We start from the raw sequence: 144,179 nt of genomic DNA on the forward strand, positions 1-144,179 counted from the left end.
GGCTATTTTTTTAAAATCTAGTACTTTTAAATACTTTTTCATGACAGTTACATTTGAAATAATATCAATTTATATTCTTTTTTCGATTTTCACTTTCCGGAAGCTGCCAGAACAAACTAAAAGAACAACAAATCTAACTAAATTGGCGACCCGTCTCTAAAATGATCTCCAGCTTTAATAAATATCCGTATATATTGCTGAGAATTTTTGATGGGGTCGCAATTCACGAACATAATAGATGATAAAATATTGCCTTTTCATTGAGTGGAAAAGTTAAGGGCAGGGAAATGGAAAATCGTAAATGTCCGTTAGAAATGCCTCATACTGTCACGACCATTGAAATGAGAATAGACACTTAAGAGGCAAACTACTACCCCAAGTCCTGCTGAAGCGATGGAATTTATATACTGTCGATAGTTTCGCCACTGAATATAAAATGGTTCTTTTGGGAAGAAAGATTTCAGTGACAAGAATTGTGCACTGAATTTTATTCCTATTTATCCTCACGCAGATGTCTATCGGTTTAATAGAAATTTTATTCTTCTTTTATTGTAGGTTTAGTTCTCATGAGGGAATAGCGGTTGACAGCAAGTAAATATGCACTTTTAAGTAAAGATGTTTTTGAAAGCCCTTAGGGATGAGTTGTAAAGACTATACATATTCAGATTTTATATAAAGAAAAATTTTTTTTATGAAATATTGACTAAAGATCAGTTGCACAGCACTTTGTTATATTTCAAGTTATTAATGAATTTTAAAGCTTCAAATAACTGTCTAAAGACTTCAAAGCTATGCATACATCAGCATGAATTATACTGTATATCAGGATATGGTAAATAACGGTATCGATTTTTTTACCTACATCCATAAAACTTTAGGATAAGAACAAGATAAATTTTCTTCTATAATGAAAAAAATATATTTTAACTATAATATTGCATTTTTTCATATTTATGTGAAAGTGATGTGCATAATATTTTCAGGATTCGAAAACAAACTTTTAAAAGTAAAACAAAGCGTATACAGGTGCAATAATTGTCTGCTTTTTGCTTCGACTTACACACGAATTTCGACTTACATTGTTTGCTTCGACTTACACACGAAGTTGAGCATCTTATGATAGAAGAGTTTAACGAAGATCGATACCGAACATCCTCGGTCCATTCTCTGAGTGATCAAACCGATAACCCACCCGCACACTGACCGTAGATAGTGATGCTTGACTTCGGCATGTTTCAAAGATCAGTTTACTGCGGGACTAAAACGTATTCCAAAAGGTTTACAATAAACCACATAGGACTATTTATGAATGTTAAAAAACAATTAATGATCTGCAATATTTAAAACAAATATCAAGAAAAATTGAAAGTTATTTCTCTTTCGAATCTATCTCTGCGTTACTATAAGAATAAGTAAAAAAATTTATACATGCTTCTCCCAAAACGGATTATATTTTATTTTAGATTGCCATTTTTCAATTTAGAATATTATTATAATAAAGAAATACATGAAGCTATAATCAAAAAACTAAAAACCATCTGTTTAGAAGCTAAGAAAATATACACACGAAAACTAATTGTCACTTTAGCAAGATATCTTCCAATACCTAATCGAGAGCTCCAATCAACACCTGTCTAGACATGCCGCCAATAAATAAAAAAAGGAAGAAAAAAAACTATCTCAGTCATCAGAGTGCAATTGAATCCTAGGCAGTCCCTTGGGATCATCCTGAAGTTTGAGGACAAAAAGAAAAGGGACAATAAAGAGGACTTAAGAAAGGAAAAAAACAGAGGCCTCAAGGGAGCCTTCCATCCTCCAATACTTTTCCTTCTATTGGAAATAAGAATAAAATACTTTTTTCTATACTTTTGGCGTGATTGCTCTTTGGTTAATTTATAAATGATTGAAAATAACATTTTTAAATTAGTTAGAACAACTTTGCTTTCATTACTTAGTTTTTAATTTTATTGTTAAGTAAATGTGAGAAGGATTTGCTTTTTAAGTCTTAAATTCTTTTTAATTCTTTATTTTTTAATCCAATTTTCCAATCCATTTGATAATAGGAATTAAAGCAACGATATTTGTTCTTTGCACTCTGCTGTTCTTTTGGGACATCAAGAACTTTTCAGATTCGAATATTTATTAACCAAACTATTTTATAATTGTTAATTACTATATAAAAAATACTATGCCATGCATTTTCGTACTCTGACTAGTTTATATAACTTTAAAGTATGTGGGTAAAGTAGATTTAGACTATGTCAACATTCATCTATCAAAAGGTACCCCAACATAGACTCGAGTTAACATAGTGAATTGGAATTATATTTTTGTGTTGGTAGATATACTACGGTACTCCTCCCCCAGAATTTTATCTGTGAGAAAGTTTTATGAACGGGATGCCACTAGTTGATTCATTGCTGCTTTGTGAGAAGCGGGAAGAGCTGTATTAAGACCACCGTACTTTTGAGTGCTGATCGTGAGAGCTGTATTAAGTTCACGGTCGTGGTCGCTCCTGTGTTGCTATTAGCATTCGAATGCATACAGACCGACGTTGTGCATGATAGAGACTGAGTAGCAACACCGCGAGGTGGTGGATAATATCGCAGTTACAAGTATCAAGTCAAACTGTTCAATATGGACCATTCATCTTAATAGGCGTCTTCAAATCGAGTTTTGCTAAGGTAGGCGAGTCCGCATCACGGGGCGTGTCCGCAATGTGGGGAGAGACAGATCCGGCAATGTCAACATTCATCCATCTAAAGGTACCCCAAGATTGAAATGCATACCTGTCAACTTTTAATCCTTTCAAGGCTGATTTTCGCCAGTGGAATTTAAATTACTTGGATGGAATGGAATTTAAATTACAATTTTAGACAGAAACATTCGCTGTATTTCGAACAAGCTTATGCGGACTCCCACAATAATATTACATATTAATATATATGCTTAATTTTTTTAAAAATAGTGGTGGATTATAAATTAAAGAGATTATAACAAAGAGATTATAAATTAAGTTTATAAATGCAAGGAATATATAGAAAGCATGCATTTTACTACCACTTTAAATATAGAAATAAAATTTTACGCCAAATGCGTAAAAGTTGGCAGGTATGGAAATGATTTTACTTACTTTATTTACAAAAATTGAGCACCTGGGCAACTTAGCGGCCCCTCTCCCATACATCTGGAAATTTACAGAAAATTTATAGTAATAACATTTTGAATTTAGCAGTCGATGTGGTAGCTAATAGAAAAACAAGCACTTTGCTTGAGTAAATATAACATTTGAATATCTGATTCATCGAATCCAAGTTGACATATATAAATATAAGCATAATTTGATATATGTATACATAAGTTGACATAAGTAAATATTAACATAAATTGATACATATTTCACTAATTAAATTTCTATATTTTAACTAGCACATATTTAATTATGACAATACATTGAAGTTCATTCGAAAACATTGTGGTAGCCATAAAAAAATAAAGCCGTTTGCTTGTGAAATAATAAAACAATGAAAAAATTTAATATGACAAATTGACGTTTTTACTTAACACTAGAAATATTGATTGTAGACTTAAATTAAAAATAAAGATAAAACATGATTTGATATCTACAGTAATTGATTTTTGAAAAATGAAAGGCATAATTGATGAATATAGATAAATCATACCTTGATACATGATAAAATAACATATTTGGAGAAAATGCAGTAAATGGTATGGAAATGATTAGCATGAGTTACATATTATAGAATTGGAATATTTTTGTAGTGGTAAATACACTACAGGAACAAGGAATGCAATTGTTCGTTCCTCATCTGAATTGTGTAAAATAGTGTTGCGTTTCAAGTGGTATTGCTCAATTGGATTTAATGTAGAATTTATTTACACTATGCTCCGTTGCAAGTTAGGAAAAGACCATTGCAATAGAAGATTTATGTAATCATCCGCGACTGCATATAGTTCCGTTTAATTTAGCTGTCAAATTATATAATTATGCTTTTAAAACAATATAAAAGCTTTCAGAAGTTAAACTAGTCAGACAGAAATTTAATTCGAGCTATTTCTTATAAACAAAAAGAAGGCCGTGATTCGTCATTTCAAAAATTGGAGATGTTGATATTCTTTCGCGCTTGAAGCCTGACATCCATTTAGCGTGCACTTAGATGCAAGCAGTCTCTCTCTATGGGGATCATTGTTTATTTTCTTAACTTACAACTGAGTGTAAGTCCAAAAACATGCTGCGCCAAACAATTCGTTCAAACAGAGCAAAACCCTAAGTGCAAACTACACTTTAATTGACATAATTAAAATTGATAAAATCGCATAAGTAAGGAGAAGAAAATAAAGATAAACTGTAGGAATACAATACAAAATACATAAAATTAATAAAACGGTACAAAGATAATGAGCTGGTTAAAAAGGTGAATAAATCGTAAATAAAACTTTTCTATAAAATTGAAACTACCAACAGTTCGCATAAGCACAAATATATTAGGATGGTGACTGTCTTCCAGCAAATCCTGTATTTAAATTCTGCATCCTAAGGAACTTCCAAAAAAAATAGTGCGTGGAGTCCATCCGCGCGGAAGAAGTTAAACTTCGTAACCTGCGACGTTAATTGTAGAAGAATCAGCAGTCGTAGAAGGATCACTAGTTCTATTCAACGACTCTTTTTTCTGCTCCGCTCGCTTCCGTGCACTGTAATAACGGTAATATTGTGCAATTTTTTCCCTCGTGGACTTCTTGAACCAGTGGAAGTGCTTGTGGTTGCCTCATCGTCTCGCCATGGAAAATGTATTTGTATTAATAATGTATGTGAATGCGTCATAATGTAATTTCAAAAGAGAAACTCTAACAATCAATTGATATTCACAAGAGACGCACCTTGACATAACCTTAATTCCGTCGCATTGTCCGTGGGATTGTTTTCACTCATTTTTTACAATTGTTATCCACTAAATTTGAAAATAAAAAATACTGTCCTATTAAATTGTATGTGTATTAAATCAAACTTAAAAAATATTAATAGAAAAACAATTCACGATCGCAACGAACTATAGGGGGCGTTGTTGTATGAGACGGATACCTGCGATTTCCATATGAACAGTGATTCAGTTACTCTGGAGACGTCTTTAATGTAGCACGTAGGATTGCAACGTTCCTTCTTTATTGTGGCTAATTAAATTTAAAAAAGAAAAATGTTTGGTATTCTTTCTTATGCAAACGAAAACAAAATGGTATCTCTTTTTATTAGAGAAGGAATATCCAAAACACATCGGAAAAATATTTGTACATTAACAGAAAAAAATATGTATATTCTTATAAAAGTTAAAACCTAATGCCCGAGGAATAGTCTTACTAAATTTAATGATATAACATGAAAGGCCCATTTAAACTTTACATTCTATAGTTTTAAGAATCATATTACTTCAAAAATTAAAATGAACATAAAGTATACATAATCCCATAATTTTAGGAAATTTAATTTTGTAAAAAAAGTTTTTTGACAACAATTTTTATTTAAAAATTTCAAGTTTCAATAAAAATCATTATTTAGAAACTAAGAAACGTGAAATGAAGAATGCTGACGAAACAAAAACAAAAAAACAATTCTTTTTTCTCACCATTTTTAGTGTTACGAAAATTCGTCTTTGGGATTTGCCAAAAACAAAACAAGATGCAGTTTTATTTTTTCAGGAAGGAAATATTTTACCGAAAAAACGAAAATGTACCAATTCCCACAACATGAAACTTTATCTTGGTAAACATACGTTATGGAAATGTTATTTCATTTGGAATCTTATTTATCAGAGTTCATATGGCGATATGATTGTTTTGAATCTATGCTAAACTCTATATCGGCTCATTTTCCACCGAAATCCGACTGACTACTTTGATTTTAAATAAAGTGTTTTATTTTATGATTTGTCGCAAAAGTTTTAAGTGTAGATTGGCGGCACTTAAAAATCGCCAAATCTGTAGCGGCGGTGGCGTTAATACGTAAGTACCGAATTTTTATTCCATACTTTTCTGAATCATATTACTTCAAACATTAGAATATACAAGAAGTATACATAAACACATAATGTTATACCATTTAATTTTTCAAAAAAAGTATTTTGGCAACAATTTTTATCAAAAAATTATAAACTAAAAAACAGAAAGTAAAGAATTCTTAGGATAAAAAACGATTTTAAAAATTCTTTACATTGAAATGAAATGAATTTTGAAATGAATTTTTGTTTTTTTATTATTCTTATAGTTCTTAATCAGACGTAAAAAACCCTACTCTAGAGAACTATCATCAAATAAGAAAAAAAATATTTACAAGCAAATTTTTTATTATAAAAATCATAACACTCACCTGTTTTATAAATCCGCAGAATTCCAAATGAAATGTTCTTCGTTTGAAAAGTTTATTTTCAAATAATATATGCATAGATTATCTCTTTATTACTTATAGATAACATACCACACATCAACATTTTATAAATGTAAGATCAAGATCTAGATATGAATTTGAATATGTAGCTTAAAAACAGAATAGCTGAATTCTAGTTGAAGTTATTCCTTCAAAACAAAAAAATAATTGCCAAGAAAACGATACAAATTTATTAATAATCCGCACAAATGAATCTATTTCAAGTAGTTCGGATGATTTTTTATTATTGTTCTACGAATAATATAGATACAGAAATATATACTATTCTATAAAGAAGAACAATATTCTATAACTATATATTATACAGTTCTGTGCATATTCTGAATTCTTATTTATCCTTTGGAATGACGAAAGCAATGCTGATTTCACTTTAATTTGTAATGAATTGAAGACAGAAAAAATTATTTTACCGTAATACACACAATCTGTAACAGCAAGTGATCGTGAAATTGGAAGTTATGTTGTTGGTAATAGAAAGGTAAAAATTATTGAGAAATTGTTCTTCAAATGCCTGACGTGTTCTGCTTGGCATGTTCTGGTTAGTTTTTTCAAGAAGTTCTACCTTTTCCTTTGGGAAATTTTGCTTCTTATTTGCTGCTAATGAAATGGCGTCCGTCATCGCCAATGGCTTTGTGGGAACTAATGTCCGATATTTTCACAAGCGACTAGGGGAAGGACGATTCCATAACGTTAAAAACTTAGAGTTTCGTCGGAAGAGTGAAAATAGGGAAAGAGGGAAATTACACTGAGAATATTGGGGATTTTTATGTTCGCTTCCTTGGCGTATTGGTTAAATTTCAAAGGTTTACCGTCACCGTTCGCATTTGTTTTTATGTTTATTTTTTGCAACGTTTGCTGTCATTTTCGAACTCGTATAAAATATGTTATTTGTTGAATTTTTTCGTTATGTCTTTGTTTTTATTATTGTTATCTGTTCTGCATTTTTTTTTTTTTTTTTTACCTTTAAATTAGTTAGATCTTAATATATGTATGTTGCCGGCATTGTATAGAATACTGGATGTTTTTAGGCAAAGTATGAAATGTGAGAATTATACCGGGCAATGGTACTTGACCTTAAAGAACATCAGTGTAGGGTATACCGGGCTATGGCACTTGACCTTAAAAAAACATCAGAGTAGCGTATACCGGGCAAATATATACCGGGCAATGGCACTTGACCTTAAAAAAACGTCAGTGTAGGGTATGCCGGGCAAATATATACCGGGCAATGGCACTTGACCTTAAAAAAACATTAGTGTAGCGTATACCGGGCAATGGCACTTGACCTTAAAAAAACATCAGTGTAGGGTATACCGGGCAGTGACACATATACTAGGTCTAGTTGACTAGACTTTTGGTAAATGTCTGAAATATATACAAGGTCTAGTTAAGTGCCACTGCCCGGTATACCCTACACTGATGTTTTTTTAAGGTCAAGTGCCATTGTCCGGTATATATTTGCCCGGCATACCCTACACTGATGTTTTTTTAAGGTCAAGTGCCACCGCCCGGTATATACACGGAATTCTTTTCACGATCTCCCCCCCCCTCACGCTCCTCCAACATGTACAGAATTGCTGGAACAGCGACCGATAATTGTCAACAGTACTGAGGTATGTACAGTCCGCAAAAAAAAAACGAATCACCCTGAATAACTTTCGTTCTAATGATCGGATTTTCACGAACTAAGTGTCAATCTTAATGGTTCCTGGGGGTGACCTCAAATATGTTAATTAATTAGTGCTAACTATTAATTAAGTTACGAAATCAGACACAAAAACGTACTTTCTCTGAATAAACATATAATTTTTTTTACATATTTCGAATCTAGACCCTTGAATTAGTGGGGGTAGACAAAATTTTAAAAAAATTGGGTGGTAAATTGGGCCGCAATAAAGGTTTATATATTTGGCGATAGTCCAGAAAACCGCCAAAAAAAGTCGCCTGCGCAAATAAATATTTTAAGATAACCCATTGACTAATTCAAAAGAGGAGTGCTTCATTTTACTAGGTTGCTACGCAACCAAACTCTGATAGTAAAAAAATTGAAATAATGATCAGTGATTGCTCGGAGAGGCTTAATTTATTGTTAATAGAAAATATCTCAAAGTTTCCAGGCCATAAACAATTTTTTTAGGGGATTTCTGTCCAAAAAGCAAAAAAAATATTATTTTAATCTCCTTTGAAAAGTAAATTTGAATCGATTTATAAATTATTTATGATAGTTCTTAGAATTTAAATACATGAATTTTTTTCTGATATTATTTAGATTACACTGCTTTTACTACATTTATTCGAGGATTTTATACTAAAATAAAATGAGCATAACTTATTATAGCTATATACAAAATTTTAGGGATAATCATTTTTACAGTTTTAATCGAGTCTTCTAGGCAAGAAAGTTTGAAGAAAAAAAAAGTGCTTGAAAAATAAAATGTAGATTGTATAATAATTCTAATGCACATTCACAAGGTTTTCTATAATTTACGATATTTCTTTTTTCTATAACTCAAGGAATTGCTGAATGTTTAGTGGCATTTTAAAAAGATTGAAATATGTTATGTTTAAGAATAAGATATTGAAATAATATGTTGCAAATTGTAGGATTCATTGTTTAAAAAATCGCTTCATTCTACTAGATATTTAGGTTACATCGTTTCCTTTGGATAAAGATGATTAGCAAATAGCATCCTCATGTTTCGATACATTCTGAAACTTATAAGTTCGCAAATTCACCATAAAATGTCGCACAGCATATTCTTCAATTACGATAAGCTACATTTACCACCAAATACTGCTACTATTGTTATTTTTGCTTTCTTATATCTGATGATCTCTTTTTAAACAGAGCTCGTAAGATCCTTAAGATACTGAAATGGGGGCACAAAACTTAAGAGATAAAATATTTAATTTCATTAACTCAAAATATCTGGTGTCAAAATGTTAATTTTGAAGTTAAATACAACTTTTACAATATTGCTGTTCTTACATTTTTAAAGACCATATGAATCCTGATAAAATATTAAAATGCATATGTTTACTTTAACTAGTGTAAAATCCTTATCAAAATAATGATCAAGACCCAAATGTAAAACAGTATAATTGACGATAAAAACTCAACTGGCTTCAAAACATATGAAGAGGGAAGTAAAAGTCGACATGTTTCGAGTTTTCAAATATAATCGCCCATTCTCAAGACTTGTCAGGCTTGGATAACTTGTGACTTTTATTATTGGACGCTCAAAACATGTCTATTTTTATTATCATCTATTATTTTTTTAAATCAATGAAGTTTTTATATTTTCGATTCAGTTTCTTGGGATTATCCATTTAGTTACACAACATATTAAATTATTTCACTCGATATTAAAATAAGTTTTGCATATGTTATAGGCACAGGTTCTTAGATTGAAAAAATAATAATTCACTACTTTGTAAAAAAAATAATGCAGTAAAAAAAAATTTTTTTTTTGCTGCAAGCCTTAACATTTTAGTTTAAGGTCATAAAAAAATTCCGTTTACAATTGAAATTTCAAAAGTCGAATGTGAAAATGGAATGTCCCCTAGTACCAGGAATCGAAATTAAATAGTAACAAGGACAACTTTTTTAAACAAGTTAGCGTTTCCGTCCTACTCGAAGTTGTTTGAAAAGGTATTTTTTATATATCGATTCCAAAGTTTATTCTACATATATTTCAGGGTATACTTTCGGAGTATTTCGATCGAGTTTATTTTTACACCCTTATTTGCTTAAAATTATTAAATAATTTACTTAAAATAAATTATTCAAGCTACATGATTTAATGCATTTATAGTATAATAATAAACGGAGCTTCCGACGCATATCCTTAACCTTAATACCGCCATCATTAAATAAATGGAATAAGCTTAGATAAATAATAAAAGTTAATTTTTCCCTCGTGTAATTTTCAAGGAATAATATGTTTCGATCAAACAGATTTCATTCTGGAAATAGCGAAATTATTGAGTAGGTCCCTTGGAGCAATATCATTCTTATCCTCTTTTGACGAAATATAGGAAAAATTAGTTTTCACGGTTTCTGTAAAAAGTATGTTAGCCTACTTGCCACGTTTTTTTAAAAAAAATTTTTTATTAAAATAAGGTCGGAAATTGTGTATTGTGTGCACAGATTCGGAATCCTTACAAATTTCAATTTTTAGTATTTCCTGATTAACAAAATAAGGCATTTTCCTGATAACAAATTATACTACAATAATATCTTGGAAATCATGCTAAAGAAAAAAATTAAGCTAAATAATTTAGTATATTATCAGAAAAAAAAATCTACTTGGTATCATAAAGAGTAAAAGATATAATGAAATAATCAGTGAATCACACGTGGTCAGATAATTAAAAATTTAATTTCACAACTAAGATAGTAGGACGACATTTAAGATACTGAGATATTTTAAGACACTAAAAAAATTGGCTACGTATTCCACAGCTTTTTATGTTCGGTATCTTTATCCTCTTTGTAGTGACTTATAAAACATCAACACTATTTTAGATAATCTAAGTTGAAGTCACAAGAAACAAAAAAAAAAAAGACAATCAATAATTTATATTCTTTTTTCAAAAAAAAATAGTATGCTAAGTAAATAATCAGCTGTTTTGCATTAAATAATTTTAAACAGCTGAATGTTTTTAATTTCTTAACAAGGTTTTATTCTTAGCTAGCAGACAATAATTCTTTTAAAAAAAACTTGACTATAATTTGAAAAGGAAACCTAAATTAAAGAAAATCTAAATTAAAGTTCTAAAAAAATTATTAGTATATTAATGAAGAAATAATAAACGTAAAATGGAAAAGAATAAGAATTTTAAAATGTTAAAATTTTATTAAATAGTTGGTAAAATAGTTCTGCGATACACTTCCGGAAATTTCTTTTAAGATTAGGATGATGTAGGGTAAACCAACAAATGAAGGAGCATTTCATAGATATTTCTTAGAAATAAGATTTTAAGCGTTTTAATTTAGATTGATTGGTAAGAGTAGCTTACTACCTAACAATAGGAAGTCCTCTAACAATGCATTTAGTTATCTGGTCTTTGAGTCTTCTCAGGAAAAAGTTTTGAATTTGTTAGTATCTGTTCAACGCCTTGTTTCTTTGACAAAATTATAAGGTCAGTGTTTGTTGTTATCCGTTTAAACTACAATTAATTGCATATAATAATGCTTTTCTTTTCATTGTGAAAAAAAGAATTCAAAATATGGTCATTGAAGTTACGTTTTATTTACTCATATCAATTTGAAACTGAGCAAGTTTTGTTCCTCAAAACACATTTTCTGGTTTAGTTTTCTACGTAATTCTTGGAAATCTCGTTAGATTTTGAAAACAAAAGAATTGTAAAACAATGTGTCTAGAAAATTTTACATCCATTTTTAAATAAGATTTGAGGCATCAACTGATGAAGTTAAAATGCTTTTATGAAATGCGATATTTTTTCATTCGATGTAGAAAGCGTTGACAGTAATAAATGCATGCAAAACAGACACCAAGAGTTAATGAGCAAGACAACTTATCAACAAAACACTTGCTTCGAGAGTAACGATGCGCTATTTCTTCAGAAGCTTGAGAAGGAAATCTCACAAGTTATGTTGCAAATTTTTAAAGGAACATTGACAGAAAAGTTTAATCTCCCAAATATCCAATAGCCTGTGCTTTTCTCAATATTGAAGAATTTATTTCAAAAAGAACAATTGTATAATCAAATTTTGGCTCTGAAGCTGAGACAACTAACATTAATAATGAAAGTATCTTGAAAACTGATTTTGAGATAAGTCCTCTTGAGGCATTGTTAGTTGCAAAAGCGATTGGTTTCATAAGTAACTACTAGATATAAGTCAATGAGAGATGTGTTTTACTCAAACTTCGAAACTCCTTTTTCTCATTTATTATCCAGTGAGGAATTCTGGAAATGGAACTGGAAAATCAAAAGAAATTTCGAAGATACATTTACATTGGCCAAAAATTTGGAAAAAAGAGGAAGGTTAAATCAAAAGAAAAAGAAATAAATTACTCATGACGAAGAGAAAAAAAATACTTAAAAAGATGTTAAAAAATGCTTAAAAAATATGAGGAAAAGATTAAACAAAAAAATGATCGAATTATAATAATAATAAAAACATCATCAGATTACACAATGATAAACATTCATAATTTAGAACGGACTATTAAACTGTGAGAAAAAAATGAAAAACATTTTTTTAAAATTATGTATTCAAACATATTTTACTTTCCATTCCATGACTGAAAAAAAGTAACATTTTCCACATTAACTATGGTTATATGTCGTAATTCCAAGAAAAATCTTGTTTTTAGACATTTGTGTGGCCTATGGATTCCTAACGAGCATCAAACATTATCAAAATTAAGTGTTCATTCTTTGGAAAATTTAGTGTTTATTCACTCGTAAGAACTGTTCCTTCACTTGGTCATCTTACTACTTATTATTTAAACCACCAAAAGCTTAAAACAATATTATGTAAGTTATCTAACTTTTTTTTACATAATTTGCATTTCATAACAAATATGTCGACACCATCATTTAGCTAAAATTACAAATTTTGAAATTTTTATGAATTTTTTTAAAGGCAAGCTAAGCTTAAGTGTTCCTTCATTGTTTAGTTTACCCTATAAGATGTTGAGAAATTTGCGATGTTGTGAGAGATGTTTAAAAATGTTGACTACGTATTTTTATTAATATTTATAAAATATATATTCAAGAAATTGATAAATATATTATTCCAAATCTATGCATACGTATGTATATTATTGAAATTGTATCAGTTATTGAAAAAAAAAAATAATAATCACATTAAATAAGCACTATCTGGTGTATTCTATCAGAAGCACGCTTTTTTAAAACTAGACATTTGTTGAATAAAGTGTTTTTTATTCAAAATTCTTTACTAAATTGCAAATAAATTATTAAATGACTAAAAAAGAAACATCGTATTTTATAGTGTGAAAGAAATAAAAATAAAAAGATCGGCAAACGATTATTAGCGAAAAAAATATGAATGAAATTTTACGCTACGCGCGCGAAGTCAAGTTCCTCCCAAGTTTATCACATTTTAATATTAATCGCCCCAATTAGTTATTTCTTTATTGTCGCCAAATTATTTTTTTAAAAATAATTAATTTTAATTTTTCTCAGCTTCTAATAAATAAAAACAGTTGAAACTTTAGATTTTTCAATTGAAAAATATGTAGATTAATATGGTATAAAAAAATTCATACCTTATAATTCAATATTTTTTCATCCTCACTTTAATTAAATAATAAAAAATAATAAATAATTATTAAAAATTATTTTTTGCATGAAATTATCTTTGGGTAAATGAGTTTTATGAGTGGGTGCAATTTGTTTTGAATTTTCTTCATTAGTTTTGAAAATATGACTGAAAACGCAAAAAGCGAAATTAACATTAAGGGGTACGAACTTTGAATCGCTCTCCTGGCCAAACTATGGGGACCACATTTCCCAGATTGCGGCTACCCCCTATATTTTGAAGATAAGAAATCCAAATATGTAAAAAAAATGCATGTTTATTCAGAGAAAGTACGTTTTTGTGTCTGATTTCGTAACTTAATTAATAGTTAGCACTAATTAATTAGCATATTTGAGGTCACCCCCAGGAACCATTAAGATTGACACTTAGTTCTTGAAAATCCGATCATTAGAACGAAAGTTATTCAGGGTGATTCGTTTTTTTTTTTGCGGACTGTACCTCTCTGCATCAAAAGCGTTCTTTGAAGATAAAAAAAAATTTAAATCTGACTGTCTTCTCTGTAAAGCCTAATAATCAATTCTTTCTTTTTTTATGACCCTAGTTAAGTTTTTCTTTTCTGTTTCAGAAAATCCCGCCAAAATTTGACTTCCAATGTTGGCGCTAAAATAAGGCGATATTTTACTAAGCTAAAGCTCTCACCAGTAACGTTTTCCCGATATCGAGCTCATTTTCCCCTTTCTAAATTTTCTAAGTCCATTTGTTTTATGGAATCGTCCTGTCCCTAGTCGCTTGTGATATTTTCAGTCTCCCGCTAGATGGCGTACTCGAGCGCTGCGATCGCGAATACTTTTATGAGTTTTATTATTTTTATGCTAGTGAGAGCCAAAACAATATGGAAATGAATGAGGGAAAACTGGATCCTACCACGTGATTTCCCGGCCAATAAAATTGTAGCGTTAAACGTTTAACGCAACCTTGTTGGAAGTCGCATAAGAAGTATAAGTTCAAAAAGATAATGTCGGATAAGACATAAGCAAATGATAAATAAATTGGCAGATGATTAAATTGATCCAAATCAGATTTACAATTATGCAGTTAAATATAAATTTAGAAATTCCTTTCTTGTCACAGTAATGTTGTTTACTGTTGAATATGTAGTTTCATATCTGAGAATGGTAATGTTGTGCTGTGATAATCCTTGACAAAGTATTCGAATTAAGAAGCATGATGACTTAAAATATATGTTTAAAAAAACAAACAAAACATAACAAATAACATGCTAGCATTAAGTAACAAAGATTAGCGATGAACATCTATTAGTAACGTGTTTATATATACTCTCTGGAAAGGTAAGGCAGCGCCGCTGTTCAGCAAACTACAAGCTATCGTCATTGATTCGTAGTAATGACGGAAGGCGACGTCGGCTGTCATCACAACAGGTAAGGACAATATAGAATGGATAGGCGAGTTGAGGTTGATCGTATTGCAGAATCAGTTGGGTCTTTCGCTAGTACAGTCTGTCTAAGCTAAGAACTCCTACCGCTACAAAGTAGCTGAGGCCGTCTGGTGCTATGGTAACAAGAGTGGTGCATTTTAAGAAGAGTAGCTTTTACTAACACAATAGACCGAAGAAAAAGATTCCCTTTCTCTCACCGACCCCAGCTGAAACCACTCCAAAACAGTGACCCCGCACCACTACTTGAAATCGTCTTACCTCTTTACCATAGTCACCGCCACAAGTCCAGACGGATGTCTGGAGGAGTTCTTATTTTAGTCAAACTATACGGATGGTTGACTGAAGTAAACAATTACAAGCTTCCTAAAACCGGAAGAAATTTAGAAAACTTCCGAAGTATCCCTCCGCTTATGTAATGCTTACGAGATGATGTGTAAATAGGCTTAATATTTCATTATCGTGATTTGTGTTACGCTTCATTTTTAGCATTCATAAGACTTTTCTGTAATTTATAAATTCTAGCAGGTCACGAGCCTAAAACAAATTTAACAAAATTAATGTCACAGCATAAATAAAGTGTAAGGTTCGCCTTGTTATCCCTTATTTGGCTACATTTTTGTGTAAAATAGAACAGTTTGTTATTTTTTGGGTAGCATCATAGCAAGCTTGCGGAGTCTTCCGAATTCATTAACTCTGTGTTTCGGTGAAAATTAAATTAAAAACACGTGTTATATTGAAAATACTACAAGTATAATAAAATTGGATGACGGAATTGGAATTGGATTGGTGAATTGGTTCAAACTTTGGCGTAAAAATCGGTCCAGTAACCAGGTAGTCTTACGGCGAATTTTAATGCCAGTGACACCTGCGCTTAGCTTCACACGGTCGACTATCCTTACCTACTTGACTTGGTGTCCAACAAAATAAAATGTTGAAGCAAATAATGAAACAGCAAATAAATGATAAAACAGAGATATTGAAAAAAAATGTTACCAACAGATACTGTTAGCAAACTACTTAACTTTCTTTTTAAAATGCAATTAAGACGTTAATTTTCATGTCTTTGAAGCAATGACATTAGGACCTATAGCGTGAAAACAAAGCGAGTTTTTGTAGATATTCTGTAAGGGTTTCGCCGGTCAAACTCAACGGCAGTTTAAGGGTGTCAAACTCAACGTTCAGTATTTTATACTATGCATTTTATGGATTTTTTGCTGTTTTTGGCATGTGTATTTGACTTACTTCAGAAAAATTTAAAATGTATTTATATTACAGTAGCTCGTTTCACAATAAACACTTTACGTATTTTGTTCAGGAAAAAAAATGAACATTATTTTTCAGAAAAGATTTTTCAAGAATTAAGCTTTTCAGAGCAAACAGCAAAATATTATCAAAGTAGAGGTATTGCCCATAGGCAAAATATAAAATCAAATTTCAAAAATGCTCAAATTTGAGTATAATTGAGTCCTTATAATAGCAGAAACTCTTCTCATCAATGACGTTAATAAAACAGACTTTTGGCCACTTTCTTTTTCTTTTTTCAAAATAGTTCTGACCCAAACAAAGCAGTTTTAAATCGGATTTTGTGGCGCAGGAGTCATAGAGGCGCTGCATCTCAATGCTGTGGGCTAAAATAAAAACAAATATCAAATTGACGATAATTTATACTCAAAATAAAAAATAATAATGATTAAACAGAAGATAAAAACGATGATCTATAAACAAAAAGAATAATTATACTTTAGTGATACCAAATATTATCCAAGACTTTTTTCATCTAATCATATTTTATGATGATCTTATTTGATAGTTGTTAATTGATAGTTTTAAGGGTGGAGTGGAAGCGACTGTATTATCTAGGCTAAACTCAATTAAAAGAAAAATTCGTAGCAATGCTAAGAATGATGAAATGGTGGTAAAAACTATATCTGACCCAAAAACAAAAAGATGCACCGTCTCCTGAGTGAAATGATTTTCCTTTTTTTTAAAAGATAAAATTCCAAAACGCTCCATTGTTAAAAAATAAGGGCAACACCTATCGAAGTTGCTCTTATTTTTTTAACAATGAAATTAAGATTATATGGCTACAAATTATTAGGCAACTTTTAAGCGACTCATGTGCAGGAATTCGAAAAGCTGTTCAGTGTCTAATTTCATTACTCTTATGTAATGAAATTAGTTCAGTGCATTTTTTTAAACTTTTCCATGGCATTTATTTATTTAATACCAAACTTAGTTCTCTTGTGGCCAATTAAAAAATTTCATAGAATTCTTTCAAATTTTGATAAACATTTTGTAGGTAATTAAAACCTAAGCAACTTTTCGTTTGATATTAAATAGTCTATTTTTTAAAAACTCAACAACCAACTTCATAAATAAAATTCAACTAGAAGATTTACAAGCAACTAAAATAACTAAAAACGCATTTTTTTTTCAGGCACATATAAGGCTGAAACTAAAATAAACTTAATTTTGAGTCAACAAAGCATACGATTCAAAAATATAAACTTTTTATCTCCTAATTAATTTTCTCACAGTAAATGCAAGACTAATATGATACTGCAATATTTCCTCATAAAATTTAATTTTCTAATTAACTTTTCTTATTCTTTTCTATTTAAATAATGATAATATCAGCTTACATAAATGCAAGTAAAATTGGCATGTTATTTCTTTATTTGATTATCTGCAAACAAGATCGCTCAAATAAAAACATGATTAAATTAAATGTTTTCTCAAGATTAAAAAAAATAGGAAATGAAACAAATGTAATTATGCGTATCAACTCCAACCTTTTACTCACATTTTTTGTAGTGTCAATTCTATCAATAACTATTTTTTTTAAAAAAAATTCTATTATCTCTTTCTTTTAAACCCTTATTAGCATTCATGAGATTATGATTAATTAAATACCAAATAACTTATTTACTCCTGTTAAAGAATTTTGAAAAAAATTTTCTCGACAAGAAATAATGTTTGTCAAATTATATCCTAATTAAATAGTTTTATCACAATCCAAACACATGTATTAATCAGTTTTTCCAAACTGAATTTTACAAATTAAAAATACTTATTTTCAATTTATCTTCGCATTTTTTTTTAACTTATATATTTTAAGCCTTTATTTTAATTTAAAAAAATCTCATATGACCGGATTATCAAAAAAATTTATTAATTGCATTTTAACTGCTTTAAGACTGTTTTCATAAAGCAATTAATTTTATATGAATGTTATTTTAATTTTTCACTAAAAGGTCAAGTACGATTACAATTTTAAAAATATGACTCCTTTGCTTAATGTTACAAATATTTCGAAGAATAATTATAATATGTTGTTGTCGTGAGACATTAAGGGTACGCTTCTTCTTAGTGTACAATAGCGCCATCTATAGCCAAGAATTCGACTTCTACAACACACATACCTCACAGCTCGTTTATGGGATAGACCCATTCGTTCATCCACAAATCGTAATTTAGACCTGCACCAGAGAACGATCAATCTCCTATTCAGTACCCCCAGAGGTATAATTTGTTACGGAAACATGGAGGAGTTTGCGACCCGAGAGATTTTAAGTGCACCAGTTGCCATTTACAACACGAGGAGTGTTTGCCCTGCGGGGAATCGAACTTACGACCTCTTGGACACCCTACCAACCAGACTATACCGGCCAAAGAATTATAATAGTAACTCACACAGCGGTTTACCTGTTGATACAGCTGTTGCTGTGTTGTACTGTTGCTGTGTCGTAACGAAAAATACTCGTGGTTTCAGTTAACTAAAGCTAGTTAAGAGTTTTTGGCGTAAGAGCCAGTTATGGCTATATCGCTTTTGTAATAAGCTTATAAACGTTAGTTCTGCCGTGAGCGAAAAGCTAAATTGATGAAAATAAACCAGTGCCTTTAAGCTAGAATAAAATGTAACAGCATTAAGTATATCCAACAAATATGTGGTGGAATCAACAACATATTAAGTTCAAGTACAGAAGTTTGATTGTACAGTGCGGGGGGAAAAAGAAGCCACATTGAATAATTTTTTGATCTAAAGATCAAATCTTTACGCTCTAGGACTCAATATTAATGGCTCGAAGGGGTGAGTTCAAGTATCCTAATTTATAAATGTAGACGATATTTTAAGTTACGAAATCATACATAACTTTCTCTGAATAAACATACCTTTTTTAAAACAGATTTCAGTTTCTGACCCCAAAAATATAGGGGGTAGCCGCAATCTGGGAAATATGAACCCCATGGTTTGATCAGAAAAGCGATTCAAAGTTTGGACCTCTGAATGTTAATTTTACTTTTTGCTACTTCGCCATATCTCGGGAACTTTTTAAGCGAATTGAAAAATTTTTTGCACACAATTCTAAAATTCGCTTATCCAAAGATGATTCCAAGCAAAAGAATTTTTTTTGTAAATATTAATAATCATTTCTTATTTTATTTAATAATGGGTAAAAAAATTTTTAATTGTAAGATATACAAATTTTTGTGTCGTTTTTTATAGAATATAATTTCACATGGCAAAGTATAAAATACCAAAATCTGTCGAATAGTTCCGGAGAAATTGAATTTCAAAGAAAGCAATATATTCAAAATTATTAAATAAAATAATAAATACCATTATTAAAAAATTCATTTCATATCGGGGCTCGAATCCCAGTACAACCACTGTTTTTACCTTTTAAATGATGTGAGAAAGCAGAATAGTCTGTAGTTTTATTTGCAGCCATAAATACCGCAAATCCTGTGAGAAAATTTTCTCATACGTTCCTCCCAAACAAACTAATCAAAATTATTGAATGATATGTGGGAATTGAATTGAATATAGGGTATAATCGTATAAGGTCCACAAAAGCACATGCTGCGCCAAACAAATTTTTTTTTTTGAGATTCACATATAAAATTTGTTTTACTAAAATACGTGATATTTTTTAAATGATGCATGCCGCACAAATTCGCTCAGAAATCAATAAAATCAGATAAAGGTGTAAATGGATTAAAAATACAGAAAACACGTTAAAATGGTAGATAGGTAATATAATACAAAGTGAATAAAATTAATTAAACACGGTTATATGCAATATGAAATACCCATCGCAGACAGAAATGCGAAGATGTTCGGCTTTATCCAACAAACCTTTTACACAGAAAATAGTGCTAGCAAGAAATGTAAGAGGATACTAATTCAAGCATGGTCAAACAATTAAAATATGATGAAATTGTTTGTTGAACATTGCATGTATTACATTGGGGACAGAATTCCCTAAACAGCAAATGAAGGCAAGTCAACCTGGCATGACCGATTCCAAGTAGAGTTAGCTTCACGTCAGCACTACGCAAGCGCAATACAGGCAAGGGATGCTATCCAAATAAGAGTGGTACATAGGATAAGGTTTTGAATTTCTGCTTGAATTGAATTGAATCGAATATAGGAATTAATGGCATAAGAGCCGCGATGGCTCAGGGGATAGAGCGTTCGCCTTCCAATGCGACTAACCGGTTTCGAATCCCTGTCAATACGGAATCCGCATCCAGCTTGCGCTGACCACAGTGCTGACGTGAAATATCCTCAGTAGTAGACGAATCATGGGTTAGAATCCCCTTGCCGTCAGGCTAACCGTGGGAGGTTCTCGTGGTCTTCCTCTGCATGCAACTGCGGGTTAGCTCCATTAAAAAGTTCTCCGCGAAGGCAAATTTCTCCCAATACTCGATCCAGGAACTCACTTGTCTAAGTAATGCTTGTCAGTGTAACAATGTAATAATGCTCACTTGTCAATGTAATAATGTATAATGTAATAATGTATAATGTAATAATTTATAATGTAATAATGTGTAATGTAATAATGTATGGACATAATATATAATAAAAGAAAACGGTATGGTAAAATGACATGGCAAAACGGTGTGATAAAATATTTGTTGAAGTAAATAAAATTGTGAATGAGTTAGAACGTTTAGATAGTTAAACTGTTATAGTACTGTTAAAAATACTGATAATTTAGACTGGTAAAAATACCAACGCCACGTAAAAATGTAAAATTGTTTGGATGATGAATGTCCTCCAACAAATCATGTATGCTTAAAATGGAACTCCCAAAAAAGGCAAAAGGTTGTGGGTTAAAACAAGGGCAAAGAATTAAAATGTGATGAAATTTCTCGTTGAATCAATTTTTTTTTCTTTTCAAATTTCAGGACCCTAACAGGAACGGTTATGGATATTAAGTAAAACAGACGCTCAAAACTTTTAGCAGGCACAAGCTTTTTAAATAATACAATAATAACGCAAATATTAAAAAGTATCAGTCTATTTTGTTTTGCATCCTACCGCATTCTAAATTCCAAAAAAAAATTAGTCAATGATAAATTAAATTTAAATTTTTGTTTGGATAGATTGTCGAAAATAAATTTCATCACCATAACTGAAGGACAGGTTCATTAACGACTTTAATGAGTTTCTGTTTAATGATATTCTTTTTTTTCGCATCATTTCGTATTCCAATCTTATGATCTTTATTACCTAATAAAAAGTAATAAAAAAATAAAGATAGGAGAGGAAAAAGGAATAAGAAAAATAAGGAGAAATGGGTGAATAGAATTTTTCCGATTTATCGACATTAGTGAAGAAGAACGAGGGGGGAGAAATAATTCCTCATAAATAAAAGTTTCTTGTTTAAGCCCTGATTGTCAAAATGTAAAGAATTGAAAAAGATTATTTTCTACATTCCAAAAGAAATTTCGATGAATTCCAGTTCAGAAGTTTCCACGTCAAATTATTTTAAATCTCATTAAAAAGTTTCTTTCATAAGCAAAGAGTCAAACAATTTAAATTAAAATAATTTTTACTTAAATAGATAATATCAATACAAGAAGATTCTTTTTTTAAAACTTATTTCTTCCATTAGAAGAATTTTGGTTATCAAATAATAAGGCATGCTTAATGCACATATACAAAATCAACGATTTTACTAACTACGGTTTAATTTGAATCTAAATTTAAGTCAGATGACAGTGTTTAATTTTTTAAAAAAAGTCAGTTTCTTTTTCAACTACTGTAATGTGCGAAATTATGATGCAAATGTATATATATATATATATATATATATATATATAGTACAACAAAATAAATAAATACAAGAAACACGAAGAAAATTGAGAAAAACAATAAGTATCATTGCGGATAAGTATTGCGGATATACTTATAATTGCGGATAAGTGTAGGCTAATGAAAAGATTATATCTATTATTTTCCAGATTTTCTTTAAAAAAATTATCCTTTTTTTTCAGTTGTTTGTTATTTTTTTTATTATTATTTTTCTTCCCCCCCCCTTTTTTTTCATATGTCTGTAACTTTCCTTTATTTTATCTTCAGTTTGAACTTCAGAATGAAAATGTAGAAAACCTTTTTTTATAAATTAGCATTTTACCAATATAGTGGTAGTTCATAAACAAATGGTTGAAAAATTTAAAAATTATATGAAAGCAAAATTTTTAAAATTAATCTTGGTTAATTTATGATTTTTTACTAAAAATAAAATTGTAAAGAGTGTAACTAAGTAATATATGTAAATTATGCAAAGGAAACTGAGAAATTCTTATCAGTTTCACTAAAGCATCCCTTGGAATCAGAATCAGAACTGCTATCAGTTTCGGAAATAGTAATCAGTTTTAATCACTAGCAAAACGCTTTAGATCTCTGAATAGATCTCTGATAGAGTGCTACATAACACGCTTGTTTAGTTTGCAGAGATATTCCATCTATTAATCGAGATCTTAATTTAACAGTTACAACCACAGAAAAGCCAAAATGAAAGCATGAACGGAAAAATAGCGGGTTGCACAGTAAGCAGACGGGAAAATGCAAATCCGAGGAAATGGCGGGATTCACAGCCGGTGTGGAGTGTTGGCAGTTGAACATTTTTTTCACACAGAGCAAGAAATTGAAACTGTAATTTTGACTTTGATTACCCAATTTTGTTAAACTTATTTGGTGGAAAACTGCATAAAAGTATCTTCTTATCTTCGTAACAATACATTTTATTCTAAGATTCAAGTTACTTTTCAAATGCAATTTCTTTAGCTTTTAATCAAGATCAAAAACATTTTTTAAAATATAGATTTGATTTTAACAGAGTTCAAATTTATTTTATTTTATTTTATAAGCGTCGTTGAACAGCCGACCCAGTTTAGAGTCAACGACTACTGATATTCAACTCTGTAGCTCTGTAATTTCGAACCCAAACTGGAAGACAACGGAACTCCTGGATCAAGTAGTGCGCGAAATTTTATTTTATTTTATAATTGTAATTGAAAAGCCGACCCATTTTTAGGTTTACGTCTACTAATACTCAACTCCGTAACTTTGTAATTTTGAACCCAGCCCAGAAGACTAGGAAACTCCTGGATCAAATACTGGGGAAAACTAACCATCGTGGAGGAAAGATATTTTGATGGAACTAACCCGCATTTTCGTTACATGGAGAGGAAAAAAATAGTGAGAAATTTGCCCTTAACCTAGTTATTTTATTTTTAACCGAAATTCGGTGCAGTATAGCTAAAACGTCTTGCCAAGAATTTCATCATTCGATCACTCAAACTAAAACTTGTGGGTACGAGAACTGAGAAGTTTATTAAAATATGTGAAGCAAAAGAGTGGCGACACAAAACTTAAATGCAATTAATATTTTTTAGCATTAACCCCTTCCTTCTCGCTCCAGTGAAAAAGACGCGGTGAGGTTTCGCACTCTATTTCTCACTCGAGTAATATTTTCCAGCTGAAGTGTTCAGTAGTAACGAGCCAATAAGAATAAAACTAATTAATTTCTCTTGCCCGGAAAACATTTTATTTCTCATTTTACACACCAGGTGGCAGTACAAGGATATTTGTAAGGTAATTGTAGAAAAGAGATGAAAACAATAAGAGCTGTAGGAAGGAAACTCGGTACTACTGTCCAGATTGTGACGTTGGTCTCTGTACCTCATGCTTTGAAATTTATCACACAGGAAAAAATTACTAATCTTAATTCATATTATACGTAAGTTTAATAAAATTCCCTTATAATGTTTAAAACACATATTTTTTAAAGTTGATGTTGGCTTTTCCTAAAAATTTAATTTTTTAAAATTTCAAGCGAAACACAAATCAAAATTTAAAAATGAATATATATATATATATATATATATATGTATATTGTTCATACACATATTTTTATATAATTTTCAGGGATAAAAAAAATAAGCACTTTTATGACCGTCTTCTTGAAAATTAACCGATCGTTAAGGGGTTAAAGAAACGTACAACCGAAGTACTTTATTTTTGAAAGAATTAAAAGAAAAAAACAGGTAAATATTTAAAAACATTTCATCCGAAATCTTAACGTAACTGAAACATTTTGAATAACTTGCATAAATTATTGTAATCATTCAATAATTTTTCTACAAAACTTAATTGCTAAGATTTATTTCTTTATTACTATTTAATTACCTAACATTCTTTAATTAATCATGCATTTAGTATTGTTATTTAATTGACTTTATTCTGTGAAGAGGAAAAAATCAGTCATCAGAGAGTTCAAACTAAGTTTTTAAATTAACTACTTCTATACGTAAATTCTTAACAAAATTCTATTTTCTCAGATACTTTATACGGAGTTTTTAAGTAAAAAGGTAAAACAATGAATGTTTTTTTAAATGTAATAAAAGCCAAATGAAGACATTAAGTTTAACTCTATTTATGTATCTCTACAGGGTAAAAAAAAAGCAGATTTGACTGTACTATGAGTATTAATATCGTTATCGCTACCCATTAATGCTCTCAAAGTTCATAGCATAATTGGGACTTCTTCAAAGTAATTTTGTTCGTTAAAGACATTTTAACAAGCTTTTTCTAAGCTAATTTCTTAAAAATGATTTCTAAAAAAAAATCATTTTACCGCCTACAAGAAGGTTTTTTATTTTCCTTCTACAACAGATAATTGAAAAATAAATTTACTCTGTCTAAAAAAATAATCTATGTCTTTTTATATTGTGTTTCTTCTTTACCAGAATGAAAAATGCTTTTGTAATATTATTTTTAGGATATAGTGGGCGTAACATTTTGCAGTCGTAGCTAGTTAAATATATTTTTAAAAACTATTATATTCTATATTCTTTATTATATCATTTTGTATTCCTTATTCTCGACATTAACAAAGTTGTTTTTTTTTTCTTACAGTAATTTTACACATATCGCATACACATTTTATTTTATAACCGTCGTTGAACAGCTGACCCAAGTTTTGGGTTTACGACTATTAATATTCAACCTTGTAATTTTGAACCCAGTCTAGATGACAAGGGAACTCCTGGATCAAATTTTGGGAGAAATTTGCCTTTGTGGAAGACTTTTACCTGGAACTAACCAGCATTTGCGTTACTTGGAGAGGAAAACCACGAAAACCTCCCACGGTAAGCCTCCACGGTGAACTCTAACAAATGATCCGTCTACTTCTGAGGATAGTTTACGTTAGCATTGTGGTCAGTGCAAGCTAGATGCGGAATTCGTATCGACTAGCCATCGCTGGGATTCGAACCCAGTTCACCTCATCGGAGTGCGAACGCTCTATTCCCTGAGCCATCGCTGCTCCAAGCGTAAACATTTTACAAATATCACATTATTGAAAACTTAAGTACTCAAAAGTAACTTAATGTACGTATAAGTTTTTTTCACATATTCTTTACATCGATTCATAGCCAGACCACTTTTATATCATGGGTACCGCAGCTAGGAAAAATGGTAATTTCAGTAACAGGACTACGCAAGACTCAAATTGAAACTTTAAAATTCAGATTTTGTAGCTTTCTGATGTGTCAACAAGCGGGTGCAGTTTGAAGTTTGTAATGTGGAACAAGACGTACTTTATTTAGCTAGTAAGTTTAATAAAAGACACAATATAAAGAATGACTGAAACTAAACTAAACTAAACTCAGTGGCACAACAGCCTATGGAGGGCCAAGGCCAACTGAGCCCATCTCAGTTTGCTTGACTTCGGGATTTGTGATGCAGGATCAGATGTTCCGGTTAAGTGGTCAGTCGAACGCTGAACCCCTAGTACTTAATTCCCAAGCATGTTTGGTACTCCTTTATCGACCCACTGAAGGGATGAAAGGCTGAATCAACCTTGCCCAGTCCAAAGATCGAACCTAGAACTTGTGGCACGAGAGAGCGAAGCGCTACCACTCAGCCACCGGGCGTCAATGACTAAAACTAACTACAACAAATTGATATTTTTAGCAATCAGTCAGATTGAATCTATCAATTAGATGTAATTAAAAGTTTTTAATCAATTGTATATAAAAAAAATTTTAAAAATGCTTCATCCATAATCTTGATAGATAAGTGAAAATGAAAGAACGAAGGAAAGTACCGAATTACTTAAAAAAATATTTTGATCACTCAAAGGTTTTTGGAAAGCACTTAATTGTCTAACAATTATTTAATTAGAGCAATCTAATTATTTTATTTTTGTTAATTAATCATGCATTTATTAATGGTATTTAATTGACTTTATCGTGCAAAAAAGAGCAAGTCAGACTTCGGTGAGTTCGAACTAAATTTCTAAATTAATTACTTCCTTACGTAAATTCTTACCAAAAATTCTATTTTTTTTTTCCAGCCAATTTGAATTTTCAAACAAGGAAAAGGTAAAACAATGTAGGTACTTTTTTACATTGTAAAAAACTAAAAATAAAGTGATTAAGTTTAGCCCTATTTATGCATCCCTAGAGGGGGCAAAAAAAAAGGATATTTGACTATCCTTTGCGTATTACTATCGTTATCGCTATCAATTAAGACTCTTCAAGTAGGAAGTATAATTGGGATTTAGTTCTTTTTTTGAGCAATTTTCTTCTTCATTAAAGACATTTCAGCAAGCTTTTTCTTGTATAATTTCCCGGGTGACGAAAAAAATACAATTATTTTACCTCTTACAAAATGTCTCGTTTTCCTTCTAAAACAGATTATCAAAAAATCAATTTGCTTCGTCTGGAAAAAAAAAGCATTCATTTTTTTAATTAGTATTTTCTTTTTCCTTGATTAGTGTAGAAAAACTGCTGTAATTTTATTTTTAAGATATGGTGGAGGGTGCAGTTTTTAATTTTAGCCATTTTAATCTATATTTTAATAAATGTAGACAATTGTTTCCTTCCGCAGTTTGCAACGTTGGTGCTCTTCCCTTAAAACGATTCTAAACACATCGCTTTAGCGAAACGCCTTCTCAAAACCAACTTAAGATTTATTAAATGCAAACAGTCGTTTGGGTCCGTGGTTAACAACGTTGATGCTTCATCCCTCAACCCCTTCCTTCTCGCTCCAGTGAAAATGACGGGGTGAGATTTCGCCAGCTATTTCTAGTTCCCGTGATATTGACGGGCTGGAGTGTTCAGTAGCAACACGCAAATAAAAATAAAACTAATTTATTTCTTTTGCCCGGAAAAAATTTTATTTCTCATTTTACACACCTGATGGCAGTACCAAGATATTTTTAAGGTAATTGTAGATAGATAGTTTATTTTAAACTAGTTGCAGCACTACTCAAATACGTAATACAAATACAAAAGCCAAAAAAATAGGCACTTTTATGACCGTTTTCTTGAAGGACCGTTTTCTTCATTGAGGGGTTAAAGAGATTCTACACATACTGCTTTCGCGAATCGCCTTCTCAAAGCCTTTTTAACTATGTTTGCTATTTTTTCTCCTCCATAATTGAAAATATAAATTTTTTTTACACATTTTTTTACGGTGGTTCCCCATAACACGAACATAAAAAACTTCGTATAGCTTGTACTTTTTCAAAACGAATCGACTATTTTTTACCTTATTTCTAACGTTTTTGCTATCAGTTTAGGTTGTCTAAGTACAGAAGTAATTGAGGTCACACGAAATATTATTGAAATTACACGAAAGTAATTGAAATTATTCGAAAAAGAGGTACTTTTTTGTTAAAGTAATTTCAGCAAGAATACTTTCCTTAACAGAAAAAATTCACTTATTTTTTTCCACCTGCATCTATTGTTTTTTCATCTAATACAGTTAATTATAATATCAATTTATTTAAGAGTAGAATTTTTAATAACAATTTTTAAACGTGGATTAACGTGGGGTTTAATGGCACATATACCGTTCAGGGGATGTGTTGAGTTAAATCTTCGCCTGCAACAACTAACTCCGATTTCCCGTGTTAAAGATACCGCGAAGTCCGATCGGACTTTCCCCAAACACGTATATATGGTTCTGAATCGACTCTAATCCAGAGTCCCAGTAGATTTCAGAGCAGGTGAAATTCACATACAGTTAAGTGCCTGGGCAGCGTGGTGCGGAGACTGATGACTACTAACACTATCTGCCCTCTGATCTTGCCATTGGCTCATGATCTCTAAAAGAGCATACTACGCCAAACAAATGGTTTCAAAATCAAACAATAAAAAAAACTAATTAAGGTTTTTAACTATTTATAAGTGATAAAAAATACTTTATAAAAAATTATATACAGACTCTAGTTGCTAAAAATCTGACAAATATCATTAATATGTTGAAAGTTTAGACAATTTAAAATGCTAAAAATACAAATATGTTAGGTTGATGGGTTACATGAAGCAAATATTGGATAAAGCATAGCTACCAAAAAAGTTCAGACTATATCTGCTTAAGGAAGATCATTGGGCAAACGATCGCCATGTTATAAATAGTAAGATAATTGCAATTATTACTTTGTGTGGCCATTGACATGGTTGATTTAGCTTTTCTCATAATAGTATTAATCATAAAGCTCACGCAGGACGCCTTCTGAAAAGTATATTGAGCACTCAAAACAGTTTGAATGTTTTAGCAAAATATATTTGATTTTCCCGTCCTCCTTTCCTCATATTGTTTCAAAACCAGTTTTTTTTCGTAAAGTGCTTTATTTTTAATTACAGGCTCAACATACAATCACTGAACAATTTCGAATTAACATCTCTAGGAAAGAGTTTTCTTCACAAGATAAAAAAGCTATTCAGAAATAAAAAATGCAAGAATTAGTGTTTTCACTTTGTTTATTCATTTGAAAACAACTTTCAAATTGAAACACTCTTAAAACAGAATTGAAATCTGGGTCATCTGTAATTTTGAAATGTCGATGCCTTAGGTATGTATTGTAAGGAGCCCAGAGGTTACCTTCGATGGGAGATGAATAAAACAGTCCTTAAGGATTCAAAAATCTGTTAGCAGAATCTCCCAAAAAATATAGCTATTTCTGGCACTCAAATATAGCTCAAATAATAGCTTGGTTGAACAAAACTCTTTTGAAACCTCAGATGGTTCGAAGAACTCACTAGAGACTCGCCAATCAGAACACCATTGCAATCACAAGCAGGCTAATAATTTCTCTGCGTGGCACACCTCTATTTATATAGGCTTGGCGAAGAAACCTCGAAACTTTCAACATGAGTCCAGACAATTCTCGAATGTTGTTGTTGTTATTTCTAATGTCCCTTGCGACACTGGCAAGCCTGCTTGATGAAACCGAGCAAATTTAAGGCAGAGTGTGCGTTTCTTGCTTTTCAGTGGCGCCATCTATGGCCCAGAATTCGACTTCTGCCACATCATACGTCTCACCCGATTACAGGGGGACCCTTTCATGCATCCATTCATTCATCCACAGATCGTAATTTTGACCTGAATCAGAGAACGATCGGTCTCCAATCCAGTACCACCAGAGGTATTGATTTGTTATGGGAACATGCAGGACTTTCGAGACTCGACAGATTTAACGTGCATCAATCACTTTACTACACTGGGAATCTTCGGCAAGCGGGGTTCGAAACCACTAACTCTCGGACATGAGCCTAGCTCCCTACCGAAAAGGCTATCCCGGCCCCGTATAACTCCTTAAATATTAGTTCAACCGCTTTGAAACTCGCATTTTCCAGAAGTGCCATTTTGCTACTAAAAGGATCAACAAGTATTGCCAAGTCGACAAGATTATCGCCAAGTCAGAAAAATTTGGCTAATCGAATCTTTCGCAAGAAATTCATTCGGCGTTATATTCTCCATAAATTTCGTTAGAATTACGCGGTTTCCGAGCAATTTTTCTGATTGAACTGTTTTTTTTTCTTTTTAGGCTTCATCAGAGATATTTTAGCCTTATTACGAATTATTCAGAAAATTATACGTATATTTACAAATTCGTAATAGTGTTATAACAGAAATTATCAAATGAAAAAAGAAATATCTTAATTGTTGTTTAAATTATTTCCTAACTAGTAAATATTAGTGAAATATAAGAGGAAAAATAAAACAAGACAGAAATTCCCTTGCTAATAATCTTTATTTATCAGTATATACCAACAGGATGTTACGATTTGATCCACAAAGGCATTCATTTCAGTTTTTCATTTTCAGCAGCAGACAGAATTTTTCTGTTGTGAATATTTGAATAATAATCACTGCTCATGACTCCTCACATTTACAAAAGCAAAGATATCCAATGAAAAGCAAATTGATTTGCATATTCGGAAGGATCAAAAGAATATAAGGCTTCCGAAATAACCATCTTTCCCAAGCGAGTTAAATTTCGGTAACCAAAAAGGGAATATCTAACCAACACAAGGACGAAGTAATTTATAATAAACAAAAATGATTACGCTCTACTTTACCAATTTCTTTAATTAATATCGGAAAAAAAGAATAGCAACATATTCGTTAATAAATTACGTGAATGGTAAAAATTAATCTATCGAATTTCAGCTCTGCTTCAATTATTAATGAGTTCAAACTTTGGAAAATGAGCCCGTTTTATCTTGACAACATTGGTCAGAAAGCTGTTAGACTTATGCCAGTTGAGTTCATCGATTTAAAAAAAAGAATTTTTGAGCGAATCTAAAACAAACTATTCTTTTTTTAATTATACAAATAAATAATAATTTTTCCCGGATATATCCATAAAAAATGCTGTATGGCTATAACACTGGATCTTTCAGTTATAGGATTAATTAAATGACCATTATCGAACCAATGACGGCTAGTCTGCAAAAGCATAAACCTGCTAGAATTTACTTAATTTTTCCTGCAGTTACTTTAGTTCCATCAAAGAGTCCTACACGAAGGCAAATTTCTCCAATACTCGATCCAGAAGTTCCCTCGTCTTCTGGATAGGGTTCAAAATTACCGGGCTACGGAGTTGAACATTCTAAGTCGTAAACCAAAAAAGTTGGATCGACTGTTCAACGACGGTTATAAAATAAAAGGAAGCTTCGAGAGCCGTGGAGGTTTTGGGTATAGAGCACTCGCCTCCAATGGAGTGGACCGGATTCGAATCCTTGCAATGGCTGGTCAATACGAATTTCAGCATCCGAATCGCAAAGACCGCAGTGCTGACGTAAAATATCGTCAACGGTAGGTGAATCATGGGTTAGAGTCACCTATCCGCCAGGCTAACCGTATGAGGTTTTCTTGGTTTTCCTCTCCGTCTATCGCAAATATCGGTTAGTTCCCTCAAAAAGAATCCTCAAAATTTCGAACAATGCTTGATCCAGTAGTTCCTATGTCTTCTGGATTGGGTTCAAAATTACAAAACTACGGAGTTGAACATTAGCTGTCGTAAATCCAAATGATTAGGTCGACTGTTCAACGATGGTTATGAAATAAAATAAAATTAAGCTGTATCAACTGAAATAGATACTATATGATACTTACATATGTGATACTTAATATTTTCCTAAAAACCTTGCGGTGAGCTAACAGAACAAATGCAAGAAAAAACTGATATAGCGTCAACATAGCTAAATCGAATGAAGAGGAGATTAAGTAGAAATATTAAAAGGAATAATTTTGAAGATAAGATAAACTGAAGATGAGGTGGTATTCAAACATAAAAGATCTTACTTTTGGGATTATCCTAAAGCATTTAAACAATAAAACTATGACACAAAAGGAACTTAAAGCGATAGATTAATTTCAATGCATTTAAGAAATGTATTTTTAAATGATTTTGTATAATTTTTAATGTATTAATCAAAACAAAGAACTGATATCGGTTAGCTCTTTTAAAAGAAAAACTATTTATTTACATGGCCCTAAAGAAATAAGTATGTCATTTGCTTTTATGGGGAAAAAGAGATGTAGTTCTGATTGTACGATGCAATTATTTTATTTTCCTTTCTTCGCTTATAATTATGCATTGCAACCGGAAACTCTACTTTTATGAATATTTGAATAGTAATTACTGCTCTCGTTTACTCTCTTTTCATAAAACGCCAGAGATATTCAAACAAAAGAAAATGATTTACATAAATGAAAAGATCAAACAAATTGAAAAGACTTCAAATGATTATTTTCTCCATGGAAATTTAGTTTTTTGTCGAATTTGAAAATTAATAAAAGGCAATTTTTAGGGAAAAAAATTCTTTTCCCTTTTAGTTGATGAATTTCAGTCAACTTAACAATTGAGACTACAAGGAATATAACAGTAATTAGAAAAAAAACGAAAGACAGAATACTGACTAATATTGTTTAACATATTATTGATGCAATGGATATTATCTTTAAAATGAATGATACTATGCTACTATTAAAGGGATTTAAAAGAAAAGCCTTTGGCAATGTTTAACCTGTTACAATTTTTTGAATAATATCAGTTAATTTACAGATTTTGTACGATTAAGATTACGAGAAATATAACAGTAGTTACGAGAAAACAGAGGACCAGGATGCTGAAAAATATTGTTTAGCAGATTTATGCAATGGATATTATCTATAAATGAATAATACTGTTAACAAAATGTAATAGAAATGCCCTTTGCAATGTTTAACCTGAAAGAATTTTTATCCTAAAATCAGTTAATTTCAAGAATTCATATAATTGAGAGTACAAAAAAGATAATAGTAGTTAGGAGAAAACGAAAGACATAATACTGACAAATATTGTATAGCATATTGACTTTTGATAGCACTTTTGATAGCACTTTTAAAATAAACGATTCTGTTAATGAGGCTTAATAGAAATGCCTTTGGTAATGCCTAACCTGAAGCAATTTTTATCTTAAAATCAGCTAATTTTTAGAATTCATCATTAGAGTTCATTATTCATTTTATTTTATTTTTTATAGAATCGTACAAAACTTCAATTCGAAAGCAACAAAAATAAAAACAAGAAGAATGCGGTCAAAAAATAAAAGACAAATATTTTTCGTCATCAGTAACCGGAAACAAGTTTTTTCTGAGCAAAAGCTAATTTTATTTTTGTTGATTTGATTAAAATAATTAACTTCTGCTAAAGCAAATTTCATGCAAGAGAATTAGATTTAAAAATGCGCAAAATGAAAAAAGGAAACCGCATCGTATCACATAAAACTATAAATTATAAAAAGTAAACTTACATATAAAAGTTAATTTTACATAGAAAGTTAATTTACAAATATGGATGAGAGTATGTATCTTTCTCGCTTTTATTCTATGTGTCTTATAATGGTTTATTTTAAAGGATTTAAGCAGCCAGAAATGATATGAATATGATCAAGGTTCATTGGTAAGATTAATTGAGTTAATCACAAAAACGAATTCGTAAACAATATTAACAAGTTAAAATAATTAAAGATACATTACTATTGTAACTTCAAAATCATCAAAAATGAGAAAAAACTGCATTAACTATAACCGATTATCTAATATGTAAGTACCAGGGATCTGCTGCCCCCTGGTTGCTATTGCTTGTAAACAGCATTAAACAGCATTATGTGAGTTTTGGCGTAACCCCAATATACAATTGAAATATTAAGTCACGCTACGTTGTGAGATATAATATAACCCAAATAAATTTTACCGCATCGTGAAATTTTGTGTAACAAAAATATATAGTTAGGATTTAATATTAACTTCCTATATAGATTTAGGATCTAAAACAAACACGAATACTTTGATTTTATTAAGCGTATTCCCAATACACAGTTGAGATTTAGCATAACCCCACTAATAGTCAGAATTAAACATCTTAGATATAAAGCTTTATTCATGTAATGGCATTAGAGCAAGTATAGATATAGTAATAATTCTTGAATAAATCTTAAGTCTTGCGAAAGCCTAAGAAACTTGTATGGTTTAATCCCCACTCTGTAGGGTAATAAATATGTGGATAACCTGCTAATAAGAAAAAACTTTAAAATGCCGAAAATTTTCCCATAGTTTCAATGTTAAAAGAATAAGTCGAGTAATAACTCTTGAATAAATCTTAGTTCTTGCAAAAGCCCAAAGAAATTGTATGGTTTGATCCCCGCTCTATAAGGCAATAGGCATAAGGATACCCTGCTTATAAGAAAAAAACTTTAAAATGACGAAAATTTTCCCATAGTTTCAATGTTAAAATAATAAGTCGAGTAATAACTCTTGAATAAATCTTAGTTCTTGCAAAAGCCCAAAGAAATTGTATGGTTTGATCCCCGCTCTATAAGGCAATAGGCATAAGGATACCCTGCTTATAAGAAAAAAACTTTAAAATGACGAAAATTTTCCCATAGTTTCAATGTTAAAAGAATAAGTCGAGTAATAACTCTTGAATAAATCTTAGTTCTTGCAAAAGCCCAAAGATATTGTATGGTTTGATCCCCGCTCTATAAGGCAATAGATATAAGGATACCCTGCTTATAAGAAAAAAACTTTAAAATGACGAAAATTTTCCCATAGATTCAATGTTAAAAGAGCCCGTTTAATCGAATTTTTTCCGCGAATAATGCAAAATTAAGCAATCAGGAAAATGTGCTAAAAATATGTACGAAACTGTTTGAACAAACAAACAACACTTACGGTTTTTATAATTTTATAACTCACGTAGTAAGTTCCTTTTACTTTCTTACTTTTTTTTCTTTCTTTTTCTTATAATATCTGTTTGATAATTCTTTATATGGATTTCTAACGCTAAATTTTTTCATATTTCTTTCTTTGTAAGGTTTTTTTCCTTAACTGATTAAATGATAACCCAATTTCAAACATCTCTGCTAATACGCTTAAGAACATAAATAAAAAGTGAATTGTTAAGACAAAATTTGGCAAATTCGAAATTGTTGTTTTATAGTAAAACACTGAACGGTCGGTATGGAAGTATAATGTTCTTCAGGTAACTATGCGTTTAGTATTACGAGGCATACTCAGTGTAAACTTTTCTTTTTTATAATTTGTTTTTGTGCTCCAGACTTAATTCAGAATACCAATTGAGGCACTTACATTGAATATGTAAAGTCGTTTACATTTGGCGAAGTATAACCGAAACTTACTCGTGTGGTAATAAGTTAATACTGATCCTCTTTTTATCCATTCATTTATTCAATGATTAACTCCCTCCCTAAATTTGAATATGTGAAATCCTTAATATTTAGTGCAGCATATTGATTGATTCATTCGTTTCATTTTCTTTCCGATTCACTTATTCACTGATTCGTTGATTTTCCCCATTTACTGATCCTTTTTTTTTTTGCTCTTTTGATCTATTCGTTCACTGATTAACTTCTTTCCTACATCGAATATGTAAAGTCGTTTATAATTGGCGAAGTATAACCGAATCCTACTCATGAGGCAAGAAGCTATTCGTTCAAACAATCAACATTCCATACAAACACCAAACTGCCTGTTAAATATTTCTAAAAATTATTCTAATTTAGAAAATTGTCAATTTTGACTTTAATTGAGAAATGTTTGAAAGTGGCGAACACAAATAGCATTTAATAAATCAAATATGCTTAAAATAGAATTACGAAAAGCAGTTAATTTGCTCATGAAACCTCAAAGGCTATGTTTGCTAACAGTGAGAAACAAGCTATTTGCTTAGCCTAAAGCCACATTATTTAAAGAGTAGAAGAAAAAAAAGTGCTGACTTGTTCTATAGTTGTCATCAGCTCTCAAGAGAATCTTATCTAAACCTCAGCAGAACGTTGATTAGGGCTGGAAGGAATGAAGAATAAATCCGATGATCGGAATCCAATGATCAATGAAGTAAAGTCAGCAAATTTTCACCAACAGCTCTCAGAAAATGAGGCTAAATAACAGATAGGATGGTACCGAAGACATATTTGGCCACATACCACAAATAACATTTTTTGACATCTGTTTATATTCAGATAATAGTATTTTAAAAGTTTAATAAAATTAATTTTTTGTCTCTATTGTAATGAAACCTTTTTTACTTTTGAAAATAAAAATTACAACAGTGTTATGCATATACAGTAATACTTCTAAAAAATTCTTTGATTATTTACTCAGTATCAAGTGTTAAATACATAGATTAATTGACTTATGATTTTTAAACTGATTAGAAGTCAAACATCATAAATGTATTATTTTACTTATTAACTGATTCATGATCCGCTGATTCACTATTACGCGAATTTACTTATTAGCTGGTCAGTTTTATTTTCGTTGTTCACTCCTCAACTGGATTTATCAGTTCGCCCATTCACTGCTATTCGTTGATTCGTTTTTACCGTTTTACTCATTTACTGATTCGTTGATTACTCCATAAATTGATCAGCTTTTTTCTTTTACTCTCTGTTTTCTCTTACTATCTTTCTTTCTTAATTTGTATAACTTAATCATTAAATTTGATAGTCAAATGTTAAAAAGAGCTAGGCTATTGAAAATGTAAAAGAAAACTTCAACAAGACAAAATATTCTAGTTCAAGGAACAAGAAAGAGAAGTTATAGCCAAGTTTAGAAAGTATATAATCGTTTAATAATTGGAATTAACCACGCCCCTACGTAAAAGCATTTCATAAACTACTAAAAGTTTAAATCGAGTCATAAGTATGGCTTTGAAAAGAAAAATATTTCATCCCAAAAAATATTACTCCAAGTATGCAATCGTAAAAATAATTACTTGAATAAATTACAGACCTTTGAAAAAAATCGAAAATATGAATTTGATAAAAAATCTCTTTGTATTAAAAAGAAATCGCAAGTGCCAAAGCCACTAGTGTTGCGGATTTTCAATTTTAATTAACATTTGGTTTTCCTACGTAAACACTGTGTACACACAGAACTTAAAAGTTAAAAAGGGTGTGTAGAAAAATGTGTAAAAATGTGTAGCTGAAAGTACTTAAAAAAATAACAGTCGGTAATTAATTTGAAAATTATTTATTTCTAAATTTGTTGTAAAAGAAAACACTTGCACCACTCTGCAGCTCAAGGAAATACAGCTTCAGAATTGTACTTAAAGAGTTTATAAACGCTATTTCTATATTTCATTTATTTATTTATTTATTTAATTAATTTATTTATTTTATTTTATTTATTTTATTTATTTTATTTATTTTATTTATTTTATTTATTTTATTTTATTCATTTATTTTATTTATTTCATTTTTCGAAATTTGAACTTGTTTAAAAAAAAATTGTAATTTTAAGTGCTTTTTTCTAAATAGATTATTTATCATTTGTAGTACAGAGTTTTATTTATCTCTTTCGAGCTCTTTTTTTTTCTCACTCTTGATTTGATGTATGAAGTGAGAAGAAAAGAAAAAAATTTGATGTTGTCAGATATAAATCTTAACATTTATCTTGAAACATTCAAAACTATGAAAGTATCTGTGGTAAACGGATTGTGGTTTAGAATCTCCAAGTCGTCGGGCTAACCGTGAGAAGTTTTCCTCTACAATCAAGCAAAAAAAATTCTCCTAATACTTGATACTCCCAATACTCCAAAGCCGTTGTTGCTCAGGAGATAGAGCGTTTACCTCCCAATGACTTTAAACGGGTTCAAATCCAACGAAGGCAAAATTACGAACTCCACTAAGGCGCCCAATACTTGATCCTGGAGTTCCCTTGTCTTCTGGGTTGTGTTCAAAATTACAAAGCTATGGAGTGAACAACTCTAAATTAGGTTCAACGATGGTTATAAAATAAATTAAAACTTGACATTGGTTTATAAACTGATAAAACAAAATTGAAGATAAAAGGGAAACAAGTAGTTTATTAAAAGTATTCCCCTATTTCTGTAATTATTGTGTTCCACATATTATCTTTTGTGGGTTCCAAGTCGGAGTTTTTAGATAATAAAAAAGAAACTAAGTTTCGGGGAAGAATTCAAAAACGAATGGATGAGGTCCCGTATTATTTCTAATATGTTACTCCCATAATAAAGTTATATAAATCTATTTATTAATCAGATCTAATATTCACCTTAAAAGTCATTCTATAACGTGGAGCTAGGTGTGCACTTCCCAATCTTTTTAACTTCCAAATTTTAAAAATTTGCTTTTCAACAATCCAGATGTTTTGATTAACAGAATTATAATACGCGTACAGAATCCAAAGTTGCAGAATTAAAATGCATTAACAGAATTAACGGAATCCAAATACGAAGTGTTTTCAAAAATTTGGCAAACCACTAAAAATTTAAAACTTTTTGCTGCTAAAGGTCCAATGTTTTTCAGCAAACACTATATTTTTTAACATAGTTCAAGTATATCTTTTTACTGGGAATTTATGTTCTAAGGTCACAGGGGCTCCTATGCTACGTGTCTAATATTTTTAGCCATAATTTATTTATAAGTGAGAGACTCGATTGATTTTCATTTGAAAACTGGCAACACCGTAAAGCGTTGACAACGTCTTTTAAAAGAAAATATCTGTTTCTTGTATATTTTTTTGGTTGAAAGTAACTTATATCTTTTAATTGATGACATAATCTGACGATTTTTGATTTATATCACGAATTTATTTGTTTTATTATTGTTATTAGTTATTCATTGAAAAATGAGTCTCAGTCGTGCTGTTACGCTTTTGAAGTATAATCAAAAGAAGCGTGAAAAAAGACTCATAACAACTCCCCGAATGGCAACGCTAGGAAATCGATCAATGATTGCCGCTAAAAATGTCACATGCCAAATCTAGTTGAGGTGGTGAACACATAGCGCTTTTGAAAACGGAAACTGAAATAACCAAGAGAGCATTCTCACCAAATGTGAAAAAAAGTTGTTATATGGATTTGAATAATTGTTTTGAATTCTTAGAATTTTGTGCCATAGGTTTCATGTGTGGGTTTTTGTGTTAGAAGAGCAAGTACCCAATTATCAATTGTTTTAGAGAAATTAAAGATTTTTAATTGATGCGTCTGTGACCAGAGCTAGGGACAACAAAGAGGTACGGATATTTAAAATAAAATGGTGGCTAATAGTGGAATATAGTCAATTAGTTTAATATCATAAATTGCTCAACTTTTGTCATAAAGTCACTTTTTGAATCACATCACTGTGAAAATACGGTACAGAATGGGTTAATTTAATTTTAAATACGAGTGGGCACGAATGGCGCCGTTGTGAATCCCCTAAATTCGAACCAAAGAAAATTTAGTTATCTTTCAAACGAGAATTAAGGAAGCAAGAACTCAATAACTGTGTTTCAAAGTTAATTACTAAGTCGTCATTCGAAATGTTTAACTTTCAGAAAGTCGCACAGTTTGTTGTTATTATTCATTTCAAAGAAGACAAAATGTTTTAGAATTAACTTTCTTCTAACTAACTCGAAAAAAAGACGTCATATTATAAAATGAAAAAGACATAAAGACAACATATTGTATTAATAAATAAAATGAGTTCTTGAATGAAAATACCTTGCATACGTTCAAATGAAAGTTAGGGGAAAAAATATATTATATGCATTCAACTGAACACTCGGAAGAAAGTTTCAGAATTGACGCTATCTATTAAGCAATAAAAAAAATTACTTATTATGACTTTAAATGAAAATTAAATTGAATAAAATGGATAAACTTTCCTGAGCTAAATAGAATATTTAGCCACTTAAAATATTTGATTATTAAATAAATAATCCCAGCCGTAATACATTACTTGATTAAGAAACTTCATTCGCTTCCAAAATATACAGCAAATCACTTTTGTTTCTCCTCAATTATGTCTGGCAAGTCTTGAAAATGGGCACCTGTTTTTGAGCTCTTGAAATATGGCGACTATCATATCCAATTTGTAGATTTTTGAAGTGAATGAAGTTTTTTAATCGAGTAATATTTTATTGTTTCTTCGAAAATAGTTAACCACAACTTCTCGTAACACAAACTTTTGGGCGCACTTAATTAAAATGTGTTACATAGCCTAAAGCTATCACCTTTTTCTAGTTGAGCAATTTCCTTATTCTAAACAAACGTTCTTTCTAATTTATCTTGTCCAAAATTAGACAATATAGTAAGACTTTTCAAATGATCTTCAAAATATAACTTTTAATTTTATCTAAATATACAGTATTTGTGCAATATGATTCGTCGAAAATCGGTATAACAATATAGCCACAAGATTAGGCAACGTTTTAGTCATCATTCTTTCAGTCAATCATACTAAATTCTTGTACTATCGACTCCAAAATAATTAAATAAATCTGATAGATATTCCCTAACAGTAAACTTTCATATATATTACATCCGATCAAGTATAAATATGGAAAAAAATAAGGAAAAACTGGAAAAGTTTGTTAAAGTAGTAGTTAATGATAATACAGATATAATCTAATTTGGCCATCACCTTCATTGTCATAATTTTCATTCGAAAATTACAGTAAAACAACTGTCAATCCAATTAACAGTAAAATTTACGTTTAGGAACATTTAACTACATTTAGTAGTTGTAAACCGTTTACAACTAGTATGGTTAAAAAAACGTCAATACAAAATTATACGGTTTTGTAACCATTTTTTTTTGTAACCAAACCAACTAGCATGGTTTCAAATACGCATAATTAAAACGTAACAGAGCAACGGAGTAATATTATATCAAGGTTTTTGTTGGGTAAAAGACACAGGAGTTATGTTGCGGTTTGTCAAGTGAACCATGAAATTTGGATAATTAGTTTATCTGGTGGTGCCATCTATCGTGAAAATTAGGAAATGTTAGACTAATTTTGTGTTTGGCAGCTCTTAGGTGCTGCCATCCATGCGTGAATGAGTGTTTCGCATTCTAGTAGTCCAGAAGCTCAAATTGACATTTTACTCTTCGTGTGTTGAAGGAATGGAAGAAATATCGAGGTTTCAACTTTGGGATCTGAATCCTCGTTTAGCGTTCGTCATGAAATAGATAACCCCTCTTGGCTAAAGTTTGCACCCAAATGCATTGAACTAAGTGACATTATAAGGTGTCAACCATACACTTATTAATATGCTTGATTCTCATAGGTTGTAGAGCCTAATAGGTGCAGAAAAAATTCTGGTTGTTCTACCGTATTAAGTAAAAACAGTCAATAAACAGTTTTTCTTACGTTAAATAGCTTAATTATCATCTTTTTTATGGTTATTTCACTGATTTTGATGAATGTGGTAGAATGACAATGAAATGAATTATTAATTAACAATAGTTTTCGAGAAATTTCTAACAGTGTTCTCTGAGGTGAGCATCTCGAATTTATAGAGAGAAAAAGTAGTATAAAAAATGGAATAACCAAAACATTGCAATTAAGGCGTGTGATTACTGCATTTTATTTTATTCTAACATAGCAGTCTTTGTTTAGAGAAAAGAGTTTGCCTTCTTTAGCAAAACATTGTATCATACCTTCTTGGTGCCCTAGTTACCCCTTCTCTTTTTGCCCGACATAGTTTAAAGCACTCTTTGATCAGCTTACGCACAGCGTGCAATGATGCTTAATTTTGACGCAATATTGCAGCTAGATCTTACGCAAATTAACTCTTCATTTAAATCAAGATGAATATGCCAAATAAATATTCTTTAAAAACCAAAGCCATTTGATTACTGGTGCAAAAGAATTAATAAAATTAATGCACTATCTTATAACGCTTTATTAATTAATTCTAAAACAAATTTGTTTTTAAGCAGATTTCTTGATGAAGTAAAGATCAATTCAGTTTCCTAAATGTGCAAATAAATGTTTTATAAAAATTGCAAATTCCAATTTTGTTGCATAGAAATATTTAAACTTCATTTAGTTGGAGTTTCTGTCGTTAAAAAATCGATATAATGAAAGAACTATAATGAAAGAATTTATGCTGCGTCATACAGAGTCTCAAGAAATCATTAAAAAAGTATACATTAAAGGTGGAGATAACGCATATGACTTGCAAAATAGATATTTTAATCGAAAATAAAATAAAAAATAATTAGTTTTTTAAACATCTCATAACGCAAATGAATTACAAAATAGCTATTTTTATCGCAAATAAAATAAAAAATTCATTGTTTAAACATCTGATAATGCACATGAAATACAAAATAGCTATTTTTATCGCAAATAAAATAAAAAAAATTATTGTTTAAACATCTGATAATCAAAATTTTAATCAATATTCAAGACATATGTGAGGGAATAAAAAAATGACAGACGGCGAATTATCGATTTAAATACATTTCTATACCATCAAAATATTTCCCTATTTCATTATAAATTACAAGGAGATATTACCAGTTGTTCATCAGCATGTAACAAATAAGCAATTTCATGGAAGGTGACCAACTGAAGATTACACGGAAGCAACGTTCCAATTACGAAGCTGCAAGTTAATTTTATATTCTGTCTTCAGTGGTTGCTTAAATAAGAGGTATTCATTTGCAGCAATTAGCCTAAGGTTTCCACCTAATGATTTTGAAAGTACCGCCCTAATTTTGAACAGAATTTTCATCCTCATTTGAATTGATCCTCAATCTTCTCAGTGTGCATTTTAATCTTCGATGCAAGATGCTTAAACGATTAAACCATAGTGGAGGCAATATATTGGTACATTTTTCTAACGATGTTTTGGACTAGACTAAGATTTAACCAATTATATACTGTCAAAATTTCGAGCAATATTAAGAATTGCACGATTTATGAATTAATTTATAAAAAATACTTATATATAGTAACATGCCATTAATAGGCGTTGCATATTTTTCAGCCTTTTCAATATTAATGAAATCACGCTTTATTCTCTTTTACATTAAATCTTTTCCTCAGACAAACAATACAAAAGAAATCAAATTCTATAAATGGATATATTTTTCTTTTACTGGTTATATATTTTCATAAATATTCAAAATATATATTAAAGTCTTTTTCTCCGAAGAACAATGTAGCGGAAATCAAACTCTATAAATAGATTTTTTTTTTACTGGTTATATATTTTCATAAAAATTCAAAATATCTATTAAAATCTTTTCCTCAGAAAAACAATGTAGTGAAAATCAAATTCTACAAATGCATTTTTTTTTCTTTTACTGATTATCATTGTCATAAATATTCAAAATATCTATTAAAATATTTTCCTTAAAAGAACAATTTCGCGGATATCAAATAACATAAATATATTTTTTTTCCTTTACTAATTATATATTTTCATAAATCTTCAAACTACCTAAAAAATCTTTTCCACGGAAAAACAATGTACAAACAATTCTATAAATGGAAACAATTCTATAAATAGATATTTTTTTTCTTTTATTGGTTACATATTTTCAGAAATATTCCTGAGCATTATAATGGTTATTATATTTTTTTTACTTCAGTAAAATAGTCGTTATTGTTTTTCCTTTACCAATACATTTAAATTTTCTAAATTTCTAAATTTTGAAATTGCTAGTGCGCATTATTATATTCGTAATTACGATGTAACTATGAAAACAAATAATATAATTCTCAGATTCAATTCAGATTCTAAAATATGTATATTAAGAACGGTCATAACGGAACACCTTATATAACTCTCAGATTGAAATTAGATTCCAAAAATATATATTAAGGATGGTCATAGCAGAACAACTTTGTATTGCACAGATCCCAATCTTTTTCTAAATATATATATAGAACAGCAATAACAGGACACCCTATGTAATTCTTTTATTCAAATCAGATTCTAAAAATATATATTAAGAATGGTCATAACAGAACGCCTCATATAGTTCTCAGATTCTAAAAATATGTATTAGGAACGGTTATAATAGAACACCCTATATATGAACCGACCTGAAACACTTATTAAATGCTTAGTTGTATCTTCAGCTCATTATTCAACTCTATTTACTTACGGTTAAAAAAGCGTCGATATTTATAGCTTTTCTTTTTTTATTGAAGGAAGCTAAAAGTATAACACAAAAATTACATGGTTTATTTTTCGTACAAAATATTCTAAAGGTACTGAGCTAAAGGTTCTTTTTCTTGGCATCCAAGAATAAGGAGTAAAAGTCTGTCAATGAATATTAACGCCCCCGATAAATTGTAGTGACATTTCAATTGGCTTGTTTGTGAAACTTTCCCTAGAGAAAAAAGCTTCTTAAATATTTCCTGCTTTTAAAAAAAATCGGTGCCATTCCTTATAAAGTGTTATCTAAAATAAAAATAGAACCTGGAAGTCTAAAGGAAAATTGGAATAAAGATTGATTTCCTTTCATGAATTTTTAAGACTTTTTTTACAATTCTTCAAGTTTAGGAACAGGCCTATTTGTTTAGAAACTCAGATGAAATATCACTGCTTCATTTAAATGATTTTATCGTTATCTCTTTTTATGTTTCAAGCCACATATACAATTTATAAATAATGATGCAATGAGCTATATATCGTTTTTAAAATATTTAAAATTGCTAGAGAAAAAGCAGATGAATCATAGTTTAAATTAACGGAACAAATTCTGATAATTTGAGTTAAACTGACTAAATGAAATTTCTGATCATCATACCAACTAGAGACAATTCCGTGGTCTCTGTGGACACACGATAGGGATCCAATACCAATCTCCCTATACATGATTCAAATACCAATAATTATAGAAATATTTCGAAATATTTCCCGTCTTTAAGCAAAAATAATAACTGTCCCTTCTCTAAACAAAAATATTATGACCGTAAATCTGCGTTTCTTCATTTTCAATCGTTTCTGTGTTTCTTCACCTCAATTTGATGAAATATTTAATGTCGTATGAATATCTATTAAAATCAAACTTTTCAACGTACCTGTTTGTATTTGATTAGAATATAGTAAATAAATCTTAAATAAGGGCCACGATTGTAAAGGTTAATAAATAATTTGCCAAAATTAGCAATTTTCACTGTTCATTAGAGTCGGAAATTAAAAAGGTAACGATGAAGTGACGCCTGCTGGACAGAAGTGGAGAATACAATGAAGATGAATTTTAAAAGGACAAGGAATAGGCAGACCAAATCATCCCATTTTTTGAGCAGTCGCTGCCTGATTCACTAAACATTTTACGATTATGTAATCATCCTGTTGGAATTCCAGCAGGTATTTCCAGCTGGATTATGTACAGCATCCTGCTGGAACCACTATCGCGCTTTTTTCTAAGCGACCTGAACATTGCTCTTTTGAACAAATGGGTGAGCAGTGTTAGGCCTTTCTTCTTTCCTCTCATATCTATGAATTCGGCCCCCTTATACTTTTCTCAGGGAATACCGAAAAAAATATCACGTGCAAGACACCCCTTTCTTTTACCTGACGACAATGTCACTCAAATAAGCGTAGCAGCTGCAGACAATAGTAAAATTTCAAGAATTATCTAATATCTGCGTGATTTACTCTCTTATCGATGTGAAACCAGTATTACCGCTTGCGATATATATACAAATGACCTCTTTGTTTTCCTACTCTACATAAGTGAAAATCAGTTTGGGAGATCTTATTTCCTTTTACATATATAAACATATTCTTTGTTATAGTCTGTATAACCATGATACATCATTCAAAGTACATTCCATTATCTTTATCGAAATTTTGCTTTACTATATGTAATCAACAGTCAGAATTTTTACCTTTTAATACAGCGAAACACATTTTATAATGAGAGTGGCGAAAAATTTCTGGTAAAATCACCATTCTGCATCGTAATGGTAAAAAAAACGTAATTCTGATTACTGAAACCAAATATACAGTATTGCAACCATTCGTTTGCTTATTTTTTCATTCATATGGTAACGGTTAACCTGAAATTTACAGTTCTTATTTCCACACATTAATTAAAAAATGCAAAACTGAAGCGTAAATTTTACCAAATAAATGACTTTTAAGCCATTTTCTAACGCATCATGGAAAAATTACCAAATTTTACCACATTCACCAAGTTTTCATTACCGTTCACCTTAATTTAGAAAAGAAACAAAGTCAAGAATGTAATAATAGCAGTACAGATAAATACCGTTAATTTAGGGATGCAAAATTATTTATATGAAAACAATTTGTGATCGCAACGAACTATAGAGGGCGTTGCTGTATGAGACGAATTCCTGCGATTTCCGTAACAACAGTCATTCAGTTGCTCTGGAAATGTCTTCAATGTAGCATTGTAACGTTCCTTCTTTATTGTGGCTTATTAAATTTAAAAAAGAAAAATTTTTGACATTCCTTCTCTTGCAAGCGAAAACAAAATGGTATCTCTTTTTTTTAGCGAAGGAACATCCAAAACACATCGGAAAAATATTTGTAAATAAACAGAAAAAAAGTTTATCTTCTTAACTGTATCTTCTTAGGTTTTAACTCTAATGAGTTAAAACCTAATGCCTGAGAAATAGTCTTGCTAAATTTAAAGATATAGCATGAAAGGCCTATTTAAACTTTACATTCCATAGTTTTAAGAATAATATTACTTCAAACATTAAAATATGCAAAAAGTATGCAAAAGCTCATAATTTTATAAAAATTAATTTTGCAGAAAAAGTTTTTTGACAACAATTTTTATCAAAAAAATTTAAGTTTCAATTAAAATCATTATTTATAAACTAAAAAAAGTAAAATAAAGAATGCTTACGACACATAGAAGCGATTCTAAAAATACCTCACATTAAAAAAAAACTTTCATGTTTCTTTCTGTTTGTTTTTATTCATAATCGGACGTAGAAAACTATTCTATAGAAAATTACCATCAAATAAAAAAAAATTATTTACAAGTAAAATTTTTTATTATAAAAATTGTAACACTTACCTGCTTTATAAATCCGGAGAATTCCAAAATGATTTGTTCTTCGTTTGGAAACTTTATTTTTAAACAATATATACATGCCAGCATTATCCCTTCATTACTTTAGGATGGCATACCACACAATAAAATTTCATAATTGCAAGATCTCGATATGAATTTCAATATGTAATTTAAAAACAGAATAGCTGAATTCTAGTAGAAATTTATCACTCAAAATTAAAAAATACTTACCAAGAAAACGATTAAAAAAATTTAATAATCAACATAAATGATATTATTTCAAGTAATTCCGATGATTCTTTATTGTTGTTTTCCGAATAATATAGATTCAAAAATATATACTATTCTAAAACTATTACAGTTCTGCCCGTTCTGAAATCATATTTATCAATTGGAATAAAGTAAGAAATGTTGACTTCGCTTTAATTTGTAATGAATTGAAGATTTAAAAAAAATGGATTTTACCGTAATACACACATCTGTAACAGTATGGAAGTTATCGTTTGCAAGTTTGTTGATAATAGAAAGGTAAAAACTATTGAGAAATTTCTTCAAATGTTGAGTGCGGTCTGTTTCTGAAAGATTTACCAATGTACTGTGTCGTTTTTTCAAGTTCTTCTGCCTTTTCCTTAGGGAAATTTTGCTTCTTACTTGATCCTAAGAAAATGGCGTCCGACTTTGCCAATGATTATGATAGAACTAAATGCCTGATATTTTCAGTCTCCACTAGAGGGCGTACTCAAGCGTTGCGATCGCGAATACCTTTATGATTTATACCAATTTTATGCTGATGATAACCAAACAAATCAGAAAATTTATGTGAGAAATGTAGATCATATCATGTGATTTTTCGACAAATAAGAAATGCAATGACAGTAATGGAAAACTGCGACACAATCATTAAATTTTTATATATAGTAAGATAATTCTCTATTGGTTAAGATGGTATAATCCTTTTTCAGTTTTAAAAGAGACCTTAAGTATAATTTTTACACAGAAATTAGTATTTATAAAACTTCTTTTGTTCAAAAATTGCTGTATGATTTAGATTTACTTTAAATATATAAAAGAAAACGCACGTTAAATTTGTATCTACACATATATTAAATTTGACGAATGAAATTCTAACGGTTATTTATAATTTTTATTCTTCATAATCATTGACAAATATGTAAATTGAAAGTTCGAAAACGCCTACTTTGGTTTAATTAGTTTTAGTTTGACGTCAAGAAGGTGAAAATAAAACATCGGTGCAATATTCTGACACTTCAAATGATGGTGGCTGGCTTATGGTAAATAAAGTAATTTTCAAAACATGGAAGAATATTCTGTCAAATATTGAATATGTTATTAAAAGCCAAGATAATAAAGTCGCCAAAGTTACCCTGTCCATGATTGGGTGTCTCCTTCTGGTCATGTTTAACAAAGATCTTAAATTACATGAGATGTCTCATGTAAGAAGACATATTATTGGTCAATAAATGGATGGGTTTCAGTTTCACGGTAGTGAAAACTATAATGAAACTGTCTCAAGGAAAAATATTTTCTCCAAACTTTTGTTGAGAGTTTATAAAAGACGAAAGTGTATTTTATTTAATGAAGTACTAAAAAGTAAGCTCACTAAATTTAATAAATTCCTATTTATTACTTCCTTTTTAGTATTTTATTATTATTATTCATATGTTTGAAAATATGTTTCGACATTGATCTATTTTGCACAATGATTTTATTCTAATTTAAACTTTATGTTTATCAATGGGCCATGGAAGTCTAGTAGTGGTTAGAGACTCGAACTCTGTCCCAGATCGACCGGAGTTCGACGCCGCTGAGACCTACCTCGTACATGCGAATGAAGTATAAGAAGCATAAGATGTATACCTCAAGTATATGTGCTCATAAAATCTGTGGAATCTAAAGTCCTGTGATTGGTCACTGAACAGTACCATATAACCATGTATACAGGAAATTTTGGAATGAATGAAGAATGAAGAATTAAACAAAGAAAAATAATGGACATATGGAAAAAAAAAGGGGGGGGGAATAATAAGTAAAAAAATAACAAACAACAGTTTATTTAAAAAAAAAATGAAATGTTAATTAAAAAGCCGGAAAAAAAGAGATATAATCTTTTCTTCAACCCACACGATTATATCCGCAAAACAGAGTGTTGTAAGTTGTAACTTTCTTCGTGTTTTCTTGTATTTATTTATATATATATATATATATATATATATATATATATATATATATATATATATATATATATATATTTGATACTGAAGTCAGTAATATGCGTAAAGGCATAAGAAAACAAAGTCGAGATTTTTAATTTTTGTTTTTTGTATTTTTTTGTTCAGATTGATTTTTATTTTTAATTTTTTTTATCTTTTATTCTTTACTTCATTGGCTTTTGGAATGCTTCTACACCGTTTTTTTTTTTTAATTGATTACGATGAAAATTAAATACGAAATTTCAACAATTACTGCAAAAACAAGATATATATTTTTTTTAGCAAACAAAAAAAAATTGAAACTATTGAACAACTTGCGTAACAAGCAATGAAAAAACCACGTAAACCACCCTCGGTTCGCCCGACTTCTACGGTATTCTAACCCATGATTCATCTACCTTTTACTTTACCTCAACTCACAGCCTTGTAATGTTATATCTAATCCAGAAGACAAGGAAATTGTGTATAGCAAGTCTTCGTAGAGGATTTTTTTTCAAGGAACAAAACCGCATTTGCGTCGCATGGAAAAGAAAACCACGAAAAGTTCAACGACAAGGGCACTCGAGCTCCTGATTCTCCTTCCGCTGAAGATATTTCACCACAGCACAGTGGTCGGGTTGAGCAGAATTCCTCCATCACTACTATTCAAACCTGTGTTCCCAATTAAGGTGGTAGACAAAAATTAAATCATTTCAGAAAAGGGATTCGCATAATTTCTTTGGTGACAATTCCTTTCTTGACAATACAAACTAGTTTGGATTCAAAATAATTTTTCAAACATGCATAATACAACGTAATATTTTATATTGAAATTTTCTTTATAAATAAGTATTTTTAATGTAACTTATTAGTTTTTTTATTAGTTAATGTTCTCTTTTTCTAATGATAGTTAATGATAGATAGTTAACAGTGTATAGAAAGTGTGTTATTAGTGGCATAGTTATTATTAGTAAATCGCCTTTTGTCGTTAATGATAATCAGATTAATCGAAAAAAAATAAAGTAGGGATATGTGTCACATTGCTGTTTTTTTACTCTTGCCCCGTATTCACAACACTAATGTTTCTTTCAATATACTCTAATCGAATATTTTTGCAATAATAACCACAGATTATTCATTATGAAGAAATAAAATTTGTACTTCATTAAAAAATTTACTATTCTGAAAAATGAAGAATTATTTTCCTTAGATTAACGAACTAATAAAGAATTAAAGGAACTGCGCTAAAATTACAGTAATTACAGAGCATGAGTTACAGTAATCTCAAAACTCAACGCATATCATTTTTATCCTTATTAATTTAAATTGGACAGCTTTCTATTGCCACCTTAAACGGCTCTAAAAATTTTAATAGAGAGATTTTGCATAAAATTTTCTTTAAGTTTAGCATAACTGCCAAACTTGAATTTTACCCCTTAGCAACATTGCGATTAGTAATAAAATTTTCGCGAATCTGAAGTGATGCTCAAATAGCACCAATATAGCTGAAATAACATCAATATAGCTAAAATAACATCAATATAGCTCCAAATGGTGACAAATGAGTTGTGTATCTCAAACAGTACCAATATAGCTCAAAAAGCATCAATGTAGCACAAATTTTTGCGAATGCGTAGGGAAACTCAATAGCACCAATATAGATCAAATAGCATTAATAAAGCCCGAAGTTTTCATGAATGCGTTATGAAGCTCAAATATAATCAATATAACTTAAAAAGCGTAACACTTAGCGAAATTTCTTTCAATGTTAATAATGTTAATAATCAATGTTAATAACTTCAACCCAACAAAGATCAGAATCCTAACATGTTTTGTATATGTTACACTGTTACAAATTTCTCGGAAAAATGGCTACAAATTATTCAATCGTTATTTTACCATATTCGACTATAACAGTCAAGCTTGCATAAAAGAAAATTGGTACTTAAACTATCAATTGTGAGAAAAATCCTTTATTGACCGCTTTCACCAAATTCTGTAAAAAATCAGATTTGTATCAGGACCAATTAAGCCCACAGCCAATGAAAATCGAGTGAAAGCTGTTATCTAAACCATGTAATAGGAATTCATATATTTAGTTTCCATCATAGTATGCCTAACACAATAGCGGGAGCCAAATAATCTTATAATTTATAATAACCAAACAATTTAAGTATGCGGTGAACACCTTACATACTTTAGCCTAGAGGATTAATCTGGCAACCTCATGACCGGTTGGACGTGAGTTCAAATCCTAGCCTTGACACCTCAATATTTTCACCATTACTTCAGCACAAAAGGAGTTTCCAGTGTCCAGGACTATAGGAATAGGAAATTCTCATTCACGCATATATTCTAGCACCACAGAGATTCTTAGCTCAAAAAACTCAAGTATTTACCATCTCTCAAGATAAATGACATCCTATGGTGCCTTTGACAAAACACAACTCAACCACAACCTAATTCCATTATCCATTAGCTAACAGAAAGCCCAATACTAGAAAATTCCTAAGAACAGTTAGTTTTTATTTTTACGGTTTAAAACTTAGCTAGTTGTAAATGATTATACACTGAAGAGCCAAAAAAACTGGTATACCTGCCTAATATCGTGTAGGGTACCCGCGAGCACGCAGAAGTGCCGCAACACTACGTGGCATGGATTCGATCAATGTGTGAAGTAGTGCTGGAGATAATTGACACCATGAATCCTGCAGGGCTGTCCATAAGTGGGAGTAAGAGGGGGCGGGGATATCTTCCGAACATCACGTTGGACGGCATCCCAAATATATTCAATAAAGTTCATGCCTGGGGATTTTACTGGCCAGCGGCACTCTTCTGAATTTAGACACTTCCGCTGGCCACCAAAATCCCCAGACATGAACTTTATTGAACATATTTGGGATGCCTTCCAACGTGATGTTCAGAAGATATCCCCACCCCCTCTTACTCCCACTGGTTTATGGACAGCCCTGCAGGATTCATGGTGTCAATTATCTCCAGCACTACTTCACACATTGATCGAATCCATGCCACGTCGTGTTGCGGCTCTTCTGCGTGCTCGCGGGTACCCTACACGATATTAGGCAGGTATACCAGTTTTTTTGGCTCTTCAGTGTAAGACCATGTAGTTTTGTATTCATTTTTTTCTTACCGTACCAGTTGCAAACAATTTCAATCCCGTCAAGGCAAAAAATAATTTAAACCGTAAACTTCACGGTTTATTGGATGGACAGACTGCTAGCTGTTATTTTACCTTGATTTTGTAATAAAAATTCTAACAGTGTGTAAATAGGTGTTAACCTAATACATTTAATTTTAGTAAAAATATTCATAATTTGTTAATATCAAATTTTCTACACATAATGAGTGCAAATAATGAATAACATTTAATACAATACTGAATCATCTTTACACTTTGGTTACTATGCGAATTACTCTTAGTATACTTTAAAACATTACTTTTAATAAGACATTGTAACGGAAATTTCTCTTAGTGAAAAATACTAAATTACATAGCAAGCTAATACATTTTAAAATTAAATACATTAATTTAATAAAGCGTACATAGTATTTGCATAAAATATGCATAAGTGATGTTTAATTTTAAGTAGACAGATAAGATAAATTCGCGTCAAAATTTTAGCTTGAAACAATTATTCCAGACTACATGATTAATTATTCTCGCCGGAACATAATTTACATTAAATAAAATTTAACAAGACTTGATTAATTATAACTCATATTGACACATTAAATTAATAAATTTATCACAGGTAAAGACTTGCATTAATTTTACTAACAAATTTTAAACATTTCGGGAGCAAATTTTAACGCTGAATTGACAGCTAAAATAGATTAGTGTTTCTCAATCTAATATGCCTCCGGCCATAAATGTAAGCAATTTAATAGCTAACAATTATAACTTGGTATTTAATATAGTAGGAAATACTGCTTTGCCAAGCAAAAAAACGAATTAAATACTTGGCAAAAACTAAATTGTTAATTAAGTTTGTCCTACTTTTAATTGGAAAACGAAATAACAGATGCATAAGCCTAGTTGAAGAAGAAAATGAGCTTAATTTATAAAAAAAAAAGTTGTTGTTAACTTTATTGAAAGATGTAGAAACAAAATAAGTATCTGAATTATAGAAATATTTTTTCCATGTGATAAGGAATAAAACTGTTTTGTCTAAAAAATTTTATTAAATTAAGTTGTTAAACATTATAAATTAAAACATAAATTAAATTATCAAACATTAAAGATTAAACTATTCAATATTAAATTAATTTCAATATTATTTTAAAATTAGCTTACAAAAAACAAAAAAATTTGAATTTGTCAAATTATAAAAATAAACTGGATTTTTTTAAGAAATTCTCCAAAGATATAAAATGTTGTTCGACAAAGAAATAAATAGAGATGAAAATCTTCATTTCGAGATTTGTGAGAGCATTCGAAAAGACAGCTAAATGTACATGGTGTTCTCTGGTGTTCACCCTTCATATGTATTTTTAAAATCCAAGTCAAATAGAAAGTAAAATAATAAGCATATTATGATTTGATATTTAAGCAAGAAATAAACAACAAACAATATCAAAATCAATCATAATTGAGGAAGACTGGTTAAGAAACATCAAAGCTAGATTGATTATCGGATTTAAGTTAAACAATCACTCTAACAATCGCTTTCCAATTCCTGTTTCCATCATTACTGAAACAGTTTTACTGTTTCATTCCCATAACGTTAGTCCCGTCCTTTCCTGAACTTAAGGCTGTATATTTTCCTGCATTATAACGCAAGTTTTTTTCTTGCTCTCAGGACAAGAATGTTTCAGTACAATTTGGCTAAGTATAAACACGTCCTTTTCGTTAATGATTTTTCAAATTTTTACAACGATTTAGTTTCTTTCCTTTCCCGCTTAAATAACCATTTGTATTCCCAAATGTGCATTATTTTTATTTCTTTTTGACACGAATTCTGTTAATAAATGTTAAAGGCGTTGATCTAGAAATATCTTGTACAAAACGACAAAAAAAAAAAAAAAAAAAAAAAAAAAACGGAGCACTCACATAAATTTTTTGATCTAATGATCTTCACGTTCTACGACTAATTCTTAAGAGTTCGAGGGAGTGATCTCAAATATGCAAATTAATAAGTGCAGACGATATTTTAAGTTCAGTTCAGAATCAGACACAAAACAGATCAGTCACAGACGCAGAATCACAGATCAAAATCAGACACAGAATCCATTCAGAATCAAACACAAAAACGTACTTTCTCTGAATAAACATCCCTTTATTTTGACGGATTCAGATTTTTAAACCCCAGATAATTAGAGATCCCAGACAACTAAGATTCGATCTCAGGAACTATTCGACCTACTTACTCAAATTTTGTATGTTGCTATGTAAAATTATCTTAAAATGCTGCAAAAAATTTCATACCTTGCAATTAAAAACATTTTCGACCATTATTGAAAAAATAATAAATATTTACTAAGAGCTGTTTCTTACATGGCATTATGTTTGGATAATTTCATAATTGAGTGTAGAAAATTTTCTATTCACTTAAAAAGTTCTCCAGGTATGGCAAAATGCAACAAAAGTAAAATTAACATTAAGGGGTCAAATCTTTGAAGCTCCCTCCTGACCAAACTGTTGGGACCATATTTCCCAGATTTTGGCTACATATTTTTTTGATTAGAAATCCGAATCATGCAAAAAAAAGGTATGTTTAATCAGAGAAAGTACGTTTTTGTGTCTGATTTCACAATTTAAAATATCGTCTGCACTTATTAATTAGCATATTTGATGTCACCCCCTCCAGCCATTAAGATTGAGTCCTAGAACCTGAAGATCAGATCATTGGATCAAAAATCATTCAAGGTTGTCCGTTTTGTATTTTGCGAACTGTACATTAGAAATACCGTCTTGTACAAATTGTTTTATAATTTACTCACAAAAAAAAGCATTTGCATCCGTTCAACCGAAATAAAGGCTTAATCGAAATGATTTAGGCATAAAAATAAGCTAAGATTACCATAAATAATATAAAAATTGATTTATTAAACTGGTAAAATAAAAAAAGTATTTAATTTAGTTTTTGGAATTTATTAGTTTACCGTGATTGCATTATTTACGATTGACGCAATATAGTAGTTCAACTACTCATTCCATCCAATCCAGTTAAAAAATAAAAATTTATAAAATATATTTTCACAAATTAACCTGATAATTGGCATTTAATAAAAGAATTTTCGTGAAACCTAAAACTAATCGCACATTATTAAAAAATAATTTTGAAGAAAAGTATATTATTTTATTTACCGTTTATTTAGCGTAATTTTCCGTCAAAAGATATGAGAAAGTAAAAACATTCCCTATAGTTTGAGATAAGTCTATTACTGTCCGTTTTTTACCTCAAGACTTGCTGTATAATACCGAGTGATTAACGTATCTTGAGTCCGTGCACCATTACCGTTTGACGCAATATTGCTCATTCCAACTTTAGTAATTTTAGATTTTATTCAATTTCAGCTTTATTCAATTCAACTCCATCAAAATTTTTAATCTTTTTTAAATTGAAATTCTATTTGTTATTTAAATTCTGTTAGTTAAAACTGCTACTTCCGTCAAAAATTTTCTTTAAGAGATAAGACTTCTTTATCATTTATGACATTAATCAGAAATCTTACATATTTTCGTCAAGACTTATTATAGTATATAATAGTAATTTCCTTACCTTCTATACATAATGCTGTTACCATTTTACGATGTATAGCCCATTTCAGCTTTTGGCACATTACATTTGACATTGAATACTTAAATCCAATTCAACTCAATCAAAACTTGTAGTACTTTTGAATTGAAATCCTTTCATAAAAGTGCTGTCTGAAAAATATTGAATGTGTTATGTAAAATGTTAAAAAATTAAACTAAATATACTTCACAAATTATTTTTATTTTCTTAACTATAATACCACTTTTGAAATCAACTACATTAATAAGAACCATAAGAAAGCACACAAAAGTTGAAGTCTTAAAAATTCAAATAAAAATAATTCAAATAAGTCATTCCTCTATTAATTAAATAACACTACTCCATTTAAAAGTGAACTAGTTACGAACTGTTTAAACTGAAGAGAAAAAATTGAAACAAAATATTAAACATGAACTCATCTTAAGGAATTTTATTTTTCAAAACCTTCGCTTCATCAAAAATCCTCAGCAGTTTGACACTGCGTTACAAGAGGTGCTCCAAAAGCATTCAAGATCAAACTTTGAGGAGAATTGAGAATGTGCTTACTTAGTGAAAAATTAAGATGCCGAAGGGCAAGTAAATAAATAAATTTTCATATGTCTGCATTTTGTCATTTTTCTGAAGGAGGGGAAAATACTATTTTAAACTTCTATCTAAAGGTTAGAAGAAAGAATAAAATCAATATTCATAAAAAGACATTTTATCGACTTAATCTAGGAAAAATGCATTGATTATCTTAATGCAGTTTCTTAATGCAGATTAATGTTCTTAATGCAGAGAAGATTATATTAGATGCAGAGAAGATTATATTAATGCAGAGAAGATTATATTAGAAACTGCATTAATAGATTAATGCAGTTTCTAATAAAAATTTCATTTCTGAAACTGAGTTTTTTTTGTATTTGATGAATACCCTCCTCTTGTAGTTTGTAACTCATAAAAAAAAAACTATTTTGCCAACTATTGAGGCTTCATATCGGAAAACTATTTAAAACATTTTCATTCATGGAAGAACAAGCGCTAAACCTCTTATAATTAGCCCGATGTTAAAGAAATTTCTGATTGTTGGAAATCTGATTTATGATTCTTTTATAATCATCGATGGTTATCTTTCTTTGGTTTGTGATTTGCAATCCAGTAACAAAGACAAGGGAACATCGTTATCGAGTATTTTATTTTATAACCGTCGTTGAACAGCAGACTCAATTTTGAGTTTACGACTACCAATGTTCAACTGCACAGCCTTGTCATTTTGAACTCAATCCAGAAGAGAAGCGACCTCCTGGATCAAGTATTGGGAAAAATTTGCTTTGGTGGAGGACTTTTTACTGGAACTAACCCGCCTTTGCGTTACATGGAGAGAGAAACCACGAAAACCTCCCAAGGTTAGATTGAACGTAAGATGGCTCTAACCCATGAGCCGTCAGCCATTGAGGATATTTTGCATCAGCTCTGTGGTCGGTGCGAGCCAAGTGTGGAATTCATATCAACCTGCCATCGCTGGGATTCCAACCCAGATCACCTCAGTAGGGGGCTAGTGATCTATTCCCTAAGCCACACGGCTCATTATCAAGTATTGTGGCAAAGCGGTTTTATTAAGATAATTATTCAATTTATTTTCGTTGTTTGAAATCAGGAAAACATCTTACAATCAGCCCGATGAAAATAAGATTCAACTTGCGATTCATCTATTAACGTCGATAAACATTACCTTTGTATTCTTGTAGTCTGTTGCCAAATTCATAAGACATAAAAACTCCCTTGTCTTGTATTAACTCATTGTGAGTTTTATCGGAAAACATTGTCAATGCGGTTGCATCATGCCAGAAAAAAAATTACGAAACGAAAACGAACGGAAAAAAAGCCCGACAGTAAAACAATTTATAATTCACCATATTTCACGCTACGAAGCTAATTAAAATCTTCTCTTATGTTTTGTTGTCCTTAATCTAGTAGGAAAAAAACAAGTAAACTGTATGGTGAAGTATTGATAAAAGCGGTCTTTTTGGAGATTTTTAAATTTAATTTAATTGCACACAAAAAACGCAAAAATCTCTTACTACTAGCCTGATGACTGTAGCCGTATGATCCACCTATTATCGACTATACTAGCCTTATGATCTTTCTATTATCAACTATACTAGCCTGATAATCCATCTATTATCGACTGTAGCAGCCATATGATCAGTCTATTATCGATGATAAGTACGCTCCTTTGTGTTTTTGTAATTGGCTACCGAATTCACAAGACGAGAAAACTGCTGTGTCAAGCATTGACACAACGAACTATTATGGAAAGAATTTTATTACTTTTTCGCAATATGGTAAAACTACTAAAGCCTCTAAGAGTAATAACAATCGTTATTAAATTTATGATTCGCCTATTATAGTGAATAAACATCTTCCTCTGAAGCCTTGCGATCGAATTCATGAAACTAGGAAACTCTTGTGCGAAGCATTGATGCTGCAAATTCTTATTCAAAAAAAATATTCCGTATTCGTAATGTAAAAAAACTACAAAAACCTCTTTCTGTAAGATTGGTAACAGTTGGACTTAAATTTATGATTTGCCTGTTATAGTGGATGGATATATTTTTCTAAATTCTTGCTATCTAATTGATAAGACGAAAACATTCCTATGCTATACGTTGATGCAGCGAACTCGAATTGAAAAAAATTTATCCCATTTGCGCAATATGGAAAACTCCAGAAACCTTTCTTCTGTAAAATTGACAATAGGTGGAATTTAAGTTTATGATTCGCCAATTGTAGTGGATGCACATCTTTCTCTGAATTCTGGGGCAAATAACGAGGTTAAGAGATCTAATTGGGAGATCTTATGCGTAATGTAAAACCCAAATTCTGAATTCTGGGGCAAGTAACGAGGTTAAGGGATCTAATTGGGAGATCTTATGCGTAATGTAAAACCCAAATTCTGAATTCTGGGGCAAGTAACGAGGTTAAGGGATCTAATTGGGAGATCTTATGCGTAATGTAAAACCCAAATTCTGAATTCTGGGGCAAGTAACGAGGTTAAGGGATCTAATTGGGAGATCTTATGCGTAATATAAAACCCAAATTCTGTAGTAGTTATATCTATGGTAATAAGAATTTTTCTTGTATTTTCAATCTACTATTGATATTTTTCCAGTTTTTTGTGAAAAAAAAGATTTAATTGATTTTTGAAGTTACTGAAATAAATCATATTTGATATATGCTTTGCATATTTTGGTCGAAATTAATAATAAGTAATGCAGATGAGTATTCATGATCATTGATTTATCAGGTAAAGATGCAGTGAGTCAAAAACTTGAGCAAAATTGTTCAAAAATAGTCTTTTTCAAAATAAATTCTTCTTTATTGAATAAGAAGGCTTATTTAGAGCGATGAAACGAGCAAAATGGAACATAGAGTGTAAAAACATGAATAATGTAATTAAGAAAGACAGATGATCGTTTCAGCAAACTAAGAAGTACTATATTCAGTGACGAAACACAGACTAAAGATTACAGAAAAGATAAGACAAACAACGTTTTTTTGTACACAAACATAACCACTACAGTTTTAAAGCTAAGCAGTTCACCTAACTAAATGCAGTTAACTTGTTCCCACTCTGCAAAGGAAAACGCAAAGTTTAAGTATATATTTTCATATCTCAATTTGTTTCTTTAAATTTAAAACTAATTTGCATTTACCTTTGATATTTACTTAAAGCGAAACAAAAACTAGATTTTATTTCTCTGAAACTTTCACACGTCAAGAAATGTTGTACCGCTGCTTTCTTAAGGATTATGTATACATACGCTTAAAGTACTGTCATTTTATGAGCGTATGAATTGCTAACACTGCCGAACATAAGTTGCTAAAATTTTAAATTAATCCTTACGGGATTTTGCTTTTTATGATTTTGACTTTTACTTAGCTTTCTTTTATGTATCCTTGTATTCTTGTTTTGACTTAAGTAATAAAACTTTCTTTTTTCTCGTTTATACTTAAGTTTCGTTTCCTCGAAGGGAAATTGTCACATCACATTCTTAGTTTCAGAAAGATGTTTCGATTTTTCTCCTCTTACGTACGCTTGGGAAAACTAAAAAGAAACTTACCTAAAATCTTTCCATTTAATAAGGAGTTATAAGCATGGAAAATAGCATTACAATTACAAAAGTTTTCGTTTTCGCGTGTATTATATTTCAATTGTTTTAAGATATAATTTAAAGACCTTTTAGTAATATAATGGTGATTTTCTTTGTTAAAAATGACGTTTTCGTATGAAATTGATGCTTAATATTGTTTTCATATAGGTATTTCATTATTTTTATGTGAATTTTAAAAAAATTGGCAGCTTAATTTACAGACTTACCTTATCGCCACCATAGATTAATTGTTTTTTTAATCGAAATTGTTCTCAAATCACTCTGTTGAATAATTTAAATTTCTCTCTTGCACTTTTCATATTCATAAAAAGCATTTGTAGGATATTAAGGAATAAGCTCAAGGCAACTGCTTTCCAGATATGAAAAGCATAACATTATCAAAACTGAAAGGTCACAGTAAAACTAAGACTCTCCGGTTACACCTCTAAGAAAACTGTGAACTTAGGATTAAAGGTGTTTTAAAATCAAAATCAAATGTAATCAATACAAAAATAAGCAACTAAGGATCTACTCAGGGCTAAAGAGAATAGAAGGGCTAATTCACTCCTTAGAAGTAACTCTCGCCGCGCCAAAGCTCCGACTTTCGCCTGCGACGTCACTGTGGCAGAAAGCTTGCGTTCTTTTACTCCATGAACGAAGCGTTCGGTCTAACTAGCTTTAACTAATATTGGAGCATTCCTTTTAGCGACATATTCCAAGACATACTTTGCTTCCTATAATAATTTTTTTTTAGTTTTGTGAAGTGAATTACAGAAATTTAAAATTATTTATGAAATGCCAGTTTGTGCGATTGCAACTTACAAAAATTCTGATAGAAACACAAAAGGAAAATGTATAATTTTCCACGTATTCCCTAAAGTAAATAAGCAACTATGTAAAGAATGGCATCAACATTGCAAACGAAATTACCCAGTTAATATTAAATATGAACGAATATGCAGCAAACATTTCTTAAAGCAAGATTATGAAGATGATATGAGAAATCGTTTGTTTGGATTGCCGATTAGAATGATTTTAAAATTTCTCTAACTCTACCAAGTGCTAATAGAATAAAACAGCAATACACTTATGCGCTTATTTTGCATTTCAAAACTTTTATAAGAATTCGCCATCCAAATTGAAATCGCCCAGCTACTTCAAGAAAAAATAAAGAAAAGATTAAAAAATGCATAAGTCAAATAAAATAAAAACTTAAAGGAAAAGTATAGATAATTAATAGTTAATATTCTCCTAGTTTCATAACGTAGTTTTTAATGCAGTTATTCTAAATATTTATTATTTCTTTAATTGTAATATAATTATTTTTTAATGTAATTATATTCTTTTAAACTTAAATATCTATAACCAATTGTAAAATTTCTAATATTTTTATGAACCTAAATTATTATTTTGTTAGAATAATTAGCGTTTAAGGTTGTTGTTTCCTAATGATTAGGTATAAACAAATTGCCATTAACAGTATATTTTAAAATAAAGATTCTAAATTTAACATAACTTTACAAGTTCTTCTTATCGAACAATATGTAACTAAAAAAGTGTCGATAGATGCAAAAACAAATTTAATAATGAAAGTTAAAACTGAAAATTTTAAAATTAAGAACTTATAGCGTCATTTACGACAGCTAGTAATTTAATATTTTGGCCAAGAAAATTTTTTAAAACTATGTTTTTGAAAGGAAATAATATATTAATTGCATGAAGTTTGAAAGCTAATATCAGAAAAAAGTTGAACTTATTTTTACAGAGAAGAGAATGATACAAAGTTTTCATAATATCTTTGCTTGCGGTCTCCGAGATCTGTGTGCAGCATGAGAAGGGAATCGTAGTTTCAGCTCTAAAAGCGGAATGAACTAGCCCTTCTATTCTCTTTAGACCTGGGATCTAGTAATTTCCAGATCTTAATTTTGAAACGTCATATTATATAATTCAATAATATAAAGGATCTACTACTAACAACTAATTTCCTGACTTCTTTTCAAAACTTCATACTACATGATCTAACGATATGAACTAAGGATATACTACTAATACCTAATTTCCTGATCTCACTTTGAATCTTCATACTACATATTTTAATGATATAAAGGATCTACTACTAACAACTAATTTTCTGACTTCTTTTCAAAACTTCATACTACATGATCTAGCGATTTGAACTAAGGATCTACTACTACTGTCTAATTTCCTGATCTCACTCAGAAACTTCATATTACATATTTCACATGAATCATCGTTTTCATTTAAAGCAAGATTTATTCAAATATGGCAAAAAAATAATGCATAATTTTTTTTTAAATGAAATTTGAATTAACCATCGTGCAGGTCTAAAATTAACTGAACGGTGTAAACTTCGTGACGAATCCGGTCATATCGCTGGTTCAAAGTTAAAACGACACTTCTGCACTCACTTCTCATGTTATTTGAATGAGAAGTGAGTGCAGAAGTGTCGTTTTAACTTTGAACCAGCGATATGATCTAGTGCAAAAACATCGGTTCGGATATTCTTGCTACTCGTAAACTTGACCTAAGGGACCTCGGATAAGGAAACTCTTTTAGTTCGATTTCTAAAAAAGAATTTAAGCTGAACCAGTTAAACGTTTCACTATTCTATAAAAGAAGCAAAGGATTTCTTATTTTGCAGTTCGTTCTCTTGTTTGTACCGAGCCGTGAAATAAAAAATAAAAACATTTTCCGTTCAAGTGAAATAAAAACTTAAAAATAAGATTTCATTGAAATTTCCTAAATCCGAGACAATTTAATCTATTTTATTCAATTTTCATATTTTGACACATAAAACTGCGAAGTTTTATGAGAAATGCAGCACATAATTATACGATTCAAAACTTTTCGACATTCATTAGAATTAAATAATAAAAATTACTTATTAATTCCAGTAAATTATTTTTTTACGTTTAAAAACATTTAGATAAATGAGTTTTATAGTTATGTGTAAAAAATTTTTGTTTCCTTTTAGTAGATCTAAAAATTTGGAAAAATACTTAGCGAGTGACAATAAATTAAGGGGATTGAAACTTCCTGAACAATTTGAATGATTGAAACCATATTTTCAAAATGGGGTTAACCTTCATTGAAGCTTAAGAATCCGAATCTTAAGAACATTAAATATTTTTACTTAGAAAAAATACGTTTTCGTGTCAACTTCGTTACCTACAAAATAAAACGCTTTGCGAATAAAGTGATATTTTCATAACAGCTGTAAGTTAGTAATAGTTATTCACGACTGTTAGGTCAGGTTTAGCCTATCTATGCCCAGCGCTCTCAGTGCTTAGTCTGAAAATGACGCAAAACATCAATATGCAACAAAAAAAACACAGTTTAATGAAAAGTGTTTACGGTCTAATTTTTTAATATTTAAAAACTTACTCCAATTCCACATTATCTGCGCTCATAAAAATTCGCAGAAACTGAGGATAAAGCAGTGCTTTTGATAATTTTTCTCTATGCGGAAATATATCGCCAAATTGGCAATTTTTGAATACATTTACTAACTTTTAAAATATTTAAGTCATTAGTCTGTTCTAAAGACATGTTTCGCGGGAATATAGTATATATAGTTTAAAATTATAGATTTAGCACTTAAACTGTTGTTGTTTAATTTTCTTTGGCAAAAGAGCTTCGAAAACCCACGTTAAAATTTCGTCAACGCAAATTAATTGGCGCATTTATGGTTTTACCATTTATCCATTAACATAGTACAAGATTACGTAAAAATCAATCAGTAAAACAAAAGTTATTAAATAATTCGTACCAGATTACGTGAAAATCCGATAAGTAAAACAAAAGTTATTAAATCGTTCGTAATTCTTTTTCTCTGTGCACCAAATACTAATTCGCTTTCTTAAATCGAGCATTTTAACGCCATGTTAAAATGTCGTCAACACAAACTAATTGGAGCATTTATGGTTTTACCATTTATCCATTAACATAGTACAAGATTACGCGAAAATCAATCAGCAAAACAAAAGTTATTAAATAATTCGTATTTTTTTTCTCTGTGCACCAAATAATAATTATACCCAGTGTCACAAAGCATTTTACCGATTTTGAAATTATTTTACCCTTTTTTTTTAAATTTAGAGTATTTTATTTTGACGTTACGTAATATAATTTATATTTAAAGCGTTATACAAGCCATATCTTATCTTAATTTAGAAATGTATTAATGCGATTTTCTACCCTTCTTCAAACTTCACCCGGATTGCCAGAAATTGCCCCTCAAGTTTAAACACAAACGAGTGTATGATTTTGAAATGTATGTCTGCTTCGACTATATACGCTTCTCTTAATTTACCGAAGCAAGAGCTCCGTCATCACAACGTGAATTGACTTTTGTTTGCATAAAGATGTTGGTTGACAAAGTTCGTTTACAACATTGCGTTTGGTTAAATTTTAACTAAGGTGAAAAGGTTACAGAATTGTGTAGTAACTAGTCTGACGATTTTGATTAACTTAAATTGAATATTTTGAACAATGTAGTAGTATTTAGATGGAAAAATACAGTAAAATTAATTGCTACTTATCAATTAAAGTAGGAATTTAATAATCAAATGACTACTCATCTGTTCAAAATTTCCGAAGAATTTTTAATGAGTTAAATAAGGTTAAAGAAGATTCATCTCTAAATCTGTAGATTAACACAGGTTTAAAATCCCTATTCAGGCAATATATATATATATATATATATATATATATATATATATATATATATATATATATATATATATATATATATATATATATATATATATATATATACTAGTGAATCGATGTTTAATAATCATAGTGGTAGTTACGAAACAATCCCAGGTATTCAAAATTGGAATAGGGTTTCATTTTTCTTTTGAGAAAAATTTCTATTCTCAAAAGTAATGTGGGGGAAAAATGTGTGAGAGAGAATTTAGTTGGCTACCAGCAGGAATCGAGTTTAGAAATTTTATATAATGGTTGCTAGATTGACACATTATGACATACATTTCATTCGCTTGAAAAGTTTTTGATATAAAAGCGAAATCGGTAAAAAGGGAAATTAAATTTACCTGTCTCCTAACTAAGTTATGGAGACTATATTTTCTTCATTGCAAACCTTTTGTGCTGTTGAAATTGAAAATTAGTATGTCATAATGTGTCTTGCGGCAGTCACTATATAAAGCTTCCTAACTCTCCGAACTGGGGTGTTCAACTATAGTGTTTAGAGCTTTCACCTACGAGACCGAATGCCCTTAGTTAAAATCCTGTCAGCAGCCAATGAAAACATCTCAGGTTAATTTCTCACTCCACATTACCTTTGAATTGTCCTCAGTGGTAGACGGATCATGGGTTAGAATTCCCTTGCCGTCAAGCTAATCATGGGTGGTTTTCATGGTTTTCTTCTCCATGTAACGCACGGGTTAGTTCCATCAAAAAGCCCTCTACGAAAGCAAATTTATCCTATTACTTGATCCAGGAGTTCCTCTGTCTTCTGGATTGAGTTCAAATTTACAAGGCTACGGATTTGAACATTAGTAGTCGTAAACCCATAAAATTGGGCTCACTGTTCAACTACTGTTGTAAAATAAAACCCTTTTTAACCCTTGTACGGATAATTTCTTGTACTGAGAGAATTGCATAAACAAAAATTTTCTAATGTTGTGAAATAGTGTTATGGTTCCTTTTATGCACTGAAATGAATTAAATTGAACCTATTTACCAAATTTTTGATTTTAACTTAGCAAACATTTTTAAATTATTTGGAATTTCAAGTTTAAAATGCTTTAAACTTAAACTCAAGTTTAAAAGTAAGTTTCAAGTTCATCTCGTTGCGTTTCTCACCTAAATGAAGTAAAACGCAACGAAATTTGCGAGCAAATTTGTACTCCTCGAATAATAAATAAATGAAATATAAATTTTTTGACGGTGATGAAAGTTTATTAAAGGGGATATTTAATGTTGTGTTCAATGAAACAAAAGCCAGAAGTGACTTTACAGTGCCCATTACACATGGGATTGAGAATTTAAGGAAATATAATGGAATTATTCTATCAACTGTATTTGCTGCAGGAATGAAAGAGCAAAAGTTAAATCAAAAAATATTGTTAAGAGCCTCGTAAGCATTGAACTCGGAATTGCCTGAAGTAGGAAAATTCTCTAAGAGGATTAAAAGTCTAAACTAAATAGTTTTAAAAGGATTTTAATGTACTGATGTAGTTAATTTAAATAATTTTTGTAATATCTTTCGGAAAAAATTTAAATTGTACCTTAAAAATCCATGGTATTTTCACTTTATTTCGAAAATAGTAGAAATGGTTTCGATTATTTCGAAGTTCTTTATTAATAAAAATTTTGAAATGTCAGCTTTCAAAATCATTTTTCGCTATAACGGCTCTTTTAATATTTTTACGAGCTTACCTTTTTTTTCATAAAACAATAGATCTTTCACTAAAAAAATCATCCTCTGAAACAAATTGAAAAAAATGGAAAATTTCTTTTACTTAAAGAGTAAAAGAAAATTCGAGATAAATCAGAAAAATCCTTTAATATAATTTTTTCTCGTTTGGAAAAGAATTCCGTCAATTAGAGGAGAACGAAATGATTTTTCTCTTTATAAATAAGAATAAAAAGTAAATTATTTTCGGATCGTAGTATTTCTCGGAGGAAAGAAAAAGGAGACTAAGAAAAAGAATTTAGAGCAATATATGCCTTGGACTTTAGCAGATGGTTCATACAAAATTTCCTATGAATTTATGTAATATTTCACGAAAAATAATAGAATTCTTTCAGAGCTGCATAAGTCTCAACAAAGTTTTAATTTTTTTAAAAAAGAAACCCCTTTCACATTAAATACATAAAACGTATCTGAATTAAAAATGTATGGGTTTGTTACCAGCAAAGTATAAATTAAGTACAATGCATAAATTACCTAGAATATTTTAAAGTACAATGCACAAAAAACCCCACTCTGAACAACTTTTGATCCTAATGACAGAATTTTCACGTCTTAGGACTCTTAATGGTTCGAGAAGAGGACCTCAAAAATGTTAATTAATTTGAGCCGGCGAACTTTTAAGTTTCTAATTCAAAAACGTACAAAACGTTCACAAAAGCGTACTTTCTCTGAATAAACATTTATTTTTTTCAAAGTTTTAATAAGTCGCATTTTTAAAATTTGATTTCTCATAAACTAATTAATTGATTAATAGGAACTAATCGAGTATAAAATTATCTTTTTTAATATGGTGTAAATTATTGTATACCTTGCAATTTAAAATCTTTTCGACTAATAATAAAAAAAGTGAAAAATCTATATATATATTACTCTTACACGGCGATAAAAAAAAGCCTCATTACAACTCTCCGAATGGCAACGCTAGAAAATCAACCAATAATTGCCGCTAAAAATGTCACATGCCAAATCTAGGTTGGGTGGCTCAACATATAGCGCTTCTAAAAACGGAAACTGAAATAACCAGAGTGTAAAATATTATGTGCTTATGCGCATCGTATTTTTTGTTAAATAATTTATTTATTATATATCAGTTTATAGATGGTAACGAGAAGAGTTTTGTGGTTGCTATGGTGACTAATTAGAAGGTAAATTGTTTTTTTGAGTGAGTGTGAAATTTATTTTTTGGAACTGCAATGCTGTATTTTTATTGTTTAGTTAATAAATCTTCCCTTTATATTAAACGTGATAGTAGTTTCCTTAATTATTTGATTCGAAGTCCTTGGAGTTTTATTTGAGGTCAGTTTATTTTGTATTTTTTGACATTCTCACCAAACGAGATTTCTTCCGAAATTCAATGTTTTGTTTATGCAGGGTTTTTCCATTGCAATTTCTCTTATTTAAATTTTTAATAGACTTAATTATAGCCAAAATTTTAACCTTTTTAAAGTGATATCAGTTTTAGAAATTTATATCTTAAGATTTTATACTATAGCACATTTCTAATAGGTTTAACGAATTACATGTCATTTATTTGAATTCAAATTTATTTTAATGACTTAGTATTTACTAAAAAGATGTAATTTTTTTTAAAAAAAAGAGTTGTTATATGGATTTGAATGATTGTTTTGAATTCTTAAAATTTTGTGCATATGCAATGTACCTAAGTTAGTAGCGAGCGAAGTGAGCTTGGTTTGCGAAGCGAGCCATGTAAGATTGCGTAGCAATTTTCGGGGGTTGGCGAGCGTTAGCAAGCAGGGGGCACAGCCCACTAGTAACAAATATTTACTAAAATGATTTGGATAAATGAAGTTTATTGTTGTGTTCAAATATTTTTCAATTCACTTAAATATTTCTCGAGATATGGCGAAATACGCAAAAAGTAAAATTTACCTTAAGGGGTCCAAACTTTGGATCTCTTTTCTGACAAAGCTATAGGTATCATATTTCACTGATAGTAGCTAACCCCTACATTTTTGTGGATCGGAAATCTGAATCTGTCAAAAAAAAGTTATGTTTATTCAGAGAAAGTGCGTTTTTTTGTGCTTGATTTCGTTACTTAAAAATTATCGTCTGAACAACCTAATTAGCTTATTTGAAATCATCGGATTACTAAATTAAAAGTTATTCAAGGTGGTCCCTTTTTCTTTTATTTTGCGCACTGTATAGTGTCTAAGCATTCAATATAATGTCAAAACACAAGCTAGAAAAATATAAAAAGAATTGGTCAAATGCTGGAAATTCCATACTTTGCAGATATTTTAAAAAATAATTGCATTTTATATTTTGCTAGTCATTACGTCCATATTTCCATACTTTCTTATTACTTCGTCTGAAAAGCATTCCAGATACGCAAGTCTATAAAAATAGTTTTTAAATAAAAAATGCACAGTTGTACTATATTCTGCTGCAAGTTTATAAAAAAACACTATTCCTATGGAGAGAGCCTGTTATCATCTAAACGCGTCATAAAATTATTATCTAAAAGCGCAGTTCTGATTAATGATGTTTTTTGTGTTGTTATTTTATTGTTTTTAGTTATTATTGATTAACAGAAGGTGGGAGAAAGGCAACATGAAAACTTACCCTGTAAAAAAATCAGGTTAAAATTGCTATAAAAAGTACCAGCACTAAGGTTGAACCACTTTACCAGAACATGTTACTAAACAAAAAATTTGATGCATCGTAATTTTTACAGGAATAATTACCGTAAAATCATTGAATCACTCTAATTATATAAATATTGTTTTAGAAAGTGCGAATTTTGAAGATGATGTATCCAAAATACTAGTATTTCATACCATAATATGATCCATATTTTTTCCCAGTTTACTTGCTTTTGAAAATTTCTTTTAATGGATTTTTCTTTAAACATGTTTTTTTTTATTCCTACTGGAAGATATGTTTTAACAAAATGGCTTCATTCATTTACACAAAAATAATTAACACTACCTTCATTTATATCTTTTACAGAGAAATGAAAATAAGTGGCCAGGAAAATAACCTACATAGTGTTGACTGAAAAAAAAACTTATTTCTGAAAAAAAAATATTTTGGAAATAAATCCTTTTGCACGTATTCTAAATATGCTTTTATAAGTTCAGATGCAGAAGTTTAGTTTGAAATTATTTTTAAAGCAAGAAATTATTGCAAGTACTGCTAGGGACATAACAGAAAAATGACATTGGAATGAAATGATATTTACCAGAACAATGACAATGAGAAAAATTTTAAACTCAACATACACTTTTAAATCTATGTAAATGTTAAAACCAGTGTAAAATCATTCTTAAAAGCTAACAATAAGAGCATTAAATTCAGCCTCAAAAATTCTTTATTTTATAGTGCAGTATGAGATTCATGTAGAAGATGCTGTTTTCAGTTAAAATAAATCAGTTTTTAAAGTCCGTTGTGAAAACTTTCGAAGCAAGTTTTAAAAATATTAAAACTGCAAAGGAAAATACCAAATGTAGAGCAAATATGCATTGCCATTTTATAAATTACTACAATAGCGTGACGTAAATAAATTACCTACCTACCAATTACTATAAAATTAATTTAAATTATTCTGCACTTCAAAATACTAATAGAAGACTACTCGGAGAATTTTACCGCCATCATTAAAAAAACTGAAAATTTTAAAGCCACTGCTTTGAAAAACAAAGTCGACAAAAATTCTTTATTTTACAGTGCAGTATGAGATTCATGTAGAAGATGCTGTTTTCAGTTAAAATAAATCAGTTTTTAAAGTCCGTTGTGAAAACTTTCGAAGCAAGTTTTAAAAATATTAAAACTGCAAAGGAAAATACCAAATGTAGAGCAAATATGCATTGCCATTTTATAAATTACTACAATAGCGTGACGTAAATAAATTACCTACCTACCAATTACTATAAAATTAATTTAAATTATTCTGCACTTCAAAATACTAATAGAAGACTACTCGGAGAATTTTACCGCCATCATTAAAAAAACTGAAAATTTTAAAGCCACTGCTTTGAAAAACAAAGTCGACAAAAATTCTTTATTTTATAGTGCAGTATGAGATTCATGTAGAAGATATTGTTTTCAGTTTAAACAAATCAGCGTGACGTAAATAAAGTACCTACCTACCAATTACTATAAAATTAATTTAAATTATTCTGCACTTCAAAATACTAATAGAAGACTACTCGGAGAATTTTACCGCCATCATTAAAAAAACTGAAAATTTTAAAGCCACTGCTTTGAAAAACAAAGTCGACAAAAATTCTTTATTTTATAGTGCAGTATGAGATTCATGTAGAAGATATTGTTTTCAGTTTAAACAAATCAGCGTGACGTAAATAAAGTACCTACCTACCAATTACTATAAAATTAATTTAAATTATTCTGCACTTCAAAATACTACTAGACTAGAAGACTACTCGTAGAATTTTACCGCCATCATTAAAAAAACTGAAAATTTTAAAGCCATTGCTTTGAAAAACAAAGTCGACAAAAATTCTTTATTTTATAGTGCAGTATGAGATTCATGTAGAAGATATTGTTTTCAGTTTAAACAAATCAGCGTGACGTAAATAAAGTACCTACCTACCAATTACTATAAAATTAATTTAAATTATTCTGCACTTCAAAATACTACTAGACTAGAAGACTACTCGGAGAATTTTACCGCCATCATTAAAAAAACTGAAAATTTTAAAGCCACTGCTTTGAAAAACAAAGTCGACAAAAATTCTTTATTTTATAGTGCAGTATGAGATTCATGTAGAAGATGCTGTTTTCAGTTAAAATAAATCAGTTTTTAAAGTCCGTTGTGAAAACTTTCGAAGCAAGTTTTAAAAATATTAAAACTGCAAAAGAAAATACCAAATGTAGAGCAAATATGCATTGCCATTTTATAAATTACTACAATAGCGTGACGTAAATAAATTACCTACCTACCAATTACTATAAAATTAATTTAAATTATTCTGCACTTCAAAATACTAATAGAAGACTACTCGGAGAATTTTACCGCCATCATTAAAAAAACTGAAAATTTTAAAGCCACTGCTTTGAAAAACAAAGTCGACAAAAATTCTTTATTTTATAGTGCAGTATGAGATTCATGTAGAAGATATTGTTTTCAGTTTAAACAAATCAGCGTGACGTAAATAAAGTACCTACCTACCAATTACTATAAAATTAATTTAAATTATTCTGCACTTCAAAATACTACTAGACTAGAAGACTACTCGGAGAATTTTACCGCTATCATTAAAAAAACTGAAAATTTTAAAGCCATTGCTTTGAAAAACAAAATCGATACGAAGCCTAATCTCTTCTTCGTCCAACTTATATTATTCGGCATAGTGCACTATACAATTCCCTGAGAAAACAAATATGAAAAGAGAATTGATTGCATTAAAATATTTTCCCCTAAGGGAAAATTCCTACATTCCCATCGAAAATGAAGTTTCAAATTCAATTCGCGATCAAAACCTTATCAAAGGGATTTTTTTTTATCAAAAGGTTTTGCAGGGTATTCTAATAATATCGATAGTTTATAGAATTTTCGAAGATGTTTCATTTTGCATTTTATTGATGTTATACTTTTTTTTCACTTTTTCAACTACTCGTATTATTTTAAATTAAAAATTAACTTTATTAAATTTTCTCTCAATTAATATTGATTCGAATTCAATAAAGAAAATTTACTTTAGTAAAGACGTAATCTAAATTTGCATATTGTTTTCGTCACATGAATCATTCAAATCAATTTCGAATCATTTAAAATTCATTTTTTTGTGTAAAATAATTTATGTATATAATTTTATTCAAGCTTTACAGGTACTACAATAAAATATATTTTTTGATATAATACAGTATATACGCTATTAGTTTCAAGGCTGTATTATTTGTAACATAAAAAAAAGTAAGTAAAAATGTATTTTTATTGTATTATATTTCTGCTGGACTGCAAGTTGTATTGTTCGTTATTATTAACCAAAGATAATATAATAAAACATTTAGAAAAAGTTTAATATTTTTTAACAAAATTAGATAAAAAAATTTTTAACATATTTTGCAGCTTAACATTTAAAGTGATTTAAACATACTTTTCCTCCATCATTACTAAACATGCTTATTTTCTAATAATTCAAATAAATTCTATAACTTTTGTTGTCTTTCAAAAGCAGAAATTTTTATTAGAAAAATTTTTAAAAACTGTATGTATTTATTTATATTAAATGCATAGTTTCTAGTATTTTGTTTGATATATTATGACAAAAAATAAAAAGTTAAAATACACATAGGTAAATTTAAACTAATATTTTCCAAGTCTGAAATATTTTATTCCAAACGGTTACAATAAACTAAAATTGGCACACAAAATTTAATCATATTTCATGAACATAAATTTATGCGCTATTTAAGCTAATTTACAATTTTATTTATTTATTCTGCTTCAAGGAAATATCTTAAGTTCTTAGAAGAAAAGCGCATTCTTTGATGAAAGCACGTTATTTAATCTAATTATTTAGCTTAATTGATATTTACTTTCATAACACTTAGATAAATTCTACAGCTAAATAATAGCTTCATTTCAAAAAACTATGAAATCTCAAAAATTCAAAAATTATGCACAAACGAGAAGATTCAGTAAAACTAATCCTTATATAATTTATCTTATCTTTTATACTCTCATGTTGTTAAAACATTATTTTATTCTGATTCAGAGCAAATATAATTAGTTAGTAACGTACTATTACGACTATGTTCTAATATCTTCCGGGTGTTTTCCAAGTTATAACATCTTTATAGAAAGACACTTGAAGTCTCTATTAAAAATTTTAATAAATATCATCTTTTAAGTATGAAGCCTAAGGCTTGTTAACTTTCTTATATGACTTTATTTAAAGGAAAAGTGTTTCGTACTCTAAATTAAAAGTAAAAATACCATGTAATAAAAATTAAAAAAAGTATTAAAAATATTTTTTCATTGCGTAAAGAGTAATTTCATTAATTGAGAAAATAACTTTTCAAACAATATTATTGTATTTTCCTTGTCAGTTGATAGTAATGGAATTTAGTTTTAAAAAAAAATCCAAATTACTTTTTACGTAAAATTTTATTCACTTTTGTAGATAACAATTTTATGAAACTAAATTTCTGTTTCATGACTGAAAAATTTGTTTAAAAAAATTCTCTTGGGTTACTCCTACGGCAGTAACAAGACACGGAGAGACAAAATCTAGTAAAATTACCGTATTGTATGTGGTAATGGCATTTCCACTAAAAAAAATATTAAATTTAGAAATCAAAACCAAAATATATGGTATTTAAACCATAGATTTGGTAATTATTCCTTTCATGCGGTGACGGTTTACCGGGCATTCTGGTTTTCAAAACCACTGTTTTTATTACTACGCATTGAGTAAAGAATACAAAATTAAAAAGTAATTTTAGCCAAATAAATGATTTTTATGCCATACTCTAAGGTATGTTAAAATTACTCAATTTTACTACATTTACCAAATTTTATCACAGATTATAAAATCCTCTTCCATTTTTAATTTTACCCAAAACATAGAGCCAGAAACATTATACTTTTTTAAATATTTTTATACTTTTAAAAAATAAATCTTTCCAGTGGAGCATTGAAATTTAGTTTTAAAAGTATGGAAATTTTGAACACTAATTCAAAAGAATGGGAAGCTAATTTACTTGGGTGACTATTTCATCAAACTGAATACCCGATTCATGTTGTGAAAATTTAGAAAGAAACTTTTTCATGGTTAGCCCGACTATAATGGAACTAAAATATTTAAAAAAGAATTTAAATGCTTTATATATATATATATATATATATATATATATATATATATATATATATATATATATATATATATATATATATATATATATATATATATATATATATATATATATATATATATATATATATATATATATATACTCTTATATTCTTATTTATTCCAGTATTAATTCTTACAAAAGAATTAATAACTTTTACACTTCTTATCCTGATATGATTCTTTACTTAAATATTTTATCTGTGAATTATCTGTACATCCCACAATAATTTTACAATGAAGCAAAAAACATTTTAGACAAAGTATTAAAAAATATGAAAAAAATATATGACAAAGGTCCTCTCGAGAATACAAAAATCAAGGAAATAGATTCCACCCAAACTAAGTGGACATCTACGTGTCTCCCATAAAGATCAATTTCTATACACAATCACGTCTCAAATGCTTTACCACAAGAGAGAGCCCATTTCTATATCAACTTAAAGGCTATTGACAGTGTCCTTCTATCTAACCTACTCCTTCAGTATATTGTTTACTTCGTAAATGTTCCACTACTGTTCTTGGCAGCATTATTCCCAGTCAGATTCGATTCTCCGTTTTCGTCCTTCAACCTTTCATCACATGATAAAGTGGCAATATTTTCTCATGTCATTGTGCCAGTGATGTCTGCAATTATCACAAAACTATTGCCATTAATTTTGCTCGCGCTTAAGTATTCTATAGGAGAATATTTTAGATATATACCAAAATTTAATTATTCTCACTAAAGTTACTGAACATCAGAAATTAAATTGCATTATTCTTTAGATATTTACTACTAAAATATCACACTGAAATCTATAATGCAATCAACTATAATATGGAACGTATGTGATTTTTTTAGTTTTTCCAAGTATTGCTTTATTTTGATGAAACCTGACTGTTTTTTTTTTCTTTGTTCCTGACTTATTTATTTTAGAGGGTGTTCTGCAATGCATATTCATACTTTATATTTTTAGAATTCTCGACGAAAACAAATTACTAATCCGTCTTCGAAAATAAACAAAAAATATTGGGAAAATCAGAATTAAAATCTTGAAAACCAGTTTGATTGAAGAAACTCGAAAGGTTTTCTTATAGTACTTCTTTTTCATAGTTTAATACTTCAAGCAAGCTGGTTTTAAGTTGTTTAATAACGCGTTCAATTAAGACTCGTTAAGTTTTTAAAGTTTTTTTTTCTCTTCAAAATATTCATTCGCACGTAAATTATATACTTTCTTAATTTTATTTTTTATGAGAAATCTAAAAAGATTATATTTAGTATGTTCATTGCATAAATTCCTGTATCAAACGTTTATTCTACACTGAGAAAAAAATAATGATCATGATATAGTAAATTTTGTCATGTTTCTGAGCCTAAGGTAACACTAAGAAGTTTAGAAATTTCTGCCAATGTGCTTTGGTAATGATTTTTGTAAAATGAACTATGAAATATGGTTTCATAATGAGTGATAAAATTTGGTAATTTTATCAGGATACCTTAGAACATGGCATAGAAACCATTTATTCGGTTAAATTTACCTTTCATTTCTTTTTCTAAATTTGTTGCAATGAAAACTATAATTTTAAAAACCAGAATTTTCATCAAATCGTTACCTTATGAACGGAAAAATTACCAAATTAATGATTTAAATACCGTATATTTGGTTATTTTAATCAGAACTGTGATTCAACAGAAATGTCATTACAGTTCAGCAGTTGTAGCAGAATTTTTTCTCATATTATCTATCGCCATTTTATGTCATAAATCTGAAGAATCTTTCTGTGCCATAGCCATTACCGTTTTTGCCCTCAATAAATGCTTTCGGTTAAACGTAATTTTTGATAATTTTGATCAGCAGTATAAATGAATATTTTATAAGTTCCTACGGGAGACCTGGTGTCATTCTTTTAATTTTTAAGGAAATTAAACAAATCTATTTGTTTTGCGGAAGATTTACAAAACAGAAGGGGGTGAGCATAAAGTCAATCAGTAAAGTGAAATTGTCAATTTTTTTATTGAAAAACATTAAGACATTCGTCCTTACATATTCTTCTCAATTTTAACTTCTGATATTTAAAATGTGAAATTTGTAAATAATCATAATAATAAATTATAAATGCATGAATAACGTGATATTATTTGTATTGTAAATAAAATTTTGTGATCCAAATTCGTTTTTTTTTTAAAAAATGAAAAAATAGGATTTCGTTTTTATACTCAATATCAAGTTCAATATACTTTTACACCGAGGAAAAAAATTCGGTAAAATTACCGCACTCTATTTCATTTTTGATAAAATAAAAACATAATAGTGGTTTTAAAAACAAAAATATACTGTATTTGCATCATGCATATGATCATTTTTTCGTTCATATGGCAACGGTTACCGTTATTTAAAATTATAGTTCTTATTATCACACACTCAGTGAAAAATAGAAAACAGAAAATTAGACTTAACCAAATGAACGATTTTAATACCATGCTCTATGGCTTCGTGATAAAATTATAAAATTTTATCACATATTATTAAACTGTATTTTATTATTAATTTTAAGAAAATCATTACCGAATCACATCAGCTGAAGTAAGTGAGCTTTTCGGTGTTCCCATAGAGCCAGAAGCACGGTAAATTTTACCATATTCTGTTAATTTGTACCTTATTTTTTCCTCAGTTTATAAGATGGAGAAATTGCGATGTGCGTTTTAATGATGGTGTGAATATTTGTTTTCTATAATGGGCGGTATGGTATATGGTTTCTATATGGGGTATATGGTTCTGTATGGTTTCTATATGGGTGGTATTACATGGTGGATATGCACCAGACAGCATTATTTAATGTATTAGCATATTGCTTGAATAAGATATTAGATTAATATGTTTCAATAGCTGGTTTCGGGAATTGGTGAGCGATAGCAAGAAGAAATCGGTTAGCCCCTAACATTAAATAAATTATCCCAAAAAACTGAAGTTGAATAATTTCACTTGATTAAAAACTTCATTCATTTCAAAAATATATAAATAAGAAACAACGGTCGGCATATTTCAAGCCCTTGAATATAGGCACCTGTTTTTGAGGGCTTGAAGCATAGGGACTGTTTTTCAATATTTATATATATTTGAAAGCGAATGAAGATTTTTTTTTTTTGAAAACAAAAGACAACCAAAGTAAAACTCCTCGTGTATTTCAAATTTGCTTAGATTTTGAAATCAAAATGCTTGGATAACCAAATGTATATGAGTTAATAATTATCTAATGTATATGAGTTAGTAATATTCTAATGTATATGAATTTGATGTATATGAGGGAATAGTTTTCTTGCCAAACCTAAGTTCTCTTAAAACATAAAAATTTGCATTTATACATAATATTCCGCCTAACATATCTAAGCACAATCTAGCACTAGAATTAGGCTGAGTAATATTTTATTTAGCCTCCCAAAAGAGTGAGTGTAGCTAATGAGCGCCCCAAGTATAAAGAGATACAATATCCAATAGAAGTTAGTTGCTTGTTCTCATCCAAACACAACAAATCTTGGCTAATGAGTTTAGAATTACTCTCCTGGCGGCTCAAAGCATTTATTTCTTTTCGATCCTGTTTTGAAAATACCCAGCCTGATATTGACATTTTCTCTCGATTCCGTTTATTGCTATTTTTTTGCTTTAGCTCACTTGAGAGTAAGGGGAAATAAAAACAAAAACTGAAAAAATAAATAAATTTCGTGCTTTTAGAAAAAATGCTAAAGCCATTTTAAAGGAATTATGCGCAACACATAAGCCATTATTAATACTAGTTTAAGAACAAAGTAAACAGATAACAAATAAAGCCACATAAAGAAGCGTATTGCAGTTTTAGCTCCATCATGAAGAACCTTCTTCAGTGTTAAACCACAGACGGTAAGAGAGAAGACATAGAGATGAAATTCTAAACAAGTTACAACAAAAGAAAAGACGTATTAACCAATAGCGTAGGAAGAAAAACATAGTCAAATAAAAGGAGAGCTATAAGAAACATGTGTGATATATTTAGAGTAAGAATCTGAAACGTTGCAAGCTGATGAAACTAAAAGAAAATAAGTTTCCTAATATTTGCAAAGAATTGAAAACTAAAATTGGCATTAATTAAATTAATGGAATTTTTTACAATGTGAAATGATTTCCACAAATCTAGTTCAGTAGCTGAGGGACGGCATTGAAGAATTTAAGCAAAAGAATACTCATTATGAACCAAAAGAAGGTTATAGTATGTGTTTCATTTAGTTAATACTCTTGTCGTATATTGCACATTCAATTCAACCACAATATCTAACTTTGCTTTACTTGAATACTTATTAAAATATTCGAATTTTTACACACATTATTATTGGATTGCTGCTTGAATTAGTCGACACTGTTAGATATTTCTCAGAAAAAATGGTTAAATAACAATTTAGTTAATTATTATCTAACCATATTCACACGGAACGGTCAAATAATGATAGATAAGATGGTATTTATACTGTTAGCCGTTAGAAAACTCTTTCATTAACTGCGTTATCTAACATGGTTAAACAATCAGAATTTTATCACACCAACTAGTTCCACTTAATGAAACCACGTAGTTCCCTGCAACCTGGGTACATGTTATAGCCGAAAGGACTAATCTGTCAATCTCATGATCGACAGAACGGGTATTCGAGTCCCGGCCTGTTTCCTTTCAACACATGAAGGTTTTCAGTATCCTGCACTTCCCAATTTGTAACCCTGGACAATCATTTGTAACTCTGGATACTCTTATTTACTCATAGATGGCAGCACCATAGAGATGCTTTGCACCTAGCAAAACCTAGCATTTTCCATCTTTTAAAATCTGGGAAACAAATAAATAAACTAATTTAACCACATTCCACTGCTTCAATGCCCAGTCAAATTTCTTTTTTATGGTTCTGAAACAATTTTAATCGTGAAGGATTTTTAAAAAAACGTATAGCTTTGTATGCATGTTTTTTAACCATATTAGCTCTAAATAGTTTCAAAACCGTAAACGTAAAAAAATTTCTTTACTGCAAACTTTACGGTTAATTGGATGGGCAGACTGCAGCTAGTTAGATCACCATAGTTTTAGAATTAAAATCCTAACATTGTATTTTCGATTTTAGTCCGCGAATGAAATTTCGCAAGACTTTCAGAAGAAAGTAGTTAAAATAAGCAATTTTCATTTTTAAAAAAACATTTACGACTAACTTGGCACAAACCCTTATTAAAAAACACACAAAGTCGCAAAATTTGGCTAAAACTCTATAAGGAAGGCTGGGATATAAATAGAACTTAATTCTAAACTTAAAATTAATGCTAGAACTGATATCGATCAACATGGATTCATATTGAATAAAGTTAAGAAAGACTAGGAGAATTTTTCCAAGCCATTTCATAAGCAAATGAGAATAAATTTGTTGGCATATTACAAACAAAATATATATATTAGATAGATAGAACATAAAAAAAGTGATCTTTCTACGATCTTTATGAAGGACAATCCATTTTTAAAAATCAATTAAGTTTGTCTTTTAGTAAGAACATGCATTGATTCAGAAATTGTGTATTAAGTAGTGATAAATTTATTATTATTAATTTTCTGTTTAACACATATTTTACCCCTGAGAGTGATCATATTCAAACATAAATTAAACTATATGTATAGAAAGCTGAACATCCAGTTTTCGTATAGGGTAATAAATCAACAAATAGAAAATAATCAATAAATAAATACTGAGCAACGTTACGAAATCATGCACAAAACTTTGATGCATATACAATCAATAAGGCTAAAAAAATCCTATTTTTTTTTTATTATTACTTTCGCTCATCCCGGTAACTTTACGTTATAAGATTACACAAAATGCGTTTTTAGTAGTGCGTCCCATCAAAATAAAGATTAACTGTATTCAGTATGATTTGGCGTAATACTGTTACTCGAAGTCAACTCTTCATAGTTAATTAAGGCCATTTTTTGGTTACTTATCCTTTTCAAAGGTCGATAAAAGACGTTTTTTACAGTATATTTAAACTGTCCAATTTCTTTAATATCAGCAGTACCCACGAGCATAAGTAATAAACCATTCTTAGCATCAAAAACAGTCTTGCAAGATTATTTTAAGTGCTTGCTAAAAGAACCGTTTCTCAATTAATGACTTTTCTGTATAGAGTTTATTTTCGTTTCAAATAATATCAATTACAGAAATTAATTAAGCATTATTAGAGTGATAATAGCATGGTATTTTTTTACGTTTCTTCTAAACAAGTTAATGCCATTTGCTCCATTAATACTGCTTTTTATAACATAGTTTTTTTTCAATTTCATTTGGTAACTACTGCCAAAATTCATTAAGCATTTCTGGCATCAAAAATAGCATGGCACGACTTAACGAAATTCTTAAAAAAATGCATAGTTACAAATTACTTCAAAAATACTAATTTTGAGAAATTTGAGCATGATACCACGTTTACATTCATCATTTAGTTTATGTGACATCAATAAAAAAATAATTAATTATAAAGAAGCACGCAATAAACTTTTTTAAATAATGAGATCCGTAATCTATCATCAATAATGTTATCTTTAAAATACTTGAGCAAAAAATACTCCCATAGCATTTAATTTAAAATAATGACAAAAGTTTAAAAAAAATCAGAAAATTCAATTTTTTAAATTTCTCTCCCTTTCGATTTAACTGAATTATAGATTCGGAGATAAAAAAAAAAACTATCCCTTTAATCGTCTGTCCAAATTTCAGAAATCTTGGGCAAACGATTCTGTAGTTAAAAGAGAGAGACACAGATGGACAAAAATAAACTCTTCATTTCTTTCATTATCAATAAATATTTTGACTTCAGCATCAATTATGAATATTTAATAAATATTTGATAACCCAATTATCAACTTAATAAAAAATTTCGCAAAAATAATCATTTATACCTGAATCAAGGAAATTAATTAAAAAAAATATAAGTAAGCAACGAAAGCGACCGAAGCTATAATTGCTTAAATAATTACCTAATAATTGCTCATTAAATAATTACTTAATAATCTACATAATTATTGCATCTAATATTCTAAATTTTATGTATAAATCAATAAAAATTAATTCTTAAGCACAATAACAATGAATATTAAAGAATTATAATTGGATAAAAAAATTATAAATAACATCAAAGAAAAACCTAAATTTTCATATTCTAAGATGGTTTACGAAGTACTTATTTAACTTAGTTAAATTGAATCAATCCCCAACTGTATTCTGCGTCTAATGTAATTTTATTTTAAATTATAAAACTTATTTAAATTCAGTTTTCTTAAATTATACAAACATGAATAAATTTTAGAATATGGTACGATTAGACGTTCGTTATTTCTTAAAATTTGACTACAGACTTCGAGAGCCATCTGTCGGTCGACATACCAAGCTTTATTTTTGATCAATTATAGCGCGACAAAATGTAATAACAACAGGAGAAAATGAAACTCAATTTAAATGTATACTTTTTATACTATGTATACTATATACCATATATGTTTATTTATTTTTTACGTTATTCTTTTTCATGCCTCACGTTTATTCGTTTAACATTTATTTATTTATTTTTTCATCATTTCGTGATTTATATTTTATGCATACTTTAACCCTGTTAGATAGATAGGTTTTCTTAAAATAAATTTTTTCTGGCTCTCTAATTACAAGCAAAAATTTATTTTGGTATTTCATTCATATTCAAAAGCTGTTGAATAATTGATTTTGTAATGTAAAGAAATTTCAGTGATGAATAATTGCTTCTCTTAGATCCAAATAACTGTTAATAAGTGCAAATTTGAAAAATTATTGTTTGGAAGTAAACCGTGTTCGAAAAGTTTCAAGTTTAACACACAAAAAGACATCAGTGTCCCATACTATATTTCATTAAATAAATAAAATTTTAAATATCACATTTTTTGAAATAATAAGATTATTTCAAATTTTGTAAAGGAAAACACTACAAGTATTCAGTCGATGTGATCTTTTTATGCATTTTATAATAATAAATTGCGTTGCCCCACTTTAATATTAAGAAGTTAATGACGAAAAGTGATCTTATTAAGCAAAAAGAATATACGTTTCAAAAATATGGTATTACGCAACTTTTACGAAGAACGACATATACATATATATCTATACGCTATTTTATTATATATACATATATATATAAAATAGCGTATAGTTTTTCACGTGATATATTGTAAGAAGTTAATTTTAAGGAAACTTTAATATTCTGAAGCGTGTTTTTTGCAATATTTATCCTACTGTAATAAATGAGGTAATTATAAGAAAATATAATTTTTTTCTTTTTACTATTTTGCATATTAAATTATTAAAAATGAATATAATGTTCAATTTCATGGAATTTTGAAATTCATATTCTAAACTTTGTTATAAGTTTGTTATATTTTTTAATTTAGTAGAGGTAAAATTTAAACCATAGAAGAATTTTTAATCTTGAGCCTACTGTATACTAATTATACACGGCAAAAACAAGTCTTGTTAAAATTACAGTAGTGTATAATGCTATTACGTTTCTGGCCCAAAAATATATAATTTTTGTAATAAAAACAAAAATATGCTGTATTTAAACCATTTATTGAGTAATTTTTCTATTTATATGGTAACGGGTTAAGCGAAATTCTGGTCTTCAAAATTATAGTTCTTATTACCGCACATTAAGTAAAAAGTACAAAGCCAGAAAATAAATCTGACCAAATAAATGATTTTGATGCTATGCTCTTAGGTATCATGATAAAACTACCACATTTACTAAATCTTATGACACATTATAAAACCAAATTTCAACCACAAAATCATTATGAAATCACTTCGGTAAAAATTATCAAGCTTTTTAGTGTTCCCATTGAGCCAAAAGCAAGAGAAATTTTACCATATACTTGTAGTTTTTAACATATTTTTTTTTCTCTGAGTAGATTAAGGTTTCATTGAAATATCCATTAAAAAATTACTTCAATTTTCATTCGAAATTCCAATTTTTTAAAACAGTAAATAACTCCCATTTTTAAAAAATATTATTCCCTTAAAATAAACTTTTTATCTGATTTAATATTAAAGCACTAAACCTATTAAATATTTATCAAGTCACTGGCATGATATTTCAGAGGTAATACCAGCAAACTTTGTTTCTTGTTCCTCCATACGAGTTAAATCTATACATACTTTATGCTACATTATTAATTCATTAGGAAACCAAACAATGGTGATCAAATCCTTTTACGAACGAACTCTGATTGACAAAATGACATTCTTTTTACAAAGAAATGAAGGGGCAATAATAGACTTGGGCAGCTGCTGTTGGCAAATGATCATTATTGATTTATTATTTTACTTTAGAAGCAATGCTAATTAAGCCTCCTTTTCATGAAACTATAAAGCAAGGCTTTCCATAACAATGTGACAAAGAATTCGGGGGAAATTATTTTGCCAGAATAACTAAATAAAATGCTACCTATATAATGAATGAGGTTCCATCTCTTTAACCAATTCATACAAAGAGATATGACTTCTCATAATAGATCTTCCGCAAGATTCAGTGAAACTTATACTTCTGAAAGATATTCAGTGTATTATAGTTATTTTATTCCAGTTTTTCTTTTCTTAAAAGGATCGAATTTGAATAGAAATATACTTTCTAATCTTTTGTCATAGCGCAGAAGCGTTTTCTTTTTCTGTTTTAAACTGTATTTTCATGTTTTGTTTAAAAAATAGTGTATTTAATACACTGTAACAAATTCCTGATCTAATTACGGTATAAAGTACTGATACTTGAGGTCCTCATCCGAAAAATCCATTTTACCGTGAAATCTATTTCTACTGTAAAATACCATTGTTTTTACAACATTTATTTAATTAGAGAGATACAATGATTTTGCAGAAATTATTACTGTAAAAATTACGGTACATCCGATTTTTGTTTTTGTTTTTTTAAATATATTTCATGGTAAAAAGTACCGACTTCCTGAGTGCCAATACTTATTACCGTAATTTGAGTCGGAATTTTTTACAGTGTACGCAATTCATTTTTAATTTTCCGAACAATAATTTAAGAATAAGCAATTACAAATTCTTATTTTTCTAGTTTTGAGCCCTAGTTAATTTTATGTTTTAAAAAAATTGATTTCAAATTCATCTTCATGTTTTCATTCCTTATTTGTTATCTACAAAACAACTATGAAACAATCTAAATAATTTGGTGCAATTAAATGGTCTGTCACACAGGTTGAATAAAAAATATAAGCGGACATATTAAGTTATCCCTAATGTACTTAACTATAAATTTTATTAGTTTAATTAACTGCTTTTCTTTTCTTTCTTTTTTTGCTTAGAAAATCATTTGCATAATTCAAAACAAATAATTTTTGCTGCTACATAAAAGAAAATCAAAATTCTAGTGTTTAGGTTAATAGAATTAGAAATAAAAAGTGAAACTTATACAGAACCGCTTGCTTAAAAGTAGTATTATTAGAGTTCGTATATAGAGTTGGTATAAACTTTTTTAGCTATTTAAAAAATAGTTGTTAAGTTTTCGATCGAGTTATTGTAAAAATGTTCCAAATTATCCATATGCTTAAAAGTTTTTATAATAGTGTTAGCCCTTTTGCGTTTTTCGGTAACTTTTACGCCGAGAAAGAAAGTATGATAAAAACTAACAGAAAATAAGGAAATTTACGGAGTTTCCAGTTGTTTAGGAACAATAAAAAGAGTGTTAATTTTTACCGAAAAGCTTTGGTTAAGATTTCGGTAAGACTAACAATAAACTATTCTTCATAATGAGTGTTAAAATTTAAAAAATGTGGTGAAATTTGTTTATTTTATCATGATACCTTAGAACATGGTATAAAAACATTTATTCGATTATACTTACTTTCCAGTTTTGTGTTTGTTATTAAATGTGTGGTAATAAGTACTATAATTTTGAAAGCCGGAATTTCAGAGAAACCGTTACCATGTGGACGAAAAAACCGCCAAATGAATAGTTTAAATAACGTATATTTTTCTTTTATTTCCAGAATTATGTTTTTGTCTTTTATCAGAAATGTCATCTTACAATACAATAATTTTACCAAAATATTTTCTGCGTGTATTAATTTAATTAAATTTTATAAACTAAGTTTTATGCATGTTATTGAATTTCACAATTTTTATTACTACATTAGAAAGAAGCATAAACAAGTTTAAATAAGTAAAGAAAAATAAGTAATAAAATTAGAATTAAAAGGCTGAACTTTTTAGAATTTCTTTTTATTTGATATCAGAATTATTGTCTTAGCTTTTTAATCCATTTTATAATTAGTTGAGAAATTTTTGAACAAATATATAAGAAAATATCATTCTAAATTATTCGCACTGAAAACTACACTGTAACAGTGTAAATTTAACATTTAGCAATTAATTTCAATTTTAATATTGTTATAAGATTTATTGCATAATTTTCATAAGGTATATTACTATTTTAAAAATATTCAGAAATTAGTTTATACTAATAAAAATTTATATCGAACGAAACCTTTGAGAAATGTTTGCAATTAGCATTAGAATTAACTAATTTTAACTTTTTGAACTATTTTAGAAATAGTTCATGAATTTTCGAACGAGTTAATGAGAAAATATCACAACGCACTCCAGATTATTTATACGCTTAAACTACTCTATAATAGTGATTGATGTGAAATCACTGTAACTCAAACTCAAGTAATCTAGCAAGGGTACTCCCCAATTATGCAACATGGCACATTCTACAGGATGTGCGATATTGAAGCAGTATACATCACTTTCTGTCAGCTATTTTCATATTCATCATCAACACGAATTCACCATATATTTCTTAACGAACGGGAAGTCATATTCAAATAGTTTTACAATAGGAATTACGATGACAAAGACAATCATAACACACACTCGCTGTCGCCTAACTTATCCACTATGAATTATGAGTTGAAAACGAATCATTTGTTCCAGTTAACTTTGTCAAGATACCTACAGTACAAAGGGGGATTATTGTGCTCTTAGATACCATTGTAATTGAAATTAACACTACTTGAATAGAATTTAAATGGTTGGTTATTTAATGGAATTTAAATTAATTCCAGAATAGATATTAGGCCAAATTCAGAATTAGGTATTTCGTGTTATTAAAATGTTAATCTATGCTTAAACGAAATGTAAATGCGTTATTCTAATTTGAATATGAGTACAAATATTATTTGACATCATGACTAATTAAAACTTTGTGCAATGGAAGTTTTGATACAGAACCTCGAAGTATGTCCCTTCTCTCTTTCCCTTTTAGAACTTGTAAAGCATGCTGAACGATAACATCATTCAAATTTGTAACATCAATAAAACTTTAAAAAATGGTATTAAGGCGCCGTTCGAAAATTGCACAAACATGCATGTGCAATTTTGAAATTTCCATTTCCCTATAAGGAAATCTAAACAAATTATAAAATAACCTTTTATGCCTTTTATCCTTATATCCTTTTATATCCTTTTTTATACTTTTATTTTTTTAGAAATTTTCAACACGTTCCTCCTTTTTTTCTTCAAATGTAATTTTTCCTATAGTAATGTAATTATAGAACTAAATTCAAGCCAAACAGTAACTTTGCATTAAAACAAACCTTTTGTTTCAATTCCTTTTTTTTTAAATTTTAAGTCGAATATTTTTTAATCTTTTATTTTTCCTTTCTATTGCTAAACTTCTCAACCTTTCAAATTACTCGAAGAAATTCTTTCCAAATTTTTATTTCCTGAATTCAAGTTTTATTTCAAATTTCTGTGGTTTTTCTACCAAATTTTGGCTCCTTTTTTATTGTTAAAAAAGAAAAAGACTTTTCAGTATTACAATATATTTTTTATACCCTTCTCCCTCGCTTATAACAAAAACAAATTAAAACAAAAGCCTTCTCAACGAAAAGAAAATAATTAAGTTTTTTTTTTTCGATTCATTTCCAAATTTTCAGTTCAACTTTGTTGCATAAACTTATAACTAGTGCTAACAAAACAAAAAGACATCTAAACCAGTTTTATCTTTTACATTATCAACAAAAGGTTCACCTTCTAAGTAAATATTAAATTTAGAAAAACCCTAGTGTCCACTTACTTTTTGTTTCTCTGAATCAGGCACAGTTTATAGCACCTTTTAAACAGCTTACCTACAATATTTAAAAGTTGTTTTCATTGATATAAAACTGAAGAAAAAAAAGGAAAAATCCCTCGTTCGCAAATTGTAAAGAAAAAGTTATTTGCCTGGTTAATTTTCAGATTTTTTTATTGTCAATCTCCAATTAACCCCAACTAAACGCTTATCATATTTTACATATTTTCTTAGATTCTAAATTTTTTTTCAAATATTTCGGTCGTTGATTTTTGTTAGAATAAAATAATTCCTTACACTGAGATAACTTAATTGTCATTATATAGAACATTTCAACTGTATTCAAAGAACTTTAAGGCTAATTATTTTCGAAGAAGTTAAAATTTAATTTGTGATGTACTGTCAGTATTTTATTTATGGTAAATTTAAATATTAAGAAACTAAGAAATAAGCTGCAGCAACTAAGAAAATATTATTATTTTAAAATACGGTTCTTTGGCATCAACGATACTATTTTTGCAGTAAATTAAACCAAGTATTAAACTAGTATTGATAGAATAAAATAATTACTAACATTGAAATAACTTGATTGTCATTTTATAGAACATTTCAACTGTATTCAAAGAACCTTAAGGCTAATTGTTTTAGAAGAAGTCAAAATTTAATTTGTGATGTAAACTGTCAGAATTTTATTTATGGTAAATTTAAATATTAAGAAACTAAGAAATAAGCTGCAACAACTAAGAAAATATTATTATTTTAAAATACGGTTCTTTGGCATCAACGATACTATTTTTGTAGTAAATTAAACCAAGTATTAAGCTAGTATTGATAGAATAAAATAATTACTAACATTGAGATAACTTGATTGTCATTTTATAGAACATTTCAACTGTATTCAAAGAACCTTAAGGCTAATTGTTTTAGAAGAAGTCAAAATTTAATTTGTGATGCAAACTGTCAGAATTTTATTTATGGTAAATTTAATTATTAAGAAACTAAGAAATAAACTGCAACAACTAAGGAAATATTATTATTTCGAAATACGGTTCTTTGGCATCAACGATACTATTTTTGCAGTAAATTAAACCAAGTATTAAACTAGTATTGATAGAATAAAATAATTACTAACATTGAGATAACTTGATTGTCATTTTATAGAACATTTCAACTGTATTCAAAGAACATTAAGGCTAATTATTTTAGAAGAAGTCAAAATTTAATTTGTGATGTAAACTGTCAGAATTTTATTTATGGTAAATTTAAATATTAAGAAACTAAGAAATAAGCTGCAACAACTAGGAAAATATTATTATTTTAAAATACGGTTCTTTGGCATCAACGATACTATTTTTGCAGTAAATTAAACCAAGTATTAAACTAGTATTGATAGAATAAAATAATTACTAACATTGAGATAACTTGATTGTCATTTTATAGAACATTTCAACTGTATTCAAAGAACCTTAAGGCTAATTATTTTAGAAGAAGTTAAAATTTAATTTGTGATGTAAACTGTCAAAATTTTATTTATGGTAAATTTAAATATTAAGAAACTAAGAAATAAGCTGCAACAACTAAGATAATATTATTATTTTAAATACGGTTCTTTGGCATCAACGATACTATTTTTTACAGTAAATTAAACCAAGTAAAAAATGAAAATTTATGCAAATTTCTCATTTTTCATGAGACTATTCAGTTTGTATTAAATCCCTTCCATTAAAATACATAATATCAAAAAATATTTAATTAAGAAGGTGAATCTGAAGCTATCAATCATTTTCAGATAAAATTAATTTCTTGGCATCTTTTCCAACTAATATTTAAGAGATTAAAAGAAGAAAATCTGAAAATACATGCTTTCATGAACTATTTAGCAACGAAATTTAAAACTTAATACAAATTCAGTATTCCCTTACATCAAACTAGCTATTTCAATAAATAATTATATGCCTTTAAATACGTTTTTACTTGGTTTAAATTTAGAAATGTTATTGTGGCAGTAATATCACTTATTATATTATAAAAATAATAAAGGAAATATCATACTTTGCTAACTATTTCATCATTGACTTAAATCAAATTCATTGCAGTATTTATGAGATAAAATGTAAAAGATATTGGTTGATCTTCGATTCTATGTAACACTAGCAGTAGCAGTACAAATATTTAATTATTACTTGGAAATCAAATAGGCAGTTTCACCTTAAAAAGATTTATGATTTTCAGGCTAAAAATACGTGGAAATAATTTATTTATTTACCAAAATGTATTCGCATACACAAAGAAAGAAAAAGAGTTCAGAATATCTGTAAATATTACTTAAAAGTCAATATTACTTTAAAGTCAAGTGTGCAAGAATGTCTTTTTGTGTTCATAAGAGTTTATGATGATTATAATTTTAATATTAAAAAAATAGGCTCAACTAAACCTTTTCGAAAGAAAAGTTTTTTGTAAAGTTCTGCTCATGTATTTCAAAATTCGACGCTTTCTGAAGCAAGACTGAGATCTATTATTTAGAATTTATATAAAGAAGATAATCATTTTGACTTAGTTAAATGTTTCAGGCGCTTATGTTTCAGCTCAAAATTTTGAGCTTTACTAATTTATTTATTTCCAAAAAATATATTTGTTTACTTCACAGTCAGAAAAGGAAATAATTTTCATATCATTTAGACATAATGTCAATAAGATTAACAGTCACCCAATTCAAATCGACCAGTCATCGCTGGTATTCAGAACACGGGTCACCTCAATGGAAGGCGAACGCTCTATCCCTGAGCCGTCACCGCTCGCTGTATGATTATTACAATATTCAGCCTAGTGCAGGGGCCGGCAACCTGCGATTCGTTAGATGTAAAGTTGCGACTCTCCAGTTTCCTACGAAATCTTTAATAATTTATTATCAAAACCCTTAAAAAAGTAAGAAAATATATTTTTGAGAACCTAATTTCTCAATAGATTCTATTTTCAAAATCATTAATTACAACCCGCTACGCTCAACATTACCGTAATGAGATAATTTGAACTATAGTTTTGTTTTTAGAGGTGAGACTCCGTGACCATGTTTATCTTTCAGCCAATTGCATTCCATTTCCGTCTAACCCAAACAGCCACCATCTAGAGTCTAGACAAAGTTTCTAGACTCTAGACGTGTTGTCAGCCAGTCGTCCTCGGATAGCGCGGTCAACATTACATTGCATGTGTTTTAATTTAATCGGTCGCGGTTTTTGCTTGTCTATTCACTTGTTGTTTCAAGAATAATACGATTTAGAAGCGAACTATCTTCTCAAAGGTATGTACACTCATAAAAAAATCAGTAATGGATTACATATCAGTGGATCGTGTTAAAGAAGTATTAATGGTAAATAAATTGTTTGTCGTTTCAGATAGCTAAGTAAAATTTTAAAATAACATTTTTTTCAGCTCCGCCACCAACATGACATCTGGTAAAAAAAAGAACTAAAAAAGAATACGGAGAATTCAATCAGAAATTAGACGGCATACATATGCAACACAGATGGCCTTCCAACTTGTTTCATTTACCACGAGAAACTCGCACACAATAAGGAGTCAAATTTGGAGAGACACTTCACTACAAATCATGCCCAGTTTGCTGGTAAATATCCAACCGGTGATGCACGAAATAAAAGCTGTTGAAGAGTTTCGAAAAACCAACAACAGTCAAGTTCCATGCTGAGTAACTTGGCGTAACCTTCCAATAATGTAAACCTGGCAAGCTTTGCAGTATCATTAGAAATTTCAAAAAGAAGAAAACTATTCACAGATGGTGAGTACGCCAAAGATTGTTTTATGCGTGCATCTAAAAAACTGTTTCGTGACTTTAAAAACAAAGCAGAAGTCATGAAAAAAATCAATGATTTGCCATTATTTGCTAAAACGATACAAGATAGAACTGCTAAAATGTTTTCAAATGTAACACGTAAGCAAGTGGAAGAAATTCAACCGGCTTCTGCCTTATCACATACTATAGATGAATTTTGAGACATGAAAGTAGTATACGTCGTCCCAAGGTCCAAAATAAGAACTGCTAGGATCGCTACCGCTCTCAGGGCAAAAACTCGTGGAGGAAGATATAGCAAATGCCTTGGCGAACAAAGAACACGGGGCGCGCTCAAAAGAGCAGAAAATCAGGGTCATGAATCGTGGTTGCCGGGAGAAAAGTGTTGCACCAAGCAGACTCCTCAATTCTGCTTTTAACATGTAAAGTCTATGGCGGGCTTGTCATACTTTGAATCGATTTTTCTTGTTCAAGAATCGGAGTGATCAATTAAAAAAAATACTAATAATTTTTTCAATCTTTCCTATCCACGAAAATGTAGGTTAATTTTTTTTATCTTTATTACTTTTTGTAATATTGCCTTTGAAACACAAGTCACTTTCTACCTTTGAGTAAGGGAGGAAGGCAACTTCCACCCCCAAGTTCACTAATCTTCTCGGTGGGAGGTCTTGCCCCCTTTTGAAAATCTTTTTCTCTCTCTCTGTCCTTCTGAAGAACTGATATGGGGAACGCTTTAAAAACCGATAGCTTTCTCTTTAGTTATAAGCTTGTAATTTATTATGAAAATTATATTTGCTGATAATTCGTTCATTCTATATACATTTTATTTATTTAGTAGTAATAATTTTCTTGTTTTTATTCATTTTGAGAATGGAATTTATTTTTTAAATACATTATTCCCCTTTTTTTAAACTTTGTTTCTTGTTTTTTAAAGATGTTTCAGAATTAAAAAAATTAGCTGCTGAATAAAGTGAGATTAATTAAAATCGAATAAATGACGTAAAGATCTTCCAATATGCTATAAAGCATCACAAAACCGCCGTCTTCCTTTTTTTTTTAAAAAAATATATCGTACACTCATTTGTAGGTTTAAAAAAACATTTACATTAAAAAAAATTTAAAAGGTTCCAATTTTTTCATTCCGTAAATAGTTTTAATTACTCCAATAGCTGGGATAGTATGTTTTTTCACGGTAAGGAAAAAAAAATAGCTAGTACACAAGACCACGCATCATCCAAACATGAACAAGCACTTAACCCTGTTTTTAGGGCTTTAATGTAAATACACAAGAACACTAAAGTATTATGAAATTTTCATTTTAATCAGCAAATGAAGAAAAATATGAAAATACACGCATGTATTTTAAAATTCTTTAAAAAAAAGGGAAGAAAAAGAACATTAGTGGTCATAATTAATATTCACGAGAGAAAAATACAAACGGTATCAAAATATAATGAATCGATGCTTAGGAACGCAACATTGAAAATATTGAAACCAGTTTGATTGCCAGATGAAATAAAAAGAATGAGAAATGTGATTATTATAAACACCACGAAATTTCATTACGATAAATTAAAAAATAAAAATAAGGTGTAATACTTAGAGTTAAGTTACTCTTTGTTACTTCAGACAGTCAAACTGGTTTTGATGTTTTCAGACCTGATTCCTTAGTTGATTCCCTGATCTGTAGTTCCTAATTAATACACTTTTTAAAACTTTTTTTCGCAATATTCTAAAGATATATATCAAGAGTAGTAATTATGCTATATCTTATGTATTTAATAACGAGAAATTTTTCGAATTCATATTAAAAGTGTATAATGTAATTTTTATTCATAATATTTTGCTAGAACAAAGTAATCAATGTGTTATTTTAATTTCTCTTCCCTGACCCTCTTTTGCCATTCATGGAGAAGAGTTTTAGTAGAAATTTCTATACTGCAAACTTTAATTAGTGCAATTATAGTTAATTAAAATATAAGAAAACTAACCGTCATTAGCATTGCATAAAGAGGAAAAACACGAAAACCTCCCAGGGTTAGCCAGCATGCCATCTATATGAATATATCTCCTAGATAATCATAATTTTCTGTATTTTTGTATTTGATAAAATTTTGTAAAGTAAACTTGTCTCAATCTGTTGTTATGTTGTAAGTTTTAATCAAAACCAATAAATGCCTTTTTCTTTCAAACATTTCGTTATCGTACTTTTTTATAAATTAATTTCGATTATTTTGATAAATCTTTATACTAATTACAGTGAGCAGTCTCACAAATCTATGTACTAAAATGTAAAATAACATAGAATTGTTTTATTTTGTTGTTTTTAATGATCCATCGAAATGATCTATTAGAAAAATAAATTTAAACTGTCACTTCAGCTTATTAGTCGAAAATGTTATAATTTATTTTTACGACAGAAATGATGGTATTTTTTATGAATCCTCAAAACTGAAATGAAAGAGTTACATCAATTTTCTTATAATATTACTTCTACGTTTAGAAAATTATAAAGCTTATCAAAGATAGTTTTTAAGGAATTTCTTAGAAATAAGTTATACTTTTGTAAGTTATTTATTTGTCCTTTTATTTACGACGTTTACAAATAAAATGCGCTCATTACCCACTTTTACCATCATTCTTTGTTATTAGGGTTATAATAATTTTAAGTTAAAGGCCTAAAATTAAAAATGAAGTTCCTTTATTAAAGTAATCACAAGATATTACTTGATAAAAATTATTTGATAAAATATAAATACCTTTTAACAAGCAAAAGCTGATAAATAAAATATTTTCGCTTTTTAATAAGTTATGTTTTCCTTTATTCCTTTAAAATAAACTTCATATAAAACTGCGCTTTCAAAATGTGCAGTTTAATAAATTTATACTAAATAACTGCTTTAGATCAATAAGGAATTTCTTTTGTATTATTGCTAAATAATATCTTTGGCGATAAGTTTTTAAAGTAACTATAACTGAGTAGAAATAATGTAAGTAAAAATGATGAATATGAGTTTGTGGCTGAAGTTTTAAATGTATCCGAGCTAAATTATTTGAATAAGTTAAGTGATATAATCGGAATTTAGATCTGTCTTAATATGATTTAAAATTTTGTGATAATTAAATCGAATAATTTTCAATTTTGATGTTTCAATTTGTTTGTGACAAATAACCCCGGTGTTTATTTGTTAAGAATCAAATCAAAATAATAAACAATTCAAGATATAATTAGAAAAAGTGCATGTTAAATAAAATGATAAAACTATTTTGAAAATAAATAAAGTCGTTTTAGAGTTAAAAAAAATATTTTTTAAGTTTATCTTAGAAAGAGAAAAAGCATAATATAAGATGAAGAGTGAGTTTCTTCTGATATCTTTTGAAAGCTAGTTGACCCCCGCAGGTTGCAATTCCCCTTCTGTGACAGTGATTAGTTTCGGGTTACTTAACACACGCACCCCCACAAAAAATGTAGGGGAGACAGTGAAACGGGTTTTGGAGGTGCAATATATTTCGTCCCTTTTCGAACCTATCCTTACTGAAGGTTGGAATTGAAATGAAAAGGCCTCCTTAGGTATTCTTTGGCCAAGGCAAATGCTATGCAAGAATGTCTGGAAGACAGCGGAATAAATATAAATAAAATCGTTTCAATAGCAACTGATGGAGCCCGAAGTATGACAGGAATACATAGAGGGGTAACATCAATTCTTCAGGAAAAAATAAACTACGAAATTTTAACGTTTCACTCAGAATGAATCCATTTTCGGGTGTATATATATTTACTGAACTTTACGAGTTAATCAGGGAACCGAACATTCTGAAGTATCATAAGGTCTAGCTAGAGTATGAAATGGGTCGGACACATTTTAGGCATGAATCCTTTTCCGGATCTATATATATTTACTAAACTTCACGAGTTAATCAGGAAACCGAACATTCTGAAGTATCATAAGGTCTAGCTAGAGTATGAAATGGGTCGGACACATTTTAGGCATGAATCCTTTTCCGGATCTATATATATTTACTAAACTTCACGAGTTAATCAGGGAACCGAACATTCTGAAGTATCATAAGGTCCAACGTATGAAATGGACCGGACACATTTTAGGAATGAATGATGATCGAACGATGAAAAAAATCTTTCTGACGAAGCCAATAGGAGTTAAAAGAAGAGGCAGACCAAAATTGAGGTGGGCGGATTGCCTCCAAAGTGACTTTGTTTTAACGCCAGAGACTGGATGGCTATGTCGCACAGAAAGAGATTGGTCTCGTCTTCTTAAGAAAGCCCGGGTCCATCCAAGACTGTTGAGCTGTTTATGATGATGATGATAATATATTTACTGTGGAAAGATTAAAAATATTCTGGTAGCTGCAAAGTAAGCATAATAATATAAAAATTATATTATTATCACTACCACTTTTTAACTTTTTTTTCTCGTGCGTATGAACCCTGTTGACAGGGACCGACTTACAGATTTGGGGGCCCCGGGCACAGATGAATTTGGGGGCCCCAGTTAAAGAGCCGATAAATTTTAGTTAACATGCAAGGTCTTAAACTTAATATTGAAAAAGTATTTTTCAGACCATAAAAATTGCAAGTAACATGAAACCTTATTTAGAAGTACGTCCCCCAGATATTCAGAATTTAATTTAGTGAAATTGTAAAAAAATATATATAATCAGCTAAATACTAAATTTAGCATCAGCTGACAAAATTGATGCAAAAATTTAATAAACATATCTAGAGGTTTTGGTTAGAATGTTAAAAATTATGAAGGAAACAAGATATTTGTACCGATTACCTATTTTACTTTACCGATTACCTATTTTTATTTTCCTTTCATCATTGATTTTCCATGAAATGAAGGTACTATAAAAGAAAGAGAAACTGTAGTTCTATTAGAGCAAGTACTTGACCTTTTAATATTTCACTCATTTAGTATTTCAGCATTATTAGAAAGGGGGGCATTTTGTAAATTTGTAGCTAAATCATTAGAGTTGGTCTCTAAATTTTCTGAAATAAGGTTATTGTGTGATACAATCTCAGCATCAGCTAACAAAATTGGTGCAGAGTCAGAACAGTTATTCAGTTTTTCAGCATTTGCATCAGCAGTTTGAGTTTTAACAGTATAGAAATCCATTGATCCTTTAATGTGTTTTAATTCAGTATTTTTTTTCGCCTTTAATTTTTTTTAGCACAACCAGACGGATAAGATCGCTTCAGGATGAATTCAATGTGTAAGCGAATAGCAAAGAAAATTTTAAAAAAATATAATAAAAGCAAAACAGATAATGTAACAAAACAAAATATTAAATTTAACTACAATAAAAAAAACTTAAGAATGGTTTTAAAAAAAACCTTTTGTTTGAAATCTGATAAAAGTAATCATCAACATTCGAAAATTTTTAAGATGCCATAAACAACAATGATTAACTAATGCAACAAGCTTCAGAGAAATTACTAACAGAAGCTTATATCTTAGTCTTGTAAAAAGAATGGCCTTGCACTAGAGCATTAGAAGTTGTTATAATACTGTAATAAATAATGCCAAAAGCAAATTATTTTGCTCTAGTGCGAGTCCGGAGTAAATAGTAATGATATAATGGAATAATGATGTAATGCAAGTACCCCATTCATGAAATTTGATAGTTGTCCCTGTTCTAAACATTCTTTCAAAGGGATCTTCTACACAAGGTTTTGTATTAGCCATGTTATGTAAAATATCATTTATTGGGAAAGGGGCCCCCTCAAATGTTGGGGGCCCCGGGCACGTGCCCCGAATGCCCTCCTGTAAATCAGTCCCTGCCTGTTGATATTTTAAAACTGCAGAATTTGTTTTAATCTTTCAATTTAAATTACTAACACGAAAAATGTCATAAGTATCACACTGAAACTTTTTATACAGTTAATTATTTTGGTTGAAAAATGATTTGCACATAGTACTCATAAATCATTTAAAATTTAAGTTTTATGCTCATTCTTTGAGGTAAAAAGAAGTAAATTATCAATGAAATAGTAATAATTAGCACATCGTTATGCTGTACAAAACTAAAAGCTATGGACTAATACAAATTAGTTATTCCTAATTCTTTTTATTGTTGCCCTTCGCTGTGTTTTGTGTTACTAAGCCCGCTTTTCAACTCATTAAAATAAATATTAATCATACTCAGTATTGTTCTGCAAAGAAATTGATGATATTGATTATAATTGATAAAGTGTAATGCTTTACACTGCAAAAAATTCTGTGTTGAAATATGGTATAAAGTACTGGTACTTTGGATGCATCATACGTAAAATCAATTTTATGCAACAAAAAAAATCTCTTTTACCGTAAAATATTATACCGCAATTTTTACAATAATATTTATTCAATTAGAGAGTTTCAGTGATTTAACGGTAAATATTACTGTAAAAGCTACAGTTTATCAGATTTTTTTGTTTCGTAGCATTTTACGGTAAAAATGGATATTACGATAAAAAGTACCGAAACACTGAATGACAGTATGGAATATTTTACAACGTAGTTTTTCAATAATTAATTGATTTCCCCCATTAATTGGCACGTTAGCAAATAATGCAGTTAATTAGTAAATAATTTAGTTAATTATTAAATAATGTAAAATAATTTGGATTTATAAACGCATGTATCAACATCGTGATTGTAAAGAAAATAATCACGTGGCTTCAGATAGTTTTAAAATTAATGACGTAATCCCACGTTCATTCTTTATTAGGAATTTCCTAATTATTCTAAGTTATTATACTATTATTATACAAAAGAACTTAAAATTAACTTCTCGAAATATAAAAATTATTTTAAAATTTACTTATAGAACCCAAAAAAAAATCTATACAAAAATCTCTTTATTTCAAAAACAAAGAACAAATCTACTTATTTTATCTGCATAAATAGTTTATAGCAAAAAAATAGTGATGAAAACATTTATGTTCCTGTAATTTCTCTAAATTTAAATGAATTTTCATGAAATGCAACATTTAAAACAAAACTTTGTTTATCCCAGAAAAAGAACAGAAAATTAAACGTCTACAAGAAAAAAAGAATCTTGAATTTAGAAAGAAGGAGACAAAAAAAAAAAGACTGCGCAGGAAAAACAAGCTACATTACATAATCTTGAAACAATTAGGTAGGAAATTAAGAAATAATTAGGTAAAGGAATGGCCGAATTCTCATCATGAAACTCGTTCTATAAAGTTAAAGAAAGAAGAAACTGTACTTGTTTCAAAATTAAATCTGGAATAGGTATATTAAAAGTACATTTGTTATATATATACTCATATGGTAGGTAAGTTGGTGCTTTTACATGCTTTTAGAACTTTTTTAACTTTATTACTTACGTTAATTCAACAGAATGTCTTAATCTTTCTTTCTTTAGAGTTCTTTTATAACTCAATTTTTTCACAAATGATTTACGTGTTGATAAATACATTGCATTTCTTTTGCACATATTTTTCTTGATGAAAGATTGACCTTAAATATAACCACTATTAAATAAATTCTTAATCTCTGCTTGAGCAAAATGTAAATGTATTACTATAACTTGTATTACTATAACTATAACTTAATAATTTAACATCCTTACTAATTAAAATCTGATGCAATGAAAATCATTGATACCAATGAGCATTTGAAATATATTTCAGTTTAATTCGCAAACTAATCTTAATTAACAAGGCCACTGTCTAAACCTTTTCTCTTCACACTGTTAGAATTTAGAATGCACGCTAAACAATAATATCGTTCAAATTTAATGCTACTTTAACATCGTGCCTGAAGGTCATTAAGAACCATTCAAATAATTAACTTTTATTAACATTGTTATTGATTTTAACAAATAAATATATTCTGTATTGTTATTAATTAGTTAGGCAAAGATATTAACCCAATCACCAATGTACTTTAGAAAAGAAAAGGTGTGGGAAAAGAAATGTTATTGCTTGTGGGTCAAAAAAGTGTACTTTGTACACTATAGGGGCATTACTTATTCTAAAATCTTATTAAAAAAATTTAAAATAAGAGAACTTTTCCTTATATAAAATATGACATCCAACAACCTATCATCATTTATTCCGTTTTGGAAACGGATGGATCGATAAAAAAAAAGATTGAGTTTTTTGATTTTCTGGTTCTATATAAAGCTAAAGCAAATGATAAGTGGTATTTAGATCTTAAAAAAAAAATAAGATGCAATCAAATCTATCAAAAAGTGCTATAAAAAGATTCAAACAGTTGCTAATGTTATATTGTGTCGTACTTTTAGAAAAAAAAAAGCATGTATAAAACTGCTAAAATATGATAAAATCTACCGTGTTTCTGGCTCCATAGGAATATCAAAAACCATGATCGCATTTATCGAAGCTCTTGGGTAATGGTTTTAGAACTACACTGTTCAAAACAATTAAGGGATATTGTGTGTTTTGCATAAAATAACGGTACACCATTTTTTAAATGTATTTATTTATTTATTTTATTTATTTCTTTGCATGAAATGGAAGAAAAGAGTCACAAATACAAGTTTTTCTTATTTTCAAACTTCGCAGTAAGCAAATTTTGAGTTTGACGTCGAAGACGACTCTTTAACGGCAACGAATTTGATTTGGCTTTCAACTTATTGTAAGACAAAGCGGAAAAGAACATTCAGTAAGAGCGTTGTTTCGATGAGTGCGATATCTCAACGACGTCATTTAACCGAATCAGAAGCTTGGAGAGTTGTTGAGAATAGATTAGAGGGCAACCAAGCACAAGCCGAAGTAGCAGAAGCCATTCTAGTTTTACAAAGTGTGATTTCCTGGATCTGGAACCGTTTTCTTGGAGGCTAGAAATACAGGCTGAAGATCAGGTCAAGGGCGTAGACGTGCAACAACGCCCAATGAAGACCGTTATTTAACGCTAATGGCTCGGAGACACCAAAATATGAATGCCACTCTTCTTCAACAACACCTTCGCTCGGCTACTGGCACCACAGTTTCGATGCAATCTGCCCGAAACCGCCTTCACGCGGTTGGTCTGTATGCTCGCCTAACAATGGTGTGTGTCACGTTCAAGGCACCGACGCGCCTGCAGGGAGTGGGACACAGAGCATGTGAAATGGAGGAGACATGTATGACGCAATATTCTTTTCTCTGACGAGTTCCGTTTTTCTGTTCAAAATGATAATAGGTGTATTTTCATCCGGTGGGAACGCAGCATTAGAAACGCGCCTCGCACGTGTTAAATTTGGTTGTGGGGGAATAATTTCAGTAGGGAAATGAAAAAAATAATTTTCTTACAAGGAACTTATTTTTCTCATTTGCACAAATTGGGTTTTTTTCCTTTTGTACCCAAATGTTCGATAAAAAGCATTTTTTTTACTGTTAAACAAGTAACATTTTTATCTCATATAGCCTTAATACGTCTGTCGATAATGTATTAATCATTCGAAGAATTCTTCAGGGGCAAATTCAACCCAAAACCTCAATATTCTTTCATTGTTGTGAGCAGTGTATAAATTTGAAAACTGGAAATTCCAGTGAACCGTTACCATATGAACTGAAAAATTAATTAAAAAAATGCTTTTTTTGACCTGAACCAGAGAACGATCAATCTCCAATTCTATACCGCCAGATATATTTAATTTTATAATCGTCATTGAGCAGCCGACCTAATTTAGAGTTCACTACAACCAATGCCTTGTAATTTTAAACCCTATCCAGAAGACAAGGGAGATCCTGGATACATTATTGAGAAAAATTTGCTTTCGTGGAGGGCTTTTTGAGGGAACTAACCAGCATTTGCTTCACATGAGAGGAATGCCACGAAAACCTCCTACTGTTAGCTTGACGGCAAGGAAATTCTAACCCATGATCCATCTAACACTGAGGATATTTTAAGTCAACATTATGTTTGGTCCAGAGACATTGCTTTGTTGTTGGAACTTGAAGAACTTTGTGACTCGGGCAGATTTAACGTGCACCAGTCACCATTTAGTACACTGGTATTCTTCGGCAGGAGGGATTCAAACTCACGATCTCACGCACACGAGCCTAACGTCCTACAAATAAAATTAATAAATAATTACAATTGGAAACTGTATCAATAGAAGAAAATCACTTAATCAAGCCCAATTTAATTAATAATTATAAGCAAACTACTGTTATTGTTTCTTATATCGAAACTTAATTTCAATCTTCAGTTTATTTTGTAAATTTCCGGATAAAAACTTACTCTAAAAGAAAAGAAAGCATGGTGAGAAGACACGATAACTAGTTTAAGCTTTCATAACAATAAAAAAAAACAATATAGAAGTGACTCCCGAACAATAAACCAAAGTCAAATCACAATACACCATAAAAAAATTAAGAGAGAATGAATTTTTTACTGCTTCACCCCTACAAATAAAAATGGTTGGGGAAACAAAAAAAGGCTTCCCTCTTGACTATTCGTTAGAGCTATAAAAACATTCTCACACTGTAAAGGAAAAGAAATTGGAAATATCCCATTTATTTCCGGAGGGTTGTTTTTCTCCGATAAGATTGAATAGGTACTTTAGGTCTTCGGACATTAATAGCTCTGTATAAGGACAAGATTTAATTGAACTTCTCAAGATTACAACAAATAAATCATTTACCTCAACCCATTTCGTGCGAAGTCTACAAAGGCTGGATATTAGCAAGATTATTTCACTTAGGCGGCTTTTCAGAATGTGTCCTTTTTTGTGTTAAAAATCCGAAAGTACTTAGCAAAGTTATAATGACTTACACCGGCTCTAATTTTGGTAATGTTCTAGTTGAAGATAACAAAAGATCAGTAAAATTTCCTAACTTAAAAGTTAAAAAAGGGTATAATCAACTTTGTTCGAGTTATTCCTTAACTTAACAGTCGTACGTTGTTAGACATTTTGTAGAGAATTGTAACGTAATATTAAATTTGCTGCTCTCAAGATGCGATGCCAAGCTGCTCCAAAATATCATTAAAATAATTACTTCGTTAATTTGATTATATTAATTTGGTTTAGTAAGAAAATATGGCATCCAACCAGCTTTTTTTGTATTGAAAATAGAGGGACCGATGGTAAAAAGACTTTTTTTTGGCGCTCTAAAGCTAAAATCAATGTTAAATAAAATTTAGAAAGCTTGGAATTGGAAACAAAATATGGAACAAGTTTTCAAAAATCCCCACAAGGAGTTACATTGAAGCGTGTTTCCACGCAAGTTGAATTATACCATCAGTACGTTGAACCACAATGAGGTGAACATTTTCTGCAACTCTAAAAATTTATATAAATTTAACCATGTTTCTGCTCAATTGAATATTGGCAATAGGATACAGTACAAATGGTAAAAGCTTTTTATTAAATTAAACCATCTTTCTATTTAAGATGATTTATAATATCAGTGCTTCGAACCATAATACGGTGAAATTTTTTTGCAATTCCAGTAATGGATATAAATTTAACCATCTTTCTATTTAAGATGATTTATAATGTCAGTGCTTCGAACCATAATACGGTGAAAGATTTTGCAACTCAAATAATGGAGATAAATTAAACCATGGTTTTGATCAATTGAATAAAGGCAACTGGAAAATAATATGGTACAAATTTTATAAAACCGTAAATAGGAGTTAAATTGAACCATGCTTCTATTTAAATTGAATTATATCAGAACTTCGAACAGTAATACGATGAAAATGAAAAACTTCATTTTCATCATTCAAAAAGAAAAAATTTCTGCAGCCCTTATAGGAGTTAAATTTAATCATGATTCTATTCAACTGAATATAAAGAAATATAATCATAATATGGTACGAATTTTCCAAAACCCTGAGAAAAGTTAAATTAAACCATGTTTTTCCTCAAGTTGAATAATAATATCAGTATTTTAAACCATAATACGGTAAAAATTTTCTTCGACCCAAATAATGGAGATATATTTAGCTATGCTTTTGTTCGATTGCATATTAGCAATTGGAAACATAATCTGGTGCATATATACTAGGACTCTTAAAAAGAAATTAAACTGAATCATAGTCCGTATAGGATAAAATCTTCAAACCATAATATGGAAACAATTTTCTGCAAATTTAAATGATGGAAATAACTTTAACCATATTTTTTTCAGGCTAAACTATAAAATCGTGTAGACAAATTTAAAAAGAATTGTAATATGGTACAATTTAGCTCAATATTATGATTGCAGCGAAGTTAAACGATAACGATCAGCACTCTTAAAGAATATTTTTAACAGTTTTTAAATGTCTAATTTATTCTAATGTAATGAAAATACTCCTTGATGTGTAATAGAATAGAATTAAACATTTCAAACAAAAAAATAACTAAGATTCTTTCTTTTTGAGTGACTTTTAGGTACAATTTGCTCTAAAAAAATAAACCTTTACTCGGAAAAGAGACTCTTTTTCTCTAATGTGTGAGATTTTCAGCACAAAAAAAAAAACATTCTTTTATTTGAACGTAGTTTGTGAAGAGAGATCAACAGAACGGTTGAGAGAACATTGAACAGAATGTGCCTCCCATACAATGTGCTTTGGGAAAGAAATCTAAATGTTCTTCTGATACAGCGAAAGTCACGTAAATAAGTCAAGGCAATTTTACTTCAACTTTAAAAATCGTTGCTAGCTAATATTAGTTTGTTTTTTTTTTACTTGTGAACTTCGGTTTGTATAATATTATAACCAGTTTATTAACATATGAATTTTTCTTATTAAGAGGATGATTTGGTCACCTGCACTGGAATAATTACCATACTGCGGTAATAACATTTCGAGTAAAAATAAAAATATAAACACAATTCTGGTTAATAAAACCAAAATATAAGGTATTTAGATAATTCATTTGGTAATTTTTTTCCTTCCTTTTGTAAAGGCTTAGTGGAAATTCTGGTTTTCAAAACTATCGTTCTAATCATCACACATTAAGTAAAAAATATGAAACTGAAAAATAAATTTAACTGAATAAATGGTTTTCATGCTATGCTATGAGGTTTAGTTAGTTATCACATTTTACCACATTTACCAAATTTTATCGCATATTATAAAACCATATTTTTTGTTAATTTTACTAAAATCATTACCGAAGGACTTCGGTAAAAATTACCAAAATTTTTGGTGTTCCCATAGAGCCAAAATCTCGGTAAAATTTACAATATTCAGGTAGTTTTTACCGTACTCTTTTTTTTTCTCAGTGTGCTTGCCCATTAGCTCAGATTGCATTGCGATTTTTATCATTTCTGCACGATATCGTTTATCGTTATTGCTATGGTTTCAGGTTATTGAAATCATTTCGCGTTATCGATAGCTTTTCTTGACATCATTGTCTTCTCTTGACGATTGTTATATCAAATTAAAAATACTCAGTTATAAAATCTCAACATTATTATATTAACTCAGATTTGGTCCCTCAGATTTAGTTTCCGATTCTAAAGAGATGACATTTAACACTTATTATCAATAATCATTTAATTTTGAATTAATAATGAAATTAGTAAGGAGAATAATATTAAGAAGAGATGACATAAAATTATTACACGTAATCGTTAAATCGGCTGTAAATACCGGAAATACCATTATAACTTTATAAATTTTATGCTGATCATACAAAGTAAGAAAATTACAGATCAAAAACCCTCTCTTAAACATTTTGAAATCATTCAGCATAATCATTTTGCTAATAGTCTTTCAATTTCAGATCATGAATTTTATAGAACTTTTATTTTCAGGAAATATATAATGATCTGTAACTTATAGCAATTTATAGAACTATTTCTAACGAAAAACGAATTCCTTTCAGAAAATGCACAAAACTCATCCTATCAAACATGAACAATTCTTTCGTTTAAAGTAAAATTTGCAGAATTGCGTTTAAAATAAAATTTATAGTAAGACTTAAATTTTCCGTCATAATAATTGCAAATTAAATCCATTTCATCAGCTCTTAAGACTTAGCTTAGGGCATTAACTTGATGTCCCACTGCAATCCAAAGCAAATTGACAGAACAGCATTTTGAACTGTTATCATGGGAGGCATCACGATAAAGGTGGAGTTTCTTAATCACAGCCTAATTTAAGCGTTGCGATGTAGCACTTAAGCCTAAGCTAATAGTAACTTGAAGTCCCTCGAGTTAGGTAATTCAAGAGCACAACTGAAATGTTGGACAACATAAGGATTACATATATATGGTTTAATTATAGTAGATAGAGTTAAACAATTTTGCCAGAAACGTGACAAATGATTTAAAAAATTGAACTAAAATATGGTAAATTGAATTTGACTGGAGATACATAAATAATTATAAAAAAGAAATTAATAGTTATGAATTATTTTGCTGGTTATTTATATCTTTAATTTTAAAACATTCATAGTTGATTACATACATTCAGTGAGATACTTATTGAGTAATTCCCTGAACAATTAGTGTGTTTCTAAAATACGTGTGTTTCAATATTAGATGTGTTTCGTGGCGTAACTACCACTATAAATATTAAATACCGAATCACTAGTATATAAGACATGTTAACTTGACTCTATCTTGAGGTACCTTTTGATAGATGAAGGTTGACATAGTCTAGAATTAATTCCCCACAATGGTGACCCAGACGTTATTTATGCTTGCAAACATTGATGGATGGGCCACATTAAAACAGTTGATTTTCTTAAAATATACTGTTCAGAGAACGAAAAGAAAAAAATCCGGTGAAGTAAATAAAGAATCCCGGTTATAAAACAAAAAAATGAAGTGAAAAAATGAGCGAAATGCTATGAAGAAAAAAATAAGCGAAATGCTATTAAAAAATATTAAAAATGACGAAATAAAAATATTGATGAGCAAAAAGTTATAAATAAATATGCAGCATGAATCAACTGATGTGGCGTAACTACCACTTTAAATAATAAATACCGAATCACTAGTATATAAGACATGTTAACTTGATTATACCTTGAGGTACCTTTTGATAGATGAAGGTTGACATAGTCTAGAATTAATTCCCCACAATGGTGACCCAGACGTTATTTATGCTTGCAAACATTGATGGATGGGCCACATTAAAACAGTTGATTTTCTTAAAATATACTGCTTAGAGAACGAAAAGAAAAAAATCCGGTGAAGTAAATAAAGAATCCCGGTTATAAAACAAAAAAATGAAGTGAAAAAATGAGCGAAATGCTATGAAGAAAAAAATAAGCGAAATGCTATTAAAAAATATTAAAAATGACGAAATAAAAATATTGATGAGCAAAAAGTTATAAATAAATATGCAGCATGAATCAACTGATGTGGCGTAACTACCACTTTAAATAATAAATACCGAATCACTGGTATATAAGACATGTTAACTTGATTATACCTTGAGGTACCTTTTGATAGATGAAGGTTGACATAGTCTAGAATTAATTCCCCACAGTTTCAACGCATACCTGAGCCAGCGTGAGTTTCAAAATTTCAAACTAAATTATAATAATGTCGTGGGACACCGACAACGTCGGTTAACCGACAATTACTGACAATGTCAACATTCATCTTTAAAAAGGTACCCCAAGACTGATTCGAGTTAGCATGTCTTATATACTAGTGAATTGATGCTTAATAAATCATGGTGGTAGTTACGTCACAATACTCCCCCACCAGAATTTTATCGGAGATAAAATTCAATGAACGGATATCACTACCTGCAGTATTTGAGAAAGACCGGGAGAGCTGTGTTAAGTTCACCGGATTTTGAGCACTTGTGGTGAGAGTTGTATTAAGTCTACCGTAGTGTGTGTGTGGTCTCTCCTATGTTGCTATTAGCAGTCGAGTGTGTGCAGGAGATCTCATTGAAAGTAAATGAAACTGAGAAGCAACAGCGGGAGGAGGACGATGACACAGTCACAAATAGCAAGTCAACGTTTCAATATGTACCATCCATCGAAGTAGGAGGGATGACAACACGCCGACAGATCACCAATGTGGGGAGGCGGTGTTATCGGCAATGTCAACCTTCATCTATCGAAAGGTACCCCAACATTGATTCGAGCTAGCATGTCTTATAGACTAGTGAATTAATGTTTAGTAATCTTAACATTAACATTTATTTTTTCGACAGATTAATAAAACATTGTAAAGACATTTTATGAATAGCAAACTATTTTTTATAAAAACAATAATTGCTTGTTTATAGGCTGAACAAAATTCAAAATCTACTTGTTTATATTTCTCGTTGAGAATAAAATATATGTAAAGAATTATCCTATACTTAAATATTAGAAGATAATAACTATAAGCCGTGCCGCAAATATCTACATTTAAATCTAAAAGCTTTCTTGAAAAGAAATCCAGTTCTTTTTCCGCAAACACACAAAGATTAGAAAAAAAGATTTTCTATAACAATATTCTATAACATAGACATACATTGTAAAAAATTCAGGATGAGGTAAAAACTACTAACCCTTTTCGATTTTATCCGACCTAGTTATTATGTATTATGATTATATTTCTAAAGCAAATAAATGCTTTGAATTGCTTTCTTTATCTTAAAGTTCTTCAAACAGACAAGAGACAACATATTTTTGGGTTCTCTAGCAATCTGCATCTGAACACATAACTAATTTTGAAAAAAGGGATAATCTCAACTATTAAGTTAGCTTGCATTTTCTTTTTTTTAAATTTTCTTACAAAAATTTACTTTAAGATTAACTTTTGAACAAAAATTATCTTCTCATTTCTAGAAAAATTTTGAGAATCTTGAAATCAGTTAAAGAAAAAAACTTTTTAAATCCAAAATTTTAAAATGCGTTGCTAGATGATGCTAACTCTAGTATGAACTAATTGATGACGATGAACGTGTATGAAAACAAAAATAATTCGAAATTCAGAAGAAGAAAAAAATGAAGCTGATAAAAAAAATCAATAAAATACATTTTTCGAAGAATAAATAAGCGTTAAGACAGTTAGAGGTTTGCTAATTCCTAAAAATGTCAGGAAAAAAGACAGAGAAATTTTTTAAGTATTTTCAACTTTAACAACACACTTCAACTGATATAGTAATAAATTAATAGACTTTCGTGATTGGCTTTAATAATTTATAACATATTTGATAACTTCACCTGAATAGCTCTTCAAAACCACTTAAGCGTTCATTTTTTTAAAGTATTGTCACAATAGCTCTTCTTTTTCCCTGGAAAAAATACCTTCCATTTCCTCGACTCTCTTCTTATACTCCTCGAGCAATTTCATCAAATCTTCTTCCTCTTCTCCAAATGTCTCTTCTCCCTTTTTTCACTATTCCAGTAGGCATTAAAAACTTCTGAATTCGTCATGCTTCCAGGTTTGTAATTGGCCAAAAAACGTTTCAATTCACCCCTGCATTTTTTCAGAATATCCTGGAAGTTCCATCATTTTTTTTAGTTTATTAATCAAGTCGTCTGTAGTAACGCCCAAGAAATTCAGAATTAAAGAATATGGAGAAGCACCTATTTGTTGCAGATCTAAACCCATCGTTTGAGACGCGACGATCATAATAATAATAAAACTTAAGCAATTCTTCATGATTCAGTTCAAAAATACTTATAAAATAAATAAAATCTATTATCATATGTACTTAAGATTCTGGTACTTAAATTCTGGTACTGGTTAGATTATGTACTTAAGATCCAGACATTTCTGGAACAGAAATGAAAACGGTGGTGCTTATTAAAAAATTTGCAAACAAGAGTAGGAAAATAAAATAATTTTTCCACAGAATGTTATTCCCATGAGGAAAATCGTACTCTTATAAAAATGGCCGATTATTTTCCTCGTCTATCTCATGCACAATTGTTGCATTTCAAAAGGTTTATATTTCTTTGCTACAGTTTGAAGCGTGATTCGCAGTGTCTGTTCTTTTGTCGTTTGAAAATAAGGCACAAATAAACTTTTAACAGCTGTTTAAAGTTTAAATGACATGTTGACGCAACCTCAGGCATGCAAATTATTATTTTTTTAATATTTATCTAAAAAAATTGCATTTTGATATTTAAAATACTTTATACACATCCGATGAGTGGGATATTTTTAAAAAAACATTCGTTTATGCTTATGCGTGGTAAGAAAGTTACCCTCAAGGGGCACTCGCCATTGAAATTAGAAGTTTAGACTATAGATAAGTTCATTTTAGCTATACTTTGTTTTAAACTTCAAATTTGGGTTAGTGACTACTTATGTCCAACTCAGTAGCCTTGTAATTTTGAACCTAATCCAGAAGGCAAGGAAGCTCCTGGATCGTAGGGGAAGAAATTTGCCTTCTTGAAAGACTTTTTCAAGAAGAAAATCACGATAACCTCCCATGGTTAGACTGACGGCAGGGGAAATCAAAATGAAGAATCGAAATGAGAAATCGAAAGATGTAAACCCTTCTTAAGGTATAATAAGATTCTTTGTATACTTAAAATTGGATCAAATGTTCAATGAAGTTTATATGAAAATTCTGAGCAATTATTACATATAATAACCAAAATAATTGTTAAAAGTTCCGAATTTATTCCTTCCTTTTTTGACACTGGGTGTGCAAGAACACTATTTTACGTTCGTAATTTCGTGTCAGTCCTTTAAAATCTAAAGGCTTTACACTTCTTTGAGAATTATGAGACATCGCACGATATAAACACTTAAGTTATAAAATGATTATTTGTATACTCAAAATTGGATCAAATGTTCAACGACATTCATAAGAAAAAAAAGTAAAAACAAAGTACACTAAAGCTACTAACACTAAGTACACTAAGCACAAGGAGTCACTAAAGCTACTTTTGTAGTACATTTTAAAAGACAATCAAATTTTATACTCAGCATATTTTAAAAAAGAAATTATCAATTCATTTATTAATTTATACCTTCTTGACATTCATTTCATTGAAATAAATGATTAAGGAACAAAAAACTTAAATATTGACGTGACAACAATTTAATTAAATCGCAGATAATTTACCAAGAGTGGTACAAAGGAAAAATATTCGTTGATGCTTAAAAACTTCAAAATAAATAAAAGTAATAAATTTAATACAGGATATAAAACAACAGCGATTGCTATCCTTGGAAGAAAGGACGTATTTCCATTTTAATTTATTATAAACATGACAACAGTCTGAACTATAAATTTTAAATCAGATATTCAGAGGGAATATTTGTTTTTCGGTACTATTATTCTGTTATCAGCTGTCATTAAATTTTAATGTGATAGACATTCAAAAAAGCTGTCAAAATTTTTATATCATTAGCTTTACTTAAAACTTTGTGTAATAGCTTGACAGCTGATTTTTCATTTAGTAAAAGAACAGAGCATTTAATCTAATGTAGTAAATTCCGGATAATTATTTACGAAGTCACTTTCTAAGCTAAAGCATAATAGCGTAAAATATAAATAAATTGCACTTAATAGATTTAAGAAGGAAAATTTTATTTTTTATTTAATAAAGAAAATCAAATTATAAAGACTATTTCTAGACTGTAAGAAGACTGCGCGAAGGAATAAATTTTAATAAGTTAATGTTTGAAACGCTTTTTTTAAGCAGCAAAAATATCATTTAATAAATTTTTTACGAAACATTGTTTAAAACCAATCACAAAGAAAGCTTACACTAAGTTCATTTAAATTTACACCATTTATGAATTGCTTTCGCTTCCGAAAGCACCAGTTTTTGCAGTATTTTTAGAAACCAACTCGTTAGTTATTCAATAACTTAGTTATTCAGAGGAAATATTTGTTTTTCAGTACTGTTATTCTATTCTCAGCTGTCATTAGATTTTAATGCAATAGGCGTTCAAAAAAGCTGTTAAAATTTGCATATAATTAGCTTCGCTTAAAACTAAGTATAAAAACTTGACAGGAGATTTTTAGTTTGTTAAATAACAAAAAACTTAATCTAATGCAGTAAATTTCGGAAAATTATTTATAAAATCACATTTGAAGCTAAAACATAATAGCGTTAAGTATAAATAACATTGCACTTAATAGATTTAAGAAAGATTTTTTTTTATTTAAAAAAGAAAATCAAATAAGAAAGATTATTTCTGCATGAAAGAATCAATTTTAATAAGTCAATTTTTGAAGCGCTTTTCTGAAGCAGCAAAAATAATATTTAGTAACATTTTTACCAAACATTGCTTAAAACCAGTAATAAAGAAAGCTTACACCAATCTTAGTTGAATTTATACCATTTATGAATTGCTTTCACCTCCGAAAGCGCTTATTTTTGGTGTATGCTTAGAAACCAACGATCAATGGCAACGGTAGATATTTTATTATTAAGAAAGGCGTAAATATTTTTCCTTTTACAGACTGTCAAATATCCACTAAAACAGATGTCTACGCGGAATGAAAACATATTTTCTTGGTATTAATTGTGCCATTTCAAAGCATTTTCAATCATAAATTACAAAGTTGGAAATTGTAATTATATACTTATAAACTATAGAAACACTAAATATTGACTAGCAAGCTATTTATTGCTGTTGTTACTAATGCCACTTGCTAATGCTAGCAAGTCTGCAGTGAGAATCCAAGCGATTTTTAACGCCATCTTTGGCCAAGAATACGACTTCAGTCACGCATACTCCATTCAATCATCCACATATCATAATTTTGACCTGAACCAGAGAACGATCTATCTCCAATCCAGTACCCCTAGAGAAATTGGAGGACTTTGTAACCCCAAAAGATTTAACGTGCACCAATCACCATTTAATACACGGTGATTCTTCGAACGTCCGGATTCGAATTTACGATTATAAGCCCAGAGTACTACCAACCAGTTTATCCTGGCGGAGGAAAATATTCAATAGTCTTATATAATCAACGATGCAATTTTGAAGAATAAAATTGGTTTGAGGGGAACAATATGTATCTAAAATTAAAATATGAAAAAAAAAGAAGAAAGATATTAGAAACAGATGGGGATTTTAACTCTAAAAGTTTTTTATTCTTTGTTTCCTAAAATCCATAAAAATGAAACTCTGATTAAAAAAAATTAGAAAAACGCTAGGGGGAAAAAACTTAAGATGGATTAATTACATTATTTTACAAACAAAAACATTTTTATGCATTGTTTTACATTTACAAAAAATTACTTATAAATACATAATAAAAAGAGAAAGAAATTAATGATTTATCTCGATCAATACCAGATTTTTCATCTCCTTTTTCTTTTTCTTTTTTTAAACCACAAATGCGTTTTTTCCTCCTAAAAATAGAAATTTCATTTAAGCAAACCATACTATTTTTAAAGTGCCATTTTTTATCACTTTGTAAAATATTAATCCACATTTCACGTTAATTTTCCATTATTTTATCTTTTTTTTCTGTTTGTAGTCTATGTGTTTAAATCAGAAATATAAATAAAAATTTGAATTTATATTTACGCTTGTTGCAGTTGCATCAAAGCGACGAATTAAGAAAAGTAAATTGAATCAATGAGAAAAAACAAAGAATTTCTTTTTTTAAATTTTCCTCGGAATATTTTAACCAAAATGTAAGAAAGTTTGCATTTTTAAAAAGAAATAGTTAATCGTTTAAAAATACTTTTTTATCATTTAATAGATTTTAATTTAAAACATATTTTATATATTTATGCAACTTCAATTTGATTTACTTATAAAAAAATAATGATAGGATTTACTGCTTGAAAAGTATTTGGGCTAGATTTATAAGAGGATGAATATTTCTTCCTAATTTAAACCACGCTTTTGATATTAATGGATGATTTTTTAGCTCTACCAAAAACTAATTGACAAATAAGAAAGCAATAACTAGAATAATTTTTACAATATTTGTTTAGGCTTTTAGAATCTTTATCTAAATAAATCTATCTAAATATAGCTGAATTTTAAATCTGTTTATTTGCATTTATGTACGTTTGTATCCGTGTACCTTATGTAAATCTGAAATTCAATTCGAAATTCAATTCGTGCCAAATTTGATGTACAGTGTGCTACAAAAAAGGTACATTCTTTTGATCTAACGATCGGATTTTCACGTGCAATCTTAAAGGTTCAATCTTAAAGTTTCAAGGGAGCAACCTCAAATAGGCTATTTTTTAGTACCTATTTGAAGCTATCCTATTAGGGCAATTAAATAAATCTATCTAAATAAAGCTGAATTTTAAATCTGTTTATTTGCATTTATGTACGTTTGTATCCGTGTGCCTTATACAAATCTGAAATTATGAATCAATTCGTGCCAAATTTGATGTACAGTGTGCAACAAAAAAGGTACATTCTTTTGATCTAACGATCGGATTTTCACGTGCTAAGATTCAATCTTAAAGGTTCAAGGCAGCAACCTCAAATAGGCTATTTTTTAGCACAGACGATATTTTTAATTAGAAAATCAGACATAAAAACGTACTTTTTTTTACTGAACATACCTTTTTTGGAGGGATTTGGATTGCTTACCTTCAGCAAGATCCTATTCAGCAAAATAATTTGAAACAGAATTAACAAATAACTGCAGTAACTTAATATTAGTTTGTAAAAAAAATTATTTTAAGAAGATTAGTGTAATCTGTAATTTGCTTAATTTTTTATTTCAGGGGACTAAAAAATCGCCAAACTATTACTGACGCAAATCGCATTTGTGTGTGCTTTCATGGTAATGAATGCACATAAGACCACCATTTTTTTTTTAAATGTTGGAAGCAATTTAACATTTTCTCCCAAACAAATTAACAATTCAAGATAAGAATCTAAAATTTGAGGTTTTTTTACAGCCTCCCGAAACGATGTAGGGCGGTAATTATTTTCAAGAATTCAATTACGACTGATATTAAAGCGAACTTTTTTTTCTCTTTACGGAGTCGTTAAAAATCTGATCGTCTCTGGAGTCAATCATAGTTTAGTAATTTTTTTTTACATCTCCCTGAAACGGCATAGTTCCCCTAAATCTTAACTTTCCTGGATCAGTGTATACTTTAGTAATTATATCAAAAAAAGGAGTATTTCTTCAAACAAACATAAAAAATACCCAGAAAGTTTTTCTGCATAATAGGTGAAACCAGAAAACTCCCCCACACTCTTTTATACATTTCTCTATTATTTTGAGAACAATTAGGATAATATGAGGAGTAAAATTGAATTTCTTTTAGATGGGCAAGTAAGACATTGTTACCGAAATATTTGTGATGCCACAATTGGTATTACATATATTTCCTACCTTTTAAAATATCTTTAATTACTTAAACTTATTTTTTTAATCATATTAATCGAATTAAACTAAACTAAACTCAGTGGCGCGACAGCCCATAGAGGACCAAGGCCTACTGCGCGCATCTCAGTTTTCCTGACTTTGGGTTCTGGGGTGCAGAGCCCAATGTGTTATTAATTCTGGTTATGTGTTATTAATGTGTTATTAATTCTGGTGCAATTCTGGTTAATGTGTTATTAATTTTGGTGCAGTTTAAAGTTTGTAATGTGGAACAAGACGTACTTTATTTAGCCAGTAGGTTTTTTAAGAGACATAATATAAAGAATGACTGAAACTAAACTAAACTCAGTAGCACGACAGCCCATAGAGGATCAAGGCCTAATGTGCCCATCTCAGTTTTCCTGACTTTGGGCTCTGGGGTGCAGAGGCAGATGTTCCGGTCAGGTGGTCAGCCGAACGCGGAACCCCCAGTGTTTAGTTCCCAAGCATACTTGGTACTGATTTATCGACCTATTGAAGGGATGAAAGGCTGAGTCAACCTTGCCCGGCCCGAGGATCGAATCCAGAACCTGTGGCACGGGAGCGCGATGAGGTTACCACCCAGTCACCTGGATTAATCGAATTTTATTTAAATTAAGTCAAAGAATTAATCTTTTAAAGCGAACATAAAATATTTTATTCTTTTCTCATCGATCAATGTAACGGCTAACTTTTTATTTCAATTCTAATGCAGATTCATTAATTCACTAATCGAAAACAAAAGTCTATATATAATTCTTTATTATTAATTTCTTACCTCAAATATGTTTCAGTTGCAGGGATATTTTAATTCTCACAGTTTTGTTGGCGACTCGTGATCGCCAAAGTATTTTCAAACCTAATGTTGATTATGCGGGGTTGGCTTTGTTTTGGCTGTGCTACATTTTGATAATTCGCAAATTTTGGGTCTCCTATCCATGCTTCTCCGGTGTCCGATGGGAACAAATACATTTACCTTCAATTTCAAATGTGTGGCGACTGGGGGTGCCCTTTCTGCTCTCTCCAGTTTTAACCGTTAAAATATTATCCGTGCTGTAAAAACTCTCGATGTGGGAGAGTGTTTAATTTAATCCCTTTAAGAGATTTCTCTTCTTTAATATGATTATATTTTCTGAATTGTGACCATTTTTCAACAATTAATATACAGGGCATCTGCGCATCTGGAAAGTCATGAAAAATTATGGAAATACATGAATTTTGGTAGTGAACAAAATTTGTCATGATTTTAACTATTTTTTTTTAAATCATAGAAAATCATGAATTTAGGTTGCCCAAAAGTCTAATTTTTAAAATGTAACTCCCCCTTCCTTCAATTTCATGGTGTACCGAATATCTGAATTCGAAGCAAAATCCCCACTCACAGTCATATTTTATTAATATTATAAAATATTTTTATTATGCTCTTTTAAAATTATGATGTTCTTTCAAAAAAATGAAAGAAAAACCCTAATTTCTAGAGCAAACTATCTTTTAAACTTCTGTGATTTCAGAATTTTTATTATTGTATTTTATTTTTATTTTACCAATTTAAAATTCTAGCTGAAGCAAGTCAGTCATTGGCGAAGTTTTTTTAGTCGAAAATGAGAACAGAAAAATCAGGACTATTTCTTTCCGATACACAAGAAAAGTATCTTTAGAATATAATTCTACAGAAAAAAAGGAAGAAAATCATTTGCTTTTGTATTTTTTTAGCTATTTTATTGCTTCAACTCTTTCTTTACTCTCTTTTTTAAAATTTAAAATCTATAAATATGTAGATGCAGAGTATAACAGTTTTGGTTATACTTATCATTTCAATTAATGTGCTTTTTTAAATTTATTGTTGCGTTTTCGTCTGAGAAAATAGTAACTTCGTTAAGACATGAAAATTTTTTGGAATTAGTCATGAAAAGTCATGGATTTGAAAATCTAAAATGTAGCAGATACCCTGAATAAATTAATTTTGTTCGAACGATTTTTATTACTTCCTTAAGACAAATATCATTTTGTTACATCCATAATTTAGATGTGTTAGTAACTGTCAAAAAAAATCCATGATGAGTTTTATACTTCCACTATATGCTAATAATGGCGATCACGGACGTCATAATACTTTCATCGCTGAATTGCATGTGGCCAATCCCGAGTTGGTTGGGCTAATAGTTTAAAAGTTAAAATTATAACAAGTACGCATCAAAAATTGCCATCATACTCATCAGAACAAGTGAGGCATTGTCTCCTAAGTAATTTTTTATGTTGAATCGAACGAAACTATACACTATTAAACAGAACGAATAATTAAGTTATAAGTGGTAAGTTGTAAGTGTTATGCAGTTTTATCGATAAGAGTTCTACTTTTGACACTTGTACATTTTATACTATGCCATCAAGAGGCTACTTAAACGTGTAATGTATACTATGCTATAGCGCTAAGAGTTTAAAAGATAAAATTATAATAAGTACGCATCAAAAATTGTCAACATACGCATCAGAAATCTAAACAAGTGAGGTATTGTCTCCTAAGTAATTTGTTACGCTGAATCGAACGAAACTATACACTATTAAACAGAACGAATAATTAAGTTATAAGTGATAAGTTGTAAGTGTTATGCAGTTTTATTGATAAAAGTTCTACTTTTGACACTTGTACATTTTATACTATGCCATCAAGAGGCTACTTAAACGTGTAATGTATACTATGCTATAGCGCTAAGAGTTTAAAAGATAAAATTATAATAAGTACGCATCAAAAATTGTCAACATACGCATCAGAAATCTAAACAAGTGAGGTATTGTCTCCTAAGTAATTTTTTACGCTGAATCGAACGAAACTATACACTATTAAACAGAACGAATAATTAAGTTATAAGTGGTAAGTTGTAAGTGTTATGCAGTTTTATCGCTAAGAGTTCTATTTTTGACACTTGTACATTTTATACTATGCCATCAAGAGGCTACTTAAACGTGTAATGTATACTATGCTATAGCGCTAAGAGTTTAAAAGATAAAATTATAATAAGTACGCATCAAAAATTGTCAACATACGCATCAGAAATCTAAACAAGTGAAGCACTGTCTCCTAAGTAATTTTTTACGCTGAATCGAACGAAACTATACACTATTAAACAGAACGAATAATTAAGTTATAAGTGGTAAGTTGTAAGTGTTATGCAGTTTTATCGATAAGAGTTCTATTTTTGACACTTGTACATTTTATACTATGCCATCAAGAGGCTACTTAAACGTGTAATGTATACTATGCTATAGCGCTAAGAGTTTAAAAGATAAAATTATAATAAGTACGCATCAAAAATTGTCAACATACGCATCAGAAATCTAAACAAGTGAGGTATTGTCTCCTAAGTAATTTGTTACGCTGAATCGAACGAAACTATACACTATTAAACAGAACGAATAATTAAGTTATAAGTGATAAGTTGTAAGTGTTATGCAGTTTTATTGATAAAAGTTCTACTTTTGACACTTGTACATTTTATACTATGCCATCAAGAGGCTACTTAAACGTGTAATGTATACTATGCTATAGCGCTAATAGTTTAAAAGATAAAATTATAATAAGTACGCATCAAAAATTGTCAACATACGCATCAGAAATCTAAACAAGTGAGGTATTGTCTCCTAAGTAATTTGTTACGCTGAATCGAACGAAACTATACACTATTAAACAGAACGAATAATTAAGTTATAAGTGATTAGTTGTAAGTGTTATGCAGTTTTATTGATAAAAGTTCTACTTTTGACACTTGTACATTTTATACTATGCCATCAAGAGGCTACTTAAACGTGTAATGTATACTATGCTATAGCGCTAATAGTTTAAAAGATAAAATTATAATAAGTACGCATCAAAAATTGTCAACATACGCATCAGAAATCTAAACAAGTTAAGCTCTGTCTCCTAAGTAATTTTTTACGCTGAATCGAACGAAACTATACACTATTAAACAGAACGAATAATTAAGTTATAAGTGGTAAGTTGTAAGTGTTATGCAGTTTTATCGATAAGAGTTCTATTTTTGACACTTGTACATTTTATACTATGCCATCAAGAGGCTACTTAAACGTGTAATGTATACTATGCTATAGCGCTAAGAGTTTAAAAGATAAAATTATAATAAGTACGCATCAAAAATTGTCAACATACGCATCAGAAATCTAAACAAGTGAGGTATTGTCTCCTAAGTAATTTGTTACGCTGAATCGAACGAAACTATACACTATTAAACAGAACGAATAATTAAGTTATAAGTGATAAGTTGTAAGTGTTATGCAGTTTTATTGATAAAAGTTCTACTTTTGACACTTGTACATTTTATACTATGCCATCAAGAGGCTACTTAAACGTGTAATGTATACTATGCTATAGCGCTAATAGTTTAAAAGATAAAATTATAATAAGTACGCATCAAAAATTGTCAACATACGCATCAGAAATCTAAACAAGTGAGGTATTGTCTCCTAAGTAATTTGTTACGCTGAATCGAACGAAACTATACACTATTAAACAGAACGAATAATTAAGTTATAAGTGATTAGTTGTAAGTGTTATGCAGTTTTATTGATAAAAGTTCTACTTTTGACACTTGTACATTTTATACTATGCCATCAAGAGGCTACTTAAACGTGTAATGTATACTATGCTATAGCGCTAATAGTTTAAAAGATAAAATTATAATAAGTACGCATCAAAAATTGTCAACATACGCATCAGAAATCTAAACAAGTGAAGCACTGTCTCCTAAGTAATTTTTTACGCTGAATCGAACGAAACTATACACTATTAAACAGAACGAATAATTAAGTTATAAGTGGTAAGTTGTAAGTGTTATGCAGTTTTATCGATAAGAGTTCTATTTTTGACACTTGTACATTTTATACTATGCCATCAAGAGGCTACTTAAACGTGTAATGTATACTATGCTATAGCGCTAAGAGTTTAAAAGATAAAATTATAATAAGTACGCATCAAAAATTGTCAACATACGCATCAGAAATCTAAACAAGTGAGGCACTGTCTCCTAAGTAATTTTTTACGCTGAATCGAACGAAACTATACACTATTAAACAGAACGAATAATTAAGTTATAAGTGGTAAGTTGTAAGTGTTATGCAGTTTTATCGATAAGAGTTCTACTTTTGACACTTGTACATTTTATACTATGCTATCAAGAGGCTATTTAAACGTGTAATGTATATTTTCCGACGTAATTTTTTCTGGTGAGAAAATGAAGAAGGATAACTAGTTTTGAAGTTATATACGCTGAGGAAAAGTCATGATCAAAACTACCAGAATATGGTAAAATTTGCAATGTTTCTGGCTCTATGGGAACCGTAATTTTTATCGAAGCTCTTTAGATTTTGGTGAAATTAACAATAAAATATGGTTTTATAACTTGGGATAAAGTTTGGTAAGTTTCTCATTTTACCTTTATTTTATCATAATTCTGCTAGGCATAAAAATCATTTATACGGTTAAATTTACTTTTCAGTTTGTTTGTATTTTTTTTCTTACTAAATGTGTGACAATAAGAACTATAATTTTGAAAACCAGAATTTTCAGTAAACTATTACTATGTGAAAGGAAAAATAACCAAATAAATTGTTTAAATATTGTATATTTCAGATTTTATTACCAGAAATGTAGTATTCTTTTACCAAAATTACTATACAGTGCGATAGTTTTATCAGAAATTTTTTCTCAGTGTAGGCTTTTTCCATAAGTGCAATTTAAAAACTGTACTTTTTATACAAATAGCAAATTGTAACTTTTGAAATAATAGGCTTTTAATTCGTTTTAAATTCTATTCGATTAAGGGATAAAAAATACATAAGAAATAGTTTCTAAAATGGAACTCCGGGCATAAGTAGGTTTAGGACTGAGGTAAAGTTAAAAACATGACATAATCAACCATACTCTTGATATTGTCTGAAGTTTTTTTGTTTGAACTCAAAAAATATCTAAGTTTTATATTAAATTTATGCCAAAAAAATTACTTCTGTAAGCGTATGATATATTTTCAGGAAGCTTTATTTTTTTAAATAAGATGCTTAGCATTAATAAAAAATAGATATTTTTAATTTATTCAAACCGAGGCAATCGTTTCATTTGTATCCTTAAATTTTTAATTTATACTTAATTTCAGAAAGAAAGAAATGAATTTATTTCACTGGGAGAAAAAAGGAAGAAAATTAGAAGAACAGAAATAATTTGACGTTAAAATGCGAGTGAAAAAAACAGTTTTGAAATTTTTAATAACTGATTTATAATGACTTTATGCGCAAATAATATGGAGTTGCTTTTAACTGTTTTTATTTGGAAAAAAATTCCTTTTAGGGTATTTTTTTACAGCACAAAAAAAAACAGATTGCAAAAACTTAATGCAAAAGCAGAAAGTCGATAAAATGTGTGTTTATGTTCGAAACTAACTCATTTGCGTTACAAAGCATTTTTTCGAAAATTTGAAAGAGTAATCAGAGTTGCTCAGTAAAAAAATTTAGTTGCATTTCCCACATGGCCTCATTTAAATTGAGTTCGAATTTCATGACATTTAATAAAAAAATAGCGAAAAAAATGTTTTGCCTTAATATACAATGTTTTAAAATGGGCATTAGTTTTTTTTTATTCATAAAAAGCAATTTTATGCCATTCCATATTTTTTTAATCTAAGTCAGTAGTATTCATAAATATTTTGCAAAATAAATCGAATTTATGCATTGCTTCTCTTATTTAATGGTAATATTTTAATTAAAAATGCGAATTCCACAACTTCGAATCGCCCTTCTTATCTCTCCTTATTTTATTTATTTTCTTTATACCTTTTTTTTTTAATTTTTACATCAGACATAGTTAGTAGCCCCGCTAAGTTTTTCTACAATGAGAAAACAGTTTTATTTGAATTTGGCACTACATAAACGATTCCTGGCACTACATAAACGTCTTTCAACTTAACCCCACCAGTATCATGTTAAATCACCCATCCATTAGAGTTGTTTAATAAGGAAAAAACAAATCAATATTTTAGTTCATCTAGTAATTTTCTATTAGTTTTTTTTTTCATATGTATTTCACCGCAAACCTGTGACTATTTCAAAACGGTAACTACACACTTTTCTATATAAATATACATTTTTACCTATCTTATTTATAAAAAATATCAGTATATTTAAAAACAATTTCCACGCTTTTTTCAACAAATAGTACGAATTTTCTAATTATAGCTTAGCAACTTCTGATATAGTAATTGACTCATTTTTGTTTTTGTTCAGCACAGAATCAAAAAAATCCAAAAACAAAAAATTTAAAATCCTTGCTTTAGATTAGCCATGTGTATTTGGAAATGCAATGTCATGTAAATTATTGTATATGTAGTATGCTACAGTTTTTGTTATTGATTCAAATGGTTTATGCTTTTCAATGATGATTCATTTGACGATCTTGATTTCAAATTTAGGAAACCACGATTACATCGAATAATTTATTGATTTTCAATTGATTGCAAACTAATACTTATTTAAGTAAATAAAATTTATAGTTTATAAGTAGGAAATAGACATAGAAGATTGGCTTCACTTCTTGTACGCAAATTTCCAATTGTCAAAATCTATAAATCTCTAACTTTCCCTGTAACTGTTAGCAAAATGTTGCTTACATTCGTGGTATTTTAATTTGCTGCCAAAAGACAAGCTAGGGTTATTAGTGAATGGTTTCTTACGAAATGCATTTAGGACCATCTTCCACACCTAAAACACTGCTGCTTGTTACTTTTACCCACTGAGATCTTTAAAATGTAAAGAATTTTCAAAAATTGACATTATGAAGTTAAAATCTTACTTTTCTATAAATCTTACTTCTTTCAAAAGTATTAGTTAGAGCTTTTCTCAAAGGCTTTTATCAATATGTAACTAAAGAAATCAGGAAACAGCCCATTGTGGGCCAGGGGTTCATTGGAGTGAAGACTCCACAGATTCAAGACTAACGACGTAACATTTTAGTCAGGATCTTACACATACCGTCGCTTCTTCCCAGACACAAACTGATATCCATTTACCATGAAATTTAGTGGTCTTTACCTCTTTAACACAGACGGGACGCTAGTGTTTCTTTTGTGTATTTTTATGACTTTCTAATAACTAGCCAAATTATATTTCGGTGTTTTTCAATTATAAAGAACAGTCAAAAACTAAAAGAAATCTGTTATATGATCGGAATTATATTTGTTCTAAAATATGAAATCCAAACAAAATATTTTGAATTTTTTTCATTCATGTTCAAAACTTTATTAATAATTAATTTCATAAGTTAAAGAGACTTCAATGATAAATAACTGTTACTCTTACATCTAAATAAGTGCAAATTTGAAGAATATTTGTTTGGAAGTGAGCCACGTTTGGAAGATTTTACCTTTAACGCGGAAAAGATATATCAGTGTCTCATGCTGTACTTCATAACCATAACTTATTAAAAATTCTGAATATAATATTTTTCACTTATTTTGAATTAAATTAATTTAAAATAATGAAAAAAGTAGGAAAAATATGTTTCATAAAATTTGTATTTGCGTCAAAGGGTTAAGATGCTATCAGTGACAGAGTCCCAATTATTCACAATTACATTTCAGTGCCTTAACCACTGTACCATTGCCTCTCTATTATTTGTAAGAACAAATGAAGAAGATAAATAAACAGATTCTCATTAAAAAAAAACTTTAAACTGGATTTAAAATAAACATTAACTAAAACGTGTTGTATTCATCTTTTTCTCTCTCAATGAGCTTTAACAGGTTATGACGTTACAATAGAAAAAGATCGGCAAAACTGGTTTTGAAAATAAAATGAAATACTTTATGTAGCAATATTTCTCTTACTCAACAACACTGTTATTAAAAATCATATTTTCTTCTATTCCATTTGATGCTAATAAAAAATATCAGTAAGAATGATTTTTCGCTAATGCAGCAATAGCCGAACCAACCATGATGAAATAGAGAAAACTTGCTTATTTTTAATAGAAGAAATGTTAGACGAAAAGCTTAGAAGGATCCAACAATGGAGTATTTTCTGTTTCTTTTAGGCAAGACAGAATGGATGCATTTGCCGATCAAAATACGATATTATGCATGAGATAACTTTCTATTCGAAAGAATGTAATGCATCATGGATTTTCCCTATCCCAAATAGTATCTGACTTTTACGAATGTAAAAATAGTATTATCATTACTTTCTCTATTTCAATTTTGTTCGAATCGAATAGAGAACAGCCAAAGAATGGTTTTGACAAAACCGAAAAAGGAAAATGGGATAAAAATGTATTTGTGTGTGGATGTTTCTCTATTGATCTGAACAATTTTTGCCGTAAATAATAATATTTACAAATAAAACAGCATTTACGATGGATTTTAAAATACAAAACTAATAAATCTTAAATTGCATGCATTGTACCAGAGATTTAAGGAATTATAATGTGAGATATTTTATTTATAAACATAATTATTTCTTAGCTTTTATATTAAACCATGATTGAGGAAACTAAAGCATGTAGGCCATATGTGTGGCATGGAAGAGTTTTAACACAGGTACCCAAATAGAAAATCAAAATTTTGGAAAGACAATAATTTCTTACTCTAAAACCTTATAAAAGTTCGTAAAATCCTTCACACGTTGCTGAAACTAGTAAGGCTAAATAACGGCAGTTGCTTGACACTAATACGTGGTATTTTAGATTAACATTCCCACCTACTTTTTCTCTCCCAATTATTATATCGGAGGTACGAGCCTTTGATGCTCAGGCACTCCATTGCTCCGCCTTGTCACTAGTACAACGATACAATACAAAGAACACAAGGGATGAGGGTGGTTCATAAATTATGTCACATTTTTCTGCATTAAATTTTAAAACCTATCTCCCATTTGTCACAAAGTGTCACCTGTCATATATCACGCTATATTGTAAGAAGCGATACTTTCGATTCAGAAACGGCCATCGCTTGACACTGGTAAGCGATGCAATACAAAGAACATAAGGGTTAAGTGCCCATCATAAATTATAGCACACTTTTCTAGAATGTTTTTTTCAAAAGTATCTCCCGTTTGTTACATGTAAGATATCACGCTATATTACAAGAAGTGATACTTTCGATTCAGAAAAGGCCATTATTTGACGCTTGTACATGCAGCCATGCAATATTACAAACATAGGAGAATAAGAGCCCGTTAATAAATTGTGTTACACTTTTCGTCACTGTTTTTGACCACCTTCCATCCGTTTGTCACAAAGTGTCGCACGTCAGATGTCACGCAATATTACAAGACGTGACACTTTCGATTCAGAAACGCCGTTGTTTGACACTTGTACATACAGCGATGCAATATTACAAACATAGGGAAATATGTAACACAATAAACACGTTTTACGTTTTTAGTACAAAACAATGTGTATATATATATATACTAAACATAAATACTAAAACATAAATAATTATTGTACATATAAACTATAAACCAGAATATATTTCGATACTTAATTATTAAATGACTTCATTTAGTACTTTAGTGCTAAAATGAATTTACGTTATGCATCGTAATCGTAAGTGGTTTAAATGCACTATTATTACGTGCACTATATTTAGTGCAATCGCCAAACTATGCAATATTTTTGTAAGCGTGCTAAAATACATAAACACACAGAAATATTTTCTTTTATTTATAACCTCCTATATTACTTTTAAATTAACTCTTTTTGCGTAAGTTTCCGCTTTTTTCTTTAACCTCATTCCTTTTAGATAACAAACTGGTTTCTCTTCATATTCTTCAAAATCATATTATCATGCACAGAAGAAATATCATACAAAACTCTCTTCAACAAACAATTCAGCTACAAAATTTTAAAAAAACATCTCTCTCTTTTAATTAACCAGGAGTATTTCTTAAATAAAAATTCTTTATTTAAAAGGTGCTCGTGTATTGTTTGTGCAAGGAAATTGAATAAGTATTTTTATATGTGATTCAATAGTTACTAAACTGCAAAGAAAATATATCTTCTGCATTCCCTTACCAAATAAAATCTTCCAGAGAAACCATAAATGTTTACAAATATCCATATTTAAATCCTCACATAGGACGCAAATGCATAATTTTCGATCAAAGAAGAGGGTGTAATCCCGAATAAATGAATAATAATAACAGAATCGCAACATTTCTGTGAATTTATTCATTGTGAAAAGGGTTTTTGGACAAGAGTTCATTTACATATCCGTTACAGAAACAGTGAAACAAAAAGACGACCTCACTGCATATGAGAAAATAGTTAACAACATATTTAGTGAATCTCAACCTAGGTGTTTTACTATTAAAGGATAACGAGTTTCCCTTTAAAAGCCGTATATTCTATATTAAAATCTGGAAAATATATTCTTTATTCTAAAGTGAAAATTCTCAAATATTATTCTAATGAATAACTGCTCTAAATTAAAATAGTATTATATTTCGTTAAACTATGATTTTATGTTTTTTTACTGTTAGATACTGTATGCTTAAAAAAATGCAAAACCGATTTTAGAGATTTGAATATCGCCTTTAAGATTTTCATATCTTTAGTTAAAATAGTTTCCTATGAAAAGTTAACTAACATACTCCGCCACAAGCAAACAATAACTTATGTTTCATTTTGTACTATCATGAATTGAAAATAATTTCGATAACGAAGTTAACAGGTAGACTCTGACGCATTGAGATAATAACTTTTGTTCTGTGCTTTTAACAGGAAGTGAAAATATCTTAGTTGTAAAATCAACAAACAGACTTGTTACAAGCAGAGAATAACTTAATATCTGCTCTGTGCTTTCTACAGGAAATGAAACCTCTGTTACAAAGTTAACGGATTATTTCTATTACAAACAGACAAAAACTTGTTTTAAATTCTGAGCCAATGATAGGATTAAAAAACAACTGCTATTGAAATGGTTATATTTACTTATATATAAAAATCCTAGGTGACACTCAAGTAGATACATTGTATGATCTACAATGATATGAAAATGCGTTTAAAGGACGTAAAACTTAGGTTTGTCGCAAAACTTTCAGTGCTCAAATCTTTGAGTTACCTGGTCTATGTGTATACTAGAGTTGGTAGAAATATATATATATATATATAATATATATATATATAATATATATATATATATAATATATATATATATATATATATTGGATTAACCCTTTAGTGTGGAAAAGTTGATAATTGTAATAAGAATAAAAAATTGCATAATTTTTTATCTTCTGTATGCGCAAATGTTCTTAAAATTAATGGGGGGTTTTTTTTAAAAAACTGAACCTTTTTTAAAAAATTTCTAAGTTGACTAAAACATTTAAAATAAATATGCTTAGTCTTTTTATACTTATTTTATAGTATGAATAACCTAAATAAATTACTGACAAAATTTAATGTACATGCTCGTTCATCATTTTAAAAAGGAGAAGTTTGGCAATTTAATTTTCGTTGTACAACTCTTTGCTGTTAGAATAGAACGACTCAGAGCTCAGAACTACATGGGAGTGGTTGCACCGTGAGTTAGACCTACACCTTACCCATCCTCCCACATTTTTCGATGGGATTTATAGGATATTTACAACTATTTGCAAAGATTTTTAATGGAGTATGATTCTTTTGCCTATTGTATTATTAAGGTACCCTGTTACATCTAATTCTTTGAAACTTTTGAGGCACAACTGATTTATACTTAAGTGTTGCTCGGATATACCCATCTGTTTTATGGCAGGACAGGTGGAGCAGCTCTGCAAACGGGAGACGCACACACTATTTGATACCTACAGTTAACGAATGTTTTTTATCCAGCGATTTTTACTTTAATCAGTTCTTAACTTCCCATGGTGTATTTGGCGATCACCAAGCTAGGATGTTTCAAAACTCCTCCGCGTGCAAATATTGCGGTCACTATCAGACTACTAAACATCTGATGCTTGACTGTCAAAAATTTGCAACCATTAGGGGAAATAGTTTTGACAGAAGAGGCGACATAAGATCTTGGTGCAGGACTAATAAACAGAGGCAAATTATTAAAGACATCATTAAACGCACCCTGGAGGGCGCACTCGTCCCTGATGACATTTTGGATCCGCTCTACACGAACTAAACTCAGTCCCGGTTGTTGGGCTGCCCGCCTGTTTGCTTCCCGTTATTTTGACAACATTTTGTTGTTTTATCTATCTCATTCGCTTTTTAATTCTGTTTTAATCTATTTATTCACTACATTGTGCTTTTTAATTGGCTTATTTACATTGCCTTTCCTTGCTTTGCAAATTTTAGCGACGCCTTTTAATTGTATTTGATAATTGTTCGTTTTACCACTTTACATCTTCACCTCCTTTTGTTTTACATTTGAGATTTTCTTGGCTCATTATGCCTTGTTCTTCTGTCTTACCTGTTGTCAATTTGTCATCGACTGTATTGGTTCTTTGACCTATATTAACTTAGGACCTCCGTTTACCTGTGACCTTTTAATGTTTTCTTATGTTCACTTCAGGTACACGTTTTTTTTACACGTACACGTACACGTTTCAGGTACACGTTCACTTCATGTCTTACTGTTCTTGAATACATCACTGCGATGTGTTGTAAAATTTTTCATTTGTGTCTTTGGCTCACTATAAGGGAAGCCCCGTCGGCTTCGGCACTATAAGGCGGGACTCTCGGAGCATTTTAGTTATTTTACTGCTGTTGCCATCAGACTCTGTAATGTTTACGTAATGTTACTCTGTAATGTTACTTTTTGTATTTTATGTACTTTTCTGTTTTTCTTGATTTTAATAAACATTTACCCGTATGCCCTAAATTGGGGCAGGTCGGGGTAAATATTTCATATACCCATCTGTAGTTTCATGTCCCCAAATTTTATTCGATGCTTCGGTTACAATTTTGACATAACTCGCTACATCCGAACGTGTGCAGGGAAATTTTGCCATTTCCTTGATTCGTGGAGTTCTACTTCTTTGCACCATTCCAGAAAGTTAATTATTGTCAACCGAGACCTTAGGTTGTATGAAAGATTTATCTCAAAAGCAAGAAAAAACCATCCCAAAGGAAGAGACTATTAAAATTTTCAGACAATCGAAGATAAACTTTCTAACTTCGGACTACTTTGAAATCATTAATCGTCGTTGTTGTCGTAGGCCGTTAAGGCATAGGAGGTGTTAATGTTCTTGTTTTCCAGTGGCGCCATCTATGGTCAAGCAAAGCCATTAATTAGAAATCTTGCATGGAGTATCCTCCCAGTTGTGTGGTATATCCTTGCTGCAAGTCTTAAGTGAAGGAACATTAAATCATTCAAGAACTCCGACACTACATGCATTAGAGTAATTTCAATGTTTTCCTGTCACTCCTAGAATGTGGAAAGGTTTGCCAAACTTGCGACAGAGGCTTCGAATAAAGTATGCAATCATAAATCGAGAGATGGATATATTCAAGCAATACTAAGTTCTTATTTCGTCAAAAAAGAACTTTAAATGTGTAGTAAATATAAAAAAGAAACTTTAACAATACCGTAAGCCAAAGAATCCAACTTCATTAGAAATCCTCCCTTAGAATAGAGGAATTACTACACCAGTAGAAAAGAAGGAGACACAAAGATGAAGAAGAAAATTGCAAGTTGTAAAAAAACGATTAACCAATAAGGGAGAGAAGATAACCTTGAACAAAATAAACAAACAAAAGCAAAGAGAAAAAATAAAGTGCTGTAGAAATTGTGTCAGAACCCCAAATATTGCAAAAAGACGAAAAAATAAAATTTGTTTTGAAATATTTTTTAAAAAAATGGGTGATGAGTTAATAGAACAATCATTAGAATTAAAATTATTAGGATTTTGTTATATTTAAAATGATTTCCAAACATCTAGATTAGTCTCTTATGAATGATTTTAGCAGAAGGATAATCAAGCCTATAATTAGAAGTTTAGCTAAGAAGCATGAAAATAACTTAGTATCTTGATTTCAAGCACATATTTCGCATTCTTTAAGTCATAGGTTAAGGGTACATTTATTTTGCCCAATGTATGCAAAACTACACCTACAAGCAATTTCGTAATTAAAACAGTAAATTATAAATATATTACTTTCTTGATATTTTGAAACTTCTCACATGATTTTGTAATTGTATTAAAAAAATTCGCAAAAACGAAAAATTTTAAGCTAATGTTGTTACCCATAAAAATAAACGGTTTCCTATTCCATGGCTCAATTTTATCTTCTTTAAGATTTTAATTTTTCAATCCTTTCTTCAATTACATCATTTTAGTGAATTACCATTAATGAAGATAAGATTATTTCTACTATTTTGATAAATTTCTGAATTAATTTACTAACTATTTCAAAAAAAAAAATTTTGAATTGTGCAAATCAAATGAATGTACAGTGTGCCAAAAAAATAAACCACAATTAATAACTTTTGATCTAATGACCGGATCTTCACGTTCTATGACTCATTCTTAATGGTACGAAGGGGTGATTTCAAATATGCTGATAAATTAGAGGAGACGATCTTTTAAGTTACGAAATCAGATTCAAAAACATGCTTTCTCTGAATAAAGTACCTTTTTTTCAACGGATTCAGATTTCTGAACACCAAACTATAGGCAGGAAGCAGCAATCTGGGAAATATGGTCTCCATAGTTTTGTCAGGGGAGCGATCCAAAGTTTGAATCGCACCCCTTAATGTTATCCATAATGTGAACTTCACTTTTTACTTAATTCGCCATAACTGGAGAACTTTTAAAGCTAATTAAAAACTTTTCGCACACAGTTATAAAATTCGTTTATCTAAAGATTATTTCCCCCAAAAAATATTTTAGTAAATATTTATAGTTTTTCATTATTTTATTAAATAATAGTCCAAAAATTTTGAATTGTGAGGTATACAATTTTTGAAATCATTTTAAAGAATAAAATAATAAAAAATTGTAAATATTTACTAAAAAAAATTTTTTTTTCATAGAGTCATATTTGTATAAGCAAATTCTATAATCGTGTGAAAAAAATTTTCAATTCACTTAAAAAGTACTCGAGATAATGCGAAATACGCAAGAAGTAAAATTAACATTAATAGGGTCCAAACTTTGGAACACTCTCTGAACCATACTAAGGGGACAATATTTCTCAGATTGCGGTAACCCCCCCCCCCATACTTCGGTGGTCAGATATCCAAATCCGTCGAAAAAAAGATATTTTTATTCAGAAAAAGTGCGTTTTTTTTTTTGTCTGGTTTCGTAACCTAAAATACCGTCCGCACTAATTAGTTAGCACGTTTGAGCACGTCCTCTCAAACCATTAAGAATGAGACCTAGAATGTGGAGATCCGATCATTAAATCAAAAGTTATTCCGGGTAGTCTTTTTTTTTTTGGAAAACTGTACATTTTTTAAAATTTTATCACAACTTGTATAAAGCTTTAAACTTGAAGGAAATTAGATATTTTATAAATGAATGTTACACTATGAAACGCAATTGTACTAAATCAATTAATTCCTTTTTGAAGCAAATGTGAAATAAATTTCTATTTTTTCATTCAACCAAAAAAAAAGAGCATTTTTCTACGCAATAATAAAAATTATTTTTAAAAATTTTCATCGTATATAACTTTTATACATATGTTGTAAAAGAGCTACACATTAAACCTGTTTTCTTGTACAGAAATTTACTTGTATTCCTTTACAGTAAATGTTAATTTATTTTCAACTACATTTTTGTATTGAAACATTTTAAAAATCAAGGTGATCAAGCATTTTCACAAAAATTTTGGTTTTTTAAAAATTTAATAGATATTTAGTGAAAGGGTTGCATGTAACCATATTTCATTGAATTCATCTGCATTACTTTCCGTTAATGTTCATTTGTTCTCAACTGCAATTTTGAAGTGCATTGCATGTGGATAATGTGTGATTAATATACAGAAGTTTAATATCACTGTAATTCAAATTCGAATTCCGTAGAAGAGCTGATAGTTTAAAGATTAACATATCAATTGGTGATAATTAGCATAGTATTAGAACTACATTTAAATGCCTTTAGAAGAAAATCAAATGTGATGATGGAAGGGAAGAAATTTTAATCTGTGCTTTGTTGAAACTCAATTGAGGTTTCTCAGTTTTAATTTGAAATCTCTATTTTAGATATTTACATGCTGCTTAAAATACTATTTATTTTTTTAAAAAAATGCAGAAAATTCAAAATAATATCTAGCAAAATGTTTTAAAATAAATGTTTTAAATTATTTTTTCTCCGCCATTTCCAAAATCAGCTTGTGCATTTTTCCCAAAAAAAAAAGAAAGGTTAAGTGGGGTAAAGAGGGTATAAAATTCAGCTTTACTTAAAGAAGGCTCTAAACTCAAACTATTAAGCTTATTTTATCGAAAATTTTGATGCATTTTATATACATTGGATTCATATAGATTAAATATGAAGCATAACTTATCAATTTTGTTTTATTGTTTTCCTACAGTAATGCATTCAGAAGAACACATTTTGATATATCCACTTTACCTCAAATGGGGGTAAAGTGGGTATAGTTCTAAAATTAGTATATCTATCCTTAAAAAAAACATCTGTAAATATTGTTCTAGAAATAGAAATGATCTTTAAATATATCTTGAATATGTTTGAAAGAAAATGTGTTGCAAAAATATTTATAGCAAATTAATGAGTCAATATTCATGGCTATCAAAATAAGGTTTCACTTCAGATGCAGTATATTTTGCTGAACACTATACAATTTCATCAAAAATCCAGAAAAGTGTCATAGTTTTTTTTTGTTGATTTTAAATATAAATGAGAGTGTAAAATTAGTATTTATGGTGATAATTTAAAATGTTTTTTTCTATTTATGCAGATACGTATTTTTATTCAATTTAGTTAATTCAGGAAAATTATTTGGTTTTCTATGAAAACACTGACATGTGAAAGCAGAAACTCATTTGAAAACTCATCAATATCTTCAAATATGCTCACTAAGTTGTGTATGCTACTTTGGTAGGGTTTTTTTAATCGTATAATATGTTTGTTATATTTTTATTTCCCCCTATCATTTTCTCTAAAAAAAATAAAACTAAACTTCGCTCTTAGTGTTAAAATTACTACGTAGAACAGCAATGAAGCAAGTGAATTATTTTTTAGCTACTTCATTATTAAGTGTATAGCATTAAATACTTACTAAAGCTAACCAAGAACTAAAGCAATATCCCTATCGTAGAACACTTAGCTAAACCTATACCCACTTTGTCCTTCCTCAGAAACCCATTCATAATGAAAGGAATTTTGAAATTTATTCTTAAATTTCCATGCAAGTCTGTTCCTTACATGTTTCTCTACCAGTTAGAACCTAAATTAATAGTTTTTGTCAGTTTTTAATGATATTAGAAGAAAGTACATCAGCAGCTTAAACTAGCATACTCTTTAAGTTGATCTTGAACAGATAATTTATAAACATTAAGCTTTTTATTAGTATCTAAAATTGAAAAAAAAAAACTGATTGCCACGATCCTAGTAAATGTCTTTAAGAACATTAAATGAATTATCTCAATTTAAGAGGAGATATAGATGTTTTTCCCATACACTCACTCCCATACACTCACTTTACCTTAAACTGATTCTATGCCCATGAAACATCTATATTTACTTATTAAAAGTTGGAAAAAAATTAATATTTGTATACAGCTTACTATTTGCAGAAAACTTGCCAGCTCACTCAAATTGAAATACATAAACTTATAAATAAAGAGTTTCCTGGAATAACCGTCTAAGTGACATTTGTAAAAAAATTGAGATCTCGCGGGGAAAGTTCTGATTTTACCATTATTTAAATATATAACATTCATTTATATTGCTAAATTTATTCATTCCAAAAATACTCAGTGGAAGAATCGACTAAGTGACATTATTTGTGAACTATTTGGATGGAAGAACTGACTAAGTGACATTATTTGAGAATTATTTGGATGGAAGTACTGGCTAAGTGACTTGCCGACAAATAGTCAATAAACAACCCTAGAAATTCTCTTGCTTGGGATTAAACTCTAAGGCGCGGATAGAAAAAAAATTTGTGAAAAGGAATATCTTGAAACAGTAGCTTCCATGCATTAAGGAGAAGTTTATTTGTTTTTGTTGTTGTTGTTGTTACTTCTAATGCCACTTGCCACAGGGGTAAAAGCCTGCTTGGTTAAGCAAATTTAAGGCAGAGAATGCTTTTCCTGTTTTTCAGTGGCGCCATCCTATGGCCAAGAATTCTTCTTCAGCCACAGACACGTCACAGCCCGTTTTATAGGGCGGACCCATTCACATATTCATTCATTCATCCACAGATCGTAATTTTGACCTGAATCAGAGAACGACCGATCTCCAATCCAGTACCCCCAGAGGTTTTGATTTCCTATAGAAACATGGAGGACTTTGCGACTCGACAGATTTAACGTGCATTAGTCACCATTTACTGCAATGGGAGTCTTCGGCTGGCAGGGTTCGAACCCACGAACTCTCAGACATGGGCCCAACGCCCTATCGACCAAGCTATCCCGGCCATGATGTGTTTTTACGAATCAATAATTTAAACTTTTATCGGATTCTTATTCAAAAAACAATTAACCTCAATTGAAAGTAATTCTGAGATTAGGCACATAACTGAAAGGCGTGTACTAGTGAAATTAAGAGTTTTCAAATATTTATAATGAAAAATATAAGCACTAGTACGTACCTTTTCGTTTTGAAATCCTGTTCTTTGTTTTTCAGCCAAAGAACCAAGAAATTACAGGAAGATCACGATGATATGAAAAGTATTTTAATTAAATTCATAGTATAAAAATTAAACTCTACAAACAAAAAATAGAATTCGCGATCGCAACGAACTATAGGGGGCGTAGTTGTATGAGACTAATACCTGCGATTTCTATATGAACAGTCATTCAGTTACTCTAGAGACGTCGTTAATGTACCACGTAGCATTGCAACGTTCCTTCTTTATTGTGGCTAATTAAATTTAAAAAAGAAAAATGCTTGATATTCTTTCTTATGCAAACGAAAACAAAATGGTATCTCTTTTTATTAGAGAAGGAATATCCAAAACACATCGGAAAAATATTTGTACATTAACAGAAAAAAATATGTATATTCTTATAAGAGTTAAAACCTAATGCCCGAGAAATAGTTTTACTAAATTTAATGATATAACATGAAAGGCCCATTTAAACTTTACATTCTATAGCTTTAAGAATCATATTACTTCAAAAATTAAAATGAACAAAAAGTATACATAAGCCTCATAATTTTATGAAATTTAATTTTGTAAACAAAGTCTTTTGACAACAATTTTTATCAAAAAATTTCAAGTTTCAATAAAAATCATTATTTAGAAACTAAGAAACGTAAAATAAAGAATGCTGACGAAACAAAAACAAAAAAACAATTCTTTTTTGTCGCCATTTTTAGTGCTACAAAAATTCGTCTTTGGGATTTGCCAAAAACAAAACAAGATGCAATTGTATTTTTTTAGGAGGGAAATATTTTACCGAAAAAACGAAAATGTACCAATTCCCACAACATAAAACTTTATCTTGGTAAACGTACGTTTTGGAAATGTTATTTCATTTGCAATCTTATTTATCAGAGTTCATATGGCGATATGATTGTTTTGAATCTATGCTAAACTCTATATCGGCTCTATCGGCACCGAAATCCGATTGACTATTTTGATTTTAAATAAAGTGTTTTATTTTATGAATTGTCGCAAAAATTTTAAGTGTAGATTAGCGGCACTTAAAAACCGCCAAATCTGTAGCGGCTGTGGCGTTAATACGTAAGTACCGAATTTTTATTCCATACTTTTCTGAATCATATTACTTCAAACATTGGAATATACAAGAAGTATACATAAACACATAATGTTATACCATTTAATTTTTCAAAAAAAGTATTTTGAGAACAATTTTTATCAAAAAATTATAAACTAAAAAACGGAAAATAAAGAATTCTTAGGATAAAAAAACGATTTCAAGAATTCTTTACATTGAAATAAAAGCTTTCATATTGTTTCTTTTTTTATTATTCTTATAGCTCTTAATCAGACGTAAAAAACCATTCTGTAGAGAACCATCATCAAATGAAAAAAAAATATTTGCAGGCAAATTTTTTATTGTAAAAATCATTGCACTTACCTGATTTATAATTCCCGGAGAATTCCAAAATGATAAGTTCCTTGTTTGAAAACTTTATTCTCAAATAATAGATACATAGTTTATCCCCTCATTACTTTTAGATAACATACTACACAGCAAAATTTTATAATTGAATTGAATTTGAATATGTAGCTAAAAACAGAATAGCTGAATTCTAGTTGAACTTATTCTTTCAAAACTAAAAAATACTTACCAAGAAAACGATTAAAATTAATTAAGAATCAGCACAAATGGCTCTATTTCAAGTAACTTGGATAATTTTTTATTGTTGTTTTCCGAATTATATGGATACAGAAATATATACTATTCTATAACGAAGAAGAATATGTTATAACTATTACAATTCTGTATGTTCTGAATTCATATTTATTCACTGGAATGACGTAAGCAATGCTGACTTCACTTTAATTCGTAATGAATTGAAGACAGAAGAAATACATTTTACCTTAATACACACATCTGTAACAGTATCCGAAATCGGAAGTCATCAGTTGCAAGTTTGTTGATAATAGAAATTAAAACTTATTGAGGAATTTTTCTTCAAATGTTTGGCATGTTCTGTTCCTGTAAAATTTACTAATATTCTGGAGATTTTTTTCAAGTTCTTCGGCCTTTTCCTTAGGGAAATTTTGTTTCTTATTTGCTGCTAAAAAATGTCGTCTGATTCTGTCAATGATTTTGATGGAACCAAATGAAAACGTGATAAATTAATGTCTGATATTTACAGGCTCCCGCTAGACGGCGTACTCGAGCGTTGCGATCGCGAATAGATTACGGTGTCAAATTTCTAAAAAATATAATCATGGAAAGTCTTAATTTAACTATCTTTTTCAGAAATACCAAAAACAATAATCGCTTGCAAATCAATTCTCGAAACACAACTAGAATCACTTATCGATTAAGTAACCTCCAACAATTATTAAAAAAAGTGCGTAAAAGTCTATTTTATAGTCGTTTTAAATCATTTAGAGCTGTAAGCTAACAAACATCAATTATGAAAGTCTGCTTGTATTCCTCGGGCGTTGAAGGCCTCACTATACCTGTCACTGAATTAAACTCTCGTAAATGTAACTATTTACGAGAAGAATTATTAGAAAAATTTTGAGGAAAATCTTTGGATCTCTTCAGGAGAATAACGTAAGGAGAATTCTTTACAACCACGTAATTTACAAAAAATATGACAAATTCAATGGGACCGACATTGTGAGAACTATTAAAGCATCACGCATTAGGTGGCTGGGCCATCTCTTCAGAAATTCTGATGCCGTCCCTGCCAAAAAAAGTGACTTTTTCCACAATTGAAGGGACGAGACGTAGGGGACGACCACCTACAAGATGGATAGACGACGTTGAAAAGGACCTCAAGCTATTGGGAGTCAACCGATGGCGGGCCGTTGCACCGGACAGGGCCAGATGGAGGAAAATCTGCGAGTCAGCCTTGGCCTGTGAAAGGCTGTTGCGCTTATGAAGAAGAAGAAGAAATATAACTATAAAGTTGAATCGTTTCTGTTATTCGGAAACAAGGCTGAACTAGATCATAATTTTGGGTTTTTTTAAAAAATCATTGCTGATAAACTACATTAAAGCTTTCAAACCAGTTATCGTTTGTAAATTCTGAAACTGTTTGTTGAATTTAAAAGACCGAATTAAACTCATTTGTTTTAAAGAATTGATTATCATTGTACATTTCCTACTATATTTTCTGATACCAGATTTCATCTAATTTTTTTATCGGAATTTTATTGAAACTGAATGTAATCTGTCTGTCTCGATAATTTTAAAAAATATGGGAAACAAATGTGTTGTCTTTAATATTATAAATTCAATGAAACGATTTAACATAAAACGATGAAGATAAAAGTAAAAACAAAGGTGACTTATATAAAAATTTTCAAAATTCTTCAAGAAAAACGATAGTTGTATACCAGTGTTTTGTAACAAACTTAGAAAAAAAAATAATGAATTTAAAAGGAGTCAAATAAAGTAAATGTTAACAATTTAAATTAAATAACTAAAAGCTTGTATTTCACTTAAAATTTTAACTACTTCATTAGAAAAATCACCCCAGCTCTTACTTAATGTATTTTCAACATTTTTTAAGTTTAAAACAGCAGTCTTTTATAAGAAAATATATATTTTCATGAATATATTCTGTAGACTTATCAGATATATACAGCTGAGTCACTCACGCAGAGTCATATAGCAGTTACAGAAGCACAGTTTTCAAACAAATAACTAAAAAACTGGAGAAAAAAATTTACATTTTGTTTTAAGAATTTACTGGAACAATTTTAAACCTTGCAAATATCATTTTTGTTCTAAGTAATGTTAATAAATGCTTTGAATGATAAATTTTTTGTTTCTCTTAAATTTAAGCAAACAATAACTCTTATTATAACTAATCATTTGTTTCACAATTTAATTTATTACATACTCAGACATTAACAAAATACATATGAAAAGCAAATCATATATCAACACTTATTATTCTTACTTTTAAATAGTTTGAAGATAATCATATATTTTGGGAAAATTAACTTTGATATTTTATCATAATTTGATTAAAGAAATATTGAATAATGCAAATAAAAAAAAATTTCTCCTTTTTGACAAATATATTTCATTAGTAAATGCATTGTTTTAAGTTAACTAAATTAAAACGGATTATAATACAATGAAATTCCATGACAACTGTATAAAAATATTATATTTAAAGTTATATATTGGTTAACTAAATATAACCAACACATCGTGAAACAATAGTATAGTTTATTATGCTTAATTAGATATTTTAAATTTTTATAACATAATAATATTAACTTATTTATGTTAACTTCTTTGCTTAAAAGAGATAAAATTAGTTATTTTATGCATTCAGGATTAATATATTTTAAAGCATAGTTAAAATATTCTTATATTTAATCAACTGTGGAATATGAAATGAGCTATAAAGGAACGTCAAACCATATTAATTAAAGTATTATGCATTTGATTGAAACAATAGCGCTAAATAAGTTTTATGCTAAATTATTTAAAAATCGTTTCTATATAGTATTGATAAAAAACGAATATTTTCGAGTTTATTACTTAAAACTGACATTGATAAACAATCAAGATTGCATTAAAATATCATGCATGAATTTTAGTTCATTTTAACCTTATTTTTTATTTGATACTAAAAATATCAGTATTGAGGCAGAGCACTTAAGGTAAAGTAATATAATTACGAAATCAAATAATTTGTGTTATACTCTGTTAAGATTAATTTAAGAAAAGACTAAGTTAAGAAAAAGACTAAAATTAAGAAAAAGACTAAGTTAAGAAAAGATCATTGCTGTATAAGATTTAAATAATCATTCGCGACTTCATACAGTTCCGTTTTTTTTTTCGTTCTGAAATTATACAAATATGATTTCAAAACAATATAAAAGCTTTTGAAAGTAAAAACAAGTCAGACAGAAATTTAATACGTGCTATCTTTTATGAAATATATCGTAGAATTAATTAAAAAAAGGCTATAGTTTCACTGTCTTACTGGAATCTTACTTAGTCTTACTTGCCCAAGTCAAAATGTTTGATGGTTTTCCATGGATGGGCCAACATAATCTTGATGCTAATCATCAATAATTCCATCATGAACTATCATATGCTTTGATGGTAACTAATGTAAGTAACCATCACCTCAATGTAGTAATTTGGACTTATTTATGATGGGCCATTCTAAGAACAGTAACTTGCTTTGATGGTTTGTTCATGTTGAACCATTACGAATTTCAGTCATAGTGTCTTAAAAATCAAATGTTGGAACTATCATGAACGACCATCATCTTAATGTAGAAATTCTGGGAGATTTATGATGGTCCAACACAAAAAAAATTTAATTCGATGGTATATTCCCGAGAACCAAAGAGAATGTCGATGAACCATCATGAAAATGTATAGTTGGAAACATCACTGATCATCATAGATTGCTGATCCATGATGAGTCCAACTTCTCTTGATGGTTAACCATCATGGTATTTAAGTAGCATTTTCCATCATGGGATGATGAAAGTCAGTTGGCATATCAAAAACCATGAAAACATAATGGAAAATTTTGCATGATGGTTACCATCAAATGATGCAGGACCATCATGAATCGCACTGAAACCAACATAAACCATCAAAATGTTTTGATGGGATAATCAAGAATTTTGATTTGGGTGGCGACACCTTTCGATAAATGAGAGGAAGAAGAAACAAATATAAAATAAATTGTTGATATAAACAAATATATTCCTGAAAAAGGAACAACTATATGACGTCGCAAGAGCATTGGATTTAATTAGACCACTGAAAATGACGCGTGTTATGCTGACGTGCGGTTAACAAAACAAAAGCAAGATGAAGAATTTTTGCATTTTTTTTTGTTGTAAAAGAAAATCGTCTGATAAAAACAATATTTATTATTATTTTATCGGTATCTTTAATGCGAGCAGAAAAGCGTATATTTGTTACGATTTCTAGACATAATTTTTATTAATTCTTATTACTTACTTATTGATTTTTCTATAAGTTTTGTTTTCCTCCTTTCGCACGATTTCAGAAAACAAGCAAAAAGAAGTCTGAGCAACGTCATTTCAAAAGTTGTCTATGTTGATATACGTTCCTGCTGAGAGTTTGAATCCATTTGTTGTGCACTTAAATGCAAACAGGCTTTAATCGCAAAGGAGAACAAATTTCTGTTGCATTTTGACAAATGTTTGATCTTGCCTGATTCGGGTGAGGGGATTTAAAATCTAAAGTTAGTTTTGCTCCCAAAAACAGCTTTCTTTTAAAATAACATTTTTTGTTGATGTGAGCAACTTTAAACGTTATATATAACAGAGGTCACGTAAATGTTGCGACAAAGTTCTAAGGGAAATAGAAGACATTATCAAGATTATAACTGCATGGGAACCCATACCCGGAAATATCATCGAAAGCGACTTGGTGCACTTCCCTATTATGACCAGTAAGGAAGCATTTGAAGAAACAATTGGTAATACGGAAGTGCCCCTAGTAGTGGATGACGGCAATTTACGGTCATGAGTTCTTAAGCAATTTTTATCTTGATGATGTGACCTAACACCTCGAGAAGATTTAAGCGACCCCTTCTTATATAAAATGGTTTTAAACTTGTACGTTTCGTAAAAAAATTAACTAAAAATTCAATTTTTAAAAAAAAACCGTACCTTGGAGAGAGAAATCGATTGCAGATTTGAAATCCACGACTAGAAAATATCATTGGTTCATTAAAAAAAATCTCATGCGAAAGAAAACAACAACAAAATTTCCCCAGTTTTATTTAAACTAGTAAGACAAACATTTCTCACTTTTAAAAAGGAAAACAGAATTCGAGAAGAATACAATTTAAACCTGAAACCGTTAACCGGTTTCATGTTAATACTTAATATCGGGTTAATACTTAATGTCAGGTTAGTACTTAATATGAGGTTAATACTTAATATCAGGTTAATACTTAAAATATATGTAGTTTAAAATATATTAATCAATATATCTTATGCCATCAAAAAATTTATTTAATTATTTTTTTAAAAAAATAAAATACTGCTACACATACTAAATTGATTTCTTTTCGTATTTCCTCCGAATTTCTTTGTCAAGCATAGAATCCTTACCTCATCAATCTCATTTCATTTAACAGAATTTTGAAATGTAACTTCAACTACTTAAAATATATGTAGTTTAAAATATATGTCAACTAATATATCTTATGCAGACAATAAATTTATTTAAATATTTTTAGAAATAAATTACTGCTACGCATCCAATTTTATCAAGTACTTATTTAAAATGAGTAAATTAATTCCTCTTCTCAAAAACGAGTGAATTTTTTTTAAATCAACTCGAGTTAAATACACCAATGTTTGAGTTAAATTCTTGCTTTGCTTTAAATTGAACTCGAGTTGCAGATATTTAAGCGATACTTGAATTAATGTTTCTCAAGCATAATTTAGTGAGCCGGGAAATTCCAATTCGTAGAGACAGTGAAAAATAGATTCCATTTATTTATTATTTAATTGTGGGTGAGCTATAAGCTGGAATTTGTATCGTTTTATTTTAAAAAGAAAAAGATGTGGATTCCAAGTTTCTATGACGATATGATGGAACAACTTGTCTAAATAAAATTGTTATGTTCTCGCATTGACTCTACATTTTGTTGAATATTTAATTTTTACTTGCGATTATGTCTTTCGCATTTTTTGAATAAAGAAGAGTTAAAAAAATTATCTTATTAGAAATGGTATTTCTGAAGAAGACGTTATTGAAGTTATACTTCTTATGCGACTTCCAACAAGATTGCGTTAAACGTTTAGCGCTACATTTTTATTGGCCGGGAAATCACGTGGTAGGATCCAGTTTTCCCTCATTCATTTCCATATTGTTTTGGTTCTCACTAGCATAAAAATAATAAAAGTATTATTTTTCTAAAAATATTTTTTTAGTTTGTTCTGATACACATATAATTTAATAGGGTAGTATTCTTTATTTTAAAATTTAGTGGATAACAATTGTAAAAAATGAGTGAAAACAATCCCATGGACAATGCGACGGATTTAAGGTTATGTCAAGGTACGTCTCTTGTGAATATCAATTGATTGCTAGGTACCACTGGTTCAAGAGGTCCACGAGGGAAAAATGCACAATATTACCATGACTACAGAGCACGGAAGCGAGGGGAGCAGGAAAAAGAGTCGTTGAATAGAACTAGTGATCCTTCTACGACTGCTGATTCTTCCACAATCAACGTCGCAGGTTGCGAAGTTTAACTTCATCCGCCTGGAGGGATTCCACGCCACGCACTATTTTTTTTTACTTCTTGATAAGTAAACATATTTTGTTGTTGCCAAACTTTAGTTATTTCTCTTTGACTCGAGTGCATTTAACTCAAGATATAAAGGCTCCTCTTTTCCAGACAAATCAGTGAAATTTAACTCAATTTGAGTTATTTTAACTCGTTTATTTTAAATTAATTCAAAATGACTAGGTAAATCAGGGAACTAATACTTTTGCATTTAATCAGTGACCAGATTAAACCAGAAGCACTATGGGTAAGAAAATGAATTCGTCTTTGAGTTGGTTCTAAATACTTAAAGTAAAGCAAGATAGATTTTCAATGCGAACAGACAATCAAAGACTGTATAAAGGATATTGATTGCAAGAAGAGAACATTTTGAGGTTCAGAAAAAGCTATTATTGCTTATCTTTAGAAATCATTATCTTACTTTTTCAGTCTAGCATAGAAGGAAGAATCTTGGAAATGGAAAAAGATTTTTAAAAGTAAACATGTAATCCATAAAGAACTCAAATGTTTCTCTTTATCCATTTTTGGTATGGGAATTATGTTCCTTTTTTGTGCATATAAATGCCTTTGGAACATATATATTCATATGTCATCAGTGTAATAAAGGCTTTTAAGAACTGCCAGTTTAAAACATATTTTATTTATTTATCGTCCTTTCATACAAATGTTTATATGTTTCATATACTTTTTCCTAATTTTTTTTATAAAATATATTTCTTATTCCAATATGTTATTCCATGCTCATATTATATTTCCAGAAATAAATTTCCAATTATTTTTCAAAATTTGAAAATTTTTATAATTAACAGAAAAGTTCTAAGCTTTCAATTAATGTTCTGAGAAGCACTTTTTTGCGCATATAAAATATCTACACAGATTAAATTCTGATAACAATATTAATGCGTTTTTTTTATGAAAAAAGCTTTTGGTTTCCTCATGGTAAAATTTACCATATACTGGCATTATGACCATACTTTTTTTTCTCGGAGTAAAATTACAATTGGGTACTTGCACTTCTAGAAGAAGATCATAGATACCCGCATATGTGACGTATGACTTCAGCGCCAGCTGATCGTTAAAAGCAAAATGGCGTGTTAAAGTTAAGCAATATTTTCCACATCCGCTAATTAACGCTAATTTAATTAAATACAGCGCAGTATTGCGCACCGAATTTGTTAAATATAATTCTTTCTCGTCTACTTCTTTTACTTATCTTAGATTTATTATTTCCTTTTTATTGTAACTGTGACATATATTCGTTTTGTGAACCTGGCAACTTCGATGCATAAATCAAGTGTTTATGTTCTTCATGGCTTCATGCCTGTCTTTGTATTAAGTAAAAAATATATAGTAAAAAAATTGATATCTTTGTGAAAGAATATTTGTGTAAGAATATAGAATGTGTCACTTAAGAAAATTGATATTTGACGAGCTGAGCATACTCAAAATAGAATGAAAAGAACA

This window comes from Parasteatoda tepidariorum, chromosome 10 (assembly GCF_982258835.1).
Source record: "Parasteatoda tepidariorum strain Cologne lab strain chromosome 10, Ptep-v5.0, whole genome shotgun sequence".
Taxonomy (NCBI): domain Eukaryota; kingdom Metazoa; phylum Arthropoda; class Arachnida; order Araneae; family Theridiidae; genus Parasteatoda; species Parasteatoda tepidariorum.